The sequence below is a fragment of the Suncus etruscus genome, chromosome 10 (genome assembly GCF_024139225.1).
Source record: "Suncus etruscus isolate mSunEtr1 chromosome 10, mSunEtr1.pri.cur, whole genome shotgun sequence".
Taxonomy (NCBI): Eukaryota; Metazoa; Chordata; class Mammalia; order Eulipotyphla; family Soricidae; genus Suncus; species Suncus etruscus.
Genome location: NC_064857.1, coordinates 29,082,473 through 29,226,651, shown reverse-complemented (window position 1 = coordinate 29,226,651; position 144,179 = coordinate 29,082,473). Strand labels below are relative to the sequence as shown.

At 40.9% G+C, this 144,179-nt stretch overlaps 1 protein-coding gene and 1 non-coding gene across 2 annotated transcripts; one reads left to right on the top strand and one right to left on the bottom strand.

Moving 5' to 3' along the window:
• Positions 1-39,441: 39,441 nt before the first annotated feature.
• Positions 39,442-135,699, top strand: SGK3 (serum/glucocorticoid regulated kinase family member 3). Its single transcript, XM_049781859.1, is given in 18 exon segments — positions 39,442-39,530; positions 63,226-63,343; positions 63,346-63,443; positions 69,692-69,775; positions 77,187-77,259; positions 84,879-84,954; positions 94,036-94,123; positions 109,903-109,952; positions 113,306-113,363; positions 115,245-115,328; positions 115,425-115,556; positions 120,237-120,349; positions 120,435-120,471; positions 121,529-121,615; positions 124,454-124,549; positions 127,342-127,497; positions 132,566-132,655; positions 135,389-135,699. Coding segments are annotated over 17 exon segments (1,596 nt in total). The 5' UTR covers positions 39,442-39,530; positions 63,226-63,240; the 3' UTR covers positions 135,560-135,699.
• Positions 122,270-122,373, bottom strand: LOC126021677 (U6 spliceosomal RNA). The gene has a single exon (XR_007500171.1). It is a non-coding gene; the product is annotated as a U6 spliceosomal RNA (small nuclear RNA).
• Positions 135,700-144,179: the final 8,480 nt, after the last annotated feature.

The window sequence follows — 144,179 nt, the reverse complement described above, 5'->3', positions numbered from 1 at the left end:
GAATTTTTGTTTACTTCCTGGAAAATTCTTTTTTTTTTTTTCCTTTTTTTTTTTTTTTTTTGGCAGGGGGAGTCCACTCAGAAGTCGTTCCTGGCTTGGGGGGCCATGTGAGACAGCAGAGGATAGAACAGCGATCTGTCCTGGGTCAGCCGCACACAAGGCAACCACCCTACCGCTGCACCATCGCTCCAGCCCCAACTTCCTGGAAAATTCTTTGATGGCTTCATCTTCCCTATTTTCCCAACTATTAGATCCTAACTCTTTATAGATCTTTGGTTGGTTGTTTTTGATCTTTTGGATGAAATCATTAATTCTTTTAACCTCCTGCCTCCATTGCCCATCTTTTGATTTTTTGTTTTGTTTTAGTTTGAGGGCCATGGGCAGCACTCAGGAATCACTCCTGGTGGGCTCATGGAACTATATGGAGTGCCAGGGTTTACATCCAGGTCAGTCACATACAAAATAAGTACCCTGCATGCTGTACTATCTCTTTGGCTCTTTCTTTTGATATTTTTGTTCTGCATCCTACAACAAGTCCCTTAACTTTATCTTCCAACCTAGCAAAAATTGTTTTGTTTGTTTGTTTGTGTTACTTTTTGTTTGTTTGTTTGTTTGTTTAGGCCACACTGAGCAGTGTTCAGGGGTTACTCCAGAGTTCTATAGCCAGTGAAGGGGTTACTCCTGGCTCTGCTCTCAGAAATCATTCCTGGCAGGTTCGAAGGACCATATGGGATGCCGGAGATTGAACCTAAGCTTGTTCCGGGTCAGCAGAATGCAAGGCAAATGCAGAGCCCCTATTTCTGTTGGGCCACACTCTGGCTTCACCCCTAGGGAAAACAACTATGGAAATCTGAAAGAGAGAGAGAGAGAGAGAGAGAGAGAGAGAGAGAGAGAGAGAGAGAGAGAGAGAGAGAGAGAGAGAGAGATGGGGCTGGAAAGATAGCACAGTAGTACGACATTTGCCTTGCACACAGACAACCTAGGACTGACAGTGGTTCTATTCCTGGCATCCCATATGGTTCCCTGTGCTTGCCAGGAGTTAATTTTGAGCCCAGAGCAAGGAGTAACCCCTGAGCACCTCCAGGTGTGACCCTAAAAAACAAAAACCAAAAAAAAGAAAAAAGAATATAGGCCGGCGAGATAGCATGGAGGTAAGGCATTTGCCTTCCATGCAGAAGGATGGTGGTTTGAATCCTGGCATCCTGTATGGTCCCCCGTGCCTGCCAGAGGCGATTTCTGAGCGTAGAGCCAGGAGTAACCCCTGAGAGCCAAGATATGGAAACAACTCAAATGCCAAACTACTGAGATGAATGTATGAATTGTTGGGTACACACACACACACACACACACACACACACATACACAAACTTAAAGATACACCACAAGGTAGAGACAGAAGGCCAAAGGCAGCAATAGGAAATTGATGCACGTAACTTAGTTGGAGGTGGGGGGGGTGTTAAAGGGAGAAACCTTGGGCACCCCTTAGGAGCGGAAGTGGATATACTGGTGATGGGTATGGTGTTGGAACTACATACATGTAAAACCATCAGTATCAGCACTGAAAATCACAGTACCTCAACCAAAAAAGATTAAAACGTTTTTATATAAAGAAAAAAATCTGATTCTTGTTTCACCCATATACTCTCTTCTATTACTAGGAAAATATTCTTTTTTAGATAAGACTTTTCTCTAGAATTCTGTTTCTTATTTTTATCCTGCTTTGCTTATTTAGTTTGTGTTTTCTTATACTAGTCCCTATGTTAGAGATTTTCTTTGATGTTAAATGAGCTGACACTTTTTTCATGATCAAAAATTTTTAATTTCAAGGGGCCGGGCGGTGGCGCAAAGAGGTAAGGTGCCTGCCTTGCCTGCGCTAGCCTTGGACGGACCGCGGTTCGATCCCCCGGCGTCCCATATGGTCCCCCAAGCCAGGAGCGACTTCTGAGCGCATAGCCAGGAGTAACCCCTGAGCGTTACCGGGTGTGGCCCAAAAACCAAAAAAAAAAAAAAAAAAAAAATTTTTAATTTCTTAATTTTAATTGCTCTTAAGCAACCAGGTATTCTGGACAGAGATCTCTCTTTTTTTTTTTTTTTTTTTTTTGGTTTTTGGGTCACACCCGGCATTGCTCTGGGGTTACTCCTGGTGTCTGCTCAGAAATAGCTCCTGGCAGGCACGGGGGACCATATGGGACACCGGGATTCGAACCAACCACCTTTGGTCCTGGATCGGCTGCTTGCAAGGCAAACACCACTGTGCTATCTCTCCGGGCCCACAGAGATCTCTCTTTCATGCTATTGCACTAAATTATGAACCTTTATGTTTTGTTTTAGGCCTACACTGGCAATGCTTAGGGATTCCTCCTGGCTCTGCTCTTGGGAATCATTCCTGGCTGTGTTTGGTTGACCATATGAGATCAAATCCAGGTTGGTTGTGTGCAAGACAAGTACCCTACCTACTGTACTGTTGCTCCAGCCCCTAAATCATGAACCCTTATGTCAAATTTGCTGGCAAGGTCAGCTAGTTCCTCCTAGTATTCTCTCTGAAAACCTTTCCATTCCTCCTTAGGCTCTCTGTCTTCATGCAGTATGGGACTAGTGTTGGCTTCTGTGTTTTTCCATCTGTTGGTAGAGTTCACTTCCAGGAAGTGCTCAGGAAACTTGGGTTTCTCACCAGTAATTCTTATCAACTCTTCTGGTAGTTCAGTGTAAGGGCTTGAGGATGAAGTGCTGCTTTGGACCTGAATTTCTGGCATTACCCAGACCACACTGGTGTTGCTCATGGGCCTCAAAAGGAGCACCTGATGATACTTGGGAAACCATGTGGTTCTGAATACCTCGGTTGGGCATATGTCAGGCACTCTAATTTTTCCTGAGGGTGAGTAGGGGGTTGTGAGGATATACCTGGCAATGCTCAGGTACTGCTCTTTTATTTTGTTTTGTTTTGTTTTATTTTGTTTTTTAGGTACTGCTCTTAGTGTGGTGCTCAAAGATAATTTCTGGCTCAAGTGTTGATGCTGTGGGGGAGGAACCAAATTCAAGACCCCCCACATGTAAAGCATAAGCTTCAGCCTTTATTAATTTTTTTTTAGTTTTTGGGCCACACCCAGTGACGCCCAGGGGTTACTCCTGGCTATGCGCTCAGAAATCGCTCCTGGCTTGAGGGATTATATGGGATGCTGGGGGATCAAACAGCAGTCCATCCTAGGTTAGCACGTACAAGGCAAATGCCCTACTGCCTGTGCCACCACTCCAGCCCCTGCTTCAGCCTTTTGACCCTCTCCCAGATCTAGTTCTCATATTAAGGTATGAAGTTTACTTTAAGATAGACAGTTAAAAAAAAAAGATAGTTTATCAGAGATTGGCACACATCACAAAGAACAGTCAGTGCTGGCAGGGATGTAGAGAGAAAGGAACTCTCATTCACTGCTGGTGAGAATGCCAACTATTCCAGCCTATGAAAAACAATATGGAGCTTCCTCAAAAACTGGAAACTGAGCTCCCATTTGATCCAGCTATGCCACTCCTAGAAATATACCCTAGGAACACAAAAATCCAATACAAAAATCCCTTCCTCAAACCTATATTTATTGCAGCTCTTTTTACAATAGACACTGGAAACAACCAAGATGATCTTCAACAGATGTAGATGTAGATGTAGATGGCTAAAAAAAAAAAAAACTGTGGTACATATACACAATGGAATATTATGCAGCTGTCAGGAGAGATGAAGTCATGAAAATTTCCTATAGATAGACGGTTTAATTTCCTAGCCTAATTGTAATGTTCTTTTTACTGTCTTAGCATAAGACCATGTTTTAAAAATTATAGTAGTTTTATTAAAATGTATTAGTATCGAGCCTGGAGAGATAGCACAGTGGCGTTTGCCTTGCAAGCGGCCAATCCAAGACAAAAGGTGGGTGGTTCGAATCCCGGTGTCCCATATGGTCCCCCGTGCCTGCCAGGAGCTATTTCTGAGCAGACAACCAGGAGTAACCCCTGAGCATCGCCGGGTGTGGCCCAAAAAACCAAAAAAAAAATGTATTAGTATCATTGCTTATGAAAGATTATGCCAAGTAGTTAACATAGCTATGCAGTTTGGGTCTTTGTTTTGTTTATTTTATATGAGTAAGTGGCACAGAATCTCTGTTTTGGAAAGTCCAAGTCCTGACCTGTAAGAGAGTTGGAGGAGATTGGGACCTGGTCTAGTATCATGTTATAGAAGAATGTATTTGGTGATATTTAAAATGTAGTTGGGGCCAAAGAGATAGTCCAGAGTAGACGGTGCTTGCCTTGCATGCAGCCAACCCAGGTTCAATCCCTAGCACTGCATGTGGTCCTCTGAACCTGTGTGCTGAGCAGGAAGAACTCCTGAACACCTCCAATTGTGGCCCCCAAAAATTATTTTATGTGTATCATTTTAGAATAAGCAAAATGTTCTATTAAACTTTGTGACACATAAGATTTAGGGATTTTTTTTTGTTTGTTTTGTCTTTTGTTTGGTTTGGTTTTTGGTTTTTGGGATACACCTGGCAGCGCTCAGTGGTTACTCCTGGCTCTGTGCTCAGAAATCCTGCTGGCTCGGGGGACCATATGGGATGTCGGGATTCAAACCACCGTTTGTCCTAGATAGGCTGTATGCAAGGCAAACATCTACCGCTGTGCTATCTCTTTGGCCCATAAAATTTTGTTTTGAAAAGTGTGATTTTGTGGGGAGCTGGAGAGATAATACAATGGACAGAACTCTGACCTTGCATGTGGCCTACTTAGGTTTGATTTTTGTCACCCCATATTATCCTCTGAGTATCACCAGGAGTGATCCCTAAGCCAGGAGTAAGCCCTGAGCATGGCTAGGAGTGGTCTAGAAATAGAAAGAAAAAATAGGAGAAAACTTGGGCATGAGAGATAGTACAATGTGGGTTACCAGGGTTCAATCCCTGGCAACAAGTATAGTCTCACAAACAACACCAGGAGTTATCTCTGAGTTCATAGCCAGGAATAAGTCTTTTTTTTTTTTTTTTAAATGAGAAGGATTTTATTTTATTTTATTTATTTTTTGGTTTTTGGGTCACACCCGGCATTGCTCAGGGGTTACTCCTGGCTGTCTGCTCAGAAATAGCTCCTGGCAGGCACGGGGGACCATATGGGACACCGGGATTCGAACCAACCACCTTTGGTCCTGGATCAGCCGTTTGCAAGGCAAATGCCGCTGTGCTATCTCTCCGGGCCCAGGAATAAGTCTTAAACATAGCTGGATATAGATCTCCAAAAAAGAGATTTCCTAAATATCAAAAATTAATGCAATGTGCTTTACAGCATATTCATAGCAGGTAGAGCAAAAATGTTTGTATTAGACACTCCAATCTTGAGTGTCAGTACTGCCAATTGCTAGGTGAATTTGAATAAGTTATTTCTGTGCAAAGGAGCTAATAAGGGCATTGTAGAGGAATTCTCAGAGGTTGCATGTGAAGACCTTGCACAGGGCTCAGCTCCATAAATGTTAGCTCATACTAGGGAGGTATGTCAAGCATCTAACACAGTGCCTTTCCTCCTACTTTCCTCCTACTTATTCGAGATATTATGTTGAATCGAAACTACCAGTAGAAATTTATATAACACAGATCCTTTCTTATAATTCTTAGAAGATTAATTTTGAGATCACATTGGTAGATTTTTGTAAGCAAAATAAAAATACTGATCAGGGAAATGACTGTGGTTAATGGCATGGTTTGTGTGCATGAGATTTAATCCTTAGCAATGAAAAATAATTGTCACTATTTATTTCTGCTCAGATTTCTTTCAATTTTGGGGGGGAGCTAGCTACTTCCTGTTTACTCACAGGCCACCAGAGCTACATGTGGCAATGCTCAAGATGCCTTTTAGTTTCCGAAATTGAATTCAGAGCTTGTGCTTGCATTACTTGTATCCCTTTGATCTATATTCTGGCTGTATTTAGCTTTGTAAGGAGTATTGAATTAAATAGAAATGGCATGATGGACTGGAAGCAGTGCTCTGCAGGCAGGAATCCTGGGTTTGATCTGCTCCAGCATCATAGGAGTGTGATCTAGAAACCAACAACTAAACAAGACCAAAATAACCACGAGATTATAAAAAATAAGTGTTGCCAAGCTACTGAGGCCTAATACTGAGGTATTACTTAGGGCAGTTTATATGTATGCCAAGCTTCGATAGAGTCTTCCTTTTGATGTTAATGTACTCTAAATATGCTTGCTAGACTTATCCTACTAATGGACCAGCATCTTAATCTTCTTGAATCTGATTGAATACCCATTCAAGAAAAGAACTCACAGGAGCAAACCAGCCCTGTCCCAACTTGTGCTCCAGTTATGAGCATTCTGAAAAATCAGAATATTCAGAATTCCATCAAAATCAGAATTTTAAATTAAAAATACTAAGTGGCTAAAGAAGTAGTACAGGGTTACACACCTGATTCTAGTCTGGTTCCCAGCACGCATGGCCTTCTGGGATTGCTGGATGTGACCCTGGAGGACCCTGAGCACTGTTGGGGAGACCCTGGTGGTGCCCAACACTTCAAAGCCTGAGCAGCACTGCTCCTCTACTGTAGGATTGAATCACTGGACAGGTTAGGTTAGGTGAGAAACTCCAGGAGCATTCCCAATCCCCCTTAGTACCACTTGGGAGCCCCTTCCAAAATAATTAATATTCAGTAAATTTTATTGCTTGCATATTCATTGTTAAAAGTTATTTTAGTATAAAGTTCAGAGCATAAAAGAAAAGTCATTTACTAAAATTTTCCTAAAATCCTATCTTACTTGATTTCATGAAAAGAGAGAACTCCAAAAAAAGGGGGGGGGGGCTGGAGCGATATCATAGCAGTAAGGCATTTGCTTTGCATGCATTCAACACAAGACGAATGGTGGTTTCAATTCCGGCATCCCATATGGTCCCCCAAGCCTACCAGGGTTGATTTCTGAGCGTAGAGTCAGGAGTAACTTCTGAGCACTGCTGGGTGTGACCCAAAAACAAACAAACAAAAAAAAAAAAGAAAGAAAAGAAAAAAAGGGAGAACTTCTCTTCTTATTGCTTTTTCATTGAGAATTACTTTTCCTCAAACTTTTTTTTTTTTTTTTTTTTTTTGGTTTTTGGGTCACACCCGGCGGTGCTCAGGGGTTACTCCTGGCTTTCTGCTCAGAAATAGCTCCTGGCAGGCACGGGGGACCATATGGGACACCGGGATTCGAACCAACCACCTTTGGTCCTGGATCGGCTGCTTGCAAGGCAAACGCCGCTGTGCTATCTCTCCGGGCCCTTCCTCAAACATTTTTTTAACTCCATGAGTCATAATTTCTGGAAACTTATTATTCAGGAAACATCTAAGAGTCACTGATCATGTCTTGTGATTATTTTAATGAAGTTATAGATATGGCATTTAGAAGTATGTAAATCATACAGAACGATGCCTTCAATCCATCTGTACTCAATGAGTGTGAGCATTTAAGTATAGAATATATACTTCACTAGATAGTAAACAGGTAAAAATCTTCAGTTATTAGCTATCTCTTATCAAGAGGTTGATTTAAGAGAAATTATAAAATACTCTCTAGATTTAATCATGGTTAGAACTCTGCACTAGATGGCCATTTAAGGCATTTAAGGGGCATCAAAGGTGGAACCTAATGACTTGGATTGAAGAGGAGAAAGATCTCTAGAGAAAGAAGACAGCAAGCCCGAGTGCTGTTTACTTCATAAAGCTTAGCAAGTGTGTATATAGTAGGATGACCAGGTACCTGGAACAGCAAGATTTCTTGGGCTTGAGGACTTTTTGATGTTAAAAATCACAATAGTTCCAGGGACTTGCAAGATAGTACAGGAGTTAAGGAGATAACGCCTTGCATACAACTGACCCCTGCACTACCTATGGCTAACTGAACACTTCCGGAGTCATTCTGATCACAGAGCCAGGAGTAATCCCTTAGGAATGCCAGGTATAACTCAAACACCCTGCTCTCGAGCAAAATAAATAAATAAATAAATAGGGCCCGGAGAGATAGCACAGCGGCGTTTGCCTTGCAAGCAGCCGAACCAGGACCAAAGGTGGTTGGTTCAAATCCCGGTGTCCCATATGGTCCCCCGTGCCTGCCAGGAGCTATTTCTGAGCAGACAGCCAGGAGAAACCTCTGAGCACCGCCGGGTGTGGCCCAAAAACCAAAAAATAAATAAATAAATAAATAAATAAAGGATATTTCCAGACCAACATGAGTAATTGGCTACTCTTTGTGCTAGGTTTTGCAACAGGTTCTGAGGTGGTAAGAAGCAAACATGCAAAGAGCACATTATATTGGGTCGGAGAGATAGTACAGCAGTAGGATGTTTGCCTTGCATGCAGATGACCCAGGACAGGTGGTGGTTCAAATCCCGGCATCCCATATGGTATCCCGAGCCTGCCAGGAGCAATTTCTGAGCATAGAGCTAGGATTAACCCCTGAGTGCAACCAGGTGTGACCCAAGAGAGAGAGAGAGAGAGAGAAAGAGAGAGAGAGAATTATATTATAAAATGATAATTTAGAATAGAAGTAAATTTAAGGGACTGTGGAAATCCACATGGGACATTCCCCAGTGTGCAGAAGATGATCAAGAAGTTCAAGAAGGGGAAACAAGTGTAGAGAAAGAATAGGTGTGGCCTCAGTGTAAGTGAGGCTGGAGAAGTGACTGAAAAGCCTGAATAGAGGAGCCAGATACTTTTTATCACTGTGTTTAAGGGTATGGATAGGGGAGGAAAACAAAGTTTAGTGGCTTTATGTTTTCTTTTTTTTTCTTTTCTTTCGGGTTTTTGGGCCACACCCGGCGATGCTCAGGGGTTACTCCTGGCTGTCTGCTCAGAAATAGCTCCTTGCAGGCACGGGGACAGTATGGGATGCCGGGATTCGAACCAAACACCTTAGGTCCTGGATCGGCTGCTTGCAAGGCAAACACCGCTGTGCTATCTCTCCGGCCTCTATGTTTTCTTTTCTTTTCTTTTTTTGTTTTTGGGTCACACTCGGCCATGTTCAGGGGTTACTCCTGCTCTGGGCTCAGAAATCTCTCCTAGCAGACATGAGGGACCATATGGGATGCCAGAAATTGAACCACCGTCCCTCCTGGATTAGCTTCATGCAAAGCAAACGCCCTACCACTTGTGCTGTACTGTCTCTCCGGCCGCTGGCCTCTATGTTTTCTATGAGACCTTGCTAAGGAAGACAATATAAGCAGGTGGTATGTTTGAACAGAGTGAAGAAATCACAGATTTCTGAGATGATTCAGTGTAATCATATTAAATGAAACAACTCTGAGAATGATAAAGCAGTGAGAGGAATGGCTTAATATTTATTGACTACTCTTTTGTTTTAGGTGTTAATTATTTTACAGTAGATAATTATCTACAGTACATGTACTGATCACAACTACCACAAGAAATAGATACTATTCATAATCCCCACTTTACTGATGGTGAAACCTAGTTCTAGGAAGTAAATACTTACCTGAGGTAACAGTTTCTAAGAGACAGAAATCTTTGAAGAGAAAATAGAATCTGTCAGTTATATGGAGCCTTTCCCACTTCACCTCTGCATTTAAAATAGTTCCTCATGTGATTTCATATGGCCTCACAACCTCCTTTTACTGTAATAAGTGTGTAAAATAGTCCCAAATGTATGGAAAGTAATCAGTGCAAAATCGTGTCCAAAGTCACCTGGCTTTCGGAGCTGTGTGGTCAAGCAGAGTGAAAGAGGATATGATAAATTGCTGACACTTTCCTTTTCCCCACTTTCCCAACCACAAAATAAATTTAAAGATGTCTTAATTTAATTAGGTACTTTTCTGGGGCCGGGCGGTGGCGCTGGAGGTAAGGTGCCTGCCTTGCCTGCGCTAGCCTAGGATGGACCGCGGTTCGATCCCCCGGCATCCCATATGGTCCCCCCAAGAAGCCAGGAGCAACTTCTGAGCGCATAGCCAGGAGTAACCCCTGAGCGTCACAGGGTGTGGCCCAAAAACCAAAAAAAAAAAAAAAAAAAAAATTAGGTACTTTTCTATCCCCCCAAATTAAAAGACTATGAATCTCCCCCCAAACATATGATCTCACCCTTTCCATACCCTGATCTCATCTAGACATTAATTTACATTTTGATTTTTGTAATTTGTTTTGTTTTCTATTAGTTTTCATATTCGTGATGCCTAATAGTTACTCTTGGCTTTGCACTCAGGAATTGAACCTGGTGGTGCTTGAGGTGTGTTGGAGATTGAACCTGTGTCAATTTTGTGCAAAGCAAACGCCTTACCCGCTGTACTATGGTTCTAGTCCCAACGTTTTGAGTTTTAACTTTTTTTTATTTTTATTTTTATTTTTATTTTTGGTTTTTTGGGCCACACCCAGCGTTGCTCAGGGGCTACTCCTGGCTGTCTGCTCAGAAATTGCTCCTGGCAGGCACGGGGGACCATATGGGACACCGGGATTCGAACCAACCACCTTTGGTCCTGGACCGGGCTGCTTGCAAGGCAAACACCGCTGTGCTATCTCTCCGGGCCCTTAACTTTTATTTTATTGATTGATTTATTTTTGGTTTGGGGGATATATCCACCAGTACTCAGTGGTTACTCCTGACCGTGAGCTCAGAAACCACTCTTCACAGACTCAGGGGACTATATGGGATGCCAGGAATCGAACCTGGCTTTACTTTGTACAAGGTGTTTGCCCTACCCACTGTGCCATGCTCCAGCTCCAAAATTTTGAATTTTTTGGTGGCCTTTTTTTTTTTTTGTGTGTCCACATCAGGCATTGCTCAGGGGTTATTTCTGGCTCTGCACTCAAAAATCACTTCCAGCAGGCTCAGGGGACCATATGGGATGCCGGGGATTTAACCAGGGTTGACTGCAAGCAAGGCAAACACCCTACCTTCTGTGCTATTTCTCCACCCCGATATTTTGAGTTGTTATTTTTTTGTGTAAATACTTTTACTTTTAAGGGGCCGGAGAGATAGCATGGAGGTAGGGCCTTTCATGCAGGAGGTCATGGGTTCAAATCCCGGCGCCCCATATGGTCCCCCGTGCCTGCCAGGAGCAATTTCTGAGCCTGGAGCCAGGAATAACCCCTGAGCACTGCCGGGTGTGACCCAAAAACCACAAAAAATAAAAATAAATAAATAAATACTTTTACTTTTATGCTACGTGGAACACTTGATCACTTAATACATACAAGTTTGCAAATGTTTCAATTTACATAATAACACATAGGTTTTATTAATAAATTGCACAGTCTGTGAAAATAGATCTAGGGAAGGAAGAACAGAGACAGAAAAGCTAATCCAAATTGGGTACAACAAAAGGATTATTTATTATTATTTCACTCTTTTGAGTGATTATGATATTTTGAGTTTTTAAATTCAAATGTTCTCACTTTGAATCTTTCTTCTTTAACATTATTATTATTATTATTATTATTATTATTATTATTATTATTATTGAGGAAACCTGGACTAAGATAGTGTTCTTTATGCTTTTGGTGTACAAAGTGACTGCACAGTCACCATTACCAAAGTGCTTAAGACTCTCTGCCACTTTCTTTATTTCCTTCAACTTTTTCCTATCCTTCCCTATTACTCATATTACTTAGTACCTCAGTTTTGTTGTCAGACTCCAAGAGCATGTTACCATGAGCCATTGCCTATCTCAATCTTTCTTTACAGAGATGAGTATGACAATCCAGCATTATGTCTTTCTCCCTCTAACTAGTTCACCTAGACGACACCCTCTAGTTCCATCCACTTTGTAGAAAAAGGCAGGATTTCATATTTTTAATAGCTGAGTAGTATATTATTGTGTACATATTTCATTTTCCACTCATCTGTCATTGGGCATATCAACCAATGCCCAATAACCAGAACTTGGTTATTAAAATCAGCATGTAATTGAATTTAGGTGTGCATATATATTTTTAATTAATGGTTTTGTGTTCTTGGGTAGATGACAGGAGTAGAATATCTAGGTCATATGAAAGTTTTTTTTATATTTTTTATTTAAACATCTTGATTACAAATATGATTGTGATTAGGTTTCAGTCATGTAAAGAAAACTCCCTTCACCAGTGCAACATTCCCACCAACAATGTCCCAAATCTCCCTCCATCCCACCCCACCCACACCTGTACTCCAGACAGGCTTTCCAGTTCCCTCATTCATTCACATGATTATGGTAGTTCTCTGTGTAGTTATTTCTATAACTGCACTCACCACTCTTTATGATGAGCTTCATGAAGTGAGCTGGAAGTTCCAGCCCTCCTCTAATTGTCTCTGAGGATTGTTGCAAAAATGACTTTTATTTTTCTTAAAACCCATAGATGAGGGGCTGGGCGGTGGCGCTGGAGGTAAGGTGCCTGCCTTACCTGCGCTAGCCTAGGAGACGGACCGCGGTTCGATCCCCCGGCGTCCCATATGGTCCCCCAAGCCAGGAGCGACTTCTGAGCGCATAGCCAGGAGTAACCCCTGAGCGTTACCGGGTGTGGCCCAAAAACCAAAAAAAAAAAAAAAAAAACCATAGATGAGTGAGACTATTCTGCATCTCTCTCTCTCCCTCTGACTTATTTTACTCAGCATGGTAGATTCCATGTACATCCTTGTATAGGAAAATTTCATGACTTTATCTCTCCTGACGGCTGCATAATATTCCATTGTGTATATGTACCACAGTTTCTTTAGCCATTCATTTGTTGAAGGGCATCTTGGTTGTTTCCAGAGCCTGGGTATTATGAATAGTGCTGCAATAAATATAGGTGTGAGGAAGGGGTTTTTGTATTGTATTCTTGTGTTCTTAGGGTATATCCCTAGGAGTGGAATAGCTGGGTCGAATGGGAGCTCAATTTCCAGATTTTGTAGGAATCTTCATATCGCTTTCCATAGAGGTTGGACTAGACGGCATTCCCACCAGCAGTGGATAAGAGTCCCTTTCTCTCCACAGTGAAAGTTATTTTTAATATAGTGAATGTTGTTTTATTTAATTGAAATTAATTTCCATAAAATTTTATTAAAACATAACCTCAGGGGCTGGAACAATAGCAATAGGGCGTTTGCCTTGCACGCAGCCGAACTAGGACTGACGGTGGTTCAAATTCCGACATCCCATATGGTCCCCCGAACCTGTCAAGGGTGATTTCTGAGCGCAGAACCAGGAGTAACCCCTGAGCACTGCCAGGTGTGACCCCAAAACAAAAACAAACAAAAACAAAAAAAAGAACTCATAACCACAATTATTCACTTATTATCCAGGGTTAAGTTTACCCTACAGCAAATCAGAGTAAATGTGATACAGGACTATGGCCCATTTGCTTTTTATTTGGTCTTCTACATAGTAAAAGTGTACCATTTAAAGATTAAGAGGAGGGGCTTGAAAAGATAATATGGTGGGTAGGGTCTTTGCCTTGAAAACAGTCAACTTGGGTTTGATTCCTTGCATCCCATATGGTTGGTTCCCTGATCACCACCAGGAGTAATTCTTTTTTTTTTTTTTTTTTTTTTTTGGTTTTTGGGCCACACCCGGCAGTGCTCAGGGGGTTACTCCTGGCTATCCGCTCAGAAATAGCTCCTGGCAGGCACGGGGGACCATATGGGACACCGGGATTTGAACCAACCACCTTTGGTCCTCGATCGGCTGCTTGCAAGGCAAACGCCGCTGTGCTATCTCTCCGGGACCACCAGGAGTAATTCTTAAATGTGGAGCCAGGAGTCCTGTGATCACTGCCAGATATGACCCAGAAAATAATTTTCTAAAAAGTAGGTTTACTTTTTATGACTGAAACCCTACTATAAGCATGTTTGTGACCATGGTGCTTAAATAAAGATTTTTTTTTTTTGGTTTTTGTTGTTTGTTTTTTGGGCCACTCCCAGCGATGGTGCTCAGGAATCACTCCTGGCTCTGAGCTCAGAAATCCCTTCTGGCAGGCTTGAGGGACCATATGGGATGCTGGGTTGGCTGTGTGCAAGGCAAAAGCCCTGCTGGTGTTCTCCAGCCCCAGATAAAGAAATTATTTAAAAAAATTATTTCTTTTATTTAAATAAATATATTATTTTGCACCCCCAAAAAGAGTTTATTTTGGCATGCAAACCTTTTTAACTCCTTATATATTGCATATTTTTTCTTTTTGTTATCTTTGTCTGCCAAATCAAATCATTGAAAATACCTTTCGGAAAAAAAAAAAAGAAAATACCTTTTGGGGCTGGAGAGATAGCATGGAGGTAAGGCGGTTGCCTTCCATGCAGAAGGTCGGTGGTTCGAATCTTGGCATCCCATATGGTCCCCTGAGCCTGCCAGGAACGATTTCTGAGCATAGAGCCAGGAGTAATCCCTGAGCGCTGCCGGGTGTGACCCAAACACCAAAAAAAAAAAAAAAATACCTTTGAGTTTAAGATCCTGATGGGTATTGCCTTTTTCCCTATGGTCTCTGGTCTAAACTTTGATACACACTTTGAATTAATTTTTGTGTGTTATGATACGTGGCTACATTTTAAATTTTTTTTTTTTTTTTTTTTTTTTTTTTTTTTTTTTGTGGTTTTTGGGTCACACCCGGCAGTGCTCAGGGGTTATTCCTGGCTCCAGGCTCAGAAATTGCTCCTGGCAGGCACGGGAGGACCATATATGGGACGCCGGGATTCGAACCGATGACCTCCTGCATGAGAGGCAAACGCCTTACCTCCATGCTATCTCTCCGGCCCCTACATTTTAAATTTTTTGTAAGTGATGATTATACTGTTTTCTCAGCACCATCTGTTGAAGAGGCTTTTCATAATCCATGTTCCCAGTTTTTTTGTCATTTATTAATCCTAGGATTCTCAATTATATCTATTGATATGACAGATAAATGGATAAAGAATTTGTGTTTTTACTCACAGTGAACTATTGTGCAGGCACCAGGGGAAAAATAGGCAGTTTGTGACACCTTGGATGGAACTTAAGGGTATCATGTTAAACAAAATAAGCCAGCAGCAGGGATCAGAGCAAAAGCATAGCAGTTTGGGCATTTGCCTTGCTTGTGGCCAATCGGGTTTGATCCCCAGCACCCCAGATAGTACCCCCCCCCCAGAAAGCAAGGAGTGATTCTAGAGTATCTCCAGGTATGGCCCCAAAACCAAAAACAATTTAAATTTAAAATAATAATAGTAAGCCAGAAGTAGCACAAATGCTACTTCTCACTCATCTGTAGATTCTGCAGGGGCAAAAATAGTATCCATTGATAATAAACATTGGGGAATCGATTATAGATCTGAGAATACCAGGTTGGGGGTAGGGTGGAATGGGGAATAATGAGTATTAGAAGTACTGGAAGTATTAGAAGTACACAAGAGAAAAAAAAATAAACCAAGAAATAAAATAAAAAGAAGTACACAAGAGCATAGATGAAGGTTCTAAGACACGTTGGTGATGGTAAAGTGAGGTCATGATACATCCCAAAACCATAACTGTCAGTCAACAAATAGAGGGAGGTAAGATTGGGGAGGAAAAGGAAAACTGGACCAGAGGTGACTCAGTGATAATAGTCGGATGTCATGGACACTTCCTATGACAGTGATGTGCAGCAGCTCTTTACATCAAACTTAAACACTTTACTACAGTTTGTAGCCAAACTTTACACAAACTTAAACACTATATATTACCGGTCGCACTCCTGCCAGAAAAGTGTTGACCCCACATGCTGCGTGTGGTATCATTATTTCATATTTCATATTCGTTCGCTCGTGTTACCCGCTTTCCTCCCGTGAAAGGACTATGACCCACGAGAATTGCTGAGACGCAAGACGTCTACAACAGTTGGTGCTCAACGTTTGGGGGCCGTCGGAGGAAAGCAAGCTGCCTCTCTCTTTTCTATTCCTGTTTTATTTTTTTCTCTCTTTCATCTTATTTTTAGGTGCACGAAGCAGGAACCTCGTCAGAGTGCCTAGGAGGACTCCCTGAACAGCAACAGGTTTAAGACGAGAAGAAAGAACGCAGGAACTACCTGGCCCCCTGGACAGAGTCTTTGCATGGACTGAATCTCCGCCTGGACAGAGAAAGGATCCTTTTGCAGAATCAGCTGCTCAATCCCCCCCATCCTGTGACAGCCAAAAGGGACCAGAATGCAGACATCCTGGAAACTCCTGTTGACAGACAGCTAACTAACTACTGGAGACTGCCTAAGAACAGATAAAGTCAGACTCGCAGATCAAAATTAAAAACCTGAACTGATACACTCATAAAAATCAACACTGAACTTATAGACTCTTATACAAAAAATATCACCTTTTACTCTTGTGTGTATATATGTTTCTTGTTAAGCCTAGATTGTTTAACAGCAGCTGCTACCATTGACTGTCTATCTAAATTCATTGCAATTTAGTAAAAAAAATATTATATATATGTATATAGGGAGATTCAGCAGACCAGCAGTTCCCCTTCTAACAATATTCCTAACAAAATTTGTTTATATATTCTATTGTTTTCTATTGTTTAATTCTTCCACTCTGAACTTTAAATTTCCCTATGTTTATGGCAGGGACAGAAAATATTAGTATTACTCCAATTTTTTTATTCTTATAATTTTCTCATATACAGTGTTTTACTTAATTGTTCTAACTCCTTGGTGCCAGGAAAGGTTCACAGTTTATTTTAGTCTATATTTAGGTTCTCTTAAGATAGATTATAACTGGTACTCTAGTCTTCTTACTATTTTAACCAATTTAGCTAATGTAAGTTTTATATTAACTACAACTTCTGTATCCCACATTGCTGGGATCAGATTACTAATTTTTTTTTTGGTGCTGTTATTTCTCCACCTTCTATTTTCACAGCAAGAAAATGATTTACTATTACAACAAGACACGCCTGAGAGATGGCATGGAGGTAAAGCATTTGCCTTGCATGCAGAAAGTCAGTGGTTCAAACACCGCATCCCATATGGTCCCCTGAACCTGCCAGGAGAAACTTCTGAGCGCAGAGCCAGGAGTAACCCCTGAGCACTACCTGGTGTGACCTTTAAAAAAAAAAAGAGTGTATTGCCAGGGCATGCCTAAACTTTTAGGGGGGCTCAGCCCACCAGATGTATCCTCAGATTTTCCTGGTGGGTAGAACTAATTTAACCCCCATGGGGTTCCTCAAAAGGCCGATGTGGACGCCTTTTCCCCCTGCGTGGATGGTTGAGGAGTTTCCAAAGAGACGCCTGGCATTACATTTTTAGCCAGTATTTGACTATCTCTCCTTTGTATATATCAGGCAAAATAATAGCATCTATCAAATAATTTGGCTCAGAAATTCCAGCACCAAAGTTTATTTAAGAACCCCCTTTTCTGGATCTAGTCAGCCCTAAAAGCAAAGACAATTTTTCTCTCCTTTTCTTTTTTTTTTTTTTTTTTTTTTCTTTTCTTTTTTTGGTTTTTGGGCCACACCCAGCGATGCTCAGGGGTTACTCCTGGCTGTCTGCTCAGAAATAGCTCCTGGCAGGCACGGGGGACCATATGGGACACCGGGATTCGAACCAACCACCTTTGGTCCTGAATCGGCTGCTTGCACGGCAAACACCGCTGTGCTATCTCTCCGGGCCCATTTTCTCTCCTTTTCAAATATGTCCTTTGCAGCTGCAGTTTCTGGTAATCAAGGGTGTAACCAGAATACAGATTTTGACTTTTGACCCTCCTTTAGAAATAGGGAAGCTCATTCCTGGGGATTTGGTACCTCCCTTCATTTAACCTCTAAAACAATAGAGTCCAGCCTAGAAAGACCAAGTTTCTAGATATTTCCTGCTTCTCCTCCTAATCCTGATTTTGAATTTAAAGTAAGCTTGCAAGGAGTTACCTTGAGTCGTATGACCTTCTCTCTTGTAATTTAGAATTTTTAGTCACACCCATAGTTTAGGTATTGTTATTGTTATGCTAGGCTTTGTGATTACAATTATTCTTCACCTGTGGCTAATTTTACCCCTATAAATTCCCCTGCTCAAAAATTGTCGCACTCCTGCCAGAAACGTGTTGACCCCCCCAAAAAAAACAAAACACTATATATTACCTAAATTAAAATATATGTGTATGTATGTAACAATATAAACATATGTTTACATGTGGACTCCAACTCCACATTGCAAATACATTTGTGTGTGTGTGTGTGTGTGTGTGTGTGTGTGTGTGTGTGTGTGTGTGTGTGTATGTGTGTGGTTTTGGGTCACACCCGGCAGTGCTCAGGGGTAATTCCTGGATCCAGGCTCAAAAATTGCTCCTGGCAGGCACGGGGGACCATATGGGATGCCGGGATTCCAACCGATGACCTCCTGCATGAAAGGCAAATGCCTTATTTCCATGCTATCTCTCCAGCCCGCAAATACATTTTTTAAAAAGCTTTTATACTCAACATTTATCAAATGTTGGTACATTTAATTTAGCAATGGATTTATATTAAAATCCACTGGCCAATGTTCGTTTTACAGCTCTGCCTTGACAAATTAACATAAACTGGGTGATTTAAATGTATTCTCTCGGCCCGGAGAGATAGCACAGCGGCGTTTACCTTACAAGCAGCTGATCCAGGACCAAAGGTGGTTGGTTCGAATCCCGGTGTCCCATATGGTCCCCCGTGCCTGCCAGGAGCTATTTCTGATCAGACAGCCAGGAGTGATCCCTGAGCACCGCCAGGTGTGGCCCAAAAACCAAAAAAAAAAAAAAAAAAAATGTATTCTCTCACAGGTCTAGACACTATAAGCCTGAAATCAATCTTTGTTCTGTCCAAAGACTCTACGGGAAAAATTCTGTCTCCTTCCCTGTTTCTTATGGGTGTTTGCCTTCATCTTCAGTTTATGTGTCTCTGTAGCTTAACCTTCACTTTCTCTTGTAAGGGCATGTGCTATTGCTTTTGGGGATCAACTGGATAACCTACATAGCATTTTGTGATCCTTTTAGTGGAGGCAGCATTCAACCACTAGGGTCATCTTACCTTCTGAATGGATCTTTGGTGAATGCATGATTTTCTAACTATGTATTAGTCATCTGGAAAATACGGGTTCACTGCCTTATGCATATTTTCCAAGTGTTGACACATTTAATTTAGCAATATTTCTGAAAACTCACATTAGTTTTTCACAAAATTCATCAGAAAACTCTTTCAGGGGAGGGAAATACTCAAGCTCATGGTGACAGACACATTTTCCAAAGCTCTCTATTTATTTGTGTGCCTGAGTTTTCTTATTGCCAGTAAATACAGTGAAGTTGTTTTCTTTGATGTGACAGGCCTACTTTGTTCATTTAAAAAAAAAAAATCTGCCAAATACCCAAGTTTGGCAGATAGCATCATATGCCAGTCATCCTTGTAAGTAAAAATGTTCTATGTAAAAGCACCACATTTGGCTTTGACCTTAAACTTGTTCCACAAGGAAGGGCTTTTTCTGCAGACAATGATTTTTCAGACAACAGAAGTGCTTTGTGCATACTTCTCATTTTGTCACACATTTACTAATAAGAAATGTACTCCAGGGGCCGGGCGGTGGCGCTGGAGGTAAGGTGCCTGCCTTGCCTGCGCTAGCCTAGGACGGACCGCGGTTCGATCCCCCGGCGTCCCATATGGTCCCCCAAGAAGCCAGGAGCAACTTCTGAGCGCATAGCCAGGAGTAACCCCTGAGCGTCACAGGGTGTGGCCCCCCCCAAAAAAAAAAAACCAAAAAAAAAAAAAAAAAAGAAATGTACTCCAGGGCTCGGAGAGACAGCACAGCGGCGTTTGCCTTGCAAGCAGCCGATCCAGGACCAAAGGTGGTTGGTTCGAATCCCGGTGTCCCATATGGTCCCCCGTGCCTGCCAGGAGCAGACAGCCAGGAGTAACCCCTGAGCAACGCCGGGTGTGGCCCAAAAACCAAAAAAAGAAAAAAAAAAAAAGAAAAAAAAAAAGAAATGTACTCCAAGTGTTAAATTCTACAAAACTAATCATTTTTATTGCCTTATCAAGGGCATCCGTAAGTTTATTTTTCATTATTTTTTTTTTAAACTGCAAGTGAATCACTGTAAAGAATGCAATGGGGCTGCAGCCATATAGCACAGTAGGTAGGGTGTTTGCCCGGCACGCAGTAGACCCAGGCTCTATCCCCAGTATCCCCCCCCTTTTTTTTACCTTCAACACTTTATTTGAAAAGTATCTTTAGAAAGGTATGCAAATTTATTATTTAGAAGCTTGGCATACTACACAACAGTAGAATACAAATCATCTAAATCCTTTGTACTACATAGAAAATGGGCTTCCTTTTCATTTTTAGTAAGATGTCATTCATTTTCTTCTATGTTTTTTATCAAAAGCATTTCTAATGTCTAAATGTCTTCAACATGCTGTTCGTGATTCCTATGAAGTTTATACAGTAATGGGAACCTTTTCTATTGTATTTCTCACTTTTTCCTGAGTCCTCACTTGCTAAGTCTTTATCAATATGCTAACATCATTCAACAGTTTTTTTATGTAATTTTTTTTATTTTTTATAATTTTTATTTTAGTCATAGTGGTTTACATATCATTCACAGCAATATTTTAGGTACATATTAACATTGAATCAGGGGAATTCCCACCACCGAATTGTCCTCCCTCCACCTCCGCTCCTGTCCTGCCTTCCGTAGCCTCCACCCTCACCCCCGGGGCTGCTAGAATGAGTTGTCCCCTTCATGCCAGCTTTCTACTTAATGATCTTTCAACTGTTTGGTCATGGTACCTCCGTTATATCCCCCTCTAATTGGGAGGCGGGACTAGATAGTTAAGGTTATGTGGTTTTGTTTGAAGAAGAAAAAAGTAAAATAAAATGGGGTAAAAAATATGCCAAACATGGCCAGAGTCCTTCTAGAGGCTCTCATCCTCGGTTTGAGAGACAAAGGGGTAAAAGAAGGTGGAACACCACATCAGTATAAAAAGAAGTACCAAGGGCCTGGAGGGATAGTACAGCTGCGTTTGCCTTGCAAGCAGCCGATCCAGGACCAAAGGTGGTTGGTTCAAATCCCGGTGTCCCATATGGTCCCCCGTGCCTGCCAGGAGCTATTTCTGAGCAGACAGCCAGGAGAAACCCCTGAGCAATGCTGGGTGTGGCCCAAAAAAAAAAAAAAAAAAAAAAGAAGTACCAAATAAAATATCCAGTGAGCGCTACAGCAATAAAGATAGGCACCACATACCTGCAGTGAACTTGAGAGAAAAAACATGACAGAACACAAAACGAAGAGAAAAAAAGAAGAAAAAAAAAGAAAAGAGAAAAAAAATGAAGAGAAAAGAAGAAAGAAAAAATAAATAAATAAAAATGGAGACAACCAGTTCAATATCCACACCAAATCAAAGAAATCGACAAAGCTAGATAGATAAAAAATAAAAAAGAATTATTTTGCTCTCTCTCTCTCTCTCTCTCTCTCTCTCTCTCTCTCTCTCTCTCTCTCTCTCTCTCTCTCTCTCTCCCTTTCCCCCTCCTGCATAGGCACAGTAAACATTGGAGTCATTTGAAAAAGAATTCCCTTGGTCTAAGAGATATAGGGTTTCTCCACCCTTGAAGTATATTGTCATGGGATTAACTATAGACTCCTTTCTAATTCATTTACTTTCCCATTGGTGCTTTTGTGGTGTATGGGAGATGTCTGCTCCATCCTGGGTGGTAAAATCAGGTCTCTGTATCTAGAGATCTCCGTCTCTGCACATGTCAAGGATGGAACTTATGGTGAAGTCTTTCTTTGTGGTTCTAGAAGTTCTGTTCCCTTAGTGTCATTATAGTCTGTCTTCTGTGGTTGGTGGTCTTGGTCCTTGCACTGATCCTAGGTTGGAGCCTGGGATAGCGTCTTTTGTTATGTTATCAGAAGACCCATTCAGTTGCTACTGTCTCAGTCATACCTCTGGAATTAGAGATCATCGATCCCCAGTATCTTATATGGTCCCTGAGCCTGCCAGGAATAACTTCTGAGCTAAATACAGATCCAGGAGTAACCCCTAAGCACAGCTGGGTATGGCCCAAAAACCAAAAAAAAAAAAAAAAAAAAAAAAAAAGGATGCAATGACTTCTTGTACAGTTTGTGACTACGGATTCATGCCAAGGCACCAGCAGTTCTAGCTGGTGTTGCATCATCATCAGTGCAAATGTCAACACAATGAGGAAGATGAATAACATCACAGAGTTATTATGAAAACAGTTTGATCTTGCAGATACCCGGAAAGGGCCTGATAGCTTTCCAGGGGGTCATGAAAACTGCTGATGAATACTGTTCACTTGAAGACTATTTTGTCATAGGCTGAAAAAAAAATTTTTTTTTTTTTTTGGTTTTTGGGCCACACCCGGTAACGCTCAGGGGTTACTCCTGGCTATGTGCTCAGAAGTTGCTCCTGGCTTGGGGGACCATATGGGACACCGGGGGATCGAACCGCGGTCCGTCCAAGGTTAGCGCAGGCAAGGCAGGCACTTTACCTTTAGCGCCACCGCCCGGCCCCCAAATTTTTTTTTTTTTTAGCTTTTGAGCCACAACCGGCAATGCTCAGGGATTACTCCTGGCTATGCACTCAGAAATCATTACTCCTGGCAGTCACGGGGGACCATATGGGATGCCGGGATTCAAACCACCATTGGTCCTGGGTCTGCTTGCAAACACCCTACCAATGTGCTATCTCTCTGGCCTCATAGTTCTACCTCACTATTCATCAGAAGCAAATACTGTTTGACACATAAAGTCTGTTTGGGGAAACCCAGGATGGCTCAATGACAAAGTTCCTGGGCTTGCAATCATACTAGACACCACAACTGAAAGTTTGTGACCTCTAGCAAACACCACAGCCAAGTGTGCAAGCAGCACAACCAAGCATGTATTTTAGCTCTGGTCATTGTACCAGCAAGAGAGGGAAGGAATGTGGGGGAAAGAAACATTTTCCAGATTCCTCTTGTACATTTTCTGCCCCAGAACCTATAATTATCTAAGTATAGTAGAAGCTCTGATTCATTTTAGTGTAAAACATTTAGAGACCAGTGCACAATTTATCTTTTGCTGTGATGGTCATTGATTTTAGGCCTTTCTGTATCACATATGTAGGAAACGCATAAATTTTTGGGGGGGTTTTTTTTTGGGGGGGGGTCACACCCAGTAGTGCTCAGGGGTTCCTCCTGGCTCTATGCTCAGAAATCGCTCTTGGCAGATTTGGGGACCAGATGGGATGTCGGGATTCGAACCACCATCCTTTTCCATGCAAGGCAAATGCCTTGCCTCCATATTATCTCTCCAGTCCTAGTATTTCTTAGGTGTGGTACAAGAATTAAGCACAGGGGCCGGGCGGTGGCGCTAAAGGTAAGGTGACTGCCTTGCCTGCGCTAGCCTTGGACGGACCGCGGTTCGATCCCCCGGTGTCCCATATGGTCCCCCAAGCCAGGAGCAACTTCTGAGCGCATAGCCAGGAGTAACCCCTGAGCGTTACCGGGTGTGGCCCAAAAACCAAAAAAAAAAAAAAAAAAGAATTAAGCACAGGATCTAATAAATGATAGGCTTTACCACTGAGCCATATCCCTGGTCCAGTGGCAAAATACAAAATATATTCATAATATTGCTTTCAACTACAGGTTTTTGATTATTATTATTATTACTATTATTATTATGGATGTTGGGTCACACCTGGTGACACTCAGGGGTTACTCCTGGCTATGCACTTAGAAATCACACCTGGCTTGGGGGACCATATGGGACTCGGGGGGATCAAATCGTGGTTCATCCTGGGTCAGCCGCGTGCAAGGCAAATGCCCTACCACTGTGCCATCACTCAGGTCCCAGGTTAATGTTTTGTAAAAACCTAACCTTATCTTGATTCTTAAGACTAGGTAATTGCTCATATTTGGCATTGGGGGATTGAACTGCAGTCGTACTAGGCTAGTGTTTGCAAGGCAGACACCTTACCGCTTGTGCCACTGCTTCGTCCCCAATTGCTCTTTTATTTATTTCTTTATTTTTGGTTTTGGGGTCACACCCGGCAGTGCTCAGGGGATACTCCTGGCTCTGTACTCATAAATCACTTTCTGGCAGGCCCAAGAAACCATATGGGATGCTGGGAATAGAACCACTGTCCTGCATGCAAGGCAAATGCCCTACCTCCATGATATCTCTCCGGCTCCAGCAATTGCTCATTTTTTAAGTTTCACTATATATGGCCTGAGAATAATATTTTCATCATTTAATACTTATATAATTACTTATACTTATTTTATACTTATATATTATATATAATATATTATATATTTTAATCATAATATTATAGATCATGTTACATTACTGTTATAACTGTTATTATTATGTACTGTTATAATTCATTATACTCATATAATTTATTATATAACAATTATATGCTTCTTTATATAGAGTATAAAATTGTTTATAAGAGCCACATCCACAGAACATGGAGGAAAGAGCCAGTGAAATGTCTTGGGTGCTTCTTTAATACAGAAACATGAGACCAACAACAGAGACTGTGTGAAAAGTGTGTTGGCACTACAGACAATGTCTTGGATCGAACGATAACTTTCCTGAGGCCTAGAGCTGGTCTTATGCCAGGAAACTTCAGGGGTAGGATCTCTTTGTATTTAGGCCAAGGTTATTCCTTTCCATGCCTCTCATATTTTGGTGGGCCTATGCAAACAACAATTGCCACTCTAACACCGTTTTTACTGTGCTCCTTTGACTCTAATCCTTAAAACGCACCCACTTAAAATTTGAGGTTAACTTAAGCTAATATGCATGTACATGGAAATGTAAAAAATACTATGCCTCTAATGTTTAAGGAGTTACGTAAGTTTGATGGCTTTAGATTGCCTTGTGTGCTGTTAAGAAATATTATAATGTGCTACAATCTGGGGACTTGAGGGACAAAGTAATTGCACATGGATTCTGTTTTTATTTATCTTAACTTTCTTTGGTGAAAGTTCAAAGTTAAGATATCAGCAAGGGGACTTCTTCTGATAATTATGTTATGGGTGATTGTCCTTCCACTGTAACTTTACCTTATCCTCTTTCTTTGCATCTTTTGTTCTCATAATTCAAAATAAAAAAATTATAAAAAAAAAAAAAAAGAAATGTCTTGGGTGCTAGAGTGCATGTTTTGCTTATAGATACCTTGGCTTGAATCCCAGTTCCATAAATCCCAGATCCCATTTCTTAATACTTCCAGGAGCAACTTCTAGAACTATCAGGTGTGACCTGATGAAAAACAAACAAACAAAAATACTATATATCAAAAAGACTGGAACCAGGGCCCGGAGAGATAGCACAGCAGCGTTTGCCTTGCAAGCAGCGGATTCAGGACCAAAGGTGGTTGGTTCGCATTCCGGTGTCCCATATGGTCCCCCGTGCCTGCCAGGAGCTATTTCTGAGCAGACAGCTAGGAGTAACCCCTGAGCACTGCCAGGTGTGACCCAGAAACCAAAAAAAAAAAAAAAAAGAGAGAGAGAGAGAGAGAGAGAGAGAGAGAGAGAAGAAATTCTAGTGCAGAGTTTCTTAAACTTTTTCTTCTGGTGATCTTTTCTGCCTGAGAAAATTTTACACAGTGTGAATCTTTATATATATATAAATATATAAATATATATATAATATATATATAATATATATAATATAATATAAAAATATATATATATTATATATATATAATGGGTTTACAAATCAAGCATCTATTTATTGCTAGTAAGTCATAAAGAACTTTAAAAAATAACTACATTACCCCCATCAAGTGTTGCAATGAGAGCTGAATTTTATGACATTTTTCCCACTGTGCCTTCTTTCTACCATTTATCCTTCCTGTGGCTCCTTTGAATAATTGGGCCCCTAATCTCATGCTATGATCCCGCCCCATTTTTTGTGCTTTTCACCTCTGACTGCTTTGAAATGTTCTGGTTCCCATAGGAAACTCTGAGGCCCCTAGTAGTGAAAGGCACTGTTGAGGATGAGTTTGATCTGGGTTTGATCCCTGGCAGCACATATGGTCACTGCCAGGAGTTATCTCTGAACATGGAGCCAGGCATAAGCCCTGAGCACTGCCCAGCGCACCCCCCACCCCCTTTTTGGAGGGAAATACTATATGATAGAGCAATATATAGAAACTTCTAGGTACCTATTCCAAAAATATGAATAGACTAATTTGAAATGCAATTTTTATTCCTTTGTCCACAGCATTATTTACAGTAGTCAAAATGGAATCACCCCAAATTCTCTTTAATAGATGCCTGGATAAAGAATGATTCTACTATTAAAAAAAGATGAAAGTATGCCTTTGAGACAAAATGAATGGAGCTTTAGGTGTTTTTACTGAGTGAAATAGAAAAAGGAAGCAAAAGGCAATTACCAGTTAGTCTTGTGTGAAATATAAATAGGCAAAGCAAAAAGAAATTTGCACAAAAAAGCATGCACACGAAAAAGAAATTTGCAAAATCTCAACACAGCTAGTTCCTAGACTCAGAAAACAATGCAGGTTACTAGCAGGGAACAAGGTTAGTAAAAGGAAGAGAGGTACTGGCTTTTGGTGGTGAGTATGGTAAATCGAGTACATTTTAGAGGTGTGAAGCCAACTCCTGGAACTCTATGATATTGTAAACTAATAGTAAGTAAATATAAAAAAGTCAATAAACAAGTTAACCTGAAGAATGTAGTTGCTTTTTTATGTTTGTTTTTGGGATTTTCTCCCTCCCTCCCTCCCTCCTTCCTTCCTTCCTCCCTCCCTCCCTCCCTCCTTCCTTCCTTCCTCCTTTCCTCCCTCCCTCCCTCCCTCCCTCCTCCCTCCCTCCCTCCCTCTCTCTCTTTCTTTCTTTCTTTCTTTCTTTCTTTCTTTCTTTCTTTCTTTCTTTCTTTCTTTCTTTCTTTCTTTCTTTCTTTCTTTCTTTCTTTCTCTCTTTCTCTCTCTCTTTCTTTCTCTCTCTTTCTCTCTCTCTTTCTTTTCTTTCTTTCTTTCTTTCTTTCTTTCTTCTTTCTTTCTTTCTTTCTTTCTTTCTTTCTTTCTTTCTTCTTTCTTTCTTTCTTTCTTTCTTTCTTTCTTTCTTTCTCTTTCTTCTCTTTCTTTCCTTCTTCTTTCTTCCTTCTTTCTTTCCTTTCCTTCCTTCCTTTCTTTCTCTCCTTCCTTTCTTTCTCTCCTTCCTTTCTTTCTCTCCTTCCTTTCTTCTCTCCTTCCTTTCTCTCCTTCCTTCCTTCCTTCCTTCCTTCCTTCCTTCCTTCCTTCCTTCCTTCCTTCCTTCCTTCCTTCCTTCCTTCCTTCCTTCCTTCCTTCCTTCCTTCCTTCCTTCCTTCCTTCCTTCCTTCCTTCCTTCCTTCCTTCCTTCCTTCCATTTAGTAGTTTTAAATGTAAACGTCTTTTGGGACCAGAGCAATAGCACACCGGGTAGAGCATTTGCCTTGCATATGGCTGACCCGGATTCAATCTCCAGCATCCTATATGGTTCCCACCAATATGGTCCCCCCAGCTAGCCAGGAATGATTTCTGAGCACAGAGCCAGGAGTAACCCCTGAGCATCACCAGGTGTTCCCCCCGCCAATAAAAGTGTCTTCCACCTCCTTTGTTAAAATTATTTCTTTTTTTTTTTTTTTTTTTTTGGTTTTTGGGCCACACCCGTTTGACGCTCAGGGGTTACTCCTGGCTATGAGCTCAGAAATCGCCCTGGCTTGGGGAGACCATATGGGACGCCGGGGGATCGAACCGCGGTCCGTCCTACGCTAGCGCTTGTAAGGCAGACACCTTACCTCTAGCGCCACCTTCCCGGCCCTAAAGTTATTTCTATATACTTAGGTTTTAATAATTTTTGTTTGTTATTGGGCCACACCCAGCCAGCACTTGCAGTTACTCCTGGCTCTGTGTTCAGAAATAGCTCCTGGCAGACTTGGAGGATCTTATGTAATGCCAGGGATTAACCCGGGTCCTTTCCCCGGGTTCGCATGCAAAGCAAATGCCCTTCTGCTGTGCTTATTATTCTGGCTCCTAAATGCATTTTTATTTATTTATTTATTTATTTATTTATTTATTGGTTTTTGGGTCACACCTGGCGGTACTCAGGGGTTACTCCTGGCTGTCTGCTCAGAAATAGCTCCTGGCAGGCACGGGGAACCATGTGGGACACGGGGATTCGAACCAATCACCTTTGGTCCTGGATCGGCTTCTTGCAAGGCAAACGCCGCTGTGCTATCTCTCCGGGCCCTTTAATACATTTTTAAATGGGGTTAAAAAGGTTTTTAGTTCTGTTTGTATATGGAAATGTAACATTATTTTATATTATTTTTATAACATTGTGCTTTAACTGTACTGATTTTTTATGTCTAAAAGTTTTTTGTGGGTCCCTGAATCCCAAATGGTCCCAATGCCTGCCAGGAGCGATTTCTGACGCAGAGCCAGGAGTAATCCCTGAGTGCCGCCGGGTGTGACTCTCCCCCCAAAATAACCCCCAAAAAGTTTTTTGTGGGGCCAGAGAGATAGCACAGTAGGTAGGGCATTTGCCTTGCATGCAGCCAATTCAGGTTAGATGATAGTTTTAATCTTGGCATCCTATAAGGTTTCCCGTGTCTGCCAGGAGTAACCCCTGAGTGCCGCCAGGTGTGACCCAAAAAGCCAAAAATAATAAAAATAAATAGATTTGTGTGTGTAAGAATCCTTAGTGTTTTATACATATATGTATATACTATATATATATTAATATCATCCGAAATGGTGACAGTTTTACTTCTCTAATTCGAATCTTTTAGTCCTTAAATTCTGTGGTTACTATTTCCAACACTATTTGTAAAAATGTTTTTTGCTTTTTGTTTTTGGGCCACAGCCAGTGGTGGCGACCAGGGGTTACTCTGACCTGAGTTACTCCTACCCAAGTCAGCCACATGCAAAGCAAATGGCCTACTGCTATGCTGTCACCCTGGCCCTAAAAATGTTCTTTTTAACTGCTTTATGTTGTTGTTTTTGTTGTGGAGTCTAGACCTAGTCATGCTTAGTCAAGAGGTGCTGGGGTGGCTGGAGCTGGGTGGCATGTTATGTGCATATTATCCTTTCACTAGTGTGCACTTCACACTACCAATGTCCCCAGTTTCCTTCCTATCCCCACAGCCTGCCTTTAGAGCAGACACGTTCATCCTCCACCATTGTCCTAGCAGCCAGTGACTGACACTCTGAGTTTGTGTGGACCTGGATGACTGCTGGAGTTGGCGTCACAAGTGCCCTGTAGCAGCTAGAGCACTCGTCTAGTGGGCTACTCTGCATTTACAGTTGCTGGTGCTTGGCAGTGGCTGTGGTGCCAAAATCTAGCGGGCTGGGCAGCAAATAGAAGTTCATAGTCATGAGTGCCCAGCAGCAAGTATAGCAGCAAACAAGCAGTGTGATTTGTGTTTGCCAGCACCTGTATAGTGTCAGAGTAAATAAGACCTTGGAAGCATCCCATGTGATGTGTTTGTTGGCAAGGACAGTAGAACCAAATTTGAATGGGACTTCCATTAAATGTGCAGAATGATGGATTCCTGGATGCTTTGATGCACCATAAAAAAGTAGGCCAGATGAGGTCCAGGCATCCTCACACTATGTTCATAGGCCTGGGCAGCAGAGAGAGGAAATTGGAGATTGGAAATGTCAAGGGGTTAACTATGTACCAAGATTATACAACTTTGGGGGTAGCCATTGATTGCAAGTGTCCCAAGAATCTGTATACCAACATAGACAGGGCTTGAGTGAAAACCAGGGTTTTATAGTCACCAGTAACTTGTAATCTCTATAGTTTATACCCTACTATAGTCACACATACCTGGAGGTGGTTGGTAATTTATGTATGGGGGGAGTGGGTTAAAAGGAAGCTAAACTATGGGGCTGGGAAGGTGGCGCTAGAGGTAAGGTGTCTGCCTTGCAAGCGCTAGCGTAGGACGGACCGCAGTTCGATCCCCGGTGTCCCATATGGTCCCCCCAAGCCAGGGGCGATTTCTGAGCGCATAGCCAGGAGTAACCCCTGAGCGTCAAACGGGTGTGCCCCCCCCCAAAAAAAAACCCCAACCCCCCCCAAAAGGAAGCTAAACTGGGGCTGGAGCGGTGGCGCAAGTGGTAGGGTATCTGCCTTGCACGCGCTAACCTAGGATGGATCGCGGTTCTATCCCTCAGTGTCCCATATGGTTCCCCAAGCCAGGAGTGATTTCTAAGCACATACCCAAAGTAACCCCTGAGCGTCACTTCGTGTGGGCTAAAAACAAAAAAGAAAAAGGAGGCTAAACTCTCCAGAGCTGAATAGCAGGTCTCCCTAACTGGCTTCACTTTGGGAGGCTTATAGGTTCTTCTCACCCCCTCCTTCCTCTCCTCTTCCCTCTACATTCCCCATCCAGAAGTAATTGGTGCTTAGTCAGGGATCTTTCACCAATCAGAATGGTGCTTGGAGGACTGAGTGGTACCAAGAATCAAACCAGGGATCCCACATATAAAACATGCAATTGATCAAGCTATAAGGCACTTTCTGACTATACATGGTGGCCAGTTTGTTAGCCATCAGATGTAGCCCAGGAGAACTGGGCCTGTTGGCTAGCCTTTTTCTTGGAAGGGCGGATGGTGCTCAGGGGTAATTTCTGGCTCTGCACTCAGGAATTACTCCTGGAAAGGTTCAGGGGACAATATAAGATGTCAGAGATAGAACCAGGGTTGGCCTCATGCAAGGCAAATGCCCTACCTGCCTGTTTTGCTTGGCTTAAAAGCTAGTGTCACTCAGTCTCCAAGTTGCTCAGCTATTAGCCTTGGATTGCTAGAGCTCATGTCAGGAATTTGCCCTTAGGATCTGTTTCTAAGAGGAGAAAAAAAATGTAGAGGTTGCAGAAGACTGCTGCTTGCCTCTCAGGCTGACCCTTGGGTATCCTAATCTCTTCCCCGTTGATGTTGTAAGAGTAGGATTGTAGGGTTGGAGTTGTCTGTTCAGTGTAACCTTCTGTTTCCCAGGACATAGTTCAGCACTTCAGAGGACTCTTCCTGACCCAAGCTTGTTGCTCTGCTTTGGAGTTTCTCAGAAAGCTTCTCCTTACTCCTTTTCTCCTTAAGTCTCAGCAAGACTAATTAATCCACATTTTGATGTAGCTTTTGCGGACATAGGTTCTCTCTAGAAGGCCTTAACCCGTCTCCAGATTTGCTTCTTTATCTTTTAAGTGTTTTGTTTTGGATTTGTAAGGTTTCTTTTGTTTGTTTGCTTGTTTTGTTTTGTTTTGAGTCCCACATAGCAGTGCTCTGTGGCTGCTGCTCACTCTGCTGAGTCACTCTTAGAGTGCTCAGAGAGCCATGCAGTTCCAGGGATCAAACTTGGGCCTCCCTGTAAAGAATGTGACATTCTCAGCCTAGTGCTCTATCTCTTTGGCCTATCTCCATGTAGGACTAAAATTATATGGTATTTGTTTTTCTTAGCCTGTTTCACTGTAATTCTCTCAAGGCCCATCCATATTGTTACAGATGAAAGGGTTATTATTATTTTTAAATAATTTGAGTTTCTATTGTGCTTACATAGTCATGTGTCAGTGATATTTTAGTCATCATTAAATGTGGCACACCACATAGAAGACAAGGTCTCAATAGGTGATATCATACAGCCTAAATGTGTAGTAGCCAGTGCCATCTAGGCTTGTATAATTACTACTATGGCTTTAGGACAATAAAAATCACCTGACCACACATTTCTTAAAATGTTGAGCCAGCACATGACACATAATTGTATATTGCTTCTTCTTGACACATCATCTATTGATGAACTGTTAGGCTTTTTCTGTTTCTTAACTTTTTTATTTTATTTTATTTTATTTTTTACTTTTTGTTTAACTTTTTTTTTTTTTTTTTTTTTTTGGTTTTTGGGCCACACCCGGTAACGCTCAGGGGTTACTCCTGGCTATGCGCTCAGAAGTCGCTCCTGGCTTGGGGGACCATATGGGACGCCGGGGGATCGAACCGTGGTCCGTCTCCTAGGCTAGCGCAGGTAAGGCAGGCACCTTACCTCCAGCGCCACCGCCCGGCCCCTGTTTCTTAACTTTTTATTTTTTATTTTTGGGTCACACCCAGCAGCGCTCAGGGATTACTCCTTGCTCTATGCTTAGAAATTGCTCCTGGCAGGCTCGGGGGACCATATGGGATGCCGGGATTCAAACTACTGTCCTTCTGCATGCAAGGCAAATGTCTTACTTGCATGCTATCTCTCAGGTCCCAGTGTTTCTTAACTTTTGTAATAATGTGGTAATGATTATAGAAGTACATATATGTTTTTTAATTTGTGTTCTTTAAATTAATACCTGGAAGTGAATAACAGGATTATATTCCTTCTAGAGGTTCTAAAAGAAAATGTACTTTCCTGTTTGTATCAGCACCTGCATTCCTTGGTTCATGGTTCTCTTCCTCAGAATTCAAAACTAGAAGCTTCTTTCTTTGGGGTGAGGGCACACCCAATTACACTCAGGTATTACTACTGGTTCTGTACTCAGAAATCATTCCTAGCAGGCTTGGAGGACCATATGGGATGCCAGATATCAAACCTGGCTCTTCAAGGCAAACTCTGTACCTGCTGTGCTATCATTCTGGCCCCTAAAGCTAGAAACTTCTGGACATAGCTCAAGAGGCTGAGTGAGAGGGGTTTTTGTTGTTGTTTTTTGTTTATTTGTATGTTCTTTGGGCCATGCCCAGTGGTGCTCAGGGAATATTTCTTGCTCTGCACTGAAGAGCTACACTTGGTGTTATTCAGGGTCATATGAAATGTCAGGGATTGGGCCCGGAGAGATAGCACAGCGGCATTTGCCTTGCAAGCAGCCAATCCAGGACCTTAGGTGGTTGGTTCGAATCCCGGTATCCTATATGGTCCCCCATGCCTGCCAGGAGCTATTTCTGAGCAGACAGCCAGGAGTGACCCCTGAGCACCGCCAGGTGTGGCCCAAAAGCCAAAAAAAAAAAAAAGAAAAAAAAAGAAATGTCAGGGATTGAACCTGGGTTGGCTGCATGTAAGGCAAACTTCCTACCCACTATACTATTGCTCTAGCTTCCTGAATGAGTGTTTAAGTTCCAGTACTGCAAGGCCACTTGAGCAATGTTGGGAGCAAGTGCAGAGCACAGAACAAGGAGTAGCCACTATGCATTGTTGTGTGTGATCCAAAACAAAAACAAGGTGTTGGAGTAATAGCCCAGTGGGTAGGGCATTTGCTGGGTTCCATCCCCTGCATTCTATATGGTGCCCTCAGCCTTCCAGGAGTGATTTTTGAGCACAGAGCCAGGAGTAACCCCAGAGTGTCCCAAAGTAACCCCGGAATGGCCAAAAACCCCAAACAAAAAGCAAAAACAAAACACAACCAACTTCAAATAGTATCTTCTTAACACTCCACTTAATGGATTCATGACTGCAAGCCAGTCATCCTAGAATTTAGGATACTCTATTTGGGGGCGAGGGCCTGAAGGATTAGGAGGAAATACTCAAATCCACAGTTCCTAGCCATTGAGTGGTAAAAGAATTTACTAGGAGAATGAAACAGTTTAAGCAGAATAAAGTCAGTTTATGACTTTAGAGTTTCCATTGGTCAGATTGACACAGAGGAGGCTTCTAGAAAGAGGCCCATCTGGGCCCGGAGAGATAGCACAGCGGTGTTTGCCTTGCAAGCAGCCAATCCAGGACCAAAGGTGGTTGGTTCGAATCCCGGTGTCCCATATGGTCCCCCGTGCCTGCCAGGAGCTGTTTCTGAGCAGACAGCCAGGAGTCACCCCTGAGCAACGCCGGGTGTGACCCAAAAACTAAAAAAAAAAAAAAAAAAAAAAAAAAAAGAGGCCCATCTAGCATTCTTAGCAGCCACTTTTCATAGCATATTTCTGGCCTGCTTTAGGAGAAAACATTTCTGTTTATATAGATTAGTTTTGGGAGAGACAAGCAAGAGACATGCACCCAATTTGGGGGAGAAAGTAAACTGTATATAAAATATTTTAAGTAATCGCATAAAAGAAATATATATTTATTTATATATAAAATTTGAAACAACTATGATGAGTCAATTATATAGAAATAACAAAATGAAGGGGGCCGGGCGGTGGCGCTAAAGGTAAGGTGCCTGCCTTGCCTGCGCTAGCCTCGGACGGACCGCGGTTCGATCCCCCGGCGTCCCATATGGTCCCCCAAGCCAGGAGCGACTTCTGAGCGCATAGCCAGGAGTAACCCCTGAGCGTTACCAGGTGTGGCCCAAAACCAAAAAAAAAAAAAAAAAAAGAAATAACAAAATGTACATAAAATAATTTAAACTTGGTGTAATACTGAAGTTGATGTCTCCGATTTTATTTTATTTTATCTTTCTCTTTCTTTTTGCACTCCAGCATGTTTTGATTTCAGAACCGAGACTATTGTGTGGTGCTTGTCTTTATTGCTGTAGTGCTCACTGGATATTTAGTTTGATATTTCTTTCTGTATTGTTATGGTGTTTCAATTACCTTTTTCATGTCCTCTCTCAAACTGAGGTCGAAAGCCTCTAGAAGAACTCCGCCCATTTTCAGCTTATTTGATTTATTTTTATTTATTTGTTTTTTCTTATTTTTTACCCCATTCTATTGCTTTTCTTTCCTTCAAACAAAACCACATAACTCGAATTATCTAGCTCCGCTTCTCAAATAGAGAGGGAAACAAGGGAGAGTTCCAGGACCAAACAGATATATGTTCGCTAATAGTAAGCTAGACAAAGAGGGGACCACCTACTCTAGCAGCCCAGGGAGTGATGGTGGGGGATATGGGTTGCAGGAACTTTGGGAGAGAGTGGAACAATAATGGGACCTGTGGAGTGTCCTGGGCATTGCTGATTAAGGAGAATCTAGTCTATCAGGCCTTTTGAATGGGGACTTAAACTTGGCATTTTTTCTTGTTTTTGCTTTGTTTTGTTTTGGGGCCACACCCAGCTGCCCTCAGGGGTTTCTCCTAGCTCTTTGTTCAGAAATCACTCGTGCTCAGGGGACCAAATGGGATGTTGAGAATTGAACTCAGGTTGGGCTTGTGCAAGATAAGCACCCTACCTGCTGTACTATAGCGCTAACCCTAATTGCATATATTAATCCCTTTGTAATATAATGTAATATATTTATAGATTTGGGGGCTATTAGAGGACAATAATGATACTTATTATATCATATAATTTTAATTTATTTGTTTATTTTGGTGATTTTTGGTCTGTTTTTTTTTTTTGTCACACCCAGCAGTGCTCAGTGCTTACTCCTCAGAGCTCAGAGATCACTTGGTGATCTTTTACTATCAACATGTGATAGTAAATGGTAGGGCTGAAGGAGCATATTGTTACTTGTGTCAGTTGCAGGCAAGGCAAGTTCACTACCTACTTTATTGATCTCTCTGGCCTTTCTCTGTTGTTTTTTTTTCTTATGAACTCTAGCCATCTTGTTCTCTAGACTGAACTCACAGTTTCTTTTTTTTGTTTTGTTTTTGGGTCACACCCGGCGGTGCTCAGGGGTTACTCCTGGCTGTCTGCTCAGAAATAGCTCCTGGCAGGCATGGGGGACCATGTGGGACACCGGGATTCGAACCAATCACCTTTGGTCTTGGATCAGCTGCTTACAAGGCAAACGCCGCTGTGCTATCTTTCCGGGCCCTGAACTCACATTTTCATTCCCTCAACCTAGGGAATCTGGTACTTTTCCCTACAGTTCCTTTTTTCTTAAATAATGTGCTAGGAAAAACCTTAGTCTTTTTTCATCTCTGAGAGTTAACTCTCCTTCAGTGTCTGATAGGTTTTTGAAATGTGTGTGTGTGTGTGTGTGTGTATGTGTGTGTGTGTGTGTGTGTGTGTGACTCCATCTAGCTGGATCTAGAGTTATTTTTCCCCAGGATTCTACCCATAACATTTGACTCTACCTAATATTTTGAAGAAAGGAAAACTTTTAAGAGTGTATAACCGACAGTCCCTGATATAACTGCTCTGTAAAATGAAGTTACAAGGATTGTTTAGTCTGCTTACTTAATACATCTTAAGTCTCCAGAATGTAATAAAGGTTTGCTCTGAGCAGTGCTTTATAGATTATTTGGGCCAGACTTCAGAGCTGTGGGGTTTCCCTTAAATGTGCCAGTGATGTTTTTGAAAACACAAGGAGCCATTGATAGATTGCAAATCAGTTTCACTCTTAGGTAGTCACTCCGTAAACTGGGTTTTGCTTCTATTTGTGAATTTGGAAAAGGTTGCAGTCAAGGAAAATTTGTCTAAAAATGTATAGGGCCCCCTAACTTAGGCAATATACTAAGCTTTGAGAATTTGTTTCTGGACTATTGAGAAAGTCTTCTAGTCCACTGCAAGTAAAGCTGCGTAGCTCTTGTTTATTTTATTCTTGAGAATTCATTTGAAATTAGAAGGGGAAAGCCTACTTATTTTGCAAGGCATCATTTTAATTACACTAAAGAACAGAGGGCTTAAGCATAGCTGAAAATAATCACAGATGAATACTTTTTGTTTTGGTTTTGGATAATACCTGCTGGTGTTCAGGGCTTACTCATTCTCTGTGTTCATGAGTCACTTAGCAGTGCTCAGGGAACCATCTGTGGTACAGAGTATAAAACCTTGAGTCAGCTATTATGCAAGGCAGGTGCTTCATCCCTAGACTATCTCTTCACTTCAAATAATTAAATTGGTTTTTAAGCATTTATTATGGGCATATCACTTGTTTGGGCAACATGGTGATAGTAAATGGTAGACTTGTTTTGGTTTGGGGGATACACCCAATGGTGCTCAGGGGTTACTTTTTGCTTTGAGCTCAGAGATTACTCCTGGCATTGTTCAGTGGACCAAATGGGATTCCAGGGATCAAACTCAGATCATCCTATGCAAGGCAAATGCCCTACCCCAATCACTCTAGCCTCCACACTATAATTTTTTAATAAGGCAAATATACTGTCCACCAAAACCTTGGTTTGGTTAATATAAGTAACTGTTATTACTTTAATTCATAATCTCAAGAGGGAAAACCAGATATTGTATATAAGTAACCAGAATGTTTACTATTACATGAATGTATCATTTCTTCCAGGCTTTTTTAAATGTTGAAAATGAGTTCTTCTTTCTGAATTTTCTGGGGCTAAGATACATACTTAGTCTCACAATTTAGTATCTGGAGATAACAACAGTCAATAAGACAAAATACCTGAATTTGCTGTTTAAAAGCCTAAAGTATTATGGCATTTTACTGATAAAGGGTTATCTATCGTATTTGAACTATTGTAATCAGAACTGATAGGACTGAGAGGAAAATCTTTTTTTGTTTGTTTGTTTTTTGTTTTTGAGTCCCTGGCTATGATCTCAGAAATCGCTCCTGGCGTGGGGGACCACATGGGACACTGGGCGATCGAACAGCGGTCCATTCTGGGTTAGCACCTGCAAGGCAAATGCTCTATTTTGCTTGCACCACTTCTGGCCCCTGAGAGGAAAATCTTTAATCCCAGAAGCAGAGGTATGCATGTTCAGAAGCTGTGATGTAGGTTGGTGATCGTGTACATGAGGAGACAGGCTGTCATGTCAGACAGTAGCTGGAGATTAGTTAGGCGTTGGTCAGCAAAGACCCCGAGTTCTTTGAATTTGTACTTTACACAGAGTGCAAACTGACAAATAGTGAAACTGAAAAAGATCATTGAAGAAACTGTGATGGTGAAAATCCTGGATTGAGGGAAGACTTTACAGTAAGTAGTACAGGGTGTTAGAGAAAAGGTAGAAAGGAGGCCTGAATGAAATGTTGCCAGACAGGCCTGAACTTTTTCACTGGATTTCCCATTTATTTGTGTAATCCCCTTACTGGATGTGCTTTCTGTAGGGTTGGTTATCTCCACCCCCCCCCAACCCTTGGTTGGTTATCTTTCTTATGGAGCCCAGTGGGATGGAATCATGTATGCAGAGGCATTTAGGGGTCAGAAGATCATCACTGGCCTCACCTCTTTCTTTTACAGATAAGGAAATGAAGGTTTTAGAGGCTGGCTTCTCTATCTTGTTTGTTGGCCTAGTTGAATCCTGTGTTTCCCAACCATCATTCAGTTAGATTTGGACTTGATCCCTCATATCATATTGTCCCTTCCCAAATTAAATAAATGAACAATTAAAGGGGCCGGGCGGTGGCGCTAAAGGTAAGGTGCCTGCCTTGCCTGCGCTAGCCTTGGACAGACCGTGGTTCGATCCCCTGGTGTCCCATATGGTCCCCCAAGCCAGGAGCAACTTCTGAGCACATAGCCAGGAGTAACCCCTGAGCGTTACCGGGTGTGGCCCAAAAACCAAAAACCGAAAAAAAAAATGAACAATTAAAATAATTCTTCTTAAGTATTCCGATTGCTTGCACTTATCTCACTAAGTGCATCTGACCTGGGGTGATGGAATTTCCTCTCGTGAGAAATGCCTGATCTGTTTGGGGAAGAAGGCACAAGAGAATAAATGTTTAACTTTAACTGAAGTGGGATGAAGCAGGCTTCTTGCTGGGAGTCATTTCGGTAGTTTTTTATTTGAGGAACGAGGATGTGTGCTGGAAATGAGTAAAGGGAACTAACTCCTGCTTCCTTTCTCTAGTCCTCAGTTCTCTGTGACTTTTCAAACACAGAAAACACATGAACTCCTTTGCCTCCTGCCGGGGTCATGGAGACCAAGATTCAGCTAGAGCCAGAGCCTGAATAAAATAAATAAATAAATAAATAAATAAATAAATAAATAAATAAATAGGGGGTGGAGAGATTGCACGGAGGTAAGGCATTTGCCTTGTATGCAGAAGGTCGGTGGTTCGAATTCCGGCATCCCATATGGTCCCCTGAGCCTGCCAGGATCGATTTTTGAGCATAGAGCCAGGAGGAACCCCTGAGCGCTGCCGGGTGTGACCCCAAAACCAAAATTAAAAAAATTAATAAATACATGAATAAATAATAAAAAAAGCAACAATCTTTGAGGACTTGTCACCCTTTCCCACACCTTAGCTGGAACCTGGGGGAAAGGACCCTAACTGCATCCTACCTCATTTTCCCCCCTCATTTTATTCCCACAATTGTGCCCTCCCCCCCGAAACCCCAGCTCTAGTGTCCTAGTGTTCTTCTTCACATTTTTGCATCCACACCTATCTTTAGCTAAGCCACCAGCCCCAAGACCTTGTGGGGGGCCCGTAGGCCAGGGAGAGTGAGCAAAGCCCCGCCCACTCACCCAAAAACCACGCCCACCCACCAACCACGCCCACAATCCTCCCGAGCCGTGGGCGGGGGCGGAAAGTCGCGTCGGCGCCGTTGATTGGTGAGGGTGTATCCTAAACCACGCCCACGTTCCATAAACCACGCCCTCCCCGGAGCCGTGGGCGGGGCGGAAAATCTCTACGGCGCTGTTGATTGGTTGATTGGTTGGGGGCGGGCCCCCGGAGGTCGGGAGGGCGGGCCTGAGCGTAGAGGTCTGAGGGCGCCGCCGCCGCCGCCGCCGCTGCTGCTGCTCTCCCTGTGGGCGGGAGGTGTGGCTCGGATCGGGGCCGAGTGTGGCGCAGCTGTGGCGGCGGCGGCGGCGATTCCCGCTCGCCACGCCGCGCCGCCGCGCCGGGCGAGCGAGCGAGGGTTCCAAGCCCCGAAGGTGAGTGCGGAAGGGAAGGGAAGGGAAGGAAGGGAAGGTGAGTGGGTCGGAGCTGGTCGCGACGCAGGTGCGGGCGGGTCGGCCGGCCCCGAGGGTCAGCCCGCCCGCTCGCCTGGGACTTCCGCGAGGCGCGAGGACGCCCCCTGCCCGGAGGCCAGCCCCCGCCCCGTCTCAGCCGGCGCGGCTCGCAGCGCTTCCTTCACGCCGCGGCTTCCCGCCCGGAAACGGCCGCGCGGCGGCTCCCTGGCCGAACGAACGGTCCTCCGGTGCTCCGGTGCTCAGGTGCTGGCGGGCTGAGGGGGAGCTTCGGGGGAGGATCGTTGGGAGTCTTTTTATGGATTGATTTGGTTCGGCTTTTTTACAGTCTCCAGAGGACGTTTCTAGTTGATTTCACGTCTCTGGGGGAAACTTGGATCGGGAGCCCCAGGACCTCACATACTGAGCTCAAGACTGAGAATTCTTCCTTCCTTCCTCCTTCCTTCCTTCCTTCCTTCCTTCCTTCCTTCCTTCCTTCCTTCCTTCCTTCCTTCCTTTCTTTCTTTCTTTCTTTCTTTCTTTCTTTCTCTCTCTCTCTCTCTCTCTCTCCCTCCCTCCCTCCCTCCCTCCCTCCCTCCCTCCCTCCCTCCCTCCCTCCCTTCTTTCTTTCTTTCTTTCTTTCTTTCTTTCTTTCTTTCTTTCTTTCTTTCTTTCTTTCTTTCTTTCTTTCTTTCTTTCTTTCTTTCTTTCTTCTTTTCCTCCCTTTCTTCCTTCTCTTTTTCTTCCTTGTTTCTTCATCTTTTTCCTTTTCCTTCATTTTCTTTCCTTTATTTTCTTTTTTCTTTCTTTCTTTCTTTCTTTCTTTCTTTCTTTCTTTCTTTCTTTCTTTCTTTCTTTCTTTCTTTCTTTCTTTCTTTCTTTCTTTCTTTCTTTCTTTCTTTCTTTTCTTTTCTTTCTCTTCTTTTCTTTCTCCGGTCTCCAAAATAACATTTCTAGTTGGTGATTCACATCTCTAGGAGAAACTTCGATCGTGAATCTCCAAGTACCTTCAGGTACTGAGGAGGATTTTTATTTATTTATTTATTATTATTATTATTATTTTTATTTTTACGGTCTCCAAAATAACATTTCTAGTTGGTGATTCACGTCTCTAGGAGACTTGCGGTGCCGCTTCATTTCAGCCTTGGTCTGGGTTGGTTCGGTCTTGCAGAAAGGATGCAACTGGCCATGGGACTCCTCACTGTTACTCCCAACAGGGACTCACTCCACCAGGGTTCTTTCTCTCTGCAGGGCTTGTTGTTGTGTGTGGTGCTGAGCTGACGACTTGGTGCACGGTTTGAAGCCACGGTGCCCACGCCTGGGGTTTGAATTCGTGGCTGAAAACTTGGCTCGATTTCTCGACACCTCTTCCTTGCTGCCTACCTTTGCAAATTGAAGGTCATGATTGGCTCGATCTTTAAACGATTGGATTTTTTTTTTTGAGATTAAAAGTATCAATATCCAATTGATGCCTTATAGTCACAATAGCATTAGCATTATTTTTTTTTAAAACTGTTGGTCTTGGGTCATATTTCGGAGTTGAACCACTAAGAGAACCTTTTTTGCAGGGCTCTTGGTAGAAATTACATATATAATTATAGATATGCATATAAATAATACACACTTTAGGAGTAATTTTCAGAGTGACTTCTATCAGAAAAAGCTGCACTGCTTTTTTTTTTCCTAATGGTATTTTATTATCATAGGATATAATATCTCGCCTTGTTCCAAATCAGATCAACTAAAATGGTACTGAAACCCAAGCGCCTTGAAGTTTGTTCGGAAAAGGACCAAAAGAAAAGTCACTTTAGAATGTGGCCTCATTCTAAAAGCTTAAGTAGTAAAAGAAGTTCTGTATCTTACTGGGTGGTGGGAAGGCATACCAGGAGGTGCTCAGGGATTGAATCCTAGGGTCTAGTGTTGTGTGCAAAGTGTTGTGTGATTGCTCTACCGGCTAGTCCTTTGAGCCATGTCTCAGGTCCCATATCACTTTATCCAGAACTTTACAAGTCATCCTATATTGGGTGGTGCTTATTTGTATTATTGCAAAAACTAAACTTTACACACGTAAACGTCATAGGAATCATAACTTGTCACTTGAAAGGAATCCAAAATATCAAACCAGCTGGTCTTTATGGCTAAGGATGAGTCTGAAAGACCAATAAATGACAGCATAGAATTCAGTTCTGCTGAGCAACAGATTATAAAATCAAAGGATGATATTACTTTTAGTTTTATAATAGTACTATTTTTATTTTTGACAGTTTTATGGTGCTGTGATTTTTTTTTTCCCCTCAGCAACATCCTGCTTGGTAGCTTAATTGCATGATTCATAATCATTCTTCAGCACCTTTGATTTAAATCACAAGTCTCAAAGTTGCTACATCAATGATTGCTTTGAGAACAAGATGATTGTCTTTTTGAGCTCTGTAGAAACATGTTCTAACAGTGCTTTGGTTTTGTTGTTTGAGAATGCAGTCCTTTCTCCCATGTAGGGCACATAAGTAGCCGGTCTAAACAAATTGACATCGTAGGCAGTCGATCATCACTGTGTTATTGGCCACATTTCCTTGATCGGGTAGGAGAGAGTCAGGAAGTGAAATGCTGAATGCTAGTCCAAAGAAATAGGACTAGGTCACAGAAGAGAGACGCTGCGATTGCTGCTTGCTTACTTCAAAAGCATCCTAGACCGAAGTTATTTGGAGATACTCTTAGCTGCTGACTCTTCATACTGCATATTGAGTCCTTGTGTACCTTCCCCTCCAGGTATTTATCGAGATGTTTTCATCTTCCTCAGAACCTTCTAATTAAACCTCCATACTACCCCACTTTACTATAATGTATATTTCTTTATTGTTCACTATCTTTGGCCTATAAAGGATAAGATTCATATGGACAGAGATGCTTGCTAGTCGCAATTCCTTCTGTGTCCTAAGTGCCTAGAAACAGTATCTGGCAGAAGATATTAAATGTGCAGATATTTCACACAGTTTCAGCAAGGGCCGGTAATTCCTTAAACCAATATACTCCCATTTAGCATTGCTCTCTCCCCACCCCACATCTCTAGTTATTTATCCTGGTTACTTGGGCTTTAAACCTTGAGACACTTTTAATCCCTCCTCCTTGCCAATAACTACTGATTGAATCCTCATGTCTATTTTTACAAGTCTGCTGAAGCTTTTTGTTGCTAAGCCCCCTTTTCTCCAGGCTTTCCTTCATTTCACTCCTTCCTTTACACCCACGGTCCCGCATGCTCTCTTTCAAATGCTTTCACATCCTCATTTGCAGAACAAAATCCAAAACAAGAAGCCTGGCACTCACGAGTTTTCTTATATGATTTCAAACCCACTTTTGCCATCTGTATCTCTTACATATAGGCAGAGTGATTCCAACGTATGCTTATAATCATCAGAGTAGAATTAAACTTAGATAGGAATGCCCTATATGGGGTCTTTAGGTGGGAGGTAAGTGCTTACTTGGTTAATTTGTCTTTCTGTTCTTACTAATGTCCTTTTCCTTTTCCTCATGTGGACAAAAATTCAGACAAAATGGACTAATTGCCTTTCCCTGTTTATACTAAGGATGTTTTGTCCTGCTATTTTCAGCCACATGGCACCACCACTCCAAATACCTGCATACATTTAGTTGGAAAGTTATTTTTCCTTTTCTTTCCCTGGATTCTAATAAATAGTCTACTCTGAATTTTAATCCTTCAGGCTATCTTTGCTACAAGTAAGCTCCTGGGGAACAAGAAACACAAAGTTTATTTTTTACTTTATGTTTAGGTGGGGTTCTTTCAGGTGCTTGGATGCTACTCTATCTCAGTGCTCATGCAATGCTGGGAGTCAAACTCAGGTCCTCATTGCATTGCAAGTGTCCTCATTTTTTCTTTTTTTCTTTTATGGGGTGCAGAGGATCAAAGCTACTACTACTTTTAACATTTTTAAAATTAAACTTAATAAGTCATCGAGTCCTTAAATATCGAACCTTAATCATTCTAAGGGCTGGAGTGATATTGCAGAGAATAAATTGCTAGCCTTGTACATGGCTGACTTGGTGTCAATCCTCAGCACCCCATGTGGTCCTCTGATTTGTGCCAAGGGTCCCAGAACAAACAGATTTCTATAGTTTGGCAATTAAGTCAGGAAAAATACTACATGAAAAAAAAAAGATACAATTGAAGATACTGAAATCTGGACTTATTAAAGGGAATGAACAAATCCGGTGCCACATACCCAACACCCACCAAAAAATATCACATACATACTTTATTCAAGAAACCATTAGGACAGGATAGACATTGTGGTTAAACATCTGTAGCTCTGTTTTGTTTTGGCTTTGTTTCTTGCACTCCCTGCTTTGTTTTCTTAGGTGGATAGTTCTGAACATGCTCTGATATGTAGAAACTAATTTACCTTCCTTTCTTTGTTGCTTGAACTGGAAAAAAAAATCATAGATCGTAACTTATTTTAATGGCTATGTGGAGAAGATAAATGCCAGTATTTTTCGTTATCCAGAGAAGGTGATAGATTTAAATTGCTAAAATTTGTTGAAGCTTATGGTTTTATTAATTTTTTTTCTTTTTTGGGGGGAGCCACACCCGGTGGCACTTGGGTTACTCCTGGCTCTGTGCTCAGAAATCGCTCCTGGCATGGGGGACCATATTGGACGTCGAGGTATCGAACCCTGTTCCATCCTAGCTCAGCTGCATGCAAGGCAAACACCCTACCATTGCACCACTGCTCCAGCCCCTTACTAGATTTTCTTTCAGCATTTGATATAATATATTTTGCTTTATTTTCTTACAAACATATTTACAATTGAGTGAATGTTTTTATTTTACTTTTTTTTATTTTTTATTTATTTTTATTTATTTATTTTTGTTTTTTTGGGCCACACCCATTTGATGCTCAGGGGTTACTCCTGGCTAAGCGCTCAGAAATTGCCCCTGGCTTGGGGGGACCATATGGGACTCCGGGGGATCGAACCGAGGTCCTTCCTTGGCTAGAGCTTGCAAGGCAGACACCTTACCTCTAGCGCCACCTCGCCGGCCCCTATTTTAGTTGTGTGATTTTTTTTTTCCAAGTCAATTTTGTTTCCAAAATTTGAGTCGACATTTCTGCCATCTAAATTTAGTTTTTTCCTCTCCCTTGTTGCCTCCCAAGCTTTATTTCAGATCTTCCTATACTACAACTTCTTTTCTTTGTCTTGACTTTGTGGTATATATATACAGGTATAGTCTAAATTTAACTTAACATTTTTCTGAGATGAAGTTGGGGTTTCTATTAATTGGAAAGATTTTTTTCTTTTGTTTTCTTTTTTGGGGCACACACCATGCAGCGCTCAGGGGTTACTCCTGGCTATGTCCTCAGAAATCGCTCCTGGCAGGCTCGTGGACCATATGGGATGCTGGGATTCGAACCAGCATCTTGCATTCGAACCAGCTGCTTGCAAGGCAAATGCCCTAAAGATCTTTTTTAGTTTGTTCTTAGTTTGGTCTGGTCTGGTTTGGTTTGGTTTGGTTTGGTATCCGGTAGTGCTCAGGCTTCTCCTATCTGGTGCTGGGAGTAGGCAGGGAACAGAAGTGATATACCAGTACAGACTTAGGGTTCCCTCATGCAAACCCTGTACTCTATCTCCTTGAACTATCTACAGTCCCTTGACAGAAGAGAGTTTTGAGGGGGAAATTGTGTAGTGAAACCCAAATTTTTGAAATGTTAAAACTTGAAGTTAAAACTCTGTATATTATCTTTGCAAACACCATAGCTAATATAAGATTAGCTTGTTAGAAAGGTTATACTAACATAGCTAATAAAAGGATTTGGAGCTAATGTGCCATGATTTGTTTAAATTGTGCTATAATTTAAATCTATAACTGTAATGTTTAACTTTCAGAAAATTTCTTCTAATGTGCTAAGAAGTAAAGTTACACTGTCAGATGAAAAATCTTGAAAGGCAATATTTGCTTTGGAGTAATGTTTCCTTTATCACAGTGTATAAGCATCTGTGTTTACACGGGGTTCTTTCCTTGTTTTTGTTTGTTTTTTTGTTTTTTTGTTTTAGGGTCACACCCGGCAGTGCTCAGGGGTTACTCCTGGCTCCATGCTCAGAAATTGCTCCTGGCAGGCACGGGGGACCATATGGGACGCCGGGATTCGAACCGATGACCTTCTGCATGAAAGGCAAACGCCTTACCTCCATGCTATCTCTCCGGCCCCTCTTTCCTTGTTTTTAAAAAGCCATTGCTAAAGGTGTTATCAGATGGGATCATTCATACAGATATTAAAAATTCAGACATGGCTGATTTCATATCCTGGGCACTTGGTAAGCACTATGTTAGTACTTATTAAGTAAACCTATATTTTTAGGGAGATTTTATTTAGATGATGTGGCATTTAATATTAGGATTAATCTGGTAATGAGGGAGAAATTGATGATTCAGGAGACTGGCAAAAGAAATGAGCTTCGTAGTAGGTGTGTTGGTTAACAAACATTTGAAGAGGTGATAAAATACTCCTGAAAACAGTGAGGCAAACAAATGCTAGTCGGTTTTTTAAAAAGAAAAACGAATGAAGCATTGTTTACTTTGAAGATCTCACTTGCATATTTGTCAAAATGGATATTCCTAGGCACCTTTTTCTGCCTGAATTTTGGATTAAATACACAAAACAAACCGTGTGTGAGGGAGGGCTACCAAGTGTGACCCTGATGAACAAAACTGTTTGTTCCAGTCTGGGAACAAACTTTTGTTTGTTTTAGGTTTTAGGCCACACTCAAAATGTTCAGGTAACTCCTGATTCTGCACTCAGGAATTACTCATGTGCTTAGAGGGACTATAGGGTGTTGCAGATTGGACTTGGGTAAGCCGTGTACAAGGCAAGCACCCGGTAATAACTCTCCAGCTCCCCCAGTCTGGGAGGTTCTCAGTGTTTGTACTCATTGATGTTAATAAACATGAACTCAGAAAGGTGACAACTGAAGGTGAGTTAGAGGAAGGAGCATTATAGTTAAGGTAATGGTGAAAGCTTGTATGAGGGAGTGACATTCGAAGGAAAGTCCTTGATATGTAACTGGAGAAACAGCAAAGGGTCAGGTCAAGAAGGTGGTTCCAGGTTGTTTGCAAGAATTTTGGATATTATTTCTGAGGGCATTGGGAAGTCCAGCAAGGTGTGTGTGGGGGAGGGGGACTTAAGGAAAGGAGTTAAATTTTTAGTCTTGTATTGATTAAAAACAGAGGCAACTGGTGGGAGGAATGAATTGAAAGGGGGTTGGGATGAATGATATAGCAAGTTGGGAGATTCAGATATGAGATAGCAATGATAATCTTTCTATAGTAGGGCTTTTTTGTGTGCTTCTCCTTAATTTTCTTTTTTTTTTTTTTTTTTTTTTTTTTTTGTTTTTTGGGCCACACCCGGTAACACTCAGGGGTTACTCCTGGCTATGTGCTCAGAAGTTGCTCCTGGCTTGGGGGACCATATGGGACACCGGGGGATCGAACCGCGGTCCGTCCAAGGCTAGCGCAGGCAAGGCAGGCACCTTACCTTTAGCGCCACCGCCCGGCCCCCTCTCTCCAATTTCTTAAGCCCAGAAAGACTTTCCAGGATCTCTGGTACTTTGTCACTGCTGGTCTGTTGAATTTCTCTTTACCATTTCTCTCTCCTCACATAATCATCCATAAAATCATCACAGCTCTGTATGAAGAGTTCTGTATTGAGCACTGCCTGAAAGAGATCTCAGAAATGTGCTTCTTATTGGAAAAGACTGAGAAACGGGGTTCAAAGAAAGGCACCGCTAGGATCAAGATCCTAAAACATAGTGACCTTAGGAAGCTGAAAAGGATTGAACACAATTCTCAATCCTATGCCTTGAGTTCTGGATCCAGCAGATGAATGTTATCAGTTGGAGCAAGTTTAGAATCTTCCTTCTGATGACAAGTTATGATTGTATTATTAGAAAGGACTGTCAGCATTTCCTTCTACCTCCTCACTTTTAAATGACTATAATTAAAATGGGGATGGATTTAGGGAACCACAGACTCTCAGAAACTTTGTTTGTTTTTAGACCACACCCAGCAGTGCTCAAGTCTTATTTCTTTTTTGTTGTTATTTTGTTTGTTTGTTTTTGGACTACACCCAGTGGCATTTGGGCTACTTCTGACTCTGTGCTCAGAAATCTCTCCTAGGGGACTGGAGTGATAGCATAGCAGTAGGGTGTGGCCCCAAAACAAAACAAAACAACAAAAAAACAAAAACAAAAAAAATCTCTCCTGGCTTGGGAACCTATGGGGATCGAACCTGGGTTGGCCATGTACAAGGCAAACACTACTTTCTGTGCTATCACTCCGTCCCATACCCAAGTTGTATTCCTATGCTCAAGGTGTCACTCCTGGTAAGCTCGGAGTCTCCTATGGTCTGCAGAGGATCAAACCCAGGTTAGCCAGGTGAAAGGCAAGTGCCTTTCCTGCTGTACTATCTATCCGGCCCGAGACTCTTCTTTTTGCTTGTTTGTTTTTGGGCCATACCCCGTGGCACTCAGGTCACTGCTGGCTCTGTGCTCAGAAATCGCTCCTGGCGGACTTGGGTGACCATATGGGACGCCAGGGTCAAACCCAGGTCCTTCCCGAGTTGGCTGCGTGCAAGGCAAAAGCGCTACTGCTATGCTATCATTCCAGTCTAAGCCCCAGATTCTTAATCATTTTTGCTGAGGTTCTTTGGAATTTTAGGTCGTATTTTTTACATTGTTTTTTTCTCATTTTAATTATATCACCATTATCAATAATTAAGTTTAAGTAAAAAAAAGTTTTAAGTAAAAGGTGTCTCAAATAGATAATATAGTTAGGACAAATAGGACTGCTTTGTGATTACAGAAAGCCGGGTGTGGGATAGGAATAAGAGGAAGGATATAAGTAAGGAAGGAAAACAGGAAAAGTTGTAACTGTTTCATCACGTGATGGGTGGGAGGCAGAGGGAGGTTATTGAGCATCTTTCCTTGCCAGATCCCGTTTGATTTTTTTTTTCTCCTGTTTGTTTTCTTTTGTTTTTTGTTTAAAGCTCTTCTGCAACTGACTTCATTTACGGATGGGACAAAGATGTGCTTTGTTTCTATTGAAACGTTTTTGATACTTTTGGAGCTGTTATTGTCAAAGTTGGAAATAGATGGATACAGTTCTATATTATTATAATAAACTTTCAATAAAGTAACTAGTTTGAGGTAAGACTATCCAAGGTAGGTGCTTTTAGTTTAGGTTAAAAGGAATCTCAGCATTTGTTTTTTGTGCCCGCCCCCCAAGATAGGAATCATTCCTGGTAGGCTCAGAAGATCCCAAGGGATCAAGTGTGGATTGATAGCTTGCTAGGTAAGCACTCTACTATCTTTCCAGCCTAAAATCCAGTCATATGGGCTTATTCCCTTATCCAGAATAATGCTTGTCTCTTGTCTCACCCTCTAATTTTTTTTTCTTACTTTCTGGATAATATCCCTATTGGCCAACTCAGTCTCCATGCCAAGTCCATTGTCTTTGTGTGGATTTTCTTTCAACTCTTCCTTGACTAGTTCTCCCAAATACTTGATTTCGATTCTTCTCCCCCTACTAAAAACAACTTGTCGATTTTTTTTTTTTTTTTGGTTTTTGGGCCACACCTGTTTGATGCTCAGGGGTTACTCCTGGCTATGTGCTCAGAAATCGCCCCTGGCTTGGGGGGACCATATGGGAAACCGGGGGATTGAACCGTGGTCTGTCCTACACTAGGGCTTGCAAGGTAGACACCTTACCTCTAGTGCCACCTTCCCAGCCCCAACTTGCAGATTTTCCAGATCCACTACCTTCCTATTGAGCAGGCTTTTTTGGGGGTGTGTGTGTGGGTGGGGGGAATCACTCATGGCAGCGCTCAGGGGTTACTCCTGGCTCTGTGCTCAGAAATTTCTGGCAGGGTTGGGAGACCATATGGGATGCCGGAATTCAAACCACCGTCTGACTTGGGTCAGCTGCTTGCAAGGCAAACATCCTACCACTGTGCTATTTCTCTGGCCCCAAATAGGCTTGTCTTTAATGTTCCTTTCTTGTTGATTGATTTCTGAGAACAGAGACTGGAGTAACCCCTGAGCATTACCTGTGGTGGCCCAAAGAACCAAAACCAAAAAAGGGGAATGCATGAATAATACCATAGGAAGTCAAGGGACAGTGTTGGTGTGCTGGCCTCTGGGGTTTAAGCTGTGCTCATGTTACAATGTTGACACCAGAGCCATGTGACCATATAGAGGTATTTGCCTCCTAGGCTTTGTGGTTGTTATGAGGGTACCTTCTCTTGCTCTAAAAAGCCCTGGTGATATCAGCCCAGAAACTGGCATACTGAAATGTGGTCAGATTGATGTCCCCAAAGTGAAATGTATAGGGTCAGTGATGAGGCATGGCCTTCAGGGAAGCAGTGGTCCTGGGTGATGGAGGCAGCAAGCATGGCTTCAGCAGATTGGGGGCTTAGTCCTCCCTCTCTTCCTGAGAAGGCCAGCTTTCTGTCGCATGGGCTGGGGTAGCCATAATCTTTTATGGCCGGTTTACATCTCTTTTGAGAAAAGAGTCTATGGAGCCAGCCTGGTTTGAACATGGTAACTGTTTGTGGGTGTGGTTACAGCTGTCATGCTTCCAAGAAAAAGGAAGATATGGGGGAGGGTGACCACACTCCAAAAAGCCCTGGTGATAGCCAATTTGGCAGAACTTAAATTGCATCTAGTGCCAGAGAGATAGTACAGTGGATAGATAGGGTGCTTACATTGTACCTGGCCAACCTGGTTTTGATATGTCTCCTTTACCCCACCAGGAGTGATCCTTGAGTACAGGGCCAGGAGTAAACCCTGAGTAAACCCACCAGGTATTGCCCCCCCCAATTCAAAATATAATACCAAATTGCTTTAGTTTTACAAACTAAACATTTTTTTTTTTTTTTTTTTTTTTTGGTTTGGGGCCACACCCAGTGGTGCTCAGGGGTTCCTCCTGGCTATGTGCTCAGAAATTGCTCCTGGCTTGGGACGCCAGGGATCGAACACAGGTTCATCCTAGGTCAGCCTCGTGCAAGGCTAACGCCCTACCATTCCATTACCGCTACGGCCCCAAACTAAACATTCTATAACAATAACAGGGACCTGGTGCAGTAGTACAGTGGATAGGGAGCGTGCCCCAACATGGTACTTAAATAAAGACAGATCTGAGGGGTTGGAGAGATAGCATGGAGGTAAGGCGTTTGCCTTGCACACAGGTCAGTGGTTCGAATCCCGGCATCCCATATGGTCCCCCGAGCCTGCCAGGAATGATTTCTGAGCATAGAGCCTGGAGTAAACCCTGAGCACTGCCGGGTGTGACCCAAACAAAACAAAACAAAAAAGACAGATCTGCAGATTCATAGAATAGACTTGAATATCCTGAGATTGACTCTTAAGTTATATGGCCAATTAATCTTTGATAACATGGTAAGAATACAAAGTGGACTAAGGAAAGAACCCTCTTCAACAAGTGGTGTTGGGAAAACTGGTCAACTGTATGCAAATAGTGAACTCAGACTTCTCTGCACAGAAGTCAAGTCACTGGAGTAAAGACCTTGATAATAACCTGAAACTATAAGGTACATAGGGGAAAATGTAGGTACAACTCTCCATAACATTGAACGTAAAGGCATATTCAAGAATGAAACACGGCTGACTAACCAAGTGGAAACAGATATAAAGAAATAGGGCAAAGTTAAACTAAGAAACTTCTGCACCTCAAAGGAAACAGTAACTAGGATATAAAGACTACCCGTGGTTTGGGATAAACTATTCACCCAATATCCTTCTAATAAGGGACTAATATATAAGACACGGATAGAACCTAACAAGGAAAAAATCTAGCCCCATCCAAAACAGGGAAGAAGAGATGAACAACCATTTCCTCTGAAGAAATGCTGATGACCGAAGGCATGAAAAGAAAATGCTCTACTAATTATCAGGAGATGTAAATCAGAATAACAATGAGATATCATCTTACCACAGACTGACACACATCAAAAAAAACAAGAACACCCAATGCTGTCATAAATACTGGAGGAAGGTACTCTTACTCACTGCTGGTAGAAGTGGTTTATTGGTCAAGCCTTTTTGGAAAACATGTCCAAAAATACAATGCTTAGAAAAGCCCTCTGTATTCCTATGTTCACTATAGCACTATTCACAGTGGCCAAAATCTAGAAACAATCCAAGTGCCTGAGAACAGATGAGTGGAGAGTTGGGAGGGAGGGAGAGAGAGAGAGAGAGAGAAAAAAAAAAGAGTTGTACATCTATACTGTGGAATACTATACAACTGTTAGAAAAAATAAAGTCATGAAATTTTGCTTGTATGTGGAAGGATATGGAGAATAGTATGAGCAAAATGAGTTGGAGGGAGAGGTATAGATAAAGAATGATTACACTATTTTTGAGATATTAAATAAAGAGATAGAAAGGTAATAATATCCAGAGACAATGGAGACGAGGCCAGTAGGATCAGTCCATGGTAGATGAAAAGAATTGGGTGTTGAAAGAAGATAAAGTGATGTTCACGATACCCCTTCACTAATAATATTGCAAAACACAGTGTCTAAAAATAAAAGAGTGAACTATGTCTGCCATAGAGGCAGACAGGGTGGAGGGCAGAGGTAAAGGCAGGAGGGAAACTGGGGGGTGCATTTGTGGGTGTTAATGTCCACTGGTAAAGGGTATTGTTTGTACATTGTATGACTTAAACTCAAATCATGTACAACTTTGTAACTGGGGGGGCAGTTGAATTATGAACAACCTGTGAACCACAGTATTTAATGTAATTAAAAAAATTGATGAGTTGAGGTGGAGTAATAGTATAGTGTGTAGGGCTCTTGCCTTGCACATGTCCAGTCCTGGTTCGATCCCCAGTAAGACATGGTCTCCCAGCCCTTCCAGAAGTATACCTGAGCACACAGCCAGAAGTAAGCCTTAAGTGTTGTTGCATATGATCCATAAATTTTTGTTTTGTTGTGGTGGTTTGGGGCCATATTCTGCACTGCTAAGGCATTACACCTGGCTCTGCACTCAGATATTATACCTGGTGGATCATATGAGATACGAGGCAAATGCCTTATTCATTGTACTATCATTCTGACCCTGATCCATAATTTTTTGTTTGTTTTGGGGCCACACATGGTGGTGCTCAGGGTGCTCAGAAATTTCTTCTGGCTGGCTCGGGAGACCATATAGGATGACAGGGATCAAACTTGGGTCTGTCCCAGGTCGCCTACATGCAAGGCAAACACCCTATCGCTGTGCTATTGCTCCAGCCCCTGACCCATAATTTTTTGGACAAAATAAAAAAATGTTAATGAATCCTCTTCATTGCTTCCCAGTCTTTTTTTAGGGCACAGATATGTTGTAGAGCAGTGTGGTGTGACAGCTAAAAGTCTTGAAGTCAAAACACCTCTGATTCTGAAATTAGCTTCAAATTCACTTCAATCCTGACTTTAATGCCTAGGGCAGATTACTTCATATATTTGTGCTCTGATTTCTGCTCCAGTTTCTCTCTGTGAGGCCTTTGACTAGCAACTAGAATAAAACATGTAAAACACAGTTTGACTTGTAATAAGCTTAGTTTCTAAATATTTCGTGTCATTAAGTTGCTGATTTCATTTGTCTTGAAAGAAAGGAAAATGTTACTAAACAGAGTGTTGATAGCAGACAAATATATAGATTGTCGGGAGTCATATAGTTTGGGTTTGATTCCTAGAGCTCTGTTGCCTGTTAGCTCGTTCACTTATTGATGCTGATAGTTTTTATCACAGTCAGATTTTCATTCTAATATTTTAGGGTTTTGGGTTTTGTCTTTTTTGCTTTAAATTGAGGCAAACAAGTGTGATTTCCCTGACTTCTATTGCATATCTCCCTGGCTGTGTGAGAATAAGTACAATATATGGATTGCTAGTATAGTACATTTTACAGACCAGCTCCAGCTAATGTCTCCTCGCTGGTGCCAGATTTAAGCCTTTCGTAGCTGTTCCTCTCTTCTGTCGAACAACTGCTTTTAGGTGAAAAGATAGGAAGTGGGCCCGGAGAGATAGCACAGCGGTGTTTGCCTTGCAATCAGCCGATCCAGGACCTAAGGTGGTTGGTTCGAATCCCGGTGTCCCATATGGTCCCCCGTGCCTGCCAGGAACTATTTCTGAGCAGACAGCCAGGAGTAGCCCCTGAGCACCGCCGGGTGTGGCCCAAAAACCAAAAAAAAAAAAAAAAAAAAGAAAAAAAAAGAAAAAAGAAAAAGGGGGCCCGGAGAGATAGCATGGAGGTAAGGCGTTTGCCTTTCATGCAGGAGGTCATCGGTTCGAATCCCGGCGCCCCATATGGTCCCCTGTGCCTGCCAGGAACAATTTCTGAGCCTGGAGCCAGGAATAACCCCTGAGCACTGCCAGGTGTGACCCAAAAACCAAAAAAAAAAAAAAAGATAGGAAGTAAAACAGCTAATTCTGTGGTTATGAACGAATTGCCATGTGTTTTTGCCCCATGTGTATTCATTAGGTGATCGATGTTGTGTAGGACTCTATATCAATGAACAAGATACACTATAATCAGGTTCTTGTAGAGACATTTCAGGCAAGCAAGGTAAATCTGGCTTCCATGGGGGTAGAATACTACCTGGGTAGCTGTCTGATACCTCAGAATAGTGCCTTAGTAGGACTTAATAGGTCTTTGCTGTGGATCTAGCACTGGTAGTGTAGCTAGATCAAGTTTTTTGTTTGTTTGTTTTTGTTTTGTCTTTTAGACCACACCCAGTGGTGCTCATTACTCAGGTCACTTCCTGGCTCTGCTCTCAGGAATCACTCCTGGCGGGCTTGGATAACCATAGGAGATGCCACCTCGGTTGACCACTTGCAAGGCAAGTGGCCTACCAGTTGAACTATCGCTCCAGCTCTTGATCAACTTTTTTTTTTTTTTTTTTTTTTTTGGTTTTTGGGCCACACCCGTTTGACGCTCAGGGGTTACTCCTGGCTATGTGCTCAGAAATCGCCCCTGGCTTGGGGGGACCATATGGGACGCCGGGGGATCGAACCGCGGTCCGTTCCTTGGCTAGCGCTTGTAAGGCAGACACCTTACCTCTAGCGCCACCTTCCCGGCCCCATCTCTTGATCAACTTTTAGTGAAAGGAAGACTATATTGTTGAGCTGTTATTTGCCTGCCATCCCTGCTACTTTGACTGCTGTATCATAACTCTGTTAGACAAGCTAGGAGACTGATAGACACCTGCAGTACAGACATCTTGAACACTGATAACTGATAGCTTTACTGTTATGTTTGATCTCTGGTGGGTGTTTAAATAGAACACAAGTATTTTCACATTCTGTGCTTAATTGAAAGATTATTTCGCATTGTTCTGTACTCCTTCCCACTGCTCATTCCCACTTATTAAAACTTAATTTTTTTGTTTTTGTTTTTGGATTACACCCAGCGGCGCTCAGGGGTTGCTCCTGGCTCTGTGTTCAGAAATCGCTCCTGGCAGGCTTGGGAGACGATATGGGATGTGAGAATTCGAACTAACATTTGTCCTGGTTCGGCTGCATGCAAGGCATTTGTACCTTGTACCGTTGTACTATCTCTCTGGCCCATAAAATTAAATTTTTTGATACTGTTCCTTCCAGTTCCTTGACTGCCATGTCACCTGTTAGCCACTGTGCACAAGTTAGTATAAATTTCTTTGCTTATATGTACCTGTCCTGATTGCAGGTAGAACAAGAATCCTGCTCAGAATCCTCATTGGTAATATTTTTCTACATCACTCTTATTTCTTAGTTTTTTGTGTTTGTTTTTTTTTTTTTGTTTTTTGGGTCACACCCATTTGACGCTCAGGGGTTACTCCTGGCTATGTGCTCAGAAATCGCCTCTGGCTTGGGGGGACCATATGGGATGCCGGGGGATCGAACTGAGGTCCATCCTACACTAGCGCTTGCAAAGCAGACACCTTACCTGTAGCGCCACCTTCCCGGCCCCATTTCTTAGTTTTTATTTCAGTATTCATAGTGCTTGGGACGGCAATCTCTTCAGTCAAGCCTGTGCCAGCAAATCATGCAGGTCTATTTATCAATAGGTATCTCTTCTCTCTTCTGCTAACTAGTCACAGGATTCTCTACTCACTAGGTAGAGTACTCAGGTGAGGAATATGCACCAGGGTTACCATCTGTTACCTTCACTTGCAGTTAATTATCCATCCTGGTTGGGCCTCGGCTTGGTTGTACCACAGCAAAAGAAATGTTTTTGTGTAGTCCATTTTATGATTGTTCAGTAGATCAGATAAAATTCTCTTTAGCGGTACTTGTTATAGTTCCTTCATTTTCCAAGGACAGGTATCTGATCTCTGCATAGTAGTAGCAACCCAGAAATCCACTGGCTAGTGGTTGGTAGCAAATCACTCATACTCTTTTCTTGGTGCTCACCAAAATTTTTCATCCCTGTCTACCTTAACATTTCCAAACTATTGGGTGTGTACAGGCATAGGTTCAAAAGCTTATACAGCTCTAGAACTGTTTCTTGGGTGAGGCCCCAGTAAAAACTGGCAACTTCATAGGTTATTAATAAATTGGACAGACTATTATACCTACATATGAAACTCTGCAATTGTGTTTTGCTTCTATCTCAATAGATAAAATGCAACACAGCTTTAAACAAACTATCCTGCCTGAGACTTTTAGCGCCATAGAAACCATCAACTGAACTATCATTGATTTTATCAATTATTCTCTGGCTTTAAAATGTGTGTCAGGGCCGGAGAGATGGCATGGAGGTAAGGCGTTTACCTTTCATGCAGAAGGTCATCGGTTCGAATCCCGGCGTCCCATATGGTCCCCCGTGCCTGCCAGGAGCAGTTCCTGAGCACAGAGCCAGGAAAAACCCCTGAGCACAGCCGGGTGTGACCCAAAAATCACAAAAAAAAAAAAAAAAAAAAAATGTGTGTCATAGAAAGCCATTCTGGGTACTTGCTTTTTTTTTTTTCTGTACCATTAACATGATGCCATCAACATGATGAACCAGTGTGATGAACTGTGGAATACTGAGATTATTAAAATCCTTCCAGACTATACTGTGACAGTGCGACACATAGGGTTCATATAGAACAGTGAAATGGGGGGCTGGAGTGGTAACAACAGCAGTAGGGGATTTGCTTTTCACGCGGCTGACCTGGGACGGATTCGGGTTCGATCCCTAGCATCCCATATGGTTCCCTGGACATGCCAGGAGCGATTTCTGAGCACAGAACCAGGAGTAACCTCTGAGTATCACTGGTTGTGCCCTCCAAAAAAAACAAAAAGAAGGGCCTGGAGAGATAGCACAGCAGTGTTTGCCTTGCAAACTGCCGATCAGGACCAAAGGTGGTTGGTTTGAATCCGGTGTCCCATATGGTCCCCCGTGCCTGCCAGGAGCTATTTCTGAGCAGACAGCCAGGAGTAACCCCTGAGCATCGCTGGGTGTGGCCCAAAAACCAAAAAAAAAAAAAAAAAACAAAAAGAAAAAAAAAAACCCAGTGAAATGGTATAGCCATTCCTGTCACTTGATGGCTAGCTGCCTTTTATTGTCCACAGTGATGTCAACTGAAGAGAAAACATTTACTGGCAAGAATTGTTTACTCGATTATCAGTGATTATGCAATACCTTCCCCCCCAACTGAGTTGTCATCACCATCTGATTACACATTTTATGGTAATCCATAATCTGGTTCTGATCTCTCTTTCTGGCTTTGGTTTGGGTAAATAGGCAAGCTGAAAAAGATACAGCAGAAACTGCATCTTTCAAGTTTTTGATAGTAATACAGATTTCTGAGCTTTTCCCAGGGATGTGGTATCAGTTTTTATTGGGTAAGTCGCGTATAAGGCAAGAATTCTACTCGATGTACTATTGCTCTGACCCCTAGGGCCTATTTCATCCCTCCCCTCCCCACCTGGAATGAGATGGATACTCTGACTGGTGGACAATTTAGATCTGCAGTCATTAGTGTCTGGTTAGAAGTGTGATATCCAGTAATTGTTGGAATGATCATGCATTTCCTGTTTCAATAATCAGTCTTACTTACGACTCTTCCCTGATGAATGGCTACAGTTTCCTCTTAGGAAAGGTCTGTAGAAAGATGAATGGCATGTATTGTGACTATGAAAAGTTTCACAGAAACCTATTTGTCTCTTCTTGGCCTAATACCCTTTTAAGTTTACTTCCTTATGTTTCCCAGACTCTTGCTGTTTAAAATTGTCAAGATTCTGACAATTTTTTCACTTGAAGTTAGTCTTGTCAGACTAGGTTTAGGATTTCTCCTGGGATTTAATGCCCATGCTGAAGAAATAGGGGATTTGAGAAAATGAATGGGGGATTTGAGGTAATGAAGAGAATTGCCATACACCCTTGTGAAACAACAGGAAATGGGGGCTTTGTAGGCGGTTTGTAAGACTGAGTTCTCTCAGAGATAATGTTGTTTTTAGTAAGGATGTTAAATCGAATTTGGAATTTATAATATTTGGTCTTATTGATGTCTGCCCTACATTTATGATTCCCATTATTTTTTATCTATCGATGCCTTTCCTTAGCATTAGAGACTTTGCATAGTAGCATGTTTAATTGGCCCTGTAACTTGTCATAAAACCCTGGCTTGATCCTATTTTTTTGTTTGTTTGTTTGTTTGTTTTTGGGCCATACCCAGTGACGCTCAGGGGTTACTACTGGCTGTGTACTCAGAATTCACTCTTGGCTTGAGGGACCATATGGGACGCCAGGGGATCAAACTGCAGTCTGTCCTAGGTTAGCGCGTGCAAGGCAAGCATCCTTCTGCATTCACCACCGATCCCTATCAGGTTTTTTTTTTCTTTTTTGGTTTTTGGGCCATACCCGACGGTGCTCAGGGGTTACTCCTGGCTTGGTGCTCAGAAACCATAGGGATGCTGGAAATTGAACCTAAGTCCGTCCTGGGCTGTCTGCATGCAAGGCAAATGCCCTACTGCTAACTCTGGCCCCAGTTTATCAGTTTTTAGATAATAGGCACTTCTTTATAAAGACTGAATTTTTCACCCTGTGCCTGGGAGTTTGAGATGCCCATTTTATTGTTGCCTGTGAGCACATTCACAAATAACACGCAGCAACCCCAACCCACATCACAGTCATTGAAATTGTTACCTTCTTTTTCCATCTGACTTTTTAGCACTTTACCCTATGACACCATTAGAGGAGATTTGAGATTTGCCAGATTACTTGTATGCTAGACTGTCAGTTTCCTTTTTCCTTCCTTCCTAGTGTGGGTATAAACTCATCAACCATGCATCCATTTTGGAGGATGCTTTTCTGGGATCCTCCTCAGTACTTAAGATTTAATACTGCATTAATTACAACATACTTAAAAGTATTTGAAGGGACTCTAACAAATGAATTGCTTACTAAGCTGTGTGGCCAGAGTGAAAGAATCAGGGTATCTATGATTACTGTTGGTTTTAGCTCTTTGTGTGGAAGAAGGTCACTTAGAAACTTAGTAGTAGAGAATGTAGAGAAACTACTGCCTAGTAGAAAAAGAACAAGGGGGATAATTACTTTTAACATGTCACTGCTTTTGCCCCTTGTATTTCCTACTAGTACCACACATTGATTGAATCCACCCAGCTTCAAGAGCAAAAACCTTGTTGTGAGATGCCTTTGAGACATCTGACAGGTTAGGTAAAGAATGACATTGGGGGGCCGGAGCAATAGCACAGTGGCAGGGCACTTGCCTTGCAAGCTACTGACCTGGGAAGGACCTGGTTCCCAGCATCCCATATGGTCCCTCGAGCATGCTGGGAGCAATTTCTTTTTTCTTTCTTTTTTTTTTTTTTTGGTTTTTGGGCCACACCCGGCGTTGCTCAGGGGTTACTCCTGGCTCTCTGCTCAGAAATAGCTCCTGGCAGGCACGGGGGACCATATGGGACACCGGGATTCGAACCAACCACCTTTGGTCCTGGATCGGCTGCTTGCAAGGCAAACGCCACTGTGCTATCTCTCCAGGCCCGCTGGGAGCAATTTCTGAGCTTAGAGCCAGGAGTAACCCCTGAGTGCCATCGAGTGTGACCCAAAAACCAAAAATAAATAAATAAATAAAATAAAAATAAAAAAAGAATGACATTAGATCTAGTATGGCAGGTGGAGACTATCTAGCACAATTGCCAAACTGAGATCTCTGGCCCAGATTTTGAGTGCAGGCTTTTTATTTGTAATGCCTACAACACATGTGCAATTAGTTGTTTGCTACCTTTATACAAAACCTTTTACCCTGTTCCCCACCTCTTTCCCTCTGTTTATTTTGTATCTTACTGACTTTTCCAAAGGGAAGGCCTGGTGTTTGATGCCAGTAGTTCAGCGCTTCTTTTTGTTTTGTTTTTTTTTTTTTTGGACTACACCATGGTGCTTGAGTTTCTCCTGGCCTTACAGACTCCTGGCTCAGTACCATATGGGATGCCAGGGATCTAACATAGCAAGTGCCCTTCCTACCTGCTGTGCTATCACTCAGGACCCTGCAATTCAGCTCTTGAGGGCTGTACACACAAGGTTCAGCTTTTATCTTTTTCTTTTTTTGTCATTTGGCCATACTTGACTATTCTCAGGACTTATTTCTGGCCTTTTGCAAGGCAAGTGACTAAACCCTTATAGAGTCTGGTAGCCCTTCAACCTTCATACACCTGTTCGCAAGCTGGTTCACAGCAGTTCAAAGTGCGTGCCCTTGGTTTTGCAGTCTTTCTGTATTGGGAGGTTGATAGCTGCGCATGGACCTGAGATCAAAGACTGCTGTGCTAGTCCGTACATATGAAACAGCAACAGGATTTCCCATCCCAAGACTCCTGTTCTACAGGGACAGGTGTGGAAAGTCTAGTATAGTAACCTTTCTCTAATTCACTTGGAGATACATTAGGGTGGGCATATATAGATCATGGGCTCCTGAATGAGACTAGCCCAGGAAAATCCAGGAAAGCAGTGGATTCTCACCTGTTCTAATTCTTCAGCAGACTTTTGTGACTGAGGTACTACCCCCCCCCCCAAGCTGCTTTATAGAGGTTTATTTAGGATACTTCTGTTTGTTTGTTTTTTGGTGATGCTCAGGGTTACTCCTGGTTCTGTGCTCAGAAATTGCTCCTGGCAGGCTCGGGGGACCGTATGGGTTGCCGGGATTTGAACCACCATCCTGGGTTGGCTGCATGCAAGGCAAATGCCCTACTGCTGTGCTATCTCTCCTGCCTCATATTTAGGATATTATTAATTCCTAATTACTTTACCCTGAACTTAGGAGGGTGCTTGTTACATTTTCATATTTTCTTTTTTTTTTCTTGCTTTTTGGATTTTGGGCCACACCCAGTGATGCTTAGGGGTTACTCCTGGCTATGTGTTCAGAAATCGCTCCTGGCTTGGGGGACCATGTGGGACACCAGGGAATCAAACCTCGATCTGTCCTAGGTCAGAGCATGCAAAGCAGATGCCCTACCACTTGCACCAGCACTCTGGCCCCACATTTCTGTATTTTCTAAAGACTTAATTCAGTTGCATAAAATTTACCTGACTGTATGTTCAGGGGACAAAAACCAACAAATTAGGTTTTGAATCATCTCATGGGAAGCACTTTTGTAGACACTTATTATATGGTAGATGGGGATGGAGACATAGTTCAGCTACCAGATCCAGATATGATCCATGTTTTCACAGGTGGTTCCCCCAAGCACTACCAGGAATGACCCCAGAGTGCAAAACCAGGAGAAAGCCCTGCTCAGTATTGAGCGTGGCACCAAAACAACAACAAAAAATTCACGTGCTACAGGTGTGTCTTAGCAGTAGGTTTGATCTGCATATTTAGTGTTTGCTGATACATATTTAAAATGGTTGCTTGAGTGTAATAGAACGATTAACTATCAGAGTGACTACCTGATATTAAACATGTAGGAGAACTAGCAAATTAAACCTCTAACAAGTCTTGATTTGGTGTCAGCAAAGAGTACAGGCTATTGTGAGTACAGAAGTTATCATCATGATGATATCTTGAGCCATTAGCTAAAATGTTAAAACCATTGCAGTTATTTTGTTAAATGTGAAGATCTGCTGCAATAGAGCTCTATAACTTTTTTTTGTCTTTGTTTTATTTTAACTTTCTCCAGGGGTGGGGGTGGTCACACCAGGTGGAACTTGGGTTTCTTATGGCTCTGCACTCAGAAATCATTCCTGGCAGGCTCAGGGGACCATATGAGATGCTGGGGATCAAACTTGGGTCAGCTGTGTGCAAGGCAAAGCACCTGCTGTGCTATTACTCTGGCCCCTAGCTCTATAACTTGCAATTCCATTAAGTCTTGTCCACAGTGAATAAAATACAACATACCATAGTAGTTAAGAGTCAGGACTCTTTTTTTGTTTGTTTTTGCTTTTTGGACCACACCCAGTGATGCTCAGGGGTTACTCCTGGCTATGTGCTCAGAAATCGCTCCTGGCTTGGGGGATCATATGGGATGCCAGGGAATCAAACTGCAGTCCTTCCTAGATTAGCGTGTGCAAGACACAAATGCCCTACTGCTTGTGCAACCGCTCCGGCCCGAGTCTGGACTCTTGAGGCCAAAGCAATACTGACAGCAGATAGGGCATTTGACTCACAAATGATCCTCAACACTTCATATGACCCCCCGAGTTTGCCAAAAAGGAACCCTAAGCGTAGAGCCAGGAGTAAGCCCTAAGCACTGCTGGATGTGTCCCCAGAAACAACAACAAAAGTCAGGACTCTAGAACCAGGCAGCCTGGGTTCAAATCCTGTGTGAAGAAATTACTTAAACTGTGTCTCAGGAGCTACATTTGTAAATATGAAGCTAACAACTGTTACATAGGATCCTAATCTGAAGCAAATCATTTCTTTAGATTTAGTAAATCTAATAGTCCTACTTTGGTGAAATTACTTTAATCCATCATATTAGAGCCTTTCAGAGGTAGTTAATTCCTAGTTGGAATAAACTGCATTATATGTTACTGGAATTTTTAGTCGTAATGTAGATATTTGAGGCATAATATTTGAGAGGGATATAACAGATATTTGAGGCATAATATTTGAGAGGGATATAACAGAAACTAAAGTTTTTTTTTTTTTTTTTTGGTTTTGGTTTTTGGGCCACACCCATTTGACGCTCAGGGGTTACTCCTGGCTATGCGCTCAGAAATCACCCCTAGCTTGGGGGGACCATATGGGACGCTGGGGGATCGAACCGTGGTTCGTCCTACGCTAGCGCTTGCAAGGCAGACACCTTACCTCTAGCGCCACCTTCCCGGCCCCAGAAACTAAAGTTTTAACTTGCATTGGTAAGCCCTATGTATAAAATAAGTCTGATAAGAAACATGAATAAAATCAGTGATGCCAATTCCAAATATCAAATACATGGGGCTGGAGTGGTGGAGTGGAGCAGTAAGGCAGCTGCAATGCCGGCGGGAGCCTAGGATGGACTGCAGTTTGATCCCTCAGCATCCCATATGGTCCCCAAGCCAGAAGCGATTTCTTATCGCATAGCCATGAATAACCCCTGAGCGTCAATGGGTGTGGCCCCCCCAAAAAAAAACATAAAAAAATCGAATAGTCTTAAAATATGACAGATCATAGTATTTTGAAATTGTTTTGCTAACCTGTTCATTTTGTGTTTTTGTTAAGGTTACATAATGGAATATGACCATTACCTCAAGAAACTTTATGTTTTGGAATAACTGACTGCATTTGTTCTCTGCTGACTCCTCTTTTGAACTCATTGTTTTTGGTGTCCTTTTGAAGCAAAAAGCCAAAGAGATTATACCATGGACTATAAGGAAAGCTGCCCAAGTGTAAGCATCCCCAGCTCTGATGAGCACAGAGAGAAAAAGAAGAGATTTACGGTAAGAATATACCTGAAAGCAAGTGGCAAAAATTTGAATATAGTTAATATTTTCTTTTCTGCTTTTTTCTTCCTTTACCTAGAAAGTTCCCTCACAGCCTATTCCCACCTCTAAACATCTTGGTTTTTCTCATCTTTTAAATGATATGTATACCATCATCTTACCTGGAACTGAAACAATATAATTTCCTTGTTGATCCTATTTACCTAATCCCTTAGAGATGCTTACTGAACTATGTATAGATGCCTTGAGCAGAAAATGTGTATTTATGTGTGTGTATGTGTGTGTACATAGATAGTTGACACCTACACATGTTTTTTTTTCTTTTTTTTTTCTTTTTTTTTTCTGTAAATGAGTTAAATGAACTCTGGGAGTCATTGAATAATCCCATGTTAAAAACCACTGTCTGGTCGGCGCAGTGGTGCTAGCGGTAAGGTGCCTGCCTTGCCTGCGCTAGCCTAGGACAGACCGCCGTTCGATCCCCCGGCGTCCCATATGGTCCCCCAAGCCAGGAGCGATTTCTGAGCGCATAGCCAGGAGTAACCCCTGAGCATCACCGGGTGTGGCCCAACCCCCCCCCCCCCCCCGCAAATAAAAGCCCACTGTCTGGGGGCTGAAGCGGTGGTGCAGGCTATAGGGCCTTTGCCTTGCATGCGCTAATCTAGGACAGACCTTGGTTCCATCTCCCGGTGTCCCATATGGTCCCCCAAGCTAGGAGCGATTTCTTTTTTTTTTTTTTTGGTTTTTGGGCCACACCCTGTGACGCTCAGGGGTTACTCCTGGCTATGCGCTCAGAAGTTGCTCCTGGCTTCTTGGGGGACCATATGGGACGCCGGGGAATCGAACCGCAGTCCGTCCTAGGCTAGCGCAGGCAAGGCAGGCACCTTACCTCCAGCGCCACCGCCCGGCCCCGCTAGGAGCGATTTCTGAGAGTATAGCCAGGAGTAACCCCTGAGTGTCACCAGGTATGAACCAAAAACCAAAAAAAAAAAAAAAACAACAACCTAAAAAACCTCACTGTCTGAAGGGGGTTGGAGCAGTAGTACAGCTGGTAGGGCATACGCTTTGCATACAGCCAACCTGGTTTCTATCTCTGGCAACACTTGAGCCCTTTAGAAGTTACCCTGCTTTCAGAGCCAGGAGTAAGCCTTGAGCACCACTGGGTGTGGCCCCCAAATGAAAAAAAAAAATCAAAAACCACCATCGATATTTTTGCTGTATCTTAAGACATTAACCTTCCCCGTGTCATTGAAGATATATATGTGTGCATATATACATATGTGTATATATATAATATATACACATACAATTTTGCTCTTGCTTTGGGGCCATACCTGGTGATCCTCCTGGCTTTGCACTCAAAAATTACTCTGGTGGTACTAATGGGGACTATAATGATCTGACTTGGGTTGACCATGTGCAAGGCAAATTGCCCTATCTGCTATACTGTTAATCCCAACTCCAGATATATTTAATCATATTTCTCATCTCCTTTTTTCCTTTTTTTTTTTTTTTTTTGGGGGGGGGGGCCACACCTGGCTCTCCTCAGAAATTCTCCTGGCAGGCACAGGGGACCATATAGGATGCCGGGATTTGAACCACCATTTGTCCTGGGTCAGCACTGCAAGGCAAACGTGCTACAGCTGTGCTATCTCTCCCCCTTTTTTCTATTTTAAAGGCCAAAATTACTTTTTTTTTCTGTTTTTTGGGCCACACCCATTTGACGCTCAAGGGTTACTCCTGGCTATGCGCTCAGAAATCGCCCCTGGCTTGGGGGGACCATATGGGACGCTGGGGGATTGAACAGTGGTCTGTCCTACGCAAGGCACTAGCGCCACCTTCCCGGCCCCTCTTTTTTTTTAAATCACTATAGCATCCATTAGAGGGCTTTCTAAAGAATAAGCATAGTGGGTAGGAGCTAAATCAGCATATCAGTGTGTGTTAGCAGTCAGTTTTCCAATGAGTATGATAAGATATTGCATTTATTATGCTAATAGTTTGGTTTCTGTATACGGAGATCTCCTTCATCCCCTTTAGAAAAGTGTCTTTAAATTTAAAAAGCCTTTCACTGGTCTTCTTTATAAGCACCCATCCAGTAAGTAGTATGAAAAAATTGCCCAACTCTACTTGATAATTAATTTGAGATAAAGCATAAGTCATTTGCTATGGCCAGAATCATATAGATCTTGATGGAGGGCAGGATGAGAGGAAAGATAAGTGGTAAGAGAGATAGTACAGATGATTTGGCACCTGCCTTGCATGCATCTGACCTTGTTTGATACCTGGCACTCGATATGGTCCCTTAAACCCTATCAAGAGTGTATCCCTGAATACAGAAACAGGAGTAAGCCCTAAGCACCACTGGGTATGGTCCCAAAACAACAAAAGAAATTTCAGTTTCACAGTTTTTGTTCTTCTTCAGTATAAAGTGCTTATCAAGGGAAGCTGGGGGATTTTTGTGCTAACTAGAACCAAGTTTCTTGAAAACTGGTGGCAGCATTGTAGTAATTAGCTATAATAACACAACTTTTTAAAATTTTATTTTATTAAAAAAAGGGGGGAGGGGGCTGGAGAGATAGCATGGAGGTAAGGCGTTTGCCTTTCATGCAAGAGGTCATCGGTTAGAATCCCGGAGTCCCATATGGTCCCCCGTGCCTGCCAGGAGCAATTTCTGAGCATGGAGCCAGGAGTAACCCCTGAGCATGGAGCCAGGAGTAACCCCTGAGCACTGCCGGGTGTGACCCAAAAACCACCAAAAAAAGCGGGGATGGGGAAATTATTTTATTTTATTGAAATTGTGATCTGGGGCCGGGCGGTGGCGCTGGAGGTAAGGTGCCTGCCTTGCCTGCGCTAGCCTAGGACGGACCGCGGTTCGATCCCCCGGCGTCCCATATGGTCCCCCAAGAAGCCAGGAGCAACTTCTGAGCGCATAGCCAGGAGTAACCCCTGAGCGTCACAGGGTGTGGCCCAAAAACCAAAAAAAAAAAAAAAAAAGAAATTGTGATCTACAAAGTCCTTTATTAACACACAACCTTCGGTCACTTTTCATTGAACCCTAATTAGTGAATGCATCTCTATGTTTAGATACTAGTGAAACAAGTGAGGGAACTCATTGCTTTCAGAGGACTTTGCATGCTATTCAGGGAATGAACATTAAATAACAAATAAAATGTCAATGTGATGGTTGTTACAAAAAGAAATTATTTGCCCTGTATCTTTGATGAACACGGATGCATATATCCTCAACAAAATACTAGCAAATAGAATACAACAACTGATCAAGAAACTTACACAGCATAACCAAGTAGGATTCATTCCAGGGACCACAAAGAGTGGTGAGTGCAGTTAGAGTAGGGAAGGGTCTATTAAGACAATGATAGTTGGAATTGATCACTCTAGACAAGAACTGGGTGCTGAAAGGGGAGAAAGTGACATGTAAGGCACCCCCCTCCATTAACAGTAGTGCAAATTATGGTGACAGAAAAGAAAGAGAGAGAGAGAAGCAAATTGCCTGCCCTAAAAACAGGCAGGGTTGAAGGGTGGGAAGGAAACGGGAGACATCAGTGACAGGAAGAGTGCACTGGTGAAGGATAGTGTACATTGTGTGACTGAAACCTGACAATGAATAATTTTTTAATGACAGTGCATAAATAGAGCAGTTTTTTTTAAATAACGTAAATGAATAAAGGGTTATTTGGGGCTGGAGAGATAGCATGGAGGTAAAGCGTTTGCCTTTCATACAGAAGGATGGTGGTTCGAATCCCGGCATCCCATATGGTCCCCTGTGCCTGCCAGGGGCGATTTCTGAGCGTAAAGCCAGGAGTGGCCACTGAGTGCTGCCAGGTGTGACCCAAAAACCAAAAAAAAAAAGGGGGGGGGTATTCAATTTAACTCCCAACTTTTTCAACTGCCCTAAACAGTTTACTCAAGCTTTCAAATGGAACTTAACTGCTTGGTCCACCATTTGAGAAAGGAGACAGTGAAGGATGCAGGAGAGCCTCATTGATTTCAAAATCCAAGAAGAATTGGGTCAGCATTGAGTTGCTATTGGTCTGACCACCCAACAAAGAATATCATAAGTTAGTTTATTAATTGTTGGTGTACCTGAGACCCTGGATTTGGTGTAGATACCTAAGACCCACCCATTTCTAAGAGGGGTCTTGGGAACCAGATATTAGGTGTGACCTTACCTGCAAGACCCGGCCCATTCCTGGGAGGGGTCTTGGAAAAGTTAGATAAGCCTTGGACTGAGGGGATTCGGGCGCCTTTCGGCCCTGCTGAGCTCGCTGGCTTTGGGGTCTCTGTTTCTGGTCTTGGACCAGGATGGAGGCCAAAGGGAAGATGGCTGAAAGGGTTAAGACGCAGGGTAGCGTAAAATGGCTGAATGCTTAAAAGGTTATGAGATAGGCCACACACATGTGGTGAATAGGGCATGAATAAAGATGATGCTTCCTGAAGCCTGCCTGTGAGTGAGTCTTCATTACGCGGTTCACCTGGGCCTGGAACCCGCCGGCTGGATGGGGGATGAAGCCACGTGGCTGGGGCCTAAGCACAAAGGCCTCCATCCATCGCCATCCAGCTCAATCCTTAATTATTTAGTGCAACAATTAATAACTGATGCCAGGGTGGAATCAATCCAATCACTGCCTGTTTGCCAGACCAGTCACTCTGTACTCAGGCTTCACCAAGTTACTGCATGGTCAGACATCAACTTAAAAAACAAAGTGGGGCCAGAGTGATGGCACAGCGGTAAGGTTGAATGGACCCTAGTTTGATCCCTAACATTCCATATGGTCCTCTGAGCCTACCAGGAGTGATAATCTTAGTGCAGAGCCAGGAGTAACCCCTGAGCAACGTTGAGTGTGGCAAAACAAACAATGAAAGGGAACACCTCAACTCCCATAACCAGCTTGCCAAGCTGAAAAAACAATGTGCTCATATATGAGAAGGGAGTAAAATTAAGACAGCCTATGCATCTTTACTTAAAACACTGATGTATGTTTTTGTTTGTTTTGGGGGCTGCCCCCATCAGCACTCCTGGCTCTTTGCTTAGAAATTATGCTTGCCAGGCTCCGGGGACAATAAGGGATGCCAGGGATTGAACCCTGGTGACCTCCTCGGGCGAGGAAAACACCCAAGGGGTCTGCCAAGGTCATACCTGGTGGTGCTCTGGTCATCAGGTGTTCACCCAGTATGTATGGGGATCCAGGGGACAGCAGAACTCAAACTAGGGTTAGGCATGCATGTACCCTCACCACTTTGATGTCTCCTATCCTCTGATATGTTTTTTAGATAATATGTAGCTTCAGTGAAGAAATACAGTGCATTTTAAGGTGTCTTGTCTTAAGCCAAGTCTAATTTATACTTTTATTTAGTCACTAAAATAATTGAGTTTCTGAGTTATGTCATCACCAATTTAGGCACTGGAGATTCTGTAATTGGGCAAGGTGGACATTAAAAAAATGTTTATTTTTTAAAAAAGTCTTGACTCCAGTCAGGGAGGTAGCTCAAAGGGCTGGAGCACAAGATTTGCATGCAGGAGCTCTGAATTCCAAGTACTGTCTGATCCTCTAAGCCCCACAGGGTATGCTTCCTTCTTCTACCCTCTAAAAAAAAAAGATAATTTCACATTACAATAATTGCTTTACAGATTTTTGTGAAACCTGCCATTTGAAAGCATTGTGATTTGCTGTTACTCATAGTTGCATTTTAGACATACAGTGTTTCAGCACCAGTCCTACCACCAGTGTCAATCTCTTCACCAATGTTTCCAGAGTCCATCCTATACCTCCCCTCATTCCTACTTCAGCCTGCCATCCTAACAGGTGCCTTTACATGAAAGTTTTGTGTTTGGTAAGGTCAGAGAAATAGAACAGTGGATAGGGCACTTTCCCTTGAATGCAGCTGACTTGGCTTTGATCCCTGGAATCTATATGGTCCCACAAGCTTGCCTAGAGTGATCTCTGAGTGTAGAACCAAGAGTTAGCTGCCTCTACATTGATTTAGAAGGTCAATGTAGAAGTTAATACAATCTCAGTTTCAAATATTATTTTCCATATTAGCAAATTAATAGCATTTTACATGTTAATAATATTGGATATTTTCTTTTTTTTATATTTTTTTTTATTTTGAATAAAACAGAATCCATGTGCAATTAAAAATATGGAACGCTTCACGAATTTGCGTGTCATCCTTGCGAATATTGGATATTTTCAATCCAATTTAATTCATGTTTTTTATTTCTACAGGTTTATAAGGTTCTGGTCTCTGTGGGCAGAAGTGAATGGTTTGTCTTCAGGAGATATGCAGAGTTTGACAAGCTTTACAATACTGTAAGTTGCAGATTTTTGTTCATAACATGTAGAAGAGTGCATAATAAGATTGATAAATTTGGGGTAGTGCATTTGGCTTGCATGAAGCTGACCCAGGTTTGATATCTGGCATCCTATATGGTCCCCAGAGCATCTCCAGAAATGTTTCCTAAGCACAGAACCAGGAGTAATCCCTGAGCACTGCCTGGTGTGATCCAAAAAAAGTAATTAATTTGAAATACTAATTAATACATATCAGATAAACTAACAAAAGCTTGAGGTTTTTCAAAACCATTCTAATTTTTGACAAAAGGGGTAGCAAGAACACTTGACAGCTCACACTAAACCAGTGGTTCTTAAATAGTGGGGTGTGCCCCCCAGGGGGGGCACGAGGCTCCATAAAGGGGGGGGTGCATTTGACCTCAGCAAACACTGTCATAACAAGCTAAGCCCCATATTTATGTCTCTGGATGTCTCTGGAGCTGAGAGTTACTGTGTCCTGCTTCAAACCCCGCTTTGAAAAGCTATGCATTGCAAGACGTGCTCATTGTAGCCATTAATCCAGACATCACTTCTGATTAAAAAATCAGATCAAATTATTTTATATATTTTTGTTTTACAGGTTAAAGTTTTTTTGTTTTTTTTTTTTTTTTTTTTTTGTGGTTTTTGGGTCACACCCGGCAGTGCTCAGGAGTTATTCCTGGCTCCAGGCTCAGAAATTGCTCCTGGCAGGCACGGGGGACCATATGGGATGCCGGGATTTGAACCGATGACCTCCTGCTTGAAAGGCAAATGCCTTACCTCCATGCTATATCTCCGGCCCCTAAAGTTTTTATTATTATTTTTTTTAATAAAGATACTATTTACAGTCGCGTGGGGGGTGCTAAATATGTTTTCTTTCTAGGGGGGCATGACAAAATAATTGAGAAGCACTGCACTAAACTAATAAAGATGAAACTAGTCATGCAGCTTAAAATACATGTTATTTTAGAATTCTTATTTTATTATTATTAATTTTTTTGTTTGTTTGTTTTTGGGCCACACCCGGTGTTGTTCAGGGGTTACTCCTGGCTGTCTGCTCAGAAATAGCTCCTGGCAGGCACGGGGGACCATATGGGACACCGGGATTCGAACCAACCACCTTGGTCCTGGATCGGCTGCTTGCAAGACAAACGTCGCTGTGCTATCTCTCTGGGCCTGAATTCTTAATTTTTTACTGAAACCATTGTGATTTACAATGGAGCTAATAAAGTTAAAAAAAAAGAAAGAAGTCTATATTTTTGGGGCCGGGCGGTGGCGCTAAAGGTAAGGTGCCTGCCTTGCCTGCGCTAGCCTTGGACGGACCGAGGTTCGATCCCCCAAGCCAGGAGCAACTTTTGAGCGCATAGTCAGGAGTAACCCCTGAGTGTTACCGGGTGTGGCCCAAAAACAGAACAAAAAAAAAAGAAGTCGGGGCCGGGCGGTGGCGCTAAAGGTAAGGTGTCTGCCTTGCCAGCACTAGCCTAGGACGGACCGCGGTTCGATCCCCCGGTGTCCCATATGGTCCCCCAAGCCAGGAGCGACTTCTGAGCGCATAGCCAGGAGTAACCCCTGAGCGTCAAATGGGTGTGGCCCAAAAACCAAAAAAAAAAAAAAAAAGAAGTCTATTTTTGTGCTGGGAGGGCCATACCTGGTAGTGCTCAAAGGTTACTCCTGGCTCTATATTCAGGGGTCACTCTTGGGGGACTTAAGGGACCTTATGTGTTACTGGATTGGATAGCTAAAGCAAAGAAAGTGCCTTAACCTTTGTATTCTCTCTGACCCAAGTCTTCACATTTTAAGTACTATAGCAAGTGAAATGAACATTGATTTTCAAAGGCCTAACTATATTGGTTCTTTACAAATAGAAGTACTCTCAGAAGTAGTAAGCAAGAGCTCATGGTCTTGTAACACAAGCCAGATCATACATTGGGAGTGATGTTTATGGAACCTACTACCTTTAAAGGTCCTGCTGATGGCCAGAGAGATAATACAGTGAGTAGGGTTTTTGCTTTGCATGTAGTCAACCCAGATTCATTCTCAGCATCTCATCTGATCCCCTGAGCTCAACAAGATGTAGCCAAAAAAAAAAAGGCCTTTCTGAGTAGGATGCCAAAGAACATTTCCTAAGTTGAATGTTCTAGAACAGATTAAGACTGCTCTGAATTCCAAACTTCACATAAATGTGTGTATGTGGGTGGTGGGCATGGCATGATAACATGTACCTCTAAAACATTTAATTATTTGTGTTCTTAGAAGTTAGTTCTGCCTTAGTAAAAAGTATTAAAAGTTATTAATTGGGCCTGGAGAGAGAGCAGTGACAGGGCATTTGTCTTGCTCGCAGCTGACTCAGGATGTACAGTGGTTCGAATCCTGGCATTTTATATGGCCCCCCGAGCCTGCCAGGGGCGATTTTTGAGACAGTAGTAACTCCTGAGCACAGCCGGGTGTGACCTCCCCAAAAAATTACTGTTTTATCAAAAAAGAATAAGATACATAGGACTCAGCAAAAGATATGAAGGACTTAAACATTGAAAACTATACATGAGATGACCCAAAGAAATAGAAAAATAGGGGTTGAAACAATAGCACAGTAGGTGGTAGGGTGCTTGCCTTGTATGTGATCAATCCAGGTTCAATCCTCGGTTGGTCCCTCTAGCCCTACAAGAATAAATCCTGAGAGCAGAGCCTGGAGTAAGGCCTCACCCCTGGGTATGGCTCCAGCCTCCCCCCTCTCAGAAAAATATTCAGTGTCAGTTTTTGGAAAACTTAACAAAATGACCATTCTGTGGGGAGCGGCTTAATGGCTGAAGTGCCTCAGTATCATGTGGTTCCCTGAGAACAGGAAGGGAAGGAGGAGGGGTGTTCAGCATAAGGCATTATACATGTTTCATATAATCCCTGTCAAAATTTTTACTACATTCTTCAAGGACATAGAGGAAATACACGTATAATTATATGATCAGAGAAGCTAATTCTAAGTGCCAAGCATGTACTTTCCATTTGGGAGCGCCAGGTCCAGGTCCAGTGACTCCTTGCTACTGCATATGGTCCCCCAAGCACCATAAAGAATAACCCCCGAACACCCCGAACACAGGTTATGTTAAAAAATAAATAAAATAAAATAAATAAATAAAATTCTATGGAGTCACTGCACTTCTAAATAGTTCAGACAATCCCAAGATAAAAAGAGAGGAGGTATTCTTATGTTAAACTATGCTTTTATAAGGCTATTGTAATCAAAACAGTATGGGATTGGGATAAAAGGAGACACTGACCATTCTCAGTTCTTCATTAGAATGGAGTGCCCAACAATGAAGTCTGAGATGTGTGACTAGTTCATAGGCAACAGAGTAGGCAGCTGCATAAAATGAAGAAAGAAAAACCTCTTTAATAAATGGTGCTGGGAAAACTGGAAATGCTGAAGAATGAATTTGAATCATTATTTTACATCAAGCACCACAGTTAAAATGAACTAGAGAATTTCATGGAATACACTGAAGACAATTACAGACAAATACTCCATGTTACTGGCTTCATAGGTGTGTTCAGTGATCTAGCAATGAAAGAAAGGAAATCAGTGGGGCCGGAGAGATAGTATGGAGGTAAGGTGGTTTGAATCCAGGCATCCCATATGGTTCCACAAGCCCGCCAGGAGCATAGAGCCAGGAATAACCCGAGTGCTGCCACGTGTGACCAAAAAAAAAAAAAAAAAAAAAAAAGCTAAAGCTTCTGCACCCCCGAAAGACTTAGCTTTTCTTAGATAAATTAAAAAATTAAATTCTGAGGATAGTTTCATGATTTGTATAGTTACTGCTTTATTGGTACTTTGGAAAATTCTGCGTTGACCACTTCCCCTACCTTGTACATTCAAACCCCTCATCTCAAAAGAGTTTTGGAAAAATTTAACATGTATTTGAGTTTTATCATTCATTTCTCATATTCCTTATATGTCTCTTCCCTTTTCCATATTTTTTTATTTCACCATTTCCTGTATTTACTTCTCTCATTTATATAATTCCTTCCAGTTCTTTCTTCTGTGGTAAGGGACAGTAGGAAATGAAAGAGAAATGGCTTCATTTGTGATCTTTGAAACTATAAAGTGAGATTAGATCCAGTTTGGGTTTGAAGAGTTGAAAACATTGAGTTGAAAAGAAAGAAAACAATCTTTCCCTATGCTTCTTTCAGAGTAAAGGAAAAGACGAAAAGTGAAAATTTCAATCTGTAAGGTATTTTATGGCTTTAGTTTGCATTTGGAAAACATTCCATTTGTAGAACTTTTGAGTACATGTAGTAGAGACTGGCACAAATAGAGAAAAATGAGGGGCCTAGCATGGAGGCAGTAAAACGGTGGTTCAAATCCCGGCATCCCATGTGGTCTCTTGAGCCTGCCAGGAGCGATTTCTGAGCGTAGAGCCAGGAATAACTCTTGAGTGTTGCTAGGTGTGACCCAAAAATCAAAAAACAAAGAAAAAAAAGAAAAGAAAAATGAAACAGTGTTCTATCCATTGAACTATAAACACTACCTTACCTTTCTTGTTTTATCTCTGTCCTTATCCAGCTGAAGCAGATTGTGGATATCATTCCATTTTATCTGCAAGATTTTACTGTACATATCAAAGTAGATAAAGATACTTAAAATATTTATATGTTTTAATTTTTATTTTGATCATATTGCCTTACATATCTTTCACAGTACTATTTTAGGTACATATTAACATTGAATCAGGGGAATACCCATCACCAAATTTGTCCTCCCCCCATCTCCGTTTCCTTCCTGCAACCATATCCCCCCAACACCCCCCCCCCCAGCTGCTAGAGTAGGTGGTCCCCTCTTTGTCTAGCTTACTATTAGCGATCATATATCTGTTTGGTCCTGGTACCCTCCCTTGTTTCCCCCTCTATTTGAGAGGTGGAGCTCGATAATTCGAGTTATATGGTTTTGTTTGAAGGAAAGAAAAGCATAGAATGGAGTAAAAAATAAGAAAAAATAAAAATAAATAAAATAAAATAAATTAAATCAAATAATCTTAACATGGCGGAGTCCTTCTAGAGGCTTTTAACCTCAGTTTGAGCGAGGACATGAAAAAGGTAGTTGAAACACCATATCAATACAGAAAGAAATATCAAATTAAATATCCAGTGAGCACTACAGCAATAAAGACAAGCACCACTCAATAGTCTCGGTTCTGAAATCAAACCATGCCAGAGTACAAAAAGAGAGAGAAAGATAAAATAAGGGGCTGGAGAGATAGCATGGAGGTAAGGTATTTGCCGTTCATGCAGGAGGTCATCGGTTCGAATCCCAGCGTCCCATGTGGTCCCCCGTGCCTGCCAGGAGCAATTTCTGAGCCTGGAGCCAGGAATAACTCCTGAGCACTGCCGGGTGTGACCCAAAAACCACAAAAAAAAAAAAAAAAAAAAAAAGAAAGATAAAATAAAATAAAATTGGAGACATCAACTTTAATATCTACACCAAAATAAAGACGTCAATAAAAAAATCAATTAATAAATTTATATGTGGAAAAATGATTATTTTGTGCCTTTTTTTTTCTTCCTGCATAGGCACAGTAACTATTGGAGATATTATAGGGGGAATTCCTTTGGCCTAGGAGATACAGGATTTCTCCACCCCTGAAGTATACTGTCATGGGATTAACTATTATTAAAAAAAAAAGTTGGTTCCGGAGAGATAGCACAGTGGCGTTTGCCTTGCAAGCAGCCGATCCAGGACCAAAGGTGGTTGGTTCGAATCCCGGTGTCCCACATGGTCCCCCGTGCCTGCCAGGAGCTATTTCTGAGCAGACAGCCAGGAGTCACCCCTGAGAACCGCCGGGTGTGGCCCAAAAACCAAAAAAAAAAAAAAAAAAGTTGCCCTATAAAAACTGGTCAAAATTGTGTTTCAAAGGGCCCGGAGAGATAGCACAGTGGCGTTTGCCTTGCAAGCAGCCGGTCCCAAAGATGTCCCATATGGTCCCCCGTGCCTGCTAGGAGCTATTTCTGAGCGGACAGCCAGGAGTAACCCCTGAGCAGGGCTGGGTGTGGTCCAAAAAAAAAAACAACAAAAAAAAATTGTGTTTCAAAGTCTTTGCTCTGAGGTTCATCCCTAGGCACTGACCCTGGGGCCACTCGGGCACCAGAAATAAATCATTTTTACAAAAAATATATTTATATGTTATTGCAGGTTGATAATATTTGATTATCACATATTAAGTCAGTGTTTATGTGTCTGCTTGATAAATCTAAGTGTCTTGTAATAGATAATTTTTTATACCCAGAGGCACTAGAGTTGAGGGCCAGAAGGACCAGCCCATGATAGGAAGCTTACCATAAAGAATGTGAGCACAATTAGAGAAATAACTACCCTATCAACTACCATGGCAATGATAATGAGAGAGAGTAATAGAATGTCTGTTCAGAGGACTGGCAGGGGTGGTGGGGAAAGAGGAAGATGGAGGACATTGGTGGTGGGAAGGTTGCACTGGTGAAGGGACGTGTACATTTTATGACTGAAACCCAACTATGAACATGTTTGTAACCGCGGTGCTTAAATTAAGAAATTAATTAAAAAATAGATTTGTCCACAGATATATACTTTTTTGGGGATCACACCCAGTATCATTTTTTGTGTGTGGCCCCAAATCAAACAAATAAATTAAAAATAAATTCCATTTTATAGGTAAGAAAATGGTGGGGCCGGGCGGTGGCGCTGGAGGTAAGGTGCCTGCCTTACCTGCGCTAGCCTAGGAGACGGACCGCGGTTCGATCCCCCGGCGTCCCATATGGTCCCCCAAGAAGCCAGGAGCGACTTCTGAGCGCATAGCCAGGAGTAACCCCTGAGCGTTACCGGGTGTGGCCCAAAAACCAAAAAAAAAAAAAAAAAAAAAAAAGAAAATGGTGGCACAGATATATAAATATTGTACATTTGATCACGATATATTTACAAGAATGTCCTAAGGATTTTCTATTTTGTTTGTTTGCTTTGGGGCCATACCCAGAGGTGCTCAGATGTTATTCTTCCCTCTGTGCTCCTGGTGGTTTTCTGAGGACTATATAGGATGTTGGGGATAGAACCTAAGTCGCTGTGTGCAAGGCAAGTGCCCTATCTGCTATGCTATGCCTCTTGCCTTAACATGTCTTTTTTTTTTCCTTTTTCTATTATTTATTGTTTTGTTTTTGAGCCACACCTGGAGGCGGTCAGGGGGTTACTCCTGGCAGGCTCAGGAGAACATATGGGATACCAGAGATTGAACCTGGGTTGGATATGTATAAGACAAACCCCACCTGCTGTGCTATCTTCTGCCCCCCCCAATAAGCTTTAAGGATTTTCTTAGATATCTAATTTTATTTTGTTTGATGTTTGTATTACTAGAAGATTTATAAAACTAAGTCACTATTACTTTTTAAATTTTAGTTGAAGAAACAGTTTCCTGCTATGGCCCCTAAGATTCCAGCAAAGAGGATATTTGGTGATAATTTTGATCCAGGTAAGCAATAACTATAGGATAGTTGGGTTTGAAGTAATTCTTTTTTTTTGCTTGTTTGTTTTTGTTTTTGGGTCACACCTGGTGGCACTCAGGGGTTACTCCTGACTTCTGTGTTCAGGAATCGCTCTTGGCAGGCATGGAGAAACCATATGAGATGCTGGGAATCGAACTGGTCCCCCCCAGATCGGCTATGTGCAAGGCAAATGCACTGCCGCTGTGCTATCTCTCCGCCCCCTGAAGTAATGGTTAAGGAATTTGTTGCACTGTATAGTAATGCAAACTTAAACTAATTGTTTTTGTTTAGCTAACATGGTTACAATAGTGTTGACATTTATAGTTTTGATGTACAAAGCTACTGCATCTTTACCACCACTCAAGTGCTCCACAACCCTCTTTCATTGCCTGTATATTACTTCTAGTCCACTTCCTTTCCCACTGCTCAATAATCTGTTTTGTAATCTAAGGCCAATAGTTTAGTACTGTATATTCATTCCTTGTTTTGTTTTTGTTTTTTCTTTTTAATTTTTAATTTTTTCTTTATTACTGTCTTTATACAATTTGATGATTGTAGTTGGGTTTCACTCATATAAAGAACACTACCCCTTCACCAGTACGACATTCCCATCACCAATGCCCCAAATATCCCACCTCCCTATTCCCCCTCTCCCCCCCCCCCCCCCGCCTGTATTTGAGACAGGCTTTCTACTTCCCTCATTCATTCACATTGTTATGTTAGTTGTCAGTATAGTTATTTCTCTAACTGCACTCACCACTCTTTGTGGTAAGCTTCATATCGTGAGCTGGACCTTTTTTTTTTTCTCATTTTGTTTCTATATACTGCAGATGAGTGAGATCATTTGGTATTGTCCTTGTGTCTTATTTCACTTAATTTGAAACCCTTTAGTCCCAGGCCAGTTGCAGTGAATGATTTCATCTGGGATGACTTCATAAGGGATGCAGTTGCATGACTTCATCTTTTCTCAAGGCTGTGTAGTATTCTATTGTGTTTCCATCACAGCTTCTGTGTTTGTTCATCTTTTGCTGAACATTTGGGTTGTTTATGTATGTTGGCTCTTTTTCCTAAGTTCAGGAAGATATGTATGTACCAATCAAGATATTTATTTATTTATTTATTTTTGGGCCACACCCGGCGGTGCTCAGGGGTTACTCCTGGCTGGCTGCTCAGAAATAGCTCCTGGCAGGCAAGGGGGACCATATGGGACACCGGGATTCGAACCAACCACCTTTGGTCCTGGATCGGCTGCTTGCAAGGCAAATGCCGCTGTGCTATCTCTCCGGACCCCAATTACATCTTAATTTTTCAGTTTTAGTGCATGATGGGAATCACACCCCATTGTGGTGCTTACACACACCTGCTGTTGTGTGGATTTGTGTTCAGAAATTGATTGTGGTATATCCACAGACAGACAGCAGGCAGCAGATAAGGCAGAGCTTCCAGGATAACACTTAACACAAGCGGGGGCACTGATGGGTTTGAAGTTAGAACCAGATGCTTGAAATACAGGCATTATCATTATATTGTAGTATTCCTCTGAATTCTTTATTTCTTGTTTTAGTAATAATAATAATTGTTATTATTTGGCTCATAAACTTCTTTTACCTTTATTTTCATTCATGAAAAAAGTACTTAGCAAAGCTAACCCACTTTCCCAAGTTATAGTTAATATGTGGCAGAATTAATTAGATTCTAATTAAAAAAAAAACCCAGGTTTTTGTCTCTAAATACACCCTCCTTTTTTTTTTTTTTTTTTATTTCTCAGGCCACACCCATTTGATGCTCAGGGGTTACTTCTGGCTAAGCGCTCAGAAATCGCCCCTGACTTGGGGGGACCATATGGGATGCCGGGGGATCGAACTGCGGTCCTTCCTTGGCTAGCGTTTGCAAGGCAGACACCTTACCTCTAGCACCACCTCGCCGGCCCCTAAAGTTCTGTTTTATTTTATTTATTTATTTTTTTATTTTTTTGGTTTTTGGGTCACACCCGGCGATGCTCAGGGGTTACTCCTGGCTGTCTGCTCAGAAATAGCTCCTGGCAGGCAAGGGGGACCATATGGGACACTGAGATTCGAACCAACCACCTTAGGTCCTGGATCGGCTGCTTGCAAGGCAAACACTGCTGTGCTATCTCTCTGGGCCATGTTTTATTTTATTTATTTATTTTTAAAATACATCCTTCTTAATCCTTTACTTTTCATCAACTGCATGGTGCCTTTTATTTCTATTTTAAATTTCTTATTTGGGACACTAACAAAACCCCTTGTTTTAAGTTGTAGTTGACTAAAGGATCTGGGGGCCAGAGAGATAGCATGGAGGTAAGGCGTTTGCCTTGCAATCAGAAGGTCGTCGGTTCAAATCCTGGCATCCCATATGGTCCCCTGAGCCTGCCAGGAGCAAATTCTGAGCATAGAGCCAGGAGTAACCCCTGAGCGCTGCTGGGTGTGACTCAAAAGCAAAAAGAAACAAACAAAAAAGACTAAAGGTTCTCAAAAGCAGCAGAAGAGAGAGCCAGAGGAACAGTGTATAGGTATGAAATTTGCTACAAATAGTAAGGAGTGCAATTAGGGCAGAGAAGGGACCCTTATGACAGTGATAGAAATGATAATTCTGGACAAGAACTGAGTATTAAAAGGAGGTAAAGAGGGGCCGGGCGGTGGCGCAAGAGGTAAGGTGCCTGCCTTGCCTGCGCTAGCCTTGGACGGACCACAGTTCGATCCCCCGGCGTCCCATATGGTCCCCCAAGCCAGGAGCAACTTCTGAGCGCATAGCCAGGAGTAACCCCTGAGCGTTACCGGGTGTGGCCCAAAAACCAAAAAAAAAAAAAAGGAGGTAAAGTGATATCCCTTCAGTAATAATACTGAAAACTACAGTGTATAAAAGGAGAGAGAGAGAGAAAACATGGGGGGCAGGAGGAAAACTGGGGTCATTGGTGGTGGAAATGTGAACTGTGAAGGTTATTGTATATTGTATGACTGAGATTGAATTATGAACAACTTTGTAAATGTATCTTTTGGTGAGTCAATTAAATTATTTATTAATAAAAGATAGAAGGATCCCCATGCCATAGAGATGGTTCATTAGGCTGAACAATGCTTTACATGTAGGAGGCCTAGATTTGATTTCTAATGATACTCAACCCCTAGCATGTTCTGGAGAGATCTCCAAACACAGAACTAGAAGTACCCTCCTGGGCACTGTTGGGTGTGACTGCAGATTTTAAATATTTTTCAGTAACAATATTAATACTAAATCCCAATATCCCCCTAGATTAGAATTCATTCATCATTTTCTCCCTATAATATCAGAGACTTTCTCCTTTAGGTGAAATGACAGAGAAATTGGTGTAGGTTCATTGAATCCTTATTCTGGAGATTAAAGTTTTAGCTATTCTTCAATAAGCATTAGTGTTAATGCCTTCTTTAGATAGTCCATTGAAACTTCTTTAAGGGCTTACTCAACAGTATTGGAGCATAGGAACCCAAAAGTTCACAGGAGATCATGGGTTGGCAGGGTTTGAACTCAGGGCCTGAGTGTGAAGCCTGCCCTTCAGTCCTTTGAATTAGCTCCCTATTCTCTGTTGAAATTCATTTTGGTTTACAACATATGTTCACATTAAATTCTTCATTGTAGAATATAATGTGTACCTCCAGCAATAATTCTTAAAAATGTAATTTTTATAAATTCTTGAAACCTGTTTGATAATATTAGGTATGCATTTTACTCTTAGCTAGATTTTAAAAATGTTTTAGGGGCTGGGGAGGTGGCGCTAGAGGTAAGGTGTCTGCCTTGTAAGCGCTAGCCAAGGAAGGACTGCGGTTCAATCCCCTGGAGTCCCATATGGTCCCCCAAGCCAGGGGCGATTTCTGAGCGCATAGCCAGGAGTAACCCCTGAGCGTCAAATGGGTGTGGCCCAAAAACAAAACAAAAAAAATGTTTTAGATATTTGCCTGTTTAATGTTGATTTGAAGATTGAGCTTGGAATTGTATCTAACTTTTGACTACTAATGAATTTCTAGTTTTAATAGTGACCTCTTTTTCTTATATTGAGCTTGTCACAGGATCTTCAAAACTGATTAACCATAGTATTAGTAATTAAACACAAAGTCTAGTAGCATGAAGAAATAAAATTGTCTTTTACAAATGATTTTTCAGTATAAAATACACCTTCAGGAAGTATCCTGAATAACGATTTAATTCTAGTTCTTTAAATATACCAGATGTAGTCATTACAGATGTAGTCATTTTTTTTTTTGTGGCAGTGGTGGGATAGTAAGTCATATTTAATTCTCCCTACTATGTAGTTTATTAATACCAATTTCTAAAATGTAATTTTTTCCCTTGTCTTCACCTGCTGTGCCATATCATATTATATTGTGTTTGGGCTAAAATATAATTTTTTTGTTTTTGGCCCGGGGTTAGGTGCTCAGGGATCTCCAGCCTCTGTATGAGGGGACCACATCTGGCAGGGCTTGGAAAAACATAGAAGGATTCTGGGGAATCAAACCTGGGTCAGTTGTTTTTTCTCTTTGGCAGGCAAATGTGTTTTGGGATGGGGGTGTAGAGCTTTTTGGATGTTATTTAACCTGGTGTATGGTTGGTTACACTGGCCAAGCAGAACAATGCCAGGTCTACCAGTGCTTGGCAACAGGCACTGGGGGGAGCCATTGAGGTGCTGGAGCTCACACTCAAAAGTCTCACGCTTTCAAGACAGTACTGTAGATCCCCTTGAGCTGTCTCCATGGTCCTTTCAAGTATTTGGGGTTTTATATTTTTTCATTTTTTGCTTTGGTTTGGGAGCCACAGCCAGTGATATTTGGCTTATTCATGGTACTGTGCTCAGGGGTCACTCCTGACAAGACTCAGCAGACTTTACAGTGCTAGGGATTGAACCTGGGTCAGCTAAATGCAAGGCTGCTGTGTTCTTTCCCGCCACAGTAGTTTTTAATGTAAAGCTCACCTATCCTTTCTGGTAGCAGAACATTTTATGAATGTTCTGAAAAATCTGGAATTTTTTAGGAAATTCACTGTTGAGGCCTGGAGAGATGGTTCAAAGTTCATTCCCCCCACCCCCAAAGAAGCTCAGTATTAAACAACAGCAAAAAAAAAAAAAAAAAAGCTGCTTTTGGATCAAGGGGATCAGATCTAATTATATTTATTCCTTTGTAGTCAGACCTTTTATTTAAGAATTGCTGGGGCCAAAGAGGTAGCATGGAGTAAGGTGTTTGCTTTTCATGCGGAAGGATGGTGGTTCGAATCCCAGCATCCCATATGGTCTCCCGAGCCTGCCAGGAACGATTCTGAGCATAAAGCCAGAAATGACCCTTGAGCACTGCCGGATGTGACCCAAAACCAAAAAAAAAAAAGAAAAAAAAAAGATTTGCTTATAAACCTACACAGCTAGACATAGCCCATGATTTTGGTGACAAACACATGAAAATTTTTAATGGATAGAAATCATCTTACTTAACTAAAACTCAACTTGAATGTTGTTCTTAGGTTTTTATTTAGATGATCATTTTTGAGCCACTTTCTCAAATATCCTATTTCTTCAATTTGGTGAATTTTTTTTTAAATATAATTTTTATTTTGATCATCGTGGCTTACATATTGTTGACAATATTATTTTAGGTACATATTTACATAAAATCAAGGGGGATTCCCATCTCCAGATTGTCTTCCCTATACCTCCATTTTTTGTCCTCCCTCCCATTTCCTCTTCCCTCACCCCCAGGGTGGCTAGAATATGTGGTCCCCTCTGTATCTGACCTACTACTTAGTAGTCTTGCACCTGTTTGGTCTTGATGTCTCCCTTATTTCCCCCTCTAACTGGAGGCAGGACTAGCTAGTTCAAGATGCATGGTTTTGTTTGAAAAAGAGAAAAGTAATAAGCTGGGGTAAGAGTCTAATACGCCGAAAATGGGCGGAATCCTTCTAGGGTTGGTGAATATTTTTTAAGAACAAGAGTTTTGGATCTCGAGAGTTCAGTGATGGAGTGAGTATGTGTTTGGAGTCTAGGGTTCAAGCCCAACTTTGTACGGTCTCTTAAGCATTGCCAGGAAAAACTTTCAACCACCAAACTAGAGAAGTTCTTGAACACCAGATATAGCCCAGAAAGCAAACCATTATAGAAGCTAGAAAAATAGTTCAGATGATAGATGAGACACTTATCTTGCATGCAGCAGGCTCTGATTCAGTCCATAACATCACTTATGGTCCCCCAAGAATGGCCAGGAGTAATCCCTGAGTACAGCTGGGTGTGACTCAAAATCTAAAACTTAAAACACACACACACACATACACACAGAAAAGAACTAGTGTATTGGGGGGGGGGGGAGTTGTGCCATACCTGGTGACATTCAGAGGTTACTTCTGGCTCTGACTCAGAAATTACTCTTGGCAGGCTCAGGGTACCATCTGGGATGCTGGGGATCGAACTCAGATTGCCGTTGTGCATGGCAAATGCCCTACCTGTTGTGCTGTCCCACAGGGTTTTTTGATACCATAACAATGAATGATAAAAATAAAATTCAGAGGCCACAGCGATAACACAGCAGGGAGGGCATTTGCCTTGCATGCGGCTAGCTAGGTTTCATCCCTGGCATCACATACGGTCTCCCAACCCTGTCAGGAGTATTTTCTGAGTGCAGAGCCAGGAGTAACCCCTGAGCATTGCATGGCATGGCCCCAAAACAAAAACAAAAGAATTAAGAGATTATATGCTTATAGCAGGCATTCTGTAAACGTACATGAATTATTTAATCTTGGTAATAGCATAATGGGGTATTAATATTGTCATAATCCTCATTCACAAGTAAGAATTTAAGTCTTGGAATAGTTCAGAGTTAGGTAGTAAGTTGCAGAGACAAATTATATGAATAATTTTCTAATTAAAAAATCTTTCTGTTTAACCTTTATCACTAGGTATTATGCATGATTTTATGAACACAGTAGTTACTCGTTAGAAAAAATAGTCTAGGGCCTGGAGAGATACCACAGCGGCGTTTGCCTTGCAAGCAGCCGATCCAGGACCAAAGGTGGTTGGTTCGAATCCCGGTGTCCCATATGGTCCCCCGTGCCTGCCAGGAGCTATTTCTGAGCAGACAGCCAGGAGTAACCCCTGAGCACTGCCGGGTGTGGCCCAAAAACCAAAAAAAAAAAAAAAAAAATAGTCTGATGTATTTTTATTCTAATCTGAAGATATTTTCATTAAATTAGTTTAATGTAAATCTAATGTAGATTTACTGAAATACAAGTCTTCATTGTAATTTTATTATAGGGGCCATACTCAGTGGTAATGTCAATATTCAGTAGTATGACCTGGCAAAGTTCAAGGACTACCACTTGTACATCTGGTGGTACTGGAGGGACATGCAATGCAAACGTTTAAAATCTGGACTTTCACATATTACTTTCCATCCTATTTTTATTTTTAATTTTTGTACTTATGGAATAAAGCTAGGTTATTTCTAAGTATTCCTTGTATATTAAGAAATAGCTTCTTGCTCAAATATACTTTTTTGTCTATTCTTATACAACTGTATTCATGATAGTTACATAGTCTGACCTAAATAATCCTAATAGTTTATATCTCTTTTAACAGATTTTATTAAGCAGAGAAGAGCAGGATTGAATGAATTCATTCAGAACTTAGTTAGGCATCCAGAGCTTTACAACCAGTAAGTAACTTTTATTGTGTTCTAAAAAGTTTCTGAAGCAAACCAAACCAATTAATTGTGATAGAAATTTTAAGCTTTTAATTTTTTAATCATAAGTGCAAGGGTATAGTTATTTTATATTGTATTTTTATTCTGTTAACTAAAGTTAAATTAATTTTGCTAGTAAAATTAAATATTTTTCTAATTAAAGGTATATTTTCATAATTTCAAAATACATTATTAATTACCTCCTCTGTGCATTAGACAGCTAAAGAGAAATGAGTGTCATTCCTGTTTTTCTGAAGCAAAGAGATAAGAATATTTATAATAAAGGTACTAGAAAAGAGAGAAATGTGTCAGATCTTCTTGAGGAAATCAGGGAACATCTGGTATTTAAAAAATAAGCACTGTTCAATGACCAACACCACCAACTACAGAAGACAGATTAAAATGACACTGAGGGAACAGAACTTCTAGAACCACAAAGAAAGACTTCATCATAATTTCCACTCCTTGACCTGTGCAGATATTGAGATCTCTAGATACAGAGGTCTGATTTTATCACCTAGGGATGGAACAGAAGTCTTCCATACACCACAAAAGAACCAAGGGGAAAGTAAATGAACATGAGAGGAGTCTATAATTAATCCCATTACAGTATACTTCAAGGGTGGAGAAACTCTGTATCTCTTAGGCCAAGGGAATTCCTGTTCGAAAACCCCAATGCTTACTGTGCCTATGCAGGAGGGAAAAAAAAAGACAAAAAGCACAAAATAATCTTTTTTTTTTATCTAGTTTTTGTCGATTTCTTTGATTTGCTGTGGATATTGAACTTGTTTTCCCCATTTTTATTTATTTATTGATTTTCTTTCTTCCATTTTGTGTGCTCTATCATGCTTTTTTATTTCAAGAACATGGCTATTATGTGGTGCCTATCTTGATTGCTATAGTGCTCATTAGATATTTTGATACTTCTTTTTATACTGTTGTGGTGTTTTGCCTTCTTTTTCCCCTTCGTCTCTCAAACTGAGGATGAGAGCCTCTAACAGGGGTCCTCAAACTTTTTAAACAGGGGGCCAGTTCACTGTCCCTCAGACCATTGGAGGGTCTGACTATAGTAAAAATAAAACTTATGAACGAATTCTTATGCACACTGCATGTATCTTATTTTGCAATGAAGAAACAAAACAGATACAAATACAATATGTGGCCCGCGGGCCATAGTTTGAGGACCACTGCGACTCTGCCCATTTTTGGCGTATTTGATTTTTACCCCATTTTATTGCTTTTCTCTTCTTCAAACAAAACCACATAACTTTAACAGATATCTAGTCCCCCTTCCCAAATAGAGGGGGAAATAATGGAGGGTACCAAGACCAAACAGTTGTATGATCACTAAGTAGTAAGCTAGACATAGAGGGGACCGCTCATTCTAGCAGCCTGGGGTTTGAGAGTGGGGGATATGGGAGGCAGGATGGGAACAGGGGTGGAGGGAGGACAATTTGGTGATGGGAATTTCCCTGATTCAATGGTAATATGTACCTAAAATATTACTGTGAAAGATATGTAAGCCACTATGATTAAAATGAAAATTATATTAAAAAATAAGCACTGTTCAAGAAAAAAGAATAGGGAGGATAGGCCATGCCATGAGAGCCTATATGTAATAGAAACTAAAACTTTAAGGGTCACTGTTTTCTAGTAGCTGGAGCCTAGTCTTTGAAAAGGAGATAGGGGTTAAGAATGTACCAAGGGGGTGCCACATGTGGCACCACTTATTGTTTTATTGGGCCATTGTTGCATACATACATACACCCTAACACACACATTGTTACACACACACACATATACAAACATACACACCCTACCCACCACACATTGCAATCTATCCATCTCAGCACAGATTACACACATTTACGCACATTCAAGGCTCTGCAACATGTGGTACCACTTCCTGTTCCATGGGGGCATTGTATTTATAAGAGCATGTAGGTATTAACATTGTTTTGGCCCTCTCCTTGCATAGCTCTGGAAAGGGGTGTCTTGCTCCTAGTGGTGCACTCCTAGACAGTGTTGGGTGTCAAGCCCACGGCTCTCTTATAAAGCGTATACTTCAGCCTTTGAGTCATATCCTTGTTCTTCATTTTTTAGGCTTAGGTTATTTGTCATAATTATTGTAATTTACAATTGATAAGTTTCACTTAACAATGTCTCTAAGAGGAAACAGTTAACACTTAACTGTGCTCTCAGAGGAAAGAGATAAGATAAAACAACTGGGCAATTCTCTGCACTTCACCTCTGTGTGTATATATAGATTGCTTTATAGCAAGTGAGCAGACTTGGCACACTTAAGAATGATCTTGACTAATTTTCTGATCTTGAATCAGATAATGCAGTACTTTTAGTTTCTGTTAGAAAAGCAAGGCTTAACATTTTATAGTTCTTTACAGAATACTTGTATCATGCTGAGTAGGTTCTCTAACCTTTTGAAACTTTTTGTGTGTGTCCTATTATAAGAGGGTGCCCAGGGTCCCAGGGCCACTCCATGCAATGCCCAGGCTCAAACGCAGGTTTTCAAACCTGCACAATATAAGCTCTGTCTATTGAACACATACCTGGCTCTCACTTTTCCTTTTTAACTTTAGGGTTTTTTTTTGTTTTTTGTTCTTTTGTTTGTTTTGGGGCCACTCCCAACAGTCCTCAGAGCTTATTTTGACTGTGCTTAGAAATAACTTTAGGAGTGGTTCAGAAGACCATCTGAGGTGTCAGGGATCAAACCTCAGTCAGCAGCATGCAAGGCAGATACCCTGCCCACTGTACAATTTCTCAGTTTCCTTGTTAATTTTCTTAGTTTACTTTACCTCAATCAGTGAAATGCTAATACATCCTCTGACAAAGATCTTTTGCCCTCCGCTAGGAATTTCCTCACCATTCACCTTTAGCACTAGGAGCACAGGTTGTCTGCTAGCTCAGGGATTAGCCTGCTCTTTTGTTGAGGGCCAGGCAATTGGGGAGGGCGCTTGAACTTAGAGCTTCTCTGGTCAGCACATTCCATAGCAGAGAGTCTGCTGTTGTTATATGTCTCTTAGTATAATAATGTTTGAGACCTTAAGCCTTTCCCCTAAGACAAATTTATTATCTCCATCTTAGCACTATCCTAACATCTAATTTTTGTTTTACGTACCAGAGATCACTTCAGACTGAGATTTTACTGGCTAGTTTCAAATGTAATACTAAGTGTACATTTGAACTTCTCTCCTTTGACAGAATGTTTCCTGGAGCAAGTACAGGTTAAATGGTAGTGATGGTGATTATTGGCTTCTGTGTTTGTTTTGTTTTGTTTTGTTTTATTTGGGCCACACCCGGCGGTGCTCAGGGGTTACTCCTGGCTGTCTGCTCAGAAATAGCTCCTGGCAGGCACGGGGGACCATATCGAACCAACCACCTTCGGTGTCCTGGATTGGCTGCTTGCAAGGCAAACGCCGCTGTGCTATCTCTCCGAGCCCTGTTTTTTGTTTTTTTTTTAATGTATTTTTGTTGGTGGGTTTTGTTGTTTTGGATGAGGGAACACCCAGTGGTACTCCCGGATGCCAGGGATCAAGATCAGCGCCATCCCCACTCCTAGTGATTTGTACAGTGATAATCAGAACCTCTGACACTGTGTAACTTTAGACATTCACGTTGAGCCAGAAGCATAGTATGATTTATTTTTGGGGGGTTTTGGGTCACACCTAGCTGTGCTCAGGTCTTACTCCTTGCTCTGCACTCAGGGATCACTCCTTACAGTGTTGCTGGTTACAGGTACTGGGGATCAATCAAACCTGGGTTGGACATGTGCCAGGCAAATACCCTACCTGCTTTGTTATGTTATTGTTCTGACCCAAAATAATTTTTAAATGTTTTATAATCCTACTGTCCAATTATAAACCAATTATAAATTAAAATTTTTTTTTCAGAATATATGTGTCTTTACTAGAGTAGAAAAAATGTAGCTCTTCCTCTGTTCTGGTTCTCATTTATTAATGAAAATTTGTTCGTTTTCATATACTTTATTTCGAATTAAACTGTAAAAAATAGTACAAGTATAAGAGAACAAGAAGTCAGGCTAGGGGCCAGAGATATAGCATGGAGGTAGTGTGTTTGCTTTGCTTTACATGCAGAAGGACGGTTCAAATCCCAGCATCCCATATGGTCCCCCGAGCCTGCCAGGAGCAATTTCTGAGCATAGAGCCAGGAGTAATGAGTGCTGCTGGGTGTGACCCAAACACCAAAAACCAAAAAAAAAAAAAAAAAAAAAAAAAAGTCAGGCCCAACGGCAATCATATTGAACACCTATGTTATGTCTATTGTTGATAGGCAAACACACTTGAAATAGAAAAACTGGAATAAAATGTTGATATTTCTCTGACCTTGATAGAAAGGATTTTCTAATCATTAACAGTAAAGGGTAAAAGGTAAAGCAGCGACAAATTTGATTAATAAAAAGTTTAAATTCTAAAATCACTAGTAAATACCCAAAATAGGAAAAAAAGTTTTCCATAATAAAGATAACAAATATATGTTTAAGATAGAAAGAGCTCTGTTAGCATTCATGCAAATAACTCATAGCTAAGATATTAATGATTTACAAAAGAAGGAATGTAAATGGCTGGTTAAAGTGTGAAAGAGAAACAGTGTTTAAGAATCTGATTTTGAGCTTCAGTGTTAGGGGTTTTGAGTACAGTGTTAGTGTCTCACATGCAGACAATTCAGGCTTGATCCCTGGTACCACATATGATCTCTTGCACCCTGCCAGGAGTAATCTTGAACTGAGAGAGAGACACACACACACAGACAGACACACATACACACACACACACACACACACAAAATCTTGAATTTAGAGAGAGACAGACAGACACACACATCTATTTTAAGAATTTAAAATATGAGGCCGGAGAGATAGTATGGAGGTAAGGCATTTGCCGTGCATGCAGAAGGACAGTGGTTTGGATCTTGGCATCCCATATGGTCCCCTGAATCTGCCAGGAGCGATTTCTGAGCATAGAGCCAGGAGTAACGTCTGAGAGCTGCTGGGTCTGACCCAAAACCAAAAAAAAAAAAAAAAAGGAATTTAAAATATATTCTTTTCAAAAATGTTTTAAAGTTAATACTTAGGGGCCGGAGAGATAGCATGGAGGTAAGGCATTTGCCTTTCATACAGAGGGTCATTGGTTCGAATGCCGGCATCCCATATGGTCCCCGTAGCCTGCCAGAAGTAATTTCTGAGCATAGAGCCAGGAGTAACCCCTGAGCGCTGTTGGGTGTGACCCAGAAACCAAAAAAAAAAAAAAAAAATACATAAAGGAGCACAAATCAGGATTTTACCATTTAATAAAGTAGGAGACCATGAATATGTTTGACTTGCCACCTACAGGATAGGAATGTAATATTACTTGAACCAATGAAAGTCCTCTTCTCTGCCTTGCATTATCCCTTCCTTCTCTTTACCTCAGAAATCACTATTGGGTTTTAACATAAATACATATGGCCTGTTTTTAAACTTTATATAAATGAAGCCATACAATAGATATTCTGTCTATCTTATTTTCAGTAGTTGTTCTGTATTGCTGTAGAAGCTAATTTTCATTGCTGCATGAATTCTTGTGCGATCATGTTTTTTCATTGGGTATATGTATATATATAAACATAGGGTATATATTTATATTCCACAATTCCAAAGATATTTATATTATATATGGTAACTCTATTTAACTTTGAGTAATTACCAAACTATTTTCCATAATGACTATACCATTTTATGTTCCTGCCACCTTCCCTAATATAAATTGTTTTTCATCTTTTTGAATTTTTAAATGAATGTTTATTATTTGTATTTAGTTATTCAAAAACCTTGGACAATCCTGATCTTTGAAAAAATATAGCTGGGCCTAAAGATTACTGTGCTAAATTAGAAAGGCAATGTCCATATGTTCACACTTACTGTCAAATCTTAGACAGATTTTCTCTCTCTCCTTCCTTCCCTCCCTCCCTCTCTCCTTCCCTCCCTCCCTCCCTCTCCCTCTCTCCCTCTCTACCTCTCCCTCCCACTCTCCCTTGCTCCCTCTCTCCCTCTCTCTCTCCATGCCTCCCTCTCTTCTCTCTCCCTCCCTCTTCCCCCCCCCCTCCCTCCCCCCCCTCACATTGGTAGTTGCCAGAAACAGGTTGCTGGTATGTGTAGGAAATAGGTAAAATGAGTGAAGGTAGATGGAAGAAGATCCAGTTATAAATAAATCATGAAGTTCAAAAAAATAAATAAATCATGAAGTTTATGGGTCCGGAGCAATAGCACAGTGGTATGGCATTTGCCTTGCACACAGCCAATCTAGGATGGACTTTGGTTTGATCCCCCTGGAATCCCATATGGTCCCCCAAGCCAGGAGCAATTTTGAGCACTTAGCCAGGAGTAACCTCTCATCACTGGGTGTGGCCCAAAAAGCAACAACAATGAAATAAATCATGAAGTTCATGCAGCATAACTATTTAATACTCTTGCAAGCAGCCGATCCAGGACCAAAGGTGGTTGGTTCGAATCCGGGTGTCACATATGGTCCCCCGTGCCTGCCAGGAGCTATTTCTGAGCAGACAGCCAGGAGTAACCCATGAGCACCACCGGGTGTGGCCCAAAAACCAAAAAAAAAAAAAAAAACTATTTAATACTGCATTACATAGTTGAAAGTTGCTAAGAGAATAAATATTAAAAACTCTACAAAGAAAATTGTAGTTATGTATAATGAATGTTAACTTAGTGAGGTGAATCTTACATTATTGGGAAAGAACATATTGCTTTCATGTAAATATATGTGAAGCCCTTGGTTTATTTCCTGCACAACCAAAATTAGAGGAAAAGAAAGAGAATCATACATTTAACAGTAATTTATAAATATTGAAGCATTTGTTATATTCATTAAAACTAATATATATTTCACTTATCCCAATTTTTTTTTTTGTTTGTTTGTTTTTTTGTTTTTGGGCCACACCCAGTGACGCTCAGGGGTTACTCCTGGCTATGTGCTCAGAAGTCGCTCCTGGCTTGGGGACCATATGGGACGCCGGGGGATCGAACCGCGGTCCGTCCTAGGCTAGCGCAGGCAAGGCAGGCACCTTACCTCCAGCGCCACCGCCCGGCCCCTATCCCAATTTTTATTAAGAGTTTTGGGAGGCAGTACCTCCCAGGTATAGAGATAAGGCATTTCTAAGGATTGTTTTTCCATTCAAAGCCCCTCTTATATTTTAGTCCATCTGCTCTCTTTCCTTATCTTGTTTGTCCTCATTATTGCAATACCTAGAAGTCACACACTTGATTGTGGAGCATGAGAAATTGTACCTTTGTGGTACCTGTAGTCACAATGTTTCTATCACCAGGATCTGACCCGATAATGTGGTACTAGGTGGTACCAGGGATCCAACTTGTAGAACAGACTCTTCACTGTTTAGTCATGTCTATAGATCCCAGTTTCTCTCCCTTTCCCCTCAAATTAAAAATAAAGTTTGTTATCTTAAAGAAAATGGAATTTGAATACAGAATGTCCTTACCAAAGAGACATTCACTAAATGAATTGAGAGGCTTAGATTAATTCCCCCCAAAGAAAACTTTCTTATTGGTGTGTCACTCATTGCCACACTTTGAGGGTTTAAAAGAAATAAACTCATGTCTGTGTTAGGTAATTAGAATAAAATCAGTGTTGCCTATGAAGATTCCATTTCCACCTTTATTTTTAGTCTTTGCATTTATTCCCATTGTTTTTTACACATATTAATGTATGTCACATGTCTTTGTTTTTGTTTGGTTTGGTTTTTGGGCCACATGCGGTGATGTTCAGGGGTTATTCCTGGCTTTGCGCTCAGAAATCACTTCTGGCTTGGGGGACCTAATGGGACGCCAGGGGATGGAACCTTGGTTTGTCCTAGGCTAGTGTGCACAAGGCAGACACCTTACCATTTGCAACACTGCTCCGGCCCCAGTCTTTGGATTTTTTTTTTTTTTTTGCCACATCCAATAATGCTAAGGAATTACTTGTACTTAATGTATACTCAGGAATTATTCCTTATAGTACTCAGGGGACCATATGGGATGCCTGGGATCAACCCTGGGTAGGCTACATGCAAGCTAACTGTCCTGCCTTCTGTGTTATCTTTACTTTGAAGAACTTTTGTTCAGTTGAGTATTTTATGTTCTTATGTATATATTTGTATATACATATGTATATACATGTAGGTATATCTAAATTATGTGTATATGTATACACACATATTTCTGGCACTGGCCTATAGCTTCCTATTTCTTACTGTTGCAAGTTTTCCCGGAGTTACTATAAATTGCTTACTCATTTTTTACAGTGGTAAATAGCTGTTTTGTTTCTGATCACTACCATAGAGAATGTTACAATAAATATCCTACTCATTTTTTTTTCACTGAGCACTTCCTTAGTATTTTTTATGATTTATTTCTGGAAGTGGAATTTTTGGACCCAGGGAAAATGCATACAGTTTTCTAGGTGCCACCAGATACTTCTCAATAAGAGTTGCCTCATGTTGTATTCCTACTGGCAATAGTGAGATGATCCTATCAACTTTTTTTATTTGTTTGTTTGTTTTTGGGCCAGACCCAGTGGCGCTTGGGTTACTACTGCCTCTGTGCTCAGAAATTGCTCCTGGCAGGCTCGGAATGCTGGGATGGAACCTGAGTTTGTCCCAGGTTGACCATGTGCAATATCCAAATGTCCTACCACTGTGCTTTCATTCCGGTTCCTATCAACTTTTGTTGATAATGTAATGTCTTCATTATTTTTGTCAACAAGTGTACGTAAAATATTATTTCATTTTTTGTCATATTTTCTTGATATTACTAAGGTTAGGTATCTTTATCAATTTTCTTGCCATTTGGGTTTTCTACTATAAATTTTCTTTTTATACATTTGCCCAGCATGTTACATTTCATTATAACCAAATACTACTGGCTTTATTTTATTTTTCTTACTATAAATGCACTGTGAATACTTTTATTTTAAAAGAAAAACTGTAGAAACTCAGTGTCATAATAAAGCTCCTTTTGTTTTTCAGTCCAGATGTCAGAGCATTCCTTCAAATGGATAGCCCAAAACATCAGTCAGATCCATCTGAAGATGAGGATGAAAGAAGTACTCAGAAGGTAGTATGAGGAATTGTATTTTTTTAAGTGGAAGATATTCTATCCCCCAAAAATGAAATTATGAATTATGTTAGGACATTAAAATGACTTAGTTATTGGTTTCTGTTCTGTAGAATGTAAACAGCATATATAACTCTTACTGATCACTATTAGAGTTTATAGAATGAACACATTTAATTTTCATTTTTGGTTTTTGTTTTTTTTGGGCCACACCCAGAGACGCTCGGGTTACTCCTGACCATATGGGTTGCAGGGGAATTGAACCACAGTCCATCCTAGGCTAGCGCCGGCAAGGCACACGTCTTACCACACTATGCCACCTCTTCGGCTCCTTGATTTTAATTTTTATCTTCTTTTTATTTTTTATTTTTTTTTTGGTTTTTGGGCCACACCCGGCGATGCTCAGGGGTTACTCCTGGCTGGCTGCTCAGAAATAGTTCCTGGCAGGCACGGGGGACCATATGGGACACCGAGATTAGAACCAACCACCTTTGGTTCTGGATTGGCTGCTTGCAAGGCAAACGCCGCTGTGCTATCTCTCCGGGCCCTATTTTTTTATTTTCCATTGGTAGCCTGTGGGGTGGTGAGAGTTGCCTCAGCTTACAGTGTTATGCTTGATCTGAACACCTATAAGCCAGAAAGCTGATTTAAGGCTTGTTGTTGCCTTATTTTCTGTACTACCTCTGTGGCCTCTAAATAGTTCAAATTTTGAACCCTTTATAGTCCAAAATTTATATAATGCTTAAGGTTTTGAAAAATAGTAAAAATATTACCCATATATTTATTTTAGCCCCAACCAGACCAAGTGGTGTTTTTCTTTTTTTCTTTTAATTTGATTGATCAATTGGCTTCTGGCCCACCCCCAGCGGTACTCAGGGGTTACTCCTGGATCTGCACTCAGAAATCACCCCTGGCAGGCTGGGGGTTCATATGGGATGCCAGAAATTGAAACGGCCACATTAAACACCCTACTGCTGTGCAATCTCTCTAGCCCCCAAGTGTTTTTTTTTTTAATTAATACTTTTTTTTTTTTTTTTTGTGGTTTTTGGGTCACACCTGGCAGTGCTCAGGGGTTATTCCTGGCTCCAGGCTCAGAAATTGCTCCTGGTAGGCAGGGGAACCATAAGGGGCGCCGGGATTCGAACCGATGTCCTCCTGCATGAAAGGCAAACGCCTTACCTCCATGCTATCTCTCCGGCCCCGATTTAATTAATACTTTTATTCATTAATTTTTTAAATTTTTTGTTGTGTTTGGTCCACACGGATGATGCTCGGGTTACTTATGGATCTGTACTCATAATTACTCTGCAATGTGTGGGGAACCATATGCCTTATGAAATGCTGGGGATTGAACTCAGTTAATCACATGCAAGACAAGTGATCTATCTGCTATACTAGCACTCTGGCCACAACCAAGTGATTTTTTTTCTTTTTTTTTCTTTTTCTTTTCTTTCTCTCCCCCTCTTTCCCCTTCAACCAAGTGATTTTTTTGTTTTTTTTTGTTTGTTTGTTTGTTTTTTGGGGTTTTTTTTTGGTCATACCCGGTGGCGCTCAGGGGTTACTCCTGGCTCTGTGCTCAGAAATTGCTCCTGGCAGGCTCAGGGGACCATATGGAATCCTGGGATTCGAACCACTGTTGATCCTGGGTCAGCTGCTTGCAAGGCAAATGCCCTACCACTATGCTATCTCTCCAACCCAACCAAGTGATTTTTAACTTTTTATTTATGTTAAAAACTTTTTTAGGGGGTCGGTGAGGTGGCGCTAGAGGTAAGGTGTCTGCCTTGCAAACGCTAGCCAAGGAAGGACCACGGTTCGATCCCCTGGCATCCCATATGGTCCCCCCAAGCCAGGGGCGATTTCTGAGCGCTTAGCCAGGAGTAACCCCTGAGCATCAAATGGGTGTGGCCCGAAAAAACAAACAAACAAACAAAAAAACCCAACTTTTTAGGGGAGATGGGGGTCGTTGGTGGTGAAAAGGTTGCATTGGTGAAGGGGTGGTGTTCTTTTATATATCTAAAAACCAACTACAAACATATTTGTAATCATGGTACTTAAATAAAGATACTATAAAAAATAAAAAGAAAGGAATTCCACTTGTAGAAATCAGGACTCAAGGGCATGGCAGGGATAACTTTGTAACTTTGTAAATCAGTCTTTTTTTATTGCTACTGTTTCTTTTTTTTTTTTTTAATGCATAATTTTTTTTTTTATTTAAACACCTTGATTACATACATGATTGTGTTTGGGTTTCAGTCATAAAAGGAACACCACCCATCACCAGTGCAACATTCCCATCACCCAAGTCCCAAATCTCCCTCCTCCCCACCCAACCCCCGCCTATACCCTAAACAGGCTCTACATTTCCCTCATACATTCTCAATATTAGGACAGTTCAAAATGTAGTTATTTCTCTAACTAAACTCATCACTCTTTGTGGTGAGCTTCCTGAGGTGAGCTGGAACTTCCAGCTCTTTTCTCTTTTGTGTCTGAAAATTATTATTACAAGGGTGTCTTTCATTTTTCTTAAAACCCATAGATGAGTGAGACCATTCTGCGTTTTTCTCTCTCTCTCTGACTTATTTCACTCAGCATAATAGATTCCATGTACATCCATGTATAGGAAAATTTCATGACTTCATCTCTCCTGACAGCTGCATAATATTCCATTGTGTATATGTACCACAGTTTCTTTAGCCATTCGTCTGTTGAAGGGCATCTTGGTTGTTTCCAGAGTCTTGCTATGGTAAATAGTGCTGCAATGAATATAGGTGTAAGGAAGGGGTTTTTGTATTGTATTTTTGTGTTCCTAGGGTATATTCCTAGGAGTGGTATAGCTGGATCGTATGGGAGCTCGATTTCCAGTTTTTGGAGGAATCTCCATATCGCTTTCCATAAAGGTTGAACTAGACAGCATTCCCACCAGCAGTGGATAAGAGTTCCTTTCTCTCCAGATCCCTGCCAACACTGTTTATTCTCATTCTTTGTGATGTGTGCCATTCTCTGGGGTGTGAGGTGGTATCTCATCGTTGTTTTGATTTGCATCTCCCTGATGATTAGTGATGTGGAACATTTTTTCATGTGTCTTTTGGCCATGCGTATTTCTTCTTTGTCAAAGTGTCTGTTCATTTCTTCTCCCCATTTTTTGATGGGGTTAGATGTTTTTTTCTTGTAAAGTTCTGTCAGTGCCTTGTATATTTTGGAGATTAGCCCCTTATCTGATGGGTATTGGGTGAATAGTTTCTCCCACTCAGTGGGTGGCTCTTGTATCCTGGGCACTATTTCCTTTGAGGTGCAGAAGCTTCTCAGCTTAATATATTCCCATCTGTTAATCTCTGCTTTCACTTGCTTGGAGAGTGCAGTTTCCTCCTTGAAGATGCCTGTAATGTCCTGTAGTGTTTTGCCTATGTGCTGTTCTATATATCTTATGGTTTTGGGGCTGATATCGAGGTCTTTAATCCATTTGGATTTTACCTTTGTACATGATGTTAGCTGGGGGTCTAAGTTTAATTTTTTGCAAGTGGCTATCCAATTGTGCCAACACCACTTGTTGAAGAGGCTTTCCCTGCTCCATTTAGGATTTCCTGCTCCTTTATCAAAAATTAGATGGTTGTATCTCTGGGGAACATTTTCTGAGTATTCAAGCCTATTCCACTGATCTGAGGACCTATCCTTATTCCAATACCATGCTGTTTTGATAACTGTTGCTTTGTAGTACAGTTTAAAGTTGGGAAAAGTAATTCCTCCCATATTCTTTTTCCCAATGATTGCTTTAGCTATTCGAGGGTGTTTATTGTTCCAAATGAATTTCAAAAGTGTCTGATCCACTTCTTTGAAGAATGTCATGGGTATCTTTAGAGGGATGGCATTAAATCTGTATAATGCCTTGGGGAGTATTGACATTTTGATGATGTTAATCCTGCCAATCCATGAGCAGGGTATGTGTTTCCATTTCCGTGTGTCCTCTCTTATTTCTTGGAGCAGAGTTTTGTAGTTTTCTTTGTATAGGTCCTTCACATATTTAGTCAAGTTGATTCCAAGATATTTGAGTTTGTGTGGTACTATTGTGAATGGGGTTGTTTTCTTAATGTCCATTTCATCCTTATTACTATTGGTATATAGAAAGGCCATTGATTTTTGTGTGTTAATTTTGTAGCCTGCCACCTTGCTATATGAGTCTATTGTTTCTAGAAGCTTTTTGATAGAGTCTTTAGGGTTTTCTAAGTAGAGTATCATGTCATCTGCAAACAGTGAGAGCTTGACTTCTTCCTTTCCTATCTGGATTCCCTTGATATCCTTTTCTTGCCTAATCGCTATAGCAAGTACTTCCAGTGCTATGTTGAATAGGAGTGGTGAGAGAGGACAGCCTTGTCTTGTGCCAGAATTTAGAGGGAAGGCTTTCAGTTTTTCTCCATTGAGGATAATATTTGCCACTGGCTTGTGGTAGATGGCCTTCACTATATTGAGAAAGGTTCCCTCCATTCCCATCTTGCTGAGAGTTTTGATCAAGAATGGGTGTTGGACCTTATCAAATGCTTTCTCTGCATCTATTGATATGATCATGTGGTTTTTATTTTTCTTGTTATTGATGTTGTGTATTATGTTGATAGATTTACGGATGTTAAACCAGCCTTGCATTCCTGGGATGAAACCTACTTGATCGTAGTGGATGATCTTTTTAACGAGGCATTGAATCCTATTTGCCAGGATTTTGTTGAGGATCTTTGCATCTGCATTCATCAGTGATATTGGTCTGTAATTTTCTTTTTTGGTAGCGTCTCTGTCTGGTTTAGGTATCAAGGTGATGTTGGCTTCATAAAAGCTATTTGGGAGTGTTTCTGTTTGTTCAATTTCATGAAAGAGTCTTGCCAAGATTGGCAGTAGTTCCTCTTGGAAAGTTTGATAGAATTCATTAGTGAATCCATCTGGACCTGGGCTTTTGTTTTTCGGCAGACATTTGATTACTGTTTTAATTTCATCAATGGTGATGGGGGTGTTTAGATATGCTACATCCTCTTCCTTCAACCGTGGAAGATTATAAGAGTCCAAGAATTTATCCATTTCTTCCAGGTTCTCATTTTTAGTGGCGTAGAGTTTTTCAAAGTAGTTTCTGATTACCCTTTGAATCTCTGTCATATCAGTAGTGATCTCTCCTTTTTCATTCCTGATACGAGTTATCAAGTTTCTCTCTCTTTCTTTCTTTGTTAGGTTTGCCAGTGGTCTATCAATCTTGTTTATTTTTTCAAAGAACCAACTTTTGCTTTCGTTGATCTTTCGGATTGTTTTTTGAGTTTCCACTTCGTTGATTTCTGCTCTCAGCTTTGTTATTTCCTTCTGTCTTCCTATTCTTGGGTCCTTTTGTTGAGCATTTTCTAGTTCTATTAGCTGTGTCATTAAGCTACTCAGGTAAGCTCCTTCTTCCTTCCTGATGTGTGCTTGCAAAGCTATAAATTTTCCTCTCAGTACTGCTTTTGCTGTGTCCCATAAGTTCTGAGAGTTTGTGTCTTTATTGTCATTTGTTTCCAGGAACCTTTTTATTTCCTCCTTGATTTCATCTCGGACCCACTGGTTATTGAGCATGAGGCTGTTTAACTTCCAGGTGTTAAAGTGTTTCTTCTGAGTCCCTTTGGAGTTCACAAATAATTTCAGAGCCTTGTGGTCAGCGAAGGTAGTCTGCAAAATTTCTATCCTCTTGATCTTATGGAGGTATGTTTTATGTGCCAGCATGTAGTCTATCCTGGAGAATGTCCCATGTACATTGGAGAAGAATGTGTATCCAGGTTTCTGGGGATGGAGTGTCCTATATATATCCACTAGGCCTCTTTCTTCCATTTCTCTCCTCAGGTCTAGTATATTCTTGTTGGGTTTCAGTCTGGTTGACCTGTCCAGTGTTGACAAAGCCGTGTTAAGGTCCCCCACAATTATTGTGTTGTTGTTGATATTATTTTTCAGATTTGTCAACAGTTGTATTAAATATTTTGCTGGCCCCTCATTCGGTGCATATATGTTTAGGAGAGTGAATTCTTCCTGCTCTACGTACCCCTTGATTAATATAAAATGTCCGTCTTTGTCCCTTACAACCTTCCTGAGTATAAAGTTTGCATTATCTGATATTAGTATGGCCACTCCAGCTTTTTTATGGGTGTTGTTTGCTTGGATAACTTTTCTCCAGCCTTTTATTTTGAGTCTATGTTTGTTCTGACTATTCAGGTGCGTTTCTTGTAGGCAGCAGAAGGTTGGATTGAGTTTTTTGATCCATTTAGCCACTCTGTGTCTCTTAACTGGTGCATTTAGTCCATTGACGTTGAGAGAAAGAATTGTCCTGGGATTTAACGCCATCTTTATTTCAAAATTTGGTGTGTCTTTTGGGTAGTCTTGTCTTAGATTAGGTCTTTCAGTTTTTCTCTTAAGACTGGTTTTGTGTCTGTGAAGTTTCTGAGCTGTTTTTTGTCTGTGAAACCATGTATTCTTCCATCAAACCGGAAAGTGAGTTTTGCTGGGTATAGTATTCTGGGTGAAGCATTCATTTCATTCAGTCTTGTCACAATATCCCACCACTGCTTTCTGGCATTGAGCGTTTCTGGTGACAGGTCTGCTGTAAATCTCAGGGAAGCTTGCTTGAACATGATTTCCCCTTTTGATCTTGCTGTTTTCAGAATTCTGTCTCTATCTGTGGGATTTGTCATTGTGACTAGGATGTGTCTTGGGGTGGTTTTTCTGGGGTCTCTTTTGGTTGGTACTCTTCGGGCATGCAGGATTTGATCACATATATTCTTTAGCTCTGGAAGTTTCTCTTTAATGATGTTCTTGACCATTGATTCTTCCTGGAAATTTTCTTCCTGGGTCTCTGGGACTCCAATGATTCTTAAGTTGTTTCTGTTGATCTTATCATAGACTTCTATTTTCGTCTGTTCCCATTCTTTGACTAATTTTTCCATTGTCTGCTCATTTGCTTTAAGTTTTTTGTCCAATCTCTCCTGCTGTATGGAATTGTTATGTATCTCATCTTCCACAGCACCAAGTCTATTCTCAGCTTCTGATACCCTGTCCCAGAGCTTATCCATTTTGTCATTCACTTCGTTTACTGACTTTTTCAGTCCTGTTAGTTGACATGTTATTTCATTTTGGAGTTTTGTCATTTCTGCCTTCATATTTTCTTGGTTCTTATTAGTGTTCTGTTCAACTCGATCCATGGTTTCTTGGAGTCTGTTGAGCACCTTCCATATTGCTAGTCTAAAGTCCTTATCTGAGAGGTTGATTAGTTGTTCAGTCATTATCTGGTCCTCAGAATTGTCATCTTCATTCTCTATGTCTGATGCTGGCCTGCGTTGTTTCCCCATTGTCACACTTGTATTGTGGGTTTTTCTACGTGTTGTGGTGGTATTCATTGTCTATATGATGTAGGCAGCACACTCCTCTGGCTCCTCCCTTTCTGGATGGGCTGACTTGCCTCTAAGGGAGGGGAGTCCTCCGTGGATGAAGCCTCACACTGGGTCAAATCTTAGGCCCGAGCATGCAACAGAGAAGACAGTCCAGAGAGAAATGTTTGCTTCTGTGATATAGCGCCGTTCTTAGTGTGATTTTTCCTTCTTGTTGCAATGGAGTTCTTTTCTTAGAAAGAGTGCACGGCCGTGTAGCGAAGCGGAGCGGCCGTGCTCCTCTGAGCCTCTTTTTGCCCCACTCGCAAGAGTTTCACGCAAGAGGACAGTAGACAGACATAGACAGGTCACACTCACAGTCTTTCACAGCTGAGCCCCACTGGGCCGGTGTACTTTCGCGGATTTTCCCCACCTGGTGTCACACACAGGGAGCCAGCTTTTGCAAAGGTTAGCCGGTTTTTATGCTCTGAAGTCCCTCCCTGAAAATGGCGTCTGGGCGAGCGAGGTTTCTGGAGGCTCTTTTTGCCCCACTCGCAAGAGTTTCACGCAAGAGGACAGTAGACAGACATAGACAGGTCACACTCACAGTCTTTCACAGCTGAGCCCCACTGGGCCGGTGTACTTTCGCGGATTTTCCTATTGCTACTGTTTCTTAACTAATTCCCTGTCACTCCAGCTTCTTTTCTGTATGTTTTATACTCAGCTATGCTCTTTTGTAGTTTTGTAAATTGATCTTGCAACCCACAAGCAATATTCTATGTTTAAATCCTTTATCAGTCTGTCAGCGCTTTGAGAAGTGTTATTAATATAATCATGACAATAATTAGTAATAATTATCATATAATAACACTAATAATATTGATTAATAATCAATATAATCATGATTGAATTGGTTTCAAGTTATTGAAAAGGTGTCAAATGGTATTAAAAATAAATAAAATTTAAAAAAATTTTAAGTCCAAGCCATCAAATCCAGGGCCACACACGTGCAAATCAGGTGCCCAATCACTGATCAACATCATTGGCCCCCTGATTTTTTATTAACAATGTTAAGTTTCCTCTTTTTTTTTTCTTTGGTTTTTGGTTTTTGGGTCACACCTGGCAGCGCTTAGGGCTTACTCCTGGCAGACTTAGGGAACCATATGGGATGCCGGGATTCAAACCACCATCCTTCTGCATGCAAGGTAAATGCCCTCCTTTCATGCTATCTCTCTGGCTCTTTCCTCTTTCTTTTCAGTGTTGTTTTTGGTTGGTTGGTTTTGGAACCACAATCTATGATGTTCAGGGCTTAGTCTTGGCTTTACACTTAGAAGTTACTCCTGGCGGGGCCCGGAGAGATAGCACAGCAGCTGATCCAGGACCAAAGGTGGTTGGTTCGAATCTCGGTGTCCCATATGGTCCCCCGTGCCTGCCAGGAGCTATTTCTGAGCAGACAGCCAGGAGTAACCCCTGAGCACTGCTGGGTGTGGCCCAAAAACCAAAAACCAAAAAAAAGAAGTTACTCCTGGCAGTGCTTGGGATGCTGGGGAGGGAATCCAGATCAGCCACATGCAGAGTAAATCCCTTACCTGCTATACTGGCTCTCCAGCCCCTCCCTTAATATGTATTTTTAAGATTCAGATTTTTTGTTTTGTTTTGGGGCCACACCCTATGGTGCTCAGGAGTTATTCTTGGCTCTGTGCTCACAAATTATTCCTGGCAGGCTCAGGAAACCATATGGGACACCAGGGCTCGAATCCAGGTTGGCCGTGTGCACCAAAGCCCTACTTGCTGTGCCTATTGCTCCAGTCCCTAAGTATCTAATTTTATTTATTTATTTACTTACTTATCTTGTTTTGGGGGGCCACACCCAGAAGCCCTCAGGGGTTGCTTCTGGCACTGTGCTTAGAAATCACTCCTGGCAGGCTTGGAGTACCATATGGGATGCCGAGGTAGAACCTGAGTCAGCCACATGCAAGCAAATGCCCTCTCCACTGTGCTTTTGTTCAGGCCCCTAAGTATCTACTTTTATTATACTAGATATACTTTTGTACTTTGATTTCTTCACTTTTACCTTTTATACCATCTCATTGTTCTTGTACTGATTGTTCTACTTATAAAAACTTGATAATGAAGAGCAGTATTGGGCCCGGAGAGATAGCACAGCTGCGTTTGCCTTGCAAGCATCCGATCCAGGACCAATGGTGGTTGGTTCGAATCCCAGTGTCCCATATGGTCCCCCGTGCCTGCCAGGAGCTATTTCTGAGCAGACAGCCAGGAGTAACCCCTGAGCACCACCGGGTGTGGACCAAAAAAAAAAAAAAAAAAAAAAAAAAAGAAATGAAGAGCTGTATTCTTACTGCAGGTCTTTACTGCTGGCCAAACTACTGAAAACAATAGCTCTAGATATAGTGATGATGACATGAGGATCTTTGCATAAATAAAATTAGATACTTAGGGACTGGAGCAATAGGCACAGCAGGTAGGGATTTTGTCTTGCACACGGCCAACCTGGATTTGACCCCTGGTGTCCCATATGGTTCATTAAAGATATCATGACACGTGTGCGTGTATGTGGTGTCTCTGTCTGCTTTTGGTATCAGGATGTTAGCTTCATAGAATTCATAGAAATTGTTTCTATTTCTTCAGTTTGCTTTAAGACTCTGAAAAGGATTGGCCTAGATCCTCTTTAAAGGTTAAAAGGGAGGCCCGGGAGATAGCGCAGTGGGAGGGCATTTGCCTTGTACCCAGTCAACCTGGGACAAACCCTGATTCAATTCCTGGCTCCCGATCTGGTCCCCTGAGCCTGCCTGGAGCAATTTCTGAGTGCAGAGCCAGAAGTAGTAACCTCTGAGCATCACTGGATATGGCCCAAAAAACAAAAAAAATAAAATACTTCACTTGTGAATATCTGGCCCTGGGCTTTTGTCTTGGAGAAGTCTTTTTATTACTATTCAATTTCCTCAACAGCCAAACATCTGTTCAAGTATTACATATAATTTTGGTTAAACCTTGGGATAGGAGTCCAAACATTTAGCCATTTTTTTCTAGGTTTCTCATTTTGTGGCATAAATTGTCTCAAAGTAATGTCTATTCTTTGAGTATTTATAAAATCTATTGTGACATCCCTGCTTTCATTTCTTAGATTATTAGGGTTCTCTCTCTCTCTTTCTCTCTCTCTCTCTCTCTCTCTCTCTCTCTCTCTCTCTCTCTCTCTCTGGTTCTCTTTGTTGTGAATCTTGTTAATGGTTTATTGATCTTGACTCATTTTTTCAAAGAACCAACTCTTGCTTTTTGTTAATTCTTTGGATTGTTTTGGGGGTTTTAGTTCATTAATTTCTGCTCTTAGTTTTATTATTTCTTTTCTGCCTGCTTTTGGGTTGTTTTGGTAGTCATTTTCCTATTTCTTAAGCTATGCTTTAAGTTCTTTATGTAGGCCCTTTTAAAAAATATTGTATTTAAACTTTAGCCCATTTTTTTTAGAATGTAATAAAAATGGGATACAGAGTTACAGAGTAGTTCTTCAGTTCAGTTTCAGTCTTACAGTGTTCATTCAGTGCTGTTGGAAATGCTTACCTTCCAGCCTTTTTACAAAACAATATGGACATACCTCAGAAAAATAGAAACTGAATTTTCACTGTGACCCAGTAATACTAATCCTGGGAATATAGCTTCAGAGGCTCAAAACACAATGCACAAAAGTCATCTGCACTGCTATGTTCATTGCAGTATTATTCACAATAACCTGAAATGGAAACAACCTAAGTTCCCAGGAACAGATAAGTGGACAGAGAAACTATGGTATATAAAAGCTGTTAGGAAAATGGAAGTCATGAACTTTGCTTATAATTGTGCCCAGTAAAAAAAAAATAGCTTATACTCTCAGGTCAAGGGAGTTAGCTGAAATAACTGGCATGAAAGTATAGCTGGTAGGGCATTTGCCTTGCACATATTGACCAAGGTTTGATTTTTTTTTTTTTTGGTGGGGGCACACCCTGTGGTGCCCAGGGGTTACTCCTGGCTATGTGCTTAGAAATCGCCCCTGGCTTGGGGGACCATATGGGATGCCGGGGGACCGAACAGCAGTCTGTCCTAGGTTAGCGCGTGCTAGGCAAATGCCCTACTGCTTGCGCCACAACTCCAGCCCCCTGTTTGATTCGTGAATGCAGAGCGATACCTGAGTCTAAAACCAGGAGTGTAGCTCAGACACCAACGAAGGAGACTTGGGTTTGTTTGTCTATTTTTATTTGGGTTACATAACTGCAGTGCCCAGAATATTTCAGGAAAATTGCTCTGGAGTCGTCTAGTAGCTATGGGGACTGGAGAACATGTGAGACCATAGATTATGGTTTCCTTTATGTAGGCATGTGTACGGACACTTTGAGCTCTCTTCCTAGCCCCCTAAAAAAATATCACTATTTCTCTTTGTTTGAGGCAACACCTTGCAGTACTAAACACTTCTGGCTCTTCACTCAGGGACCACACTTAGTGGAGCCTAAGGGATCGGATGAGGTCCTGGGGATCTAACCTGAGTCAGCCAAGTACAAGGCAGGTAGTATGCCTCCAGTTCCAAAATCAGTGTTTTTTTTTCTTTTTTCTTTTTTTTTTATTGTAAGAATTTATTCAAGAGACAAAATGGATTAACATAATGAGGTAAACTAACATAAATGGTAACATAACATAACATAATATAATTAATATAATATAATAATACATGTAAGTCAAAGAAAGTTTCTGATTAAAACACAAAATTTTTTTTTCATAATGGCTTACATATCTTTTACAGTAGTATTTTAGGTACATATTAACATTGAATCAGGGGAATACCCATCACCATATATGTCCTCCCCCCATCCCAGTTCCCTTTCTACAACCCATATACCCCACCATCACCCCCTGGGCCGGTAGAGTAGGTGGACCCTTCTTTGTCTGGCTTACTATTAGTGATCCTATATCTATTTGTTTCCCCCTCTATTTAAGAGGCAGAGCTAGATAAATCGAGGTATGTGGTTTTGTTTGAAGGAAAGAAAAGCAATAGATTGGGGTACAAAAAAGTCAAATATGCTGAAAATGGGCGGAGTCCCGCTTCCAACCTCAGTTTGAGAGAGAATGTGAAAAAAGGTAATTGAAACACCACAACAATACAGAAAGAAATATCAAATTAAATAACCAGTGAGCACTACAGCAATAAAGACAAGCGCCACACAATAGTCTCGGTTCTGAAATCAAATCATGCTCAAGTGCAAAAAAGAAAGAGAAAGATAAAATAAAATAATATGGGGCCGGGCGGTGGCGCTAATGGTAAGGTGCCTGCCTTGCCTGCGCTAGCCTCGGACGGACCGTGGTTCAATCCCCCGGCGTCCCATATGGTCCCCCAAGCCAGGAGCGACTTCTGAGCGCATAGCCAGGAGTAACCCCTGAGCATCACCGGGTGTGGCCCAAAAACCAAAAAAAAAAAAAATAATAATATTGGAGACATCAACTTCAGTCTCTACACCAAAATAAAGACGTCAAAAAAATTGATCAATCGATAAATAAATATGTAGAAAAATGATTGTTTTATGCTTTTTTTTTTTTCCTTTTCTTTTTCCCCCTGCATAGGCACAGTAACTATTGGGGATATTTTAGAGGGAATTCCTTGGCCTAGGAGATACAGGGTTTCTCCACCCCTGAGGTATACTGTCATGCGATTAACTATAGACTCCTTGCATGATCATTTACTCTCCCCTGTTGCTTTCGTGGTGTATGGAAGACTTCAGCTTTGTCTTGGATGGTAAAATCAGACCTCTGTATCTAGGATCTTGGTGGCTGTGCAACTCAATGAATGGAGCTTATGAAGTCTTTCTTTGTGGTTCTAGCAGTTATGCTTCTTCAGTGTCGTTTAATCTATCTTCTGTAGTTGGTGGTCTTGGTCATTATGTTGCTCCTAGGATGGAGCCTGGGATAAAGTCTTCCGTTATGTTTCCGGAAGACCCATTCAGTTTCGGTTGTCTCAGTCAGACCTCTGGAATTGGAGATCTTGTTTGTTGAACAGATCGTAGACCAAAAGCTAGGCTAGAACTTTTTTGTTTTGCTTTGTTTTTGTTTTTGTTTTTCGGCCACACCCGGTAACGCTCAGGGGTTACTCCTGGCTATGTGCTCAGAAGTTGCTCCTGGCTTGGGGGACCATATGGGACACCGGGGGATCGAACCACGGTCCGTCCAAGGCTAGCGCAGGCAAGGCCGGCACCTTACCTTTAGCGCCACCGCCAGGCCCCTAGGCTAGAACTTTTTGTTGCTGTTGTTGTTGTTGTTGTTGGTCCCTGGATGCGTACTGTCCAGTCTTGGTTGCAACAACCAGTCATCTGTATATAGCGATCTTGGCTTTTGCACAGATCAAAGGGTAACATGTTTTCTGATTTTGTCTTATTGATAGCTGATGAGGAAGGACAACTTGCTCTTAGATCAAGTTGTTACCATTTCCTCATTGTCAGGTTATCAATTTAGAACTGGCACTTGTTGGTATCAGAGCAGCATTGTAAATGCCCTGGAGGGGATTTGGTTCCTGGAGCTGTTGTGGAGAACTCTGTTGTTTCTGTGTCTGGGATCCAGGAGTCAAGGCTGGACAGTCAGTGTCTAGTTCCCTGGAGCCTACGTTGTTTCCACATGACATACATTCAGGGTGGGAGATCTCCCTGTGTTGTATACAAGTATGAGTTCTTATCCCTAGTAGATAAGAGCTTGTTTTTATACGTACAATTTGCCCTTTGTTTAATATGTCTTTGCAGGAGGAAATGGTGCTACATTATATTGCTGGTGGATTTGGGGGGTGGAGAGAAAAGAAAACAGACTCCCAACAAAAACTAAAAATATATATGCTCACACATATCTAAAGGAAAAAAAGTTTCTTAAAAAAAAAAAAGATTAGGGCCCGGAGAGATAGCACAGCGGCGTTTGCCTTGCAAGCAGCCGATCCAGAACCAAAGGTGGTTGGTTCGAATCCCGGTGTCCCATATGGTCCCCCGTGCCTGCCAGGAGCTATTTCTGAGCAGACAGCCAGGAGTAACCCCTGAGCACTGCCGGGTGTGACCCCCCCCCAAAAAAAAAAAAACCAAAAAAAAAAAAAAAAAGATTAGGGCCCGGAGAGATAGCACAGAGGCGTTTGCCTTGCAAGCAGCCTATCCAGGACCAAAGGTGGTTGGTTCGAATCCCGGTGTCCCATATGGTCCCCCGTGCCTGCCAGGAGCTATTTCTGAGCAGATAGCCAGGAGTAACCCCTGAGCATCGCCGGGTGTGGCCCAAAAACCGGAAAAAAAAAAAAAAAGATTAAATAAGACGTAATTAAAGGGATAAAATGGGGCCGGGAGAAATAGCATGGAGACCAGGTGTCTGTCCTTCCTGTAGAAGGACGTTGGCTCAGAACCCGGCATCCCTTATGGTCCCCCATGCCCACCAGGGACGTTCTCCAAGCATAGAGCCAGGAGCACCCTCCGAGTGCCGCCAGGAGTGACCCAAAAGAAGCAAAAACAAATCAAATCAAATAACAAAAACTAAAACAAAACAAACTAACAAGAATAAAAAGAAAAGAAAAAGGGAGAAAGTGATACAGATCACTTTACATTTGGAGTGAAACAGGATAAGAGGTAGTGTTATATAGGTCTATACTTAGGATGAAAGACTAGGGTTCCCCCTTGTCTTTTGAGATTTCCTTGTGAGGTGCGGGGTCCAGGCAGGGAGGTCTTGGGTAGAGTTCTTGCAGTGAGGCCAAAATCAGTGTTTTTTTACCAGTTGTTTTTAGTGTCAAAATAATCCTTGACACATTTTGGTTTCCCCCAGTGTGTGTTTTTTTATGCTAACTTGAGCCTTATTTTTATTTGGGTGGGTGGACTTGGCCACACCCAGCATTGCTTAAGGTTTACTCTGTACTTTAGTACAGAGCCATGAGTACTTTAGTACTTCAGTACAATCACTCCTGGTAAGCAAAGGGATGGACCATCAGAATGCTGGGGATCAAACTTGGGTTGACTACATGCAAGACAAGTACCTTACCCATAGTACTATCTCTTTGACCCCAATTTGAACTTTATTCTGCTTTTTCTTTTCCTTAAACTGCTCTTGAAATCCATCATAAGAAATTATTCTGTTGTATATTGGCTGTACTTTTTCAAATAAGTTTATGAATTCGTTAAGGATTAGAACTGTAGGAGCCAAGGTGGTGGCTTGAAGAGTTTAAAAGATGCTTTTGCATGTGGGAGCTAAGTATTACATGGTCCCCTGTGTAATGCTTAATTGTGGGTTCCACAAATAATTAGGTTTTTGATTTCATTAAATATATATGGTACAGTTAATGTTTATTTCAAATATATGGTACCGTTAATGTTTATTTTGAAGATTGTCATTAATTTTGAAATTCAAATGAAATATTTTTTCTCTTCATCCCAACAGCTACATTCTACCTCACAGAACATCAACCTGGGACCATCTGGAAATCCTCAGTAAGTCTAATGTTTTCAGTAAATCTTTTAATTAAATTTATGAAGATCTTTATTCGTGGATTCATAGATATACATCTTTAAACCAGTTGAACTGAAAGTCTGTGAAATACAGTCATAGTTATTGAGTAATAGTGTCATGTACTTGCCTCATTTCTGCTCTATCTTCTCACTTGTTTTGCTAGAGCTCTGAGGAGCCTGGAACCTACAGACTGCTAGTTGGGTGCAGTTGAAGGGGCCATAAGTCTTGAGAGATGCTAAAGAGTTACTCTGACCATATCATCCTGCTGTGTCATTGATATTCTCCTGTTGCTCTCTGTCATTGGTGCAGCCTTCCTTATTAGCCAGCCAGCGGAGTGTGTGGACATTAGCATATTAAAAGCTATTAGGGCCTGGAGAGATAGCATGGAGGTGTAAGGCATTTGCCTACATGCAGGACAATGGTTCGAATCCTGGCATCCCATATGGTCCTCTGTGCCTGCCAGGAGCGATTTCTGAGCAGAGAATCAGGAGTGACCCCTGAGCACTTCCAGGTGTGACCCAAAAACCAAAAAAAAAAAAAGCGATTAAACTTTATTTTGCCAGTTTACATAGTCCCTTATTTATTTGAACATGGAAAGCTTTTTGAGGAACACCAGGAGTGGTAGATACTGACTTTATTTTGCATGCCAATTCCAGAAATTCATTAGATGTGTGTGAAACAACTCTTAAATTCTAAATTTAAATGATTTCAGGCCAGGGGCCAGAATGATAGTATAGTAGGTAGGGCATTCGCCTTACATGTGGCCAACCAGGCCAACCTCCACAACCCCTAGGGTTCTCTAAGCACAGCCAGGAGTGATTCCTGAGTATAGGAAAATCACCAGGTGTGGCGTCCTATACCACACCACCCACCAAAAAAAAAAAAAAAAAGAAAAAAAAAGAAAAGACAGAAAGAAAAGAAAAGAAAAGAAAAATTCCAAATCCTTTCTCAACTCAATTTGAAATAGTCCTAACAGATTGGTATTGATATGTGCCATGAATTGGACAAGTAAAGTGTTGTCCTTACTTGTAATCATCCTTTCTGGTTTCTCAAGTTAATTCTGAAGTATTTTCTTTTATCCTAGGACATGCCACTTCTACTCGTTTATGCTACCTGTACTCTTTTGGATTTTTTTAATGATGCATACAGGCAGATAAAAACAAATGGTTTGAGGATTGGATTCTGGGATACTTAAGGATCCTGAAACAATATTATAAGGTTGGGGAAGAATCAGTCAAGGAAACTTAAAGTAATTATAGGTCTGTTTGGATGTTTTTTGTTTTTTTGACGCTCAGGGGTTACCCCTGGCTATATGCTCAAAAATCGCCCCTGGTTTGGGGGAACCATATGGGACACTGGGGGATCGACTGAGGTCCGTCCTAGGCTAGTGCTTGTGAGGCAGATGCCTTAACCTCTAGCGCCCCTTCTCCAGCCCGTAATTGTAGTTTTTAAGAAGATTGGAAGAAAGGTCAGAACATGCTCCCTTGAAATCTAGTGAAAGAAGTTTATTAAGTGAGTAACCACCCCTGATAATCCTGCTGATAGAGCTCAAAATGTGAAGAATAAGAATTAACCCCTGGATTTGATAGCTATTGGTGACCTTTATACACAGCTTTCATAGTTTGGTGGGCAAAAGATTTTGGTAGAAATATGTACAGTAGAGAACTAGAGATGATTGCTGGTTTTTTTGATTGAAAAATTTTGTAACAAAGAACGATTTATAATGTAATTGCAAGAGGGACATTCTTTTCTGTCTCTAGCTTTAGAGTGGTAAGGCACAACACAGAACACACAAAAATGGAAATTTACTTGTAAATAGGATTCATCACTAAAAACAGCGAAGCCCTGAATAGCCTCTATTAGCCTGCTTATTATTCTGAGGCATTTGTATTTTTTAATATACCAATTATTTTAAAAACTATTTCTGGATCTCAGAATATATCATTAAAAAACATGATAGCTAATCCAAAGAGCAGGTTCTTGAGGAAGAAAAACATCTAAGTTTAGTTAAGTATTTATCACCCTAATCCTTTTCTTTTAATATTTAACCTAGTTCTGGTGTTACTTTCATGTTTTAATTATTTACATCTTTCTGTAATGAATTGAATGAATTTTAAATGTAAGTGGAGCTATTCCCTCTCGGAGGAAACAGTTCTTAATGAATATTTGGACTACTTTTATTTATTATTTTTTTTGTTTTGGACACACCCGGTGATCCTCAAGAGTTACTCATGACTGCACTCAGGAATCATTCCAGGTGCTCAGGACCTATGGGATACTGGAGAACAAACCTGAGTCAGACATGTGCAAGGAAGCATTTATCTACTGTACTGTACTGTACTGTCTCTCTAGCCCCTCTTATAAATACTTAAACTCAACTTTCTACTGCTGTGTGTTTTTACCTACCTCTATGTAGCCAATGCTGATTTTACATAGCAGGTTAATATAAATAAAAGTATAGTCTTAGTATTCTCTTTGACTTCTTTATTTTTGGCTTCTCTACATTCCCATATATGAGAACAATCAAAAATGTTTTTATCTGTAATATAACAAATTGAAATACATGAAAAACTCTGCAATTCCTTAATTTCACCTGAAATTTTCTTAGTTATATTGTGTGTACTAGATAAAAATTCTTTCTGTATGTTTTAGCCAATCACTATCATTTCAGAAGACTTATTTTTTGCAATGGGTCATTAGTCTATATGGTTATTCAGTTCCCTCATTGACAGTTAACTAAGGCTTATGGTTAACATATTTGGTTTATATAGAAGCTCTGTTCAGTTCACAGCTAATTTGGTTATAGATGTGTGATTATATTTATATTCACACACATAACTCTTTATTCCAAAGAGACTGTTATTAAAGTCCCTCTTTAGCAGAACCTAACAAGACTGAAAAAAGGTTATAAAATGCCTTATTTAGTCAGAAAGTATATCTTGATAACTGCTTATTGTTACCTATTTTATATTAAAGATGAGTGAGGCAAACTGCTAATGTGAAAGCTGGAATCATGCTGAAATAGTTTATATCCAATTTTTATTTAAGAATGATATACTATGGGGCCGGGCAGTGGTGCTAGAGGTAAGGTGTCTGCCTTGCCTGCGCTAGCCTTGGACAGACTGCGGTTCGATCCCCCGGTGTCCCATATGGTCTCCCAAGCCAGGAGCGACTTCTGAGCACATAGCCAGGAGTAACCCCTGAGCGTCACAGGGTGTGGCCCAAAAACCAAAAAAAAAAAAAAAAAAAAAGAATGATATACTAAAAATGTTCAGAAGTTAATATCTTTCCAATTTCTAGAGCACTAATTCTTGTCACTATTCATTTTTTTCAGTGCTAAACCAACAGACTTTGATTTCTTAAAAGTTATTGGAAAAGGCAGCTTTGGCAAGGTAAGAGCGAAGAAATGACTACTAGAAGAATTTATATTTGATGCTTGATATATAGAGACTACTGGAATTGTTGGTATGCATATATGGAATTAAGGTGTTTACTTTTGAAATACTGATAATATTTGGTGAGAAAAGGCATCTACTCAAATTATTACATAAAATTTATATGTTTACCAGGCACTTGTTACACACACAGCATTCTGGACCCTACGTCCCTTTTTAGATTTCCTCTTTAATTTTTCTTAGTTATGATTTTATGGTACTTTATGGACATTTATACATCTTTCGTAGTTCCTTTTTATGCTATTAAAAAGTTATTCATTATTGGAGCTGAATATAAGCATTGACACTAACACCTTCTACTTCTAGTTCTATTTTCAGTAGAAATATGTATACATATGTACTAGAAAAGGTATAAGCCTCAGGCATCATTTAGGGAGAAGAGATTGAGCCACACCTGGTAGTGCTTAGTGTTGATGGTGTCCCTCAGGAGAATATGCGTTTTTGGGGATTGAACCCAGGTCTCATCATGCAAAACATGCACCCTTTGATCCATCTTTCTGGCTTATAGTAGTATTTCTGATTACAGAAAATGATTAACCGTCTAATTGTATACAGAAAAATATATAAATTGTAATATCATATACTGTAGTACAAGTACACTGAAAATACGAACAATAACTATGACAACATGATAAATATTGCATGCTTTAAAATGAAAGAAGTAAAAAAATATAAAATAAAATGAAAAGTTAGATTGCTTTATATAATTCTAACTACATAAAATTGAAAAAAACGGTAGTTTATCAGTTTTATTGCAGATAGAAATAGTGTTTACCTTTATGGAAGATGAGTATGAGTGTATCTAGAATGGGGCAAAAAAAGGGAAAAAAGAGTTTTAAGAAGGAAAATGCTTAACTGAGTCTAAACAGATGAATGAGAAAGGGAATAAATACTTAAAATTGAGCACTGGACATTTTCACACTGAAGTTTTTTTCTTTTAAATAAATCTTACTCTACTACATTTAATGCTCTTTGCTCTTTTTGCATATTTTACATTTTTCTCCTCCTCTCCCCTTTGTTGTTGTTATGACTAGTGGTCACATACACACCTAGCTCTGACACTTGAACCTTTTTTTGCTTGTAGTGTTCTTTTTTTTTTTTTTTTGGTTTTTGGGCCACACCCGTTTGATGCTCAGGGGTTACTCCTGGCTATGTGCTCAGAAATCGCCCCTGGCTTGGGGGGACCATATGGGACGCCGGGGATCGAACCGAGGTCCTTCCTTGGCTAGCGCTTGCAAGGCAGACACCTTACCTCCAGCGCCACCTACCCAGCCCCGCTTGTAGTGTTCTTACTGGGGTCACACTTCTTGACCATGGCACTGTGACATCTTTTATGTTGGTACTGAGGGTTGCATTCTTTTTTTAGTTTTTGGGTCACACCCAGCAGCGCTCAGAGGTTACTCCTAGCTGTATGCTCAGAAATCACTCCTGGCAAACTCAGAGGACCATATGGGATGCTGGGATTCGAACCACCGTCCTTCTGCACGCAAGGCAAATGCCCTACCTCCATGCTATCTCTTTAGCCTTAGGGTTGCAGTCTGAGCTGCAGTGCCCATACAACCAGAAATTACTTGTGGCATCAGAGATTACAGATAGCAGAGCTGCCAATCAGAAAGAGTAGTACTGTCAGGATCCCGTTTGGTGTGTTTAGTGAAACTGGGAATTAAACTTAACTGCCTTTTTGTAGCTAGACCTGCAATGTTACACTGAGATATTTCCCTAGGACTTTGTTTTACAAAATAAAAATATCAATTTATTCACAAGTGAACTATTCCTATGTAAATGCAAATTTCTAATAGTACACATAATCCTTAACAGGTTCTTCTTGCAAAACGGAAACTGGATGGGAAATATTATGCAGTTAAAGTGTTACAGAAAAAGATAGTTCTCAACAGAAAAGAGGTAAAACAAATGTCTCTGTTTCTTCTACATTTATTTTTCAGCAGTATTATTCTATATATAAAACACTAACTGATTCTTTACTCTTTTACTTAACAGCAAAAACATATTATGGCTGAACGTAATGTGCTCTTGAAAAATGTGAAACACCCATTTTTGGTTGGATTACATTATTCTTTCCAAACAACTGAAAAGCTTTATTTTGTTCTGGATTTTGTAAATGGAGGGGAGGTGAGTTTTATAATGAGTTTATTAATATGTGTGATAAAGAATAATTTGAAAGTTTTTCATAAAAATCTCTGGGTTATTAGGTACCAATAACTATTGATTGAGTAGCAGCAATATTCAAAATGCTGGTGAAACCTAGTAAAAGGTATGGAAAAGTGTAACAGTTTTTAAACAGCTTATGGTGTAGGTGAAAAGGTTCATAGAATAACCTAGACAGGAAGTTACTGACTCTGTTACCTCTATTTTATAAATGGAATTTTGTCAGTGAGTTTTATAGCAAGGGTGAAATTATAATGAACATGATTTTTAATTCAGATAATTTAGATAACTATTATTTCACTGGTTTCACTGTCACTAAAGGGTAACTAGTAGTTACCCTCGCCATTTCATTATCTAAAATATGCAGACCTAGCCTAAGTGATAGTACAGTGAGTATGGTGCTTGATTTGCAATGGCCAACCTAAATTCAGTTCCCACCACCATATATGGTTCCCTAGCCTCAGAAGGTATGAGAGCACAGCCAGGATTAAGCCCTACACACTGATGCATGAGGCATCAAAACAAAACAAAACTATATATATAAACTATATATACTATATATATGCAGACTATTAATCATAAGGGTTAGTTTTTCTTTTTTTCCATTTTAATGATAGTTTATTTCACTCTGTAAAGGTTTTTAGTTTGATATAATGCATTTTTCTTATTTTTAGTTTTTGTTTTTATTTATTTATTTTTGGCTTTTGGGTCACACCCAGCAGCACTCAGGTGTTACTCTTGGCTCTACGCTCAGAAATTACTCTTGGTAGGCTTAGGGGGAACCACATGGGATGCCAGGATTTGAACCACCATCCTTCTGCATGCAAGGCAAATGCCCTACCTCCATGCTCTCTCTCCCGCCCTAGTTTTTGTTTTTAAATTAAACACTATAGATACAGATTGAACAATCTGTATTATATACTACAGGGTTTTTTTCCCACAGATAAAATTGTTCATTATTGAGTTACAGTCATGCAGTGTACAACCTTCACCAGTGAGCATTTCCCACTACCATTGTCAGCAGTTTTCCTCTCACCCTTCTTGATATCCTCTTCCCTCCCACCCACCCTGCCCCACATAAGTCTGGGTCAAGCAGTTTACTTATCTCTTCCCTCTATCTCCCCCATCTCTTTTTTGACACTGTGGTTTGCATTAATGTTAATGAAAGGGTGCCATGCATATCCCTTTTATAGTAGAACTTGCTCTACTTTTAGCTGCACTACCCATCTTCTGTTGACAAGATTCCTGTCATGGACTGGTCCTCCTCATACTCATTTCTATTGTCTTTGGATATCATCCCATGCCGTTTTTTATTTCTTATATACCACAGTTAAGTGAGACTATTCTGTTTTTATTCCTCTCTCTCTGACTCATTTCACTCAACAATGTACTCTCCGTGGCCATCCCATGTATAAGCAAATTTCATGACTTGATTTTCCTAACTGCTGTAAGTATTTTACTGTAGATGTACCAGTTTCTTTAGTCACTCATCTATTTTCAGGTACCTGGGTTGTTTCCAGATTCTGGCTATTGTAAACAGCTCTGCAATAAACATACGAGTGCAGAGAACATTTTTGTATTGTATTTTTGTGTTCTTAGGGTATATCCCGAGGAGTGGTATTGCTAGATCATAAGGAAGCCCAATTTCTAGTTTTTAAGGAATATCTATTGTTTTCTAGAAAGGCAAGACTAGACTGCATTCCATCAACAGTGAATGAGCTCCTTTTTCCCAATTTTATGCCAGTACTGGTTGTTTTTATTCTTGTGTGCTATGTGCCAGTCTGTGGTGCAAGATGATATTTCATTGCTGTTTTGATTTGTATCTCCCTGATGATTAGTGATGTGGAGCATTCATTTTTTCATATGCCTTTTGGCTATCTGTATTTTTTGTTTTGTTGTGTTTTTGGGTCACACCCAGCAGTACTCAGGGTTTACTCCTGGCTCTATGCTCAGAAATCGCTCCTGATAGTCTCAGGGGACCATATAGGATGCCGGGATTCGAACCACCATCCTTCTGCATGCAAGGCAAACACCTTACCTCCATGCTATCTCTCGGGCCCTGGCCATCTGTATTTCTTTTTTTTTTTTTTTCTTTTGGGTTTTGGCCCATACCCGGCGATGCTCAGGGGTTACTCCTGGCTATCTGCTCAGAAATAGCTCCTGGCAGGCACAGGGGACCAAATGGGACACCGGGATTTGAACCAATCACCTTTGGTTCTGGATCGGCTGCTTGCAAGGCAAACGCCGTTGTGCTATCTCTCCGGGCCCTGTATTTCTTTTTTTGAGGAAATGACTGTTCACTTTTCCCCATTTTTTATAGGATTAGTTTTTTTTTTTGCTAAGTTCTATCAGTACCTCATATATCTAAAATATTAGCCATTTCTCAGATGGGTATCTGGTGAATAGTTCCTCCCATTCCATGGTTCACCTTTGTATTCTAGTTACTGTTTCCTTTGAGGTGCAGAAGTTTCTCAGTTTAATGTAGTCCGTTATAAAGATTTTTGTGGAAAAGTTAATTTGGAAATGCTTTTTATATCACCTTGGTGATTGAATAACATTTTTTGCTGACTTACAGTACATTTCAGTGTGTTAAAAGACTTTAGGAAGTGTTGCTTTAAATAAAACCAGGATGTTTAAAAATAAAATTTACGCGGTTCCATCCCCCGGCGTCCCATATGGTCCCCCCAAGCCAGGGGCGATTTCTGAGCACATAGCCAGGAGCAACCCCTGAGCGTCAAACGGGTGTGGCCCAAAAACCAAAAAAAAAAAAAAAATTTATCAGGCCCGAGTGGTGGCTCAAGCAGTAGGGTGTTTGCCTTGCAGGCACTGACATAGGACGGACCGTGCAATCCCTCGGCATTCCAAATGGTCCCCCAAGCCAGGAGCAATTTCTGAGCACATAGTCAGGAGTAACCCCTGAACGTCACCAGGTGTGCCCCCCCCCCCAAAAAAAAACCAATAAATTATTTTTAATCATGCAGTCTCCCATTTTTATTCAAAGCTAATCTATTGATAATATGTTGTGTTTTTGTTTGGGGGCCACACCCAGAGGCGCTCAGGGGTTATTTCTGGCTCGGTGCTCAGAAATCTCTCCTGGCAGGCACAGGGGATCATATAGTATGCTGGGATTCAAACCACCGTCTGTCCTGGGTCTCCTGCTTGCAAGGCAAATGCCCTACCTCTGTGCTATCTCTCTGGCACTGTATTGATACCTTTTTAATCAAATCACCTTGGAATACATTTTGGAAAATGCTATTATGATAATGGTCATGGTAATAGCTAATGATGATAATCATTATAGTAATAACTTAACATGTAGACAGTCTAATCTCCACAACTCATCACCCTTGTTTCTCCACTTCTAAATCCTCATACCTTTCTTATTTATTCTTTGACTTATAAATGTATCCAGAATAATTTTTTTGTCTTGCCTCTGTGTTCAGCCCTTCACATGCTTCCCTCAGAAATGCATGACTTATATAGTGTCATAGCACTAACAGGGAACTTTTTTCCCCCTATTCCTAAGAACATAGGAAAGAAGGAAAAAAGTTTGTCATCCATACAGTAATCTACTTTACCACAGAATAAAGGAACTAGAAAGAAGGACAATTTCCGCTATTCTGCAAACCTGAAAGATGATCTTAGATTATTTGGGAGAAGGTCATAAAAAGAATCACTGTCACCTCTCTCCACCTCAAACAAAGATGCCTAAACACTCCCCAGTGTTCTGAGAGCCAGATCAATAGTAGAGTCATGATTGCGTTTATTTTGCGTGCAGCTGATCCAGATTTGATCTCCATCAGTCCATATGGTCCCCAAACCCCCTGTGAGTGATCTCTGAGCTTAGAGCCAGAAGTAAGCCCTGAGCACCGCTGGGTGTGACCCCAAAACCAAAAAGCCCACTCCCTGAGGAGGCAGTATTATGTATTTTCCTAGACACTGTTTCCAGTATGTAGATGAGAGGAGAAAGAGAGAAAAAGGAAGCTGAGTTCTCCAAAGGCAGAGAGCTCCCTGGTACTAAAGTATGAACTTTAATCCCAGCATTAAAGTTTGGAAATATAAAAGCACTAATTTCAAGAGGGGAGATGTGGGCAAACTTTTCTGTATATTGGCTGCCTCATTCATTTTCTACCTCAAAATAGTGAGATGGAAGAGTCAGAGCTATAGCACAGCGGTACGGTGTTTGCCTTGCACATGGCCGATCCCCTGCCAAGTGCGATTTCTGAGTGCATAGCCAGGAGTAATCCCTGAGCATCACTGGGTGTGGCCCAAATCCAAAAAAAAAGAATCAGCCTTTGCTTAGTTCCAGCTGATTATCACCAGTGATTGTGTTTAGCTTTTTTATTTTTTCCAGAAGAAATCCAAATTATCAGAGTTTTTATTTAGTTACTGTTCAGTTGTGGTACGGGGGCCTTAATGCAGTGACCATATGGCACCATGATCACTCTCAGCAAACACTAGTTCATCTGGTCAGGATGGTTCAATTTTAGTGCCTCGTACTGTAGCACTTGGCTCAGGTCAATCAGTACCAGGCCACCCTGGAGAGGCGGGGGCATCAATGATGTTTTTATATTTATAGGAATATTTGTTTTTAATTTCTCTGTGAATTGCTCAAATGATCATATCCCCTCCCCCATTTTACAGCTGTTTTTTCACTTACAAAGAGAACGGTCCTTTCCTGAACATAGAGCTAGATTTTATGCTGCTGAAATTGCCAGTGCTCTGGGTTACTTGCACTCCATCAAAATAGTGTACAGGTAAATGTTCTAAGTGCCACTTGTAAAAATGTCTTTAATCGTTTATTTCATTTAATCACTTTTACTTTTTTTTTTAATTTGATAGAGACTTGAAACCAGAAAATATACTTTTGGATTCTGTAGTAAGTATTAACTCATGATTCTTAACTACTAGTTATCAGTGTATATTATTGTTAGACTTGGAGGGGGGAGTCAATTTCTAAGGTTCCACATTGAAATATTATATTTATATAGCATTCCTGCCTGAAAAGATAAGACATTAGTCATAGAGAACATAAGGTGAATTCCAGAAGCCAGGGACTCAACAGAATGGAGATGTGCAAAATTGGATGATAGTATGAACTTATGTAGTATGAATTTATGTAGTGATGGACATTTACATTGATTGTATAGACCAATTCATATGTTTCTATTGCAAATACAAATGTGTTCTTGTAAAAATAATAATGAAAACTGATGATTTGTGGCTGGAGAGAAATAGCACAGTGGTAAGGCATTTGCCTTGCATGCTACTGACTGGGACAGACCCAGTTCCATTCCCAGCATCCCATGTGGTCCCCCAGCCTGCCAGGGGCGATTTTTGAGTGCAGAGTCAGGAGTAACCCCTGAGCACTGCCGGGTGTGGCCCAAAGCCCAATCAATTAATAAACAAACAACTCTAAAAAAAACTTATGATTTATAGTCTAGTTAACATTGAGTTTTTTGTTTTGTGTTGTGTTTTTGTTTGGTTTGGGTTTTTTTTTTTTTTTTTTTGCCACACTTGGCTGAGCCTCAGGGATTACTACTGTCTCTGTGTTCAGAAGTCACTCCTGACAGGCTTGGGTAACCGTATGGGATGCCTCGGAACAAACCTGGGTCCGTCCCATGTTGGCCATGTGCAGGGCAAATGCCCTACTGCTGTGCTATCGCTCCGGACCCATAGTTATTTTTGTACCATATCTTTTAAAAATAATTGTTAGGGTCAGAGAAATAACACTGTTGATGTGCTTTGTTCTGTTTGATCCCCTGCACCAAATAGTCATCAAGCACCACCAGACATGACCCTTAAGTACAGAGGCAGGAATATCCCGAGCATCTGAAGGAGAGTGACTCATAAACAGAAAAATAAATGTGAATAAATTAAAATTGTCAATATATTTTCATGCTTTGTTTCATCTTACTACTCCTGATTTTTGTCAGGGACATGTTGTCTTAACAGACTTTGGACTTTGTAAAGAAGGAATTGCTATATCTGATACTACAACAACATTTTGTGGGACCCCAGAGGTAAGAAGTATTCTCTTTTGACATTCACATAATCATATTTAAGTATGAATCAGAACCAAAATTTAGAATCATAAAAGTTAAAAATTGTTTCCATTTCTAGCTCTTTATAGATATTTGATTATCATTCCTCTTATTTTTTTGTTCATCATTTATTTTTAATTATCTTTATTTAAACACCTTGATTACAAATATGATTGTAGTTGTATGATAACAGTCATATAAAGAACACCCCCTTCACCAGTGCAAGATTCCCACCACCAATATCCCAGATCTCCCTCCTCTCCACCCCACCCACACCTGTACTCAAGACAGGCTTTCTATTTCCCTTATTCATCTTATTTATAGCTAATGATTTATGCTTTTAACTGTGATTGTAAAACTAGAAATCTTTTGACAAATTCAATTAAATTTACCTAAATTTTTTAATACTGCAGTATATCTTTGACTTTTTTTTTTTAAATATGGAATGCGGGGCTGGAAAGATAGCACAGTGGGCATTTGCCTTGCAAGCAGCCAATCCAGGACCTAAAGTGGTTGGTTCGAATCCCGGCGTCCCATATGGTCCCCCATGCCTGCCAGGAGTTATTTCTAAGCAGTAGTCAGGAGTAACCCCTGAGCGCTGCCAGGTGTTGGCCCCCCCCCCCCCCAAAATATATATATAGGGAACGCTTCATGAATTTGCGTGTCATCCTTGTGCAGGGTCCATGCTAATCTTTGTATCATTCCAATTTTAGTATCTGTGCTACCGAAGCGAGCACTATCTTTAACTTTTTAAAGCATTTGATTATACCTCAAATCCTTAAAAAATACACAGATACATGGGAGATAGTTCAATTATATAGGTTTCTCATTGTCATGATATGATCCTCTGAGCACCTCCAGGAGCTACCCTGAAGCACTAAACTGGAAGTAGTCCTGGAGCATCACAGGGTGTGACCTAAAAAGAAAGGAAATTTTTAAAAGTCAGTGATGAAAATATGATAAAATTTATTTTGGGGCCGGGCGGTGGCGCTAAAGGTAAGGTGCCTGCCTTGCCTGCGCTAGCCTAGGACAGACCGCGGTTCGATCCCCCGGTGTCCCATATGGTCCCCCAAGCCAGGAGCAACTTCTGAGCACATAGCCAGGAGTAACCCCTGAGCATTACCGGGTGTGGCCCAAAAACCAAAAAAAAAAAAAAAAATTTATTTTGTGATATCATAACTCTAAATATACTAAATATATTAAAAACTGCACTTGAAATGAGTGAATTATGTTATAGTAAATAATAAAGTTTATTTTTCATGATCCAAAGGAAATATGGCAAAGGGTAAATATTGACATTGTCCAGACTGGAGTCATACTATAGCAGGAAGGGCACTCTCTCACGTGACCAACCCAAGTTAGCTTAGTACCCCATATAGTCCCCAAGGCCTGCTGGGAATGAACTCTAAACTTAGAGCCAGGAGTAAGCCTGGAGCATAACTAGGTGTGGCCCAAATCCAAAATGATAATAATTTAAATAACATAAAATAAGTTTTTATAGTTTTAGTGTGGAAATTGATCCTTAATCCTCATACATGGGAAGCAGACTAACACTGCTGCAGCTATAGGTCTAATGTTTATATATATAGGCAGCAGCTTTGTTTGATTTATATAGGGAGATTAAATTCTCATTTTTTATTTTATTTTTTTGTTGTTGTTTTTGGGTTTTTTTGTTTGTTTTGTTTTTTGGTGTTTGGGTCACACCCAGAAGCACTCAGGAGTTACTCCTGGCTCTACGATCAGGAATTGATCCTGGCAGGCTTGGGGGGTACCATATGGGGTGCCGGGCTTCGAACCACTGACCCCTGCAGACAAGGCAAACGCTTTACCTCCATGCTATCTTTCCAGCCTCAAATTCACATTTTTTAACCTAAAAATTAAACCAGTGTATATATATAAAATTGTAATTAGTTTATTTTTTTACAAATTAAAATATTAGTAGGCAGATTTAATTTCTTACTCACTTTTTCTAAATAATATTTTCTAGAATTGCTATTGCAGTTATATTGTTTTGTGGGCCATACTTGGTACTCAGGAGCTATGCCAGGCCTTGTTCCCAGTATGTAGAGAAGGGGAGAAAAAAATCACACAAACCTATCATAAAACTCCTGTTTGCAAAACTCTTTGAGCTGTCTTTCTGTCTCAGTATTGTAATTCTTAAAATTGCAGTTAATTTACTAAAAAATGATATTTGGATACTAGTGATACATTAAGACTTTTAGGAGCCAGGTAGGAACCTAGAACACTAGGACCGGACTGCATGTCTTATGTGCAGAGCGTCCAAGTTTAATTCCAGCTCTGGCTGTCCTCCTCCACATGTAACCACTACCACATTTTGGTGATCCTGGTAGCCCTCAGCTGATAGGCCCTAACAGAACCGTCTGCCTAGGTGGCCAAGTAAGGCCAATAGTAGCCTTGTACCTGAGCACTGTTTGGCAGCAGCCCCCCCCCCCCAAGTAATTTTTCCATGCAGTAAGGATGAATAATATCCATAGAATTCATAGATTAACCTTGTAAAAGATTTCCTCCACAAACTACCTATTTACAGTAATACTTTACCTATTACAGACTTCATTTATTTTCTCTGCTTTGACTTAATTATTTCACAGTTCTGAGGGAAATACTTGAGTGTGTTTAAGTACCTCACATTAGCTTCTGAAAAGCTCTGCTGTCCAAGAACTCCTGATGTAGGATAATAAAATCTAATTGAAAAATTTAGATCTCCTAGGTATGATTATGCTATTGTGGCAATGCTGGGGATGATTTGTAAATTTTGTCTTGAGCTATTTGAATTTCTCTAATAATATTTTTTTATAGTACCTTGCACCTGAAGTAATCAAAAAGCAGCCCTATGACAATACTGTAGATTGGTGGTGCCTTGGCGCTGTTCTGTATGAAATGCTCTATGGATTGGTATGTTTTTTTTTAACCTTTCATTATTATACCAAATAAAGACTTGTTCTATTTTTCCTTAATAACCTCATAGATAATTAACAGAGTAGTAATAACATGCATGGTTAAGTCTAAAAATTAGGGATTGTACAAAAATTAAAATGCTTTCCTTTGTTATTAATTTTTATTACTTTATTTTTATATACTAATCACTGCTTCTTGTATTGGTCCCACTTGCATATTTCAGAAAAATATATCTATTCTTTTTGTTCTGCTTTTATTCTTGTGTGTAGAAACCACACCCAGAATGCTCAGGGGAATGTAGTGCCAGATTCAAACTCAGGGACTTACTCAATGCTAAGCTTGAGCTACATAGTTGGCACTGAGATACCTCATCTTAACATTAAAATATCATCAATTTAATTTTTAGGGGTCAGAGTGATAGTACAGCATGTATCATGTAGCCTACCTGGTTATCATTGCCAGCATCACCCTATATAGGCCCCAGACACCTTCTTAGAGTGATCCCTGGACTCAGCCCTAAATAAAAGATTAATGTTTATTTGTTTTGGTTTGGTTTTAGTTTTGGTTTTGGGTCACACCCGGCGGTGCTCAGGAGTTACTCCTGGCTCTGTGGTCAGAAATCACTCCTGGCAGGCACGGGGGACCATATGGGATGCCGGGATTTGAACGACAATCTGGCCTGGATCAGCTGAGTGCAAGGCAAAAGCCTTACCACTGTGCTATCTCGTTAGCCCAAACAATTAATATTTAATGTTAGTATTTTGATGATAATTAATTTTTAACAATCTCATTAATTATCATTCTGCCCAATTGTGTGTCTTAATTTACTTACACATGAAGGAAGAGAAAGAAAAATACAATCTGCTCTAGAGTAAAATAAAGGCAAAGAGAAGGCATGTTTTCAAGGGATAATACAGACTGGAAAGAGCAAATTTATTCTGCCCAATTTTAAAAAGATAGAAAGGAAAATGATTTTTTTTCAATAGATACTTTTTTGGTTTTGCCTTATCTCCTTTTAATTTTTTTTGTTTGTTTTTTGTTTTTGGCCACACCTGGTAATGCTCAGGGATTACTCCCGGCTATGTGCTCAAAAATCACTCCTGGCTTGGGGGTCCATATGGAAATCCGAGGATCAAACTGCTGTCTGTCCTAGGCTAGCATGTGCAAGACGGACGCTTTATGCCCTGCGCCAGTGCTCTGGCCCCATTATCTCCTTTTTCCCCAAAAAATAATATGATTAGTATGCTGGTAATCTGCCTTTTTCTATCAATGGTAGCCATTCTGGTCATCGTAAATAGACCACTTCTTGAAGATTTTATTGAAAGTAAGGGACGTTTACTATGTAATCATTTTTCCCAGTTTTTATTAGCTTTGCAGTAACAGAAGGCTATCCAGGTCTTCTGCTTTATCTGAGTGTTTTCTGACATTGAGTTAATTAATATCATACCAGCCTAAAGCAAACATTTCTGTCATTTTAGTAAATTTGCATGTTCTTATGGGAATATTGCTTATTTTTCTTTAGGCTTTCAAAAATATTTAGAATATAATTTTCTCATTCCCTCTGTGGTTCCATGAGTAGAGTGTTCATCAGCATTGTTCTTGAGTTAACTGTTCATCCCCTGTGCTGTGCCTCAACTTTTGAGTCAACCTCCACATCAGCTGAGTCAGAGCTAGGACTTGGTTTTTGCATTTTGTGGGAATTTTTCTCCCTGAAATCAGAAAAGCTGTCAATAAAATTTAAACATGTACCTATTGTCTCATTTTACTAACATTGGTGTTTTGTTTCTTAATCCATTCTTTTGATTTGGAGCCACAACTGGCAATGCTCATGAGTTGCTATAGGCTCTGAACTTCGAGATCACTTCTGGCAGTGCTTGGGAACCTTGTGGGATTCTGGGGATCGAATCTAGGTCAAAAGTGTACAAGGCAAGCCCCCTACCTGCTGTAGTCTCTAGTATATTGCCAACTTTGAGGGGTAGAATTTCCGAGATAACCAATGTTCTTGACTATTACTTGGTTCTTGAAAGATCAAGTTTTCTGATTATAACCACTTTGCTTCAATTTCAAATGCTAAGCATTTGTCGTCCTGCTAGTTCCGTGTTCGAAGACCTTGCTTCCTTAATAAGGTTTACATCAGCTGCTTAAATATAAATGCAGATTTTATTTTGTGTGTATTTGTGATGTTGGGGTTGAATCTGTCTCACATGTTAAGACATATGCTCTGCCACTGAACCATATCCTATAACTCCATTCCTAGAAATCTCTCTTGTAATCAGCTTATTCCTAATTCTTTGGAAGATAATATTTGATTTGGCATGAATTTATCTTTCTAGTAATTTGCCAATGATGAGAATGGTTCTCTAAAACAGATACTATTTTAAGTTTTTATACAGTTGACACCCATTTATAAAATCCTATTGAACAAATCGGACCTAATTCCTTTAGTAAACTTGGATTATGCTCTGTGGTAACACTGGATTTTAAAAATTCTTTATATCAAAGTCCCTCTGCAGAGAATCACAAACCCAGGGAGGTCTGAGCATTTTTCTTCAAGCTCCCAGGTCCAGTCTGCTCCATGTAGATCAAAGCCAAAACTAGGGGCCAGAGTTAAAGCACTTTGCCTTACATGTGGCTGACATGTTTTCATGCTCGGCACCGCATTTGTTTTCTTGAGCACCACCAAGTGTTGCCCAAAAAGAAAAAAAAATGACAGATCCAAAGCCAACTATTTTTAACGCTATTTCAAATTATTCAGTAAGCACTAATGTTATTTTTCTTTATTTAAATAGCCTCCTTTTTATTGCCGAGATGTTGCTGAAATGTATGACAATATTCTCCACAAGCCCTTAAGTCTGAGGCCAGGCGTGAGCCTCACAGCATGGTCGATTCTGGAAGAACTCCTGGAAAAAAACAGGCAAAATCGACTTGGTGCCAAAGAAGACTTTGTATGTTCATCTTTCTTAGTACCCTCTCTATTCAGACTCATTTGAAAAAGCACCGAGATTCTTGTCTTATGATAATTTAATGGGAGAATACTGCTCATAAGAAAAGTACCAAGAGGGTCAGAGAAATAATACGGGGGTTAAAGTACTTACTATACACAGGGCAGAATCTTGATTCAATTCCAAGCTCCACATATGGCCCCCTGAGCACTGCTGGGTATGACCCAAACACCCACCTCCAAAAGAATAAAGCAAAATAAAACATGTGGGTGGGGCTGGGGATGGGTGTAGTGAATGGAACTGTGGCCAGAGAGTTAATACAAAGATTAAGACACTTGCTTTTGGGGGCCCGGAGAGATAGCACAGTGGCGTTTGCCTTGAAAGCAGCCAATTCAGGACCAAAGGTGGTTGGTTCGAATCCCGGTGTCCCATATGGCCCCCCGTGCCTGCCAGGAGCTATTTCTGAGCAGACAGCCAGGAGTCACCCCTGAGCACCGCCGGGTGTGGCCCAAAAACCAAAAAAAAAAAAAAAAGACACTTGCTTTTGGACTGTGAAGCAGTGCTGGGGATCAGGCTGAGTTTCATAAAGCAGAAGCTCTACTAGTGTGCAATACACACACCCTTATTTTCAAATTTTCATTTCATTTGTAAGAATTCTCTTGTCCCTGCCTTTTTAAAAAATAGTAAACAGGGGCCGGGCGGTGGCGCAAGAGGTAAGGTGCCTGCCTTGCCTGCGCTAGCCGTGGACGGACCACAGTTCGATCCCCCGGCGTCCCATATGGTCCCCCAAGCCAGGAGCAACTTCTGAGCGCATAGCCAGGAGTAACCCCTGAGCGTTACCGGGTGTGGCCCAAAAACCAAAAAAAAAAAAAAAATAGTAAACAGTTGGAGCTGGAGAGATAGCACCAGCAGCATTTGCCTTGCAGGCAGCCGTCCCAGGACCAAAGGTAGTTGGTTCAAATCCTGGCGCCCCATATGGTCCCCCATGCCTGCCAGGAGCTATTTCTGAGCAGATAGCCAGGAGTAACTCCTGAGCACCGCTGGGTGTGGGCCAAAAACCAAAAAAAAAAAAAGTAAGCAATTTTTGATTTCCAAAGTCATTTTATTTAACAAAATTAATTGTAAATCATTTTATTTAACAAACGTAAATATATCTGGGCCCGGAGAGATAGCACAGCGGCATTTGCCTTGCAAGCAGCCGATCCAGGACCAAAGGTGGTTGGTTCGAATCCCGGTGTCCCATATGGTCCCCCGTGCCTGCCAGGAGCTATTTCTGAGCAGACAGCCAAGAGTAACCCCTGAACACCACCGGGTGTGGCCCAAAAAAATAAAAAGTAAATATATCTAATAAGTAAGTAATGTCTTCTGACTACATGAGATAATACCTTTTGTAGAGTTGGAGCAATAGTACAGTGGGTCGGGCATTTGATTTTTGTTTTGTTTTGTTTTGTTTTTTTTCGCCACACTCGTTTGATGCTGAGGGGTTTACTCCTGGCTAAGCGCTCAGAAATTACCCCTGGCTTGGAGTGACCATATGGGATGCCGGGGGACCGAACAGCGGTCCTTCCTTGGCTAGCGCTTACAAGGCAGGCACCTTACCTCTAGTGCCACCTCTCCGGCTCCTGGGGCATTTGATTTTTATGCAGCCGACCCAGGTTTGTTCCCTAGCATCCCATGTGGTCCTCTGAGCCTTCCAGGAGTGATTCCTGAGTGCAGAACCAGCAACAACCCCTGAACACAGCCAGATGTGGCCTAAAGACAAAAAAAAAGGCAACAAACAAATAGAAATCCGCCTTTTGCCTTGAATTAATGTTTTTTTGTTGTTTTTTTTTTGTTTTGTTTTGTTTTTTGTTTTTTTGTTTTTGGGCCACACCCGGTAATGCTCAGGGGTTACTCCTGGCTATGTGCTCAGAAGTTGCTCCTGGCTTGGGGGACCATATGGGACACGGGGGATCGAACCGCGGTCCGTCCAAGGCTAGCGCAGGCAAGGCAGACACCTTACCTTTAGCGCCACCGCCCGGCCCTTAAATTAATGTTAAATCATCTTTATTTTCCCCTGAAAATTTGGTGACATCACCTTGAGATAATTATGTGATTTATAGGTTGTTGTTGTTTTGCTTTGTTTTCCAAAGCAAAACTAAGTTGCTAGTACAATTAAGCACTGTATAACATCAACAAATCCATGAATTATGGAAGAACATGGAATTTTAAATTCATTTCAGTTTATCAGAAAACCTTGGATGCTATTTACCAAACTTTGCACTTTAGCTCAAGTGAATAATAAACTTGTCTGTCAATGCTTTTCCCTCACACATTTGTCCCCAGTTTGCCAGGTGGTTCTCTCACCAATTTGCTTAACGAGGTTAGATATTTTACTCCAGGGTTTTAGTCAGTTTTGCTGATACTTCACCCTTGCTTGACCCTTCATCCTTTTAGTTGAATTCTCCAGCAGCAATCTCAATCCTGGATGATTCCATTGTTCTATAGACTGTTTAACAGAGTGATGAGTGTTGTACAATTGGAAATCAGCATTCTCAGGAGCACTGAGAGTGAAATCCTGGCATTAGCCTCCCCCATGTATGCTTCACTTTCGCCTATTAGATGTGTGTTTCTCGCTCACTGTCCTCTGACTGCATTTTGAACACTTTCTTCAAACTCTCAGGTTCCTATTCTTCTTTGTCACTTTTAGTGCTGGTCTTGCTTTCTCATTATAGGAAAATGAAATCATTACAGTGAAATTGTCAACTTCCTGCTTGTGAATTTGCAGATCTGCATGTACTGCTGCCTCACTCATTTCCTTCTCCCTGTTGTTAGTGGAAAAGGTCTGGGTTGAATATACACTGCATTCAAGCTTCTTGCAAGAAACCCTTTGCATGCATTTTTTTTCCTCCTGGATGTATAACTGTTGCCTTTGGTTTTGGGTCCTTCACATTAAAAAGTAACCATCAAGCCATCTGCTTCTTAAAATAAACCAAAAATTTTCATCCCTACTGTTCTGCAAATAGTACTTTTTTCTTTCTTTTTTTTTTTTTTTGGTTTTTGGGCCACACCCGCAGCACTCGGGTTACTCCTGGCTCTGTACTCAGAAGTTGCTCCTGACAGGATTGGGGGACTATATGGGATGCTGGGAATCGAACTCAGGTCCAACCCAGTTCGGCTGCGTGCAAGGCAAATGCCTCAATGATGTGTTATCACTCCCAACTTTTTTTTTTTCGCAAACTTTTAAGGTTTTATATGAATTAATTCTTTCTCTATTTATTCTCCCTTTTCAAAGACTTAATTTCTCATTTACCACAAAGTAACTACTTAAAAGTACTCCAAACACAAAATTGAACTCTTGATAGCACCTTGTATTGTGGCCCCTGTTTTAACAAAGATAGTCTTGCCCCCACATGATTGTGCCTCTTATCTCTGTCCCATCCCTGGATCCTTCTCTTGACTTAACAATCTCTTTCTAGTATTTTCATCTTTAGTTTATAATCCCGTTTATTTCTGATTGTGACTCTCCAATGCCCATTTGAGTCATGGCATCACTCAGGTAAACCCGGTGTCCCAGCTGTCAGGCCTATTCAGCATCAAATCACTAGCCCAGAGCACCACTAAGTCCTGCAACCATTAGCCAAGTGTCACATTGAGTGGCCACAGTCCTCATCCGTAGCACATCAAGGAGAAAAAAATAAAACACACACACACACTTCACAAAAATTTGCTTCTTGAGTTTCACCATATGTAACAGTTCTCTTCCTTCCTGGTACTGGCAGCATTTTATAAATAGCTCATTTTCTTTTATTCCCCCTCTGGTTTTCTAGTTTTGGTACCTTTTTGTGTTCAACATATACATGCAAAGTATGTGCATTTTCTAAGCCCATGCTTTATTTTCTTAACTAAACTTCTCTTCGTACAACCCTGGGCTTTCATACTCTACGTTTTTTTTTTTTTTTTTTTTGGTGTTTGGGTCACACCCGGCAGTGCTCAGGGATTACTCCTGGCTCTATGCTCAGAAATTGCTCTTGGCAGGCTCGGGGACCATATGGGATGCCGGGATTTGAACCACTGCCCTTCTGCATGCCAGACAAACACCTTACCTCCATGCTAGCTCTCTGGCCCTACTAGTTAATTCTTGTTCATCCTCTGCTCAGATACCACTTTTCTTCTAGTGCTTGGAGGCTGCTCCATGCTTTGTGCTTGGAGGTTGCTCCCTGTGATGCTCAGGGAATTTTGGTGTGGGGCAAGGAACTGGGGTTAGCCACATGCAAGGCAAAACCCTGTTGAATCTTTCTGATCTGTTAAGTCCTTTTTATCCTACCAAACTGGTTGGTTCCTGCATTTATATACTTTTCATTGTACCTTTGAGGAAAAAGAAAGGGGAGATCAGTAATAATTCACCAGCTCCTAGTAATGCAATTCCTTTTTGGTAATAAGCTTAACTCCTTGATTTCTCACCCACTGTAAATTCTTGCTCTTTTTTTACTCTACTCCATTCAAGGTAGTAGTAATTCCTTGCATATAGATAATGTTCTATTCTTGTCCTAACCCTTTTATTTTTGTATTTCTTAGTGACCCTTAAAGTAATGAATGAAGTATTTAGGGCAGAAATCCTGGCCTTATTTTTACCTAGGAATAAACTATAACTATGAGGAAGATATAATTTAAATTTGTTATTCAAAGTAACTTTTTTATGTGTCTGGTAGTCTTTCTGCTAGACTGTATTCCCACATATATGTCAAAAATGTTTATAAAAATTATTTAGGATGGGCCGGGAAGGTGGCGCTTAGAGATAAGGTGTCTGCCTTGCAAGCGCTAGTGTAGGACGGACCACGGTTCGATCCCCCGGCGTCCCATATGGTTCCCCCAAGCCAGGAGTGACTTCTGAGCGCATAGCCAGGAGTAGCCCCTGAGCATCAAACGGGTGTGGCCCAAAAACCAAAAAAAAAAAAAATTATTTAGGGATAGAGTACTAATGGTTTTGTTTCTTGTATTTCCTTTTTAATTTTTTCAGTGAGTTATATATATATTTAGTGAGTAATATATTTTTCAGCTTTGGTTAAAAACTTTTTCTTTAATATTGTAGCTTGAAATACAGAATCATCCTTTTTTTGAATCACTCAGCTGGACTGACCTTGTACAGAAGAAAATTCCACCACCATTTAATCCTAATGTGGTAAGTATGTTTAAACTTTCATTGTAAGATACTTAAACCTAATTTTAGCAGTACATGTCAAAGTCTAACCTAAGGGGTCAGGTAGATTGCTCAGAAAACTAACACATACCTACTTGTCAGGGCTCTGAGTTTGATCCCCAGTAGAATGTGACACTCCTTCCCCAAACACGCTCAGGGTGGCCCTAGTTGGCTCTTGGCACCATGGACCCCTGTAACACCACATCATCAGTGCATTGAACCATCATTGCCACACAGCCAGGGCAGCTATCACCGGATATGATCCCTGGGACCCATGAGTACTGCTTGAAAATCATACTTGAATTTCTCACTTGAATAAAATTGAATCAGTGTAATATATTACTCAGTATTGTCTAGTATATTTTATCATTTCAAAATGATAGGTAAGTGGCTGGAGAGATAGTACAGCAGGTAGGACGCTTACTTTGCATGTGTTCAACCCAGGTTTGATCTCTGGCATTTCATAATGGTCCCCTGAGCACCATCAGGAGTAATTTTCCTAGTGCAAGAGCCAGGAGTCTATTGTCAAGTGTGCCTCAAAAACCAAAGCAAATGAACTGAAAGATTATAATCATATTAGACTAATACAACGTTCTCCATCAGAGTCATTGGGGTATCGTTCTTGAAATTTACATAAGAATGGACTCGATAATATATGTTTGCATACATGGTAAATATAATATGTAGATTAAAGTATTATGAGATCATTTTTCATTTTTACAAAATCAACAGAAAGTTTAAGAAACACTAATGCAGGCAGGGCCCGGAGAGATAGCACAGCAGTGTTTGCCTTGCAATCAGCCGATCCAGGACCTAAGGTGGTTGGTTCGAATCCTGGTGTCCCATATGGTCCCCCGTGCCTGCCAGGAGCTATTTCTGAGCAGACAGCCAGGAGTAACCCCTGAGCATCACCGGGTGTGACCCAAAAACTGATCGATATTTTTTATCATGTACTTATCTAAAAGCAGATATAAGTTAAAATGTTGATAATAAAATGAATTAGTATGTCCTTTTTAAAAAATGGTATTAAATTGCTCATGGTGACCGGGTGGAAACATTTTAACAAGATAATTTGGGGGAGAGAGGAAGTTTGTGTCCATACCCAGTGGTGCTGGAGTCACATGAAGCAGTGTTCAAGGAGACCATTTGGTGTTGGATACTAACGCTATATAAAGTATTACTCCAGCCTGTTAAAGTATTGTTTCAGCCCTGAAGATAATCCCCCGCTTTGGGGGGGGGGGCACACCAGCAGTGCTGAGCGGTTACTCTGGCTCTGAACGCAGAAATTACTCCTGGCAGGCTTAGGGAACCATAGGAGATGCTGAGAATCTCAGATTAGTCAGGTTAGAATCTCCCAGGTTACTCGCAATCAAGGCAAACACTCTCTGCACTGTACTATCACTCTAGCCCAGGATAGTTATTTTTATATTAGAAAATTGGCTTTTTAATTTAAAAAAGAAAATCAAAGAAAGACATGCTTTATAGTATTGCCAGAGCTAAAAACACATGGAACTGAATATATAAGTATAATGAGAAAATTGTTAAGAATGAGTAAGCCATAGGGTTACTATTGTTAGCTTTCTATAGAAAGTGCATTTATGCACTATATATAATTTAACCTTCAAAAACAACCTAGTTGCTATCATTACTATTATTCTTATTATATAAATATATATATATATATATATATATATCAAACCCAGGATCAACTACATTCAAGTCATTTGCTTTTATCAGTAAGCTTTATACCCACCCCTATATGTGTTTCAAACATGAAGAAATACAAATTAAGAGATAACTAGATCAAAATGTAACACAGCAAGCATTCAATCTATGCCTTTTCCAAAATGGTCATTCTATGATCTCTTCAATTTTTTTAAATTGTTAATGATAGTAAAAATAAGCAGATCGGGGATAGTCTTATAATGTTAAATAAAAACATGGTAATTACAATTTTTGTGACACTATTATTTCAGAAAAAGTAAAGAATAAGGACTGCAAGGTGAAGGAGATCAAGATTGGTTTGGGGTTGCAGAGTCATAGTGAATTGAGTTTTATTTAAGTTTTTTTTACTTTGTTGCTGTTAAGAACATAGAGATACGGAATGAGGGAGATAGGAATAAAAGGAACTAGGGGCCAGAGCAATAGCACAGCAGTAAGGTGTTTGCCTGGCATGCAGCCAACACTGGATGTACCCCGGTTTGAGTCCCGGCATCCCAACTTGTCCCCTGAGTCTGCCAGAAGTGACTTCTGAGCACAGAGCCAGGAGTAACCCCTAAGCGCTGCAGGATGTGACTCAAAAACCAAAAACTAAATATATAAATAAATTAAAGGAAGTAGATATCATGTTTGTTGATTGACTTGTTACATGGAGCTCATCCAAAAATACTGTTAGACACTCCTGGGTATGACTTTCAAGGCCCTCAAGCTCTGTCAGGGTGACATGGGTAATCCTTGGGACTTTAGGGCCAGAACTTCCTTTGGCCCTCACAATGAATCATAAGCCCAATTGGCACCAGGAGAGGATGTTGACTCTCTAGACCACACCCCCCAAAAATGAGCAATCCCTTTAAAAGCTACTTATGTACCACTCCCTCTCCCCAAATGATTAAGTAGGAAGACATCTAAACTCACCAATAATAAATTAACAAATTCATTAAAAACTAGATGGCAAAAAAAAAAGATAACATAAATAATAGTGTGCTTTTCTTTTAGGCAGGCCCAGATGATATCAGGAACTTTGATACAGTGTTTACAGAAGAAACCGTTCCATATTCGGTGTGTGTGTCTTCTGACTATTCTATAGTGAACGCCAGTGTACTGGAGGCAGATGATGCTTTCCTTGGTTTCTCTTACGCTCCTCCTTCAGAAGACTTGTTCCTGTAGCATTTAGACTTCCAGGAAGCATTGAGCACATATGAGTGGGACTGAAACTCCTGTTTGTGTGAATTCAAAAATGTTTAGTGCCTCATTTTTAATGTAATGTTGAAACTATGAAAAACGTATTTTCTGCTGTATGCAAGAAAAAAAGGGCATTTCAAAGAGCTGTTTTGAATTAAAATTTGTATTCTTGTTTATTATGCTTATTTTTAAACAGAAATTTAAAAAGCTATTGTTCTTAGCATTAACCTATTTTTAAGAAAACTTTTGCTATTGACTGTTTTTTTCCCTCTAGTTTACACTAATCTCTACCTGAGATAGACTGTTTTCAATTGTCTATTTCAATTCAGTTAATATATATTAATACCTTTGTACTATACTTTAACCTTTTTTCTCAGATCAAGAACTATGCAAGTGGTACATGATTGTTTCAGGAAAAATTATTTTTTCCATAATAAATCACAGACTTAACCAGTTCTTGGTAGAATTAAAATATAAAAACACAATTAACAAATTTGCTGCTAATCAGTATTTTGCATTCTGCAGTTCAAATAAAGAAGTAGCAAAAAGAAGTCCTTTGTTGGACCCGGAGAGATAGCACAGCAGCGTTTGCCTTGCAAGCAGCCGATCCAGGACCAAAGGTGGTTGGTTCGAATCCCGGTGTCCCATATGGTCCCCCGTGCCTGCCAGGAGCTACTTCTGAGCAGACAGCCAGGAGTAACCCCTGAGCACCGCCGGATGTGGCCCAAAAACCAAAAAAAAAAAAAAAAAAATCCTTTGTTCTTGAAAACCAGTTAAAATTTATGACTCTTTTCTCTGAAGGAAAAATAAAAGTTTAATAGAAATCTTAAGTATTCCCAGAGACCTAAAGGGGTAATAAAAATACTGTTGGATTTTTTTAAGGTGGTGCCAAAAATGAATGTCTTTGTCATATATTTATGTTACTAATGCATTTATGTTCTTTTTTTTTTAATGTTTAGTATGTCATTACAGGGTCTAAGATATGGCATTTGCTTTTTCAAAATTATTCAAAATTATCTTCCTGGTGGGTTGATAAGTAAAAGATATTGAGCTTTCTAGAGATTTTACCTAATTGAGAATTTAAATATAGAATAGCAAATTATGAATCAGTATAATGTACAGTTTCACTATAATGTAACAAAAAGCTAAGAATAATTTAAGCAGATAGTAAAAGTATAAAAAAATTTTAAATTCATTCTAAAAAACCAATTAACTTATTACTTGTAATTAATTGTAAAAGAAAACTATTACAGAAAATTTTAAAAGAATACTTTTCTTGGAATTCTGATATTAGCTTAGCAGTATTCTAAGTTATGTGGGAAACACTTAAGTATTGAGTGTCCCAGTTTAGATACCAGAACAAGAGTTCTCTATACTTCACATCTGTGCCCTTCACCCAATAACATTCAGTAAGTAGGAAAAGTTAGTCTGCTTCTGTTAGATTAGTAATATCGATATCCAATACACTGAATCTTCCTTTAAAGGCAGGACTTTAGTAACAACACTGTAAATACTCAATTTATTTGGCACTACTGTAAGTTATCCTTTTACATAAAGTTATTTGCTTATTATAAAGCAAATTAAAAAATAAATTCCTAAATGATTTTTTACTTATTCAATTAAACTGCCAAAATTTGATGTGCAATATTGTATATTTTAAGGATAAATTTTAAGTAGAATATTGATACTTCCCAAATAACAAGAAATAAAAATCTTATATAGTAAAGTTAACAAAAAGAGTATACTGATTAATGCTTCTAATTTTAAGATTAAAATTGGTTATGATTAAAATATTCATTACAAAATAAACTGAGAAAATATAGTTTGAAATATTATTTCAGTACACATAAAAGATAATATGCTGATGTGTTTAATATTTATGGAAAAAATTTAAGTTCAAGCTTATTTTTTTTCTCAGCATGCTGATTGTTTTAAAAAAATGTTTGTCCTTTAAATAGTTGAACAATTTAATGGTTATTGGCAAAATAAACTTAAGGTTGGAATGAAGACTCCTTATCATTTTTCATGTTACCCATACCTACCCATACCTCTTATTTTATTGTATATACTACAGGTAGAGAACAAATAATCTACTTACAGCCTTCCTAACCAATTTCATGTTCCAGAGCACTAAAAATTACAAAATTAGCTAATTTGTGAAGAGGTGCTCAGTGATAGTGATATTGGGACTAAGTTCTATGTCCAAAATTGTAACATGCCAAAATAAGTTTTGAATTTGAAATAGTTATAAAGAGAACCAGAACACAGAGATTACGTTAGCAGTAATAATTATTGAAGACTGTTTAAATATTCTAATTTTGTTATAAATTTTTATTACAAAATTTTACCATTGATCCATGTTAAACTATAGTAAATTTAATTTTCCCTTTCTATTCTGTTTTAACTCTTATTAGTGTAGTGATTATTCATGGACTTAGTAAATATTAGAAACTTTCACATATTTTTATGAGTTGGTCTTTTTGTATATCATATACTGTATAAAATTGGGAGTGGTTATGTAGAGACTTTTATAATGCTGAAATGACTTAATAAAGTATGATAAAGTTGGTAACTTAATTCCTTATTTGCACAATTTGCAAGTACTGTTCTTAAAATGGGATTTTCTGCCACTTACCTTTAAAGAGTTTTTTTATTTAGTTGGTTTTCACCGATCATTTCATATTCCAACGTGGTTGATCATTTAGATGGAATTCTGATATGTGTATAAATGAGTTTCATGTGGTCCGAATAACTTGAAATGTACCAAGTTGGTTATGTAAATGAGATTGACTTAGGGCAGGGAATATTAGCTTTAAACAAATGCTCAAAAATACGATATATAACTAAGAATCTTGGGTTTTCTTTCTGCCAATTTTATTCTTTATTCAGCTAATGTTGAAGGAAATTGCTTTCTAGCTTTTTAGAAAGCATTTTAGTTAGAAATTCATGTCCCTTTAGCATTTGTTGTCTTATTGATAATAACCATTCATCTGAAAACCTAGCATATTCCTTAATAGTTAAAAAAGATCCCTGCTGGGCCCAGAGAGATAGCACAGCGGTGTTTGCCTTGCAAGCAGCCGATTAAGGACCAAAGGTGGTTGGTTGGAATCCCGGTGTCCCATGTGGTCCCCTGTGCCTGCCAAGAGCTATTTCTGAGCAGACAGCCAGGAGTAACCCCTGAGCACCGCCGGGTGTGACCCAAAAACCAAAAAAAAAAAAAAAAAGGCCCCTGCTAAAGAATAATTTCATGCTTTACTTTAACTGTATTACATTCATATTTTAGACACAATTTTTCATTTGTATGTGTTGTAGGGAGGCACACTCAGTGATGCTCAGGGCTGACTTCTGGCCCTGTGGTCAAGATCACTCCTAGTGGAATTGGGGAACCATATTTGGGGGTAGAGATCAAATCCAAGTCAGCCATGTGCAAGAAAACTGCCTTACCTCTTTGGTACTATCACTCCAAACCTATTTATAGACACAATTTATTTTTTCAGAGATAATTCAGAAAAATAGATGTCTTGAAATGTAGGAAAAAACTAAACTAAAAATAAAAGCAAGGAAAAAATTCATACAAAATAATTACATCCAACAACCAAAGGAGTATTAGAAATAGGCTATCAAGTCATGAAAAAACACGGAGGGAGCTTATGAGTGCATGAAAGGAGCCAATTTTTACATACATACAGAATCAAGCAACTCCACTTGACTTCTGGGAAAAGAAAAACTAGACAGTAAAAATAGCAGTGGTTGCCTGGAATGGTGGTTAGAGGAATGACTAGCATAGAGGATCTTTATTTAGGACTCAGAATGTTCTGTAGAACTTTAGTGCCCTGAGTACCAATACGGTCAGAATGTTCTGTAGAACTTCAGTGCCCTGAGTACCAATACGGTCATTCCTGGTCACTGAATCAGTGAGGGGATCGGGGCACCTCCATACTAAAATAAAATAAAAATGGTTTTAATAGCGATTTTTACCTATATTTCTCCACAATTTTTTATAAAAAATCTCCATATTAAGTAGTAACCACTCTCCAAATTTCAGCTAGGCAACTATGAACCCACTTTTTCTCTTATGGATTTTTTTTCTAGATGATTTCATACAAACAGAATGAGAAAAAAAATTGACTTCTGGTGCCTGGGCTTTAAAGGTTCATCTATGTTGTACCACGCATTAATGCTTCCATTACTTTTTAGGGCCAAATAATATTCCTTTGTATGTGTTCCACATTTTATGTATCCATTTACAGGCTGTTTCTAAAATTTTTTTGGGCTATTCTAAATAAAACTACAAAGCATGTATCTATGTGTATGCCAAGTTCTGCTTTGAGTTCTTTTTCCTCTGCTCTCAGAGAGTGGAAGAAGTGGTGATCCCTATAGTGTTTGGTCCTCTGAGTAGGAATACAAGGATCATTTATTTCCAAACTGACTGCATTCTTGGGCAATCCCCCAGGAGGATTTAAAAATCTTTTAATCCACCAGGAAAATTTAAAATCTTTGAATCCCACTAGGAGAATTTAAAAGTCTTTGAATCCCACCAGGAGAATTTAAAACCACCAGGAGAATTTAAAACCCTCTTAAGCTCTTTGAACAAACAGGCTGCATCCTCCACGCCTCTCCCTTGACCTGAGATGAACTGTCAAAAGCCAAATCCAGGCCCGCTAGTTGCCCCGGAAACGGGGTGGAGGCGGGAAGGGGCGGGGCGAGAAGTGGGCGTGGCCAGGAGCGCAGGTCCCAGCAGCCCTTGCGCCGCCCTTTTTCCGGGATGGGCGCGCGCTCTTCTCAGGACTTCCGGCCGCGCTAGCCCGCTGCGCTCTGTGGTGCAGTGACTGACTGGAGGCGCGAGGAGGACCTGGGGGTTGTTGGCCTCTGTCCTGGAGCGGGGTTCTGAGGCCTCAGGTGTGAGACTAGATTTCACTTGAGGACTTTCTGCTTCTGTTTTGGGTTTTTGTTTTTGTTTATTTTTATTTTGTTTATTTACTTGTTTTTATTTATTTCTGTCTTTGTTTATTCTAGCCATCGGCAGATCCCCTTTCAGGAGAATCAACACTTGGGTTTCAGACAATAGAATTTTATTTATTTATTTATTGGCGGGAAGGTGGGGGGGAGAAGGCAGGGGGGAAAGACACGGGTTTATTGGCCAGCAGACCCAAGACTAGCATTTTTAGCTTAATTTTAGCTTCTTTGATGCTTTCCTCAGGCTTCCAGAACTTTCCTTCATTCGCCCCTCCTTGAAAAATACCCTATTCTCAGGACTCTGGTATGAAGGGTGTTGTTGTTTTTGACTATTCCCAGGCTTACATCACTTCAGACCCTGTCTCTCTCTGACTTCTAAAGAGCCTCTCAGAGGAGGCCGGTAGGTACCTCAGGGAACGTGTTTGTTCCTCTCAGAGGACACTCAGGTAACATTCATTCCTCTCAGTGTCCTTCTTCTCAGCGGGCTCCAAATTCCCCTGAAGTCACTCATCCCACGGCCCACAGTGAAAAGCCACTTGCCTTTCGGCTGCTCCTTCCCTACAGTTTTGAGGGAGAAAGTGAACCCCAATGGGAATCCAGTGTGAGTTCAGTTGGAAGCCCCTGTAAAGTCTTGCATCCGTCCCGTTACTTTTTTTTTTTATTTAAATTATTTAAAGAAAATGTATCACATTGTTGATATAACCGATCATAATACATTTGTTTCAGGATGACAGAAAGCAAAGTTATTGAGAACTAGAAAGACAACAGAGAATTAAAAAAAATGGAAGAAAGGGAGATAACTCATTAGCAGTTATATTTGTGAAACTTCTTATATCAGTTACAAAGTCATTAATGCCATAGCATTAATGCTTCCATTTTTTTCTCCAGAGATGGGAAATACATTTAAAAAATTGTGTGTGTGTGTGTGTGTGGCAATTGTCATTTGCATAGGCACCGCAAAATATGGAAGAAATTGGAAATAAACACCTTTGGCCTAAAAAAAACAGGGAGATCTTACCCCTGAAGCATATTGGCATAAGACGACGCAAGGCTCCAGGCATACTCGGTTGTCCAGCCCCCTAGTCATTCTCTGTCCCATTTACTTCTTGATGACTTGAGTTGGATGAGCCACCACAGAGCTCTTCTAAGGGCTAGAAATTCATCTTTGCCCCTTTCTCTGATTTAACCCTTTTCTCTAATTTAATTCATTTTAGACTTCGGCAACAGGCTTTTATTTGCAACTTAAACACCTGATCATTTTATTACTGTTGACAAAACTAAAGGTGGGAGGCACAGATATGGCTCAATTGGTAGAGAACCTATCTCAGATGGCCTTGGGATTAAAAAAAAAAACAAAACAACTATCCTTCCTCTTCACTATTTTTGTGGGAATCCTAGGTGCCCACTCAATAATAGCAGACATACACAAAAGAACATTTTGACAGCTTCCCTCTACCTATAAAATCATTGTAGATATCAAAAGCTTTTGGGGGAAGAAGAGATAGTACAGTGGGTAGGAGGCTTGTTGTGCCCTTGGAAGGACCCTTGTTCTCTCCAGTACCACAGATGGTCCTAATCTTTCCAGAAGTAATCCCTGAGCACAGACTCTGAAGCTTCAATACAGCCAGGTGTGACATAAAAATAAGATGAATTTCTTAATAATTAAAATATTTTTTAAAGAAGCTTTCATAATTTGGTTGAAAGTTAAAGGTTTAGCTCTATAGAACACTTATCCTGTCTATGTGAAAGCCTGGATTTAAACCCAACACTGTAAGAAGAGAAAATGCCCCAATTCCATAATTAGGTTGCACCTCATTCAATTATTTTATTGACAATAGCCTCCCTTTGTTCAGACCTAGAGGTCTTATTTAAATGAAGCACAGACACATCTTAAATTCAACATATACTTTAAAATCACTGACAGACTGATTCTTCCACACATAAACTCAAAGAATAGGACAGTCTAGTTACTTTTTCTTTTCTCTTCCTTTTTTTTTTTTTTTTTTTTTTTTGGAAAGTGGTTGGAGCAACAAGTAGTAGGGGTATAGAACTAGGTAGTGTACGTCTGAAAATTGGGAGTAAAGTGGAACTTAGAGGTCGTGTTCCTGTCTTTAGAAAACTTTCTTCCTTTTTAGCTCCCCTCATATAAGTATAATCTAACTCAAATATCAGGTTCCCCCCTTTTTTTTTGGTTTTTGGGCCACACCTGGTAACGCTCAGGGGTTACTCCTGGCTATGTGCTCAGAAGTTGCTCCTGGCTTGGGGGACCATATGGGACACCGGGGGATAGAACCGCGGTCCGTCCAAGGCTAGCGCAGGTAAGGCAGGCACCTTACCTTTAGTGCCACTGCCCGGCCCCAGGTTCCCCTTTTAAGGTAGAATTCATTACTTCGGGCCCGGAGAGATAGCACAGCGGTGTTTGCCTTGCAAGCAGCCGATCCAGGACCAAAGGTGGTTGGTTCGAATGCTGGTGTCCCATATGGTCCCCCGTGCCTGCCAGGAGCTATTTCTGAGCAGACAGCCAGGAGTAACCCCTGAGCAACGCCAGGTGTGGCCCAAAAACCAAAAAAAAAAAAAAAACAAAAAAAAAAAAAAAAAAAAAAGAATTCATTACTTCTCTATGATCTCTTTTTTTTTTTCTTCAATAAAAATACCCTGAGGGGCCAGAGAGATAGCACTGCGGTAAGGCATTTGCCTTGCATAAGGAAGGTCGCTGGTTTGAATCCTGGCATCACATATGGTTCCCCGAGCCTGCCGGGGGTGATTTCTGAGCGTAGAGGCAGGAATAACCCCTGAGCATTGCCAGGTATGACCCAAAAACATATGTGTGTGTGTGTGTGTTTGTGTGTGTGTGTATACATATATATATAAAATATCCTGAATATAAAACTGACCCTTACACAAGGGCAATGTCAAATATTAAAAACTATATGTGGGGCCAGAACAGTGGCGCAATTGGTAGGGCATTTGCTTTGCATGAGGCTGACCTAGGATGGGCTGCAGTTCGATCCCTTGGTGTCCTATATGGTTCCCCAAGCCAGGAGTAACCCCTGAGTGTCACTGGGTGTGGCCCAAAAAGCAAAAAACAAACAACAAAAACCCCTATATGTCCTGTTTTTGTATACTTTCATGTAATTTGCATTGGGGTGCCACACCCTGAGGTGCTCATGAGTAAGTACTCCTGGCCTCCACTCTCAGAAATTACTCCTGGCCAGCTCGTGGGATCATATGGGATGCCAGGGATCACACTTGGGTTGGCCACATGCAATGTAAATGCCCTAACTGCTGTGCTATCACTCCAAACCCTATAAATTTCATTTTAAGTTTTTATGTATCTCAAAGTATACTGTATGCTTTATTAACAAAGAAAAGCCACATTTTCCTCAAATTATTCCCCAAAGATTGGGAAAATGTTATCTATTTAATAGTAAATTACCAATAAATATTTGAGAATGTGTTAGACATTTCTACTTCTCTAAATTGGAATTTCTTTTTTTGTTTGTTTGTTTTTGTTTTTGAGTCACACCCGGCAGCACTCAGAGGTTACTCCTGGCTCTACGCTCAGAAATCACCCCTGGCAGGCTCAGGGGACCATATGGGATGCCGGGATTTGAACCACTGTCCTTTGGCATGGAAGGCAAATGCCTTA